Here is a 130,754-nt window from a genome sequence, read left to right as displayed (position 1 = left end):
AACATCTCAACACGTTAATTCAATCGTCAATAAATCTTAGATGGTATTTTCATTTTGTATTGTTAGAAAAACAGTTTTTCTCATTGTTTCATAACTAAATAGGTAATAGAAAGAAACACGTATGATGAGATTCCAATGAACAATACTGGCAGGTATTTGATTCTGGTTTCTATTAAATAAAATTTCATTTATTTTCCTTTAGTAAAATGTACAATAAACAAAAAGTGTTAGGTTTCTCAACAGAAACTTGAAAACTTTCTCAAACTTGTTATTCACCCGCTAGATGAAATTTTTATAGGGGTAGTTATTACTCCAGAGGTGTTGAAAAAACTGATCAATGTGATTCAGAAAATGTCGTTTTATACCTGTACTAAATTTTTAATTTGTATTTATGATATATTAACGTGAAGATTTTGTTTGATTTAATTGTATTATTATTTATATCCGTTGGTCATAAATGTTGTCACAATTTGAACAATGCCTTAATAACCCAAGATAATAACTTACTTCAACAAATATTGAAATACAAATGCGCGATCTCATTGAACGTTATAAACAAACAGAAAACTCTCGCAAACGACGTACACGTGATGAAACCACAACTCCTATAACCGACGGTGCTTTCGGTACGGGAGTTGGAGCGTAACTAAAACTTCAGCTGCTGGAAATTGAAAGAGCGAACTCGATTTTCGTCCTTCTATCGGAAGTAAGCGTCTATTACAAATTTCACCTTGTTCGTGCTTGGAATATTTGTATTCTTCTCTCTGGGTCGACTTATTTAATTGAGATTAAATTCCTTTGGGTACGTTTCTGGGGTTGTTGATTTTTAGAAGAAGCAACAGTTTATTAGAAAATTCGTTTTCAAATCTACAGCTCATTTCACTATACTCTCTCACCAAAACGCCACATAAAATATTCACATTCAGTTTATTAATAATAGTAGACAAATCAACAGGTTCCAACACCGTCAAAGGGCAATTTTTGTAAAGTTTTTCTTCAGCTCAGGATTTATAAAAGAAAGTCTATGAGATATTTTTGCTCTACTCAAAATTTAAATAATGCTTTAAAGGCGGTCAACGAAAAAACGTGAATGTCGCAGCAAAAAATTCGGTTTCAAAGGGATGAAGCAAACTATAAAGTCTAGCACTGATCCTAATTCCTCTTCTTCTACCTCAACCAGCCAAGCTAATACCAAACATGGTGCAACAAAGAAAACGAACTACATTTTACCCAGAAATCGTTTGGTCATACCCAAAGGCAGGCACTAGAAAAGCATCCAAAACTTATAGAAAATAGGAAAGCTGCTGTTATAACAGGCACCCCCTAGAAGAATTGGACGAGAAACAAAATGAAGCTGTTGAAAAAGTTAAGAGGTCAAGAAAGCAAATTGATAATAAAGCAAAGAAACGAGTTTCTAAGAATTACTACAGTCAAGTGAGGAAAGCAACGCTGATAATTATTTCTGTCTGACTTATTACGAAGCTTATTCTGAAAATTTACCAGGTGGAATGTAGATCCAGTGTCAAGTTTGCAAGGAATAGACCCATACAAAAATGTACGCCAAGTACTGGTCTTACTTTCGTTTGTGTCGATTGCAACAGTGACAACGACGATTAAGTGTCCTATATCTCATCAATATTTTTTTTTATATATTCATATTTTCTTATAAAGATAAACTTAATTGAAAATTATATGAATTATCAAGTCTAAATTTCTTCAGAAACACTGTTACTAATTGTTGAGTTAAGGTTAAGATACGTTTATATGTTATTGATTATTATTTTCACTTTGTTATCCAAATGAAATCACTTTTAATTTGGTTGTTCCGTTACTAAAAGACTATAAATAAAAAGTGGATTATGAAACATAAGTTTCATTTCATGTCTAGTTAACCTTCCACCATCAATTTAAATGCTCAATTTGCCCGATACCCTTGCTCAACTTACCTCATCTATGGAGTTCGTTGAGCAAGCTTGACTCCAAGTGGAAGACATAAATTTCTATGCACACTTTTGCAATTGGATAAATTCAAAATCCTTATACTCATAATCCATAGAAAAAAGATCCCAGTTATAGCATTCTTGAGATTTTTGTAGATATATTTGTTATTAATCATTCACAATATCATTACTTGCCGTCAAATCACTCACATTTTATTTAGAAATAAACATATGTGGTCAGGAATGTTTGGATAGAAACCTCTTTAGAAAACACACTTAAATTCTCTCCGATAGCCAAGCGGCCTTGGAGGCACTGAAAACAAAATCTAAAAGCACTTAGTGAAGAAATAATTTAACCATAATGTAGTTACTAGGCCACCAGGCTGAACCAGGCAATGAAGAAACAATCATCCTTGCTATTAAGAGGGCTTCGACTTCATACTGTAGCCTCATTAGATTTCACATCATAAGAAGCTGAACAGATGGCTATAGAATCAGCTAAAAAGCCTGATGACATTAAACTGGTGGTCGATCTTCTGGCAGTTCAAATACCACCTTAAGACGATAGACATGGCAAAGACGTCACATGCAGATTCCACGAACAAGCCATAAAGACAGCAGAGCAGTTACCATGAGAAAGTCAATTCAAGCAAAAGGCGGAGTTGCGCACAAAATATCAGTTTAGTTATAGGTGCAGAGCAGTTGTGAAAAGACACATAATATTAGATTTTCAATTTTGTGTTAAAGTGATAAAAATAAGCAACAAATAACTTTGATTCCTGTCAATTGTTTAGATGTAGTATATAAAAGATGATACATTTTAAAATTAGGATTCTATAATGAATCAGAATTGTACGAAATCTTCTTGTTGAAAGAAATCAATGATTATTTGTCAGCGGTAGGGTAGCTTTTAATTATAAATCATTGTGAATTTACACATATAATTGATTGTTGCACGTGTACGCCGTTTCCACACATTGGGGACAATGCTGGGTCCAACGTTTGAACCAACTTGACTCGTGGAACATTCTAATAGAGTTTTCATACATTAGCGCTAAAGCTAATTCTTTCTGCACTCAGCCAACGTTGAGATGTCTGGAGGCGATAACAAAATGGCGTTGTGTGCATTTGCTGCGATGACTTCTAACAACTTGAAATAAATTCGGCAAAATAGAGAAAGAAATTCGAAAACTGATTCATTTCCCCAACAAGAAGCTATTTCTAACAGTAATTTACTTAAATGATTAAATGTCCGACTATTTAATCCATTCACACATGGAACGATTGCTGTTGGTGCCAAAACTGAACCCAACTAGAGCTTATAATATCTTATTGAAAAGTTTAGATTTATGATCAGTAGCGAGCGTTCAGTAACCCTTTTTCTTCTAATTTACCAAGTTCTTCTTTCTCGAGATGAATACTTGACCAGAATCTATATTGACGAAGGTTATGTGATATTATTTTTTATTTAATATTATGTAAAATACCGGCTAAGTGAGAAGGAAGGGACGAAATTACAAGAGTGTATTATACTCTTAAAAATCATGTAAAAATACTGAGGTCTCTATTGTATTATTTTTTTTTCAAGTGACAGGATAAAACAACATTTCATAGCATAGCGCGAAGAGTGCCCGTTGCTCTCCTAATTGATTCGCGTCTACCTTCTTTAATTGTTTCAATAATGTGCCAGTTTCTGGTAACAGTGTATTCATTTTCAATTTTTAATGATTTGAGTATTATAAATTGCCAGACACTGATTCACACTTAGAATATGTAAATGTAGTTAATGGTTTTTCTAACGAATACTTTATTCAGTGTTTTGGTTTAAATCTTTGTATTTTAGGCTCGCGATTTTCTTTTAAGATAGTCAAATTTATCAATTAATCATCATCTTTGTTGTTTTTAAACTAGACAGTAGCTTAAAGGGGAGATTTAAATAGGACAAAACCAATAATTACTTTTCATTGACATTAACAGTTTACAAAAAAAAAATTCCTAAATTAAGAAGATTTATCCAGCTATCGAAATGTAGATAATACAATCAGTATTTTGTTCATATTCAAATCTATAGGAGTTTGCAAGTACTCAGCTCTTTTTTTTTATAAAGACGGAAAGTATTTAACCCTGCTTAGTCACCCATCGCATCGCATGTTACGTTGGTTGAATGTTAAGTGGTCCATTTTCTGGCTGAGTATACCGTAAATAATCTTATTTCCCTTCGTTGTAACTAATAACAACGTAGGTTTTGGGTATTGATTTTTTCAACAATCAAACAAAACGTGGTAATACAAGTAACAGTGACGAGAAGCTGAAGGTAAAGTTTACAAAGAGAGTAATAGAGAGTGGGAAAATTTAAAATAACAACTAAATTTATTGTGAATGACGAAGCGGTAATAAAAGTAGGCTGGAATTAGATCAAGAAATAATAAGATTTAAGATAAAATCAACATCAACTCAGAAAATCCACATACTCCATCACCATTCTTGTTAATGGAGATAAACTAAAAATTTTTCTGACATAGATATTCTGCTTAATCAACAAATGTTGATTGTTGACTGAGCAATTCCCAGATATTCAATATCGTTAACAGCTTTAATGAATTTGATTTCAATTACGAAACTAATAACTTTTCAAAAGCTAGTCAAAGAGCTCAAATTTATTAGATAATCTTCTTATATATAAAATTCTCGTGTCACAATGTTAGTTACCATACTCCTCCGAAAGGGCTTGACCGATTTTTATCAAATTTTATATGCTTATACAGTAGGTCTGAGAATCGGCTACTATCTATTTTTCATACCCCTAAGTGATAAGGGTTGTCCACCCCTAACATTTTATTTTTATTCTTTGGACATAATTTTTAATTTTTTTATGTGTTATTAAAAATACATACAACCCCAAATTTTGACCTTTCTATCACCAACCCCTATTTTTTAATAGTCATTTTAGTAATTTAATCATTTTTCATCCCGCTCGATAACTGATCAATTATCACTGGCGGGGATAACTTAGTCTCAATTAAATGTTATGCTCAACAGCCTAACATTTAATTGAAACTTATTACATGGTAACATTAGTATCAAGATAGTTTATTCCTGCAATAATTAGTGTTACCAGTGCTAGATTTTTTAAAATTTTCGCTCCTTTTTCTGGATCAATTTGCCAGAATATACCCGTGTCACTTCCCAGTAAACAGCACGGAGTAGGAATGAGACCGAAGTCGGTCTCCTGTTTCTCTCACACAATAAGCCTTTTCTCACTCCCTCCACAGTTTTCGGCCATTATTACTCATGCATCAAGCGTAGAAGTAACGTTTACAATTATCATTTTACTATCTCAATGTAACTTTCATATTAACTACATTCTCAAGTAAATTTATTTATTTATTCCTATTTTATCAATAATTATTAACGTTGCGTGTAGTTCGCACGATTAGTTAATTCAGTGATTAACATAACCTCAAAAGTACTCAACACATGTCACGAGTTCCCGCCAACAACGGCTATTGTGTTGTAAGTATAAATTATTCTTATACTGCATTTGATTTAATGAACACTGAAATGAATCGTGAACTGCAGTACAACACTTTAGAAATGGCGGCGATTTTTACTCGCAATGTCCCACTAATGAATGAGGAACAAAGAACCATTTACAACCGCATTATCGTCGCAGTTTCAGCAGGAAAAGGTGGGTTCTTTTTATTGTATGCACCAGGTGGAACTGGCAAAACATTCCTTATTTCGCTAATTCTCGCCAAAATACTATCAAATATGGCATCGCATTGGCCGTTGCATCATCGGGCATTGCAGCAACTTTATTGGATGGAGGTAGAACAGCTCTTTCAGTATTTAAGCTGCCACTAAATATTCAGAATAACCCTGACGCAGTATGCAACATTAAGAAACAATCGTCCATGGCCACTGTGCTGAAACGGTGTAAAATTATTATTTGGGATGAATGTACTATGGCACATAAACATTCACTTGAGGCGTTGAACAGGATATTGAAAGATATTAAAAACAACGACAAACTATTTGGCGGTACTCTGTTAGTCCTTTCAGGTGACTTCAGACAAACACTTCCCGTCATTCTATGTTCAACATACACTGATGAGAGCAATGCTTGCTTAAAATCATCGCCATTGTGGCGTAATGTTTAAAAAGTACAGCTGAAAGTAAATATGCGTGTTTAAATGCTTCAAGATGCATCCGCTGAAACATTTTCAAAACAACTCTTAGATATCGGTGATGGAATAGTTACTATAGATGAAACTTCAGGCGTCAAATTACCGACAGATTTCTGCACAATCATTGATTTGCAGGATGCTCTCATTGAACAAATATTTCCCGATGTACACACACAGTACATCAATCATGAATGGCTTGCAGAAAGAGCAATTTTAGCGGCAAAAAATGTGGACGTTGACCCATTTAAATCTGAAGATACAGTTGTTGCCAGGTAATTTGGTATCATACAAATCTATTGATACAGTTTGCGATGCCAGCGAAGCTGTGAATAATCTTTTGAACTCACTGGATTTGCCAGGCATGCTACCTCATAATTTACAATTGAAGATTGGATCTCCGATTATTTTGCTTCGTAATTTGAACAGCTGTGCAACGGTACGGTTATCGAAGCCAGCATTTTAAATAGCAAATTCCGAGGTGAAAATATATTAATACCACGAATCCCTATTATACCTACAGATGTACCAATTCAATTTAAACGTATTCAGTTTCCGATTAGATTCGCATTTGCAATGACTACCAATAAGTCCCAAGGCCAAATGATGTCTGTTTGTGGCTTAGATTTGAGCACACCATGTGTTTCATACGGATAATTATACGAGGTATGCTCTCGAGTTGGTAAACCATACAGTTTGTTTGAATTAGCTAAAGATGGGCTAACAAAAAATGTTGTTCACGCTGTAGCATTAAGAGATTGATATTGTTTGTTAGTATTACTGTCGTAATTAATTAGTAATATATATATATATATATATATATATATATATATATATATATATATATATATGTAATTTTAAGGAATAAATTATAATAAATAGAATAAAATATGTTAGGTATTTCGTTATTTTCATATTCGCTCATAGCTCACAACGCTCCATGCCTCTTTCACTCATATATCACATCCTTACACACTTACAATAAGTTAGTTTTTTTTTTCTACATTAGAAACTCCTTAGAAATAATTTATGTGACAAAACAACGTTTGTTGGGTCAGCTAGTATTAGATATAATAATATTAAAAAGGGTGAATGAGTTGTTATAGCAGCAATTACTCAAGCTGCATCTATTTCAATTACTTTACCCCATACTCTTCGGTATCAAGATGAAATAAGAAGAAGTTCAAACCCATTTCGGTTTATCAGTCGACTACTATAACGCAGTTTCTATCGTGGAACATGGATCTTGAATTATGGTTTAGCAGTTGGATGGAATTAAGGGAAACTAATGGGCAGTAGAGTGAATGGATAACGTAGGTCACGTTGAGAATTCTAGTTGCAGCGTAACAGCCCTTATTCCCCTATTGCATTTCGATAGTATAGCGTGAAAGACCACTCGGAAAATAATAGCATGTGGATCAACTAATATTTGATACAATTTATCTTATTCACAAAGGGCGAATAAAGCTAAATATATATATATATGTATATATATATATATATATATATATATATATATATATATATATATATTGTTATGGTATGAATATATCCAAAATAAATTATTAAATAATGATAAGATATAAATAAAGCAATAAGTTCAGTTCTGTTATTCGGTTACTTAGAGCAGTTTATCACAATAAAATAAATAACATTCTTTATATTAAGTTTTGGCCAACACTATATTCTAAATTATTATTTAATTTTGACAAATCCTGTATAATCAAAGAATTTAATCCATAAATTGACAGATAAAAACAGGAGCACCAACTTCAAAAATTTGTGTGACATACCAACATAAATTTTAAGGTTATAAATGATAAAATATAAAAATTTTGACAACTGCAATGATAAAATTAATAACATAGGAATGAAATAAATACAACAAAGAAATTATAGAATAATATTATTTGAATAAAGTCACAATAATTTAAAAATTTAGAAATGACAATTTAGTAACTAACTTTTAAAATAAATATCATTGGTTAAAAAAAAAACAATTTAGAAAAGAATCAACAAGGAGAGAAATTTTTTGGCAAGAGAAAAAAGAGTAAAATAATTTTAATTGAAATTTAAAAAATTAAAATCTTGATAAAAAAGGCATAAAATATTCAAAGGATTGATAATTAATAATTGTATAAGTGTAGTAATAAGAAATTAGTGAAAACAATTAAATAAAGTGAAATAAGTGAGAATACTCACAAAGGGACAATTTCCAAGATAAAGAAGTTGTGAAAAGGAAAAGAACAGGAGTGGAACTACAGCGGAGTATCTGTTTATTCTGCAAGGCCGTAACAATTTCCAATTTAAAAAAAAAATTAAAAATACAACACAACAAACACTTAAGGTACTGTTCTATTAAGTTTAAGTATTTCTTTTAGTATATAATATTTGAGTTCACATTTCCATATAATTTAGTTTTATGAGTGTAATTACGAGTATGAATGAATGAATGAATGTTTGTAAAATAAAATAATTGTAATAGCTAGTTAAGAAATTGTATATTTTGAATATTTTATTCATTATAAAGAACAGACCCGGTCTTAAAACTATTATAATCTGACCTTATAACCATAACAATTTGTCACTATAAAATTTTTTAATTTGACCTCACAATATAATACCCTGAGAATAAAAAAATAATAATAACATAATAAAATAAAGAAAGTCAAATAATTATTAATGGCGCCCAAATTAAAATCTGATTTTATTTAAAATAAAATTTATAAAAATAAACATTACACATTATCATACCATAACAATATATATATATATATATATATATATATATATATATATATATATATATATATATATATATAACATATAATGATTTTTTCCTAAGTTTACGATTACAATTAAGTGCGTATAATGCCATCCAATTCATAATGATTCGATTGCCTTTTAACTATTACTTTCTCGCATGAGATATACAAGGATGTATTGATATCTAGACCAGTTCCATTTTCCATTGAGTGAAAAATTGGACTGCAAGCTTCAAAAGAGGTAAATTTTCTATTCAAGATGATGACCGATCGGGAAGGCCAGTTTCTGTGTCAGTCCCCGAAAATATCGATGCAGTTCATGACATGATTTTATCGGACCGTCGAATTGGGCTAAAACGGATATCTGATGCACTGAATATTTCATACGAACGCGTTCATCATATAGTTCACGTCAATTGGACATGAGACAAATTGCTGAAAAATGCATCCCCAAATGTTTGTATGTTGACCAAAAGCGTGCAAGGGTGGAAGCATCGCGTTCGGTCTGTGCTCAATTTGAAAACGATGTAGACTTCTTAAACCGAATTGTTCCTATTGATGAGATTTGGGTACATTTCTACGATCCAGAAACAAAGCAACAATCGATGGAATGGCGATGCTCTGGTTCTCTAAGACCTAAGAAGTTTCGTATCCAAAAATCTACCGGAAAAGTTCTTGCTGCAGTTTTTTGGGATTGCCATGGAGTAATCATGATTGATTTTTTGGATAAGGGTAGATCAATAACTGGAGATTACTTTTCGACATTATTGACTACTCTACGGGAAAAAATTAAAGAGTAAAGACGCGAAAAGCTATCCAAAGGTGTTTGGTTTTTGCAGAACAACGCCCCTGCACATAAAACTCATGTTACCATGCAAAAAATTCGTAATTTAGGGTTTGAATTACTAGAACACCCCCCTTATTCACCAGATTTGGCTCCGTCCGACTATCATCTCTTTCCTCAACTGAAATAATGTTTAAAAGGTCGTAAATTTTCTTCCAACGAGGAGGAAATAAAAGCTGTGGAGGTCCGGTTTGCAAAGCAAGAAGAGAAATTTTTTTGAAAGGTCTAGAGATGTTGCAGATTCGCTGCAATAAATGTATCCAATTAAAAGGAAAGTTGAGTAATAAAATATTTTGACATTATAATTTTGTTTGTTCTATAGTAGGCTAAGAATTTTTCAATATATCCCCGTACATATTTTGAAAAGTATTAATAAAAATAATAAATTTATTAAATGAGGTATCTACGCCTATGGCAGATCAAACAAAATTGTTGTCAAGGGTTTCCATAAACTACAATTAATATTGGAAGAACTATAACTTATCTAGCTATAGAGAGCGAAATGACGAATAATTCAAGATTAGAGGTGGTATCTAACGAATGGAAGGGCTTAGGCAGATAAATTCATATAAATTTGTCCAGCAGTTTTGTTTCATGTTGGAAATAAGTGTAAAGATGCTCACGAAACGTTAAATGGTAATATAACTGATGTGATAAAAACTACAAAGATTGACCAAAAGTAGTATCTACAATTTAGAAGTGGAAATGAGTCAACTAAGGATATTTTCTAAAACATTTCCCATTTCATAATTCGAATTTTGCAAGTAGTATTGAAGAAAGTCTTTGTTATAATTAAAAAGCGTTATGCCACAAGTCACTTTTCATTCGTTACTTCGATCGCTGAACTTTTGATTTATCACCATTCTCATCATTGAGAAGGTCACCACAGAGCAGATGCCATGGATAAGTGCAATTTTCTGAGGAAGATTTATCCAAATCTTAGACTTGAAAGTTAGTCGTTTGAAATCATTTATTCATCTAGTGATTATATATCTTCATTATACGTGAATATGTTGATTCTAGCAATTCCTTCAGCTCTTGAGAATCCTCTGAAATGCCGCGGAACCAGATCTTTCGGTTTAGTTTTCTCAAAGTGCTTGCCTTTTGTGGGCGCTTTAAGAGGTAGATATAAATAATAACCGGGAAAAGCTACAGACTATACGGCCTTGTCGGATGTGATAAAGGCGGATGAAATTCACAGTTCTATAAACTCGTGATTAACTGATTTTCTAATTTTATGTTTCTTGTATCAAGAGGATACTAACGTGTGCCAGTCAAAACTTACCTATCACCTGTACTAATATTATCTAAATATTAGGGTTAATGGAAGCTTTTCATTGCACTTTTCAACGCAGCACCAATTTTGGTTCTTAGTGAACACTTTTGGTATTATCTTAGTGCCTACCTTCCGCATGCCGATGTGCTACTCAGCTATATCATGAAACGAAATCGTCGGTTCCTCATTCGCGTCACATTGTCGACTGTGGTCATCTTGCTTGGTCCTTGAAGTCGATCTCTTTCCGGTTTTCTAAAAAAATCTTATACCTTAATAAAGCTTGTCGATCTCTCTGATATGCTGACATCACCATAGACAAAATCTACGTCACAGTTTTTCTGGAACTGATTGATCGTGACTCTTTGTTAGATCGAAAACGAGCACTGGATTCTTACTTGTACAATGTAACAAAGTAATTGTCACTGATAAGCTGGTCTTCAGTTTCCAGATACTCAAAGCACATTCACCGGTGAGGCGCTATTTAGCTGACGTCCCATCTACCAGTATAAATCTGTTCAAGCACGCAACGACGTGTAGCTACTTCAAAGTGAAAACATTACTTTAAGGACATATTATGTATGTTGTACATATGAACAGAAATCATGTCTTTCTACTAGTGTTTTACGAATGGATGTTCAAAAACTGTTCACTATCCAGTGAGCAACGACTGTACAAAGTTAATTGTCTGAAGGCTATGCGACTTATCTAGTTCTTCTATTTCTTCGACAAGTAATCAGCTTATTTATTGCCATTTACTTCTTTGTGACCCGGCTACTTCAAAGATATTTAGTTGTTTGCTCCAAGTAAGTTCAGAGACTGCATGTATTCCCAGTTTTAACAAAATTCAGTAATTGGATGCTGCTCTCTGATAGTCGGAAGATAAAATAGATATCTCTGCATTGTGCGCAATGGGATGCCTTTGTACAAAACGCTTGTTATATATAAGAAGTGGGGATTGCATCTCTCACTCTTAGTTGAGGATGGGATCTAAGTCAGGGCAGTCGTAAAGATGAAAATATGTAACCAGTCTTATTTCGATCGTTAAAAATATACATCTATAAACAAAATATAAACTAAATACAATCCTTATCATTTTAATAAATCGTTCCTTCGAATACAAGCAACAGTCTCTTGATAGGAGTCTTCTATTTTTTTTGTAAAAGTGGGGTCAGCGGATTAAATATGATGAATAATTCGTATTGAATTTATCTCTACACTACTCATATGTGTCATCCACGAATTCAATATCATGTTTTAAAATGAGATCTAATGTAACATTAAAAACATTTTCCACGGTTATCAGAATAAATAGTCTAAAATATTCAACTCAAACAATATACGGCGAACGTTTAGCCGACCGAAAAGTGATTTAATGGAGATTCATTCGAGTCAGGTGTATGTGAAGAATATTCGCAAGAACAACGTCAATATTCGTTAGGATAATCTTTTTCTTTTGGAGAAAATATAAACTTTTCTCATACCTCTCAAATTCATAGTACATCTTAGTCACGTTTCCGCATTTGCACCATCTTTATAATAAAACTTCCGAAAAAGTGAGAGCTCACATAAAATATCCGAATTATTTACTCGAAGATTCCATAGAATCTCTGGAAATTTCAATTTTTGTAACGGGAAAGTATTCCGAATTTGAACAAAATAATTGAATTATTTGTTAAGTTGCATAATAAGTTTAAAAATAGAATAATTGTAATATACAGGGTGTTTCTAAATTCATGCGACACAATTCAGGATGTGATTGCTCGTATAAAGATGGATCTTTCCTATAAAAAATGTTGTCAAAAGTCCACCCCTTTTCGGGATATCCACCTTTGAAACATGGTGCCTAAAATTGTGTAAAATTTCAATAATGCCATGAACTCTCAATTTTGTAATTTACTTGCACTCTCAAATGATTAACAACGGGTATTTTTTCAATATTCCCGTTATATTATACGGGGGTGAAATTAGCAGCTCTTTCTTTATTCCATATCAAAGCTTCTTATTAAGATAAAATTATATGAAATGAAACTATAACGAAAATATTTTTTATTGCCACATTTTTTTCTCAAAACTGATACTTTTTCAAAAAATTGAAGATAATAAATAAACAAAAATCACAAGGTTTTAACTCTGGATATCGAGACCAATGTTGGCGCCCTCCTCGACCAATCCAACAGTGGGATATGTTGCATTTAAATGTTACCTAGCAGTCCGACTATAGTGTATTGGAGCACAATCGTGCATGAACCACATGTTTTACCTAATATTGAGTGCGATGTCTTCTTCTAGCATTACTGAAATTTTAAAGAAAAATTTATAAACTCAATTTCTATCAACACCTTTTTAGGGTAATACCTGGAGAAGGTTTGAACTGAGAAAATTTTGTAATAGGAAAGACTCATCTTAATTTAATACGAGCAACTACCTCCTGAATTTTGTCACATTGATTTAGAAACACCCTGTGTGTCTATAAAAAATTTTTACAAACAAAATATTACAGATCTTTACGTGTTAGTCTGTAAGATAAATCAAACATTCTTCTTCTTCTTCTGCACTAATGTAAAATATTATTTATGTTTCTAAATGTTCTTGATTTTAGGTTCGTTATTCTTATGAAAATATTTTGATAAAGACTTAAACAAAAATCGAAACTTCAATTTCATCTATCTTTCAAAAATTATTTTAATAAACTAATTTTGAAACAGAAGAGACCTAAAATCAAGAAGATTTAGGAACATAAACATATCAAAAGTTCTAAGAAATAAGAGATTAAAGAAGTAAAATATTATTTCAGTAATTATAAAAGTGAACTTTGTGATCAATATTCATTTCATTACCAGAAATCTTAACTCAGTTCTTTATCCAGATATAGTTGATAACTCGAAATTTCAACAGGCGAACTGATATCTTAATATATGAAAGAACCTATTGACTGCTTCATCATCGCCCAGCCAAAACTAGGAGAACTACAAACATGAAATTTGGACAGTAGGATTCTTTTACAACTCAACCTCCCACTAAGACATAATTTTTAGATTTTTCACCCGTGTTATTGAAACGTATATCATTATCTCTGATAATTTCACCCAATTTACTAATTGGGCTTTTATTTTTTATTTTCTGATTCTACTTTATGGTCACGCTTGTATCTCTAATAAACCTTAGCTAAACATCGTTCCCGCTATTCTTATTCAGATTCTCATTCCAATAAACTCAACAACTTAGCTATTATAACCGGAAACGAGAGAAAGAAACATGAAATTTGAAAAAATAATCCTTGAATGACTTTAGTGTTAGGTTGTTTCACAATTATTTAGTACTCACTCATAATTACCAAAAGAATATAGACGTCTTTATAAGAATCCATAATAAAATGGAGTTTGAAGTTAGAAAATATACAGGCATTTCGGACAATTTCAAAATTGCATTATAAACCAAAAAGTTTCATCTATACTTTCCAAATAGCGGTCACAGTTATTAGAATTACTCTACAGAACTTGAGGTTCATTGATACCACTGTTAGTATCAAAAGAGAGAAAGAGAGAGTGAAATAGAGATAAAGAAAGAGATAGAGATAAAACGAGAGAGAGAGAATGAGATAGTGAATGTGTCGCGTCGTATTTTTCGGGTGTGGCAGGTTGTTATAGATAGTTCCGAGGAGGTTAAGCGCGTGGTTGATAAGAATACGTATGAATAATTCTTAGTTAGATCTGAACACTCGTTTTCCTTAATTTGTCTAATTTTGTTTACAGTACTTCGCGATAAGAGTGGCAGGTGTAAATATTTTTCTTGGATTTGTGGTCTTGCTCTTTTTCTATATCTAATCATTCCTCAAATCTCCGTCTTGTGCAATTCAGTTAAAAAAACGATATTGGTAGATTTTTTCAATATGTTGATTCATTAAAACCCACATGCATACCATCTAAATTGGTAATATTTTATTGCACGATAATGTATACAGTTGTCTAAATATCAAAATGTGACAAAATGGTCCTTCAAAATAGTATATTGAAACACAAGTATCAGAAGATTTTTCATTCACAACAAGGAACGAAGGCCTTCTGTTACGAGTGTTTTGTACTATTTTCTCTATTTCGGCTTGTATTTACATTATTTTTTTATACAAAAATTGTTAAGAATATACATTAGGGAAATTACCTCATCGATTGGTAGTACTGATTTATGTTTGACAGTTGACTTTAGGTATATTACTTGAATTTAAAAGTTTGCTTGAGTCAAACATTGTAAGGTTAGTTATTTTCAAGAAATTTCTTCTGTAGACTTATATATTGTGTCCATATTTCATGATTACATTTACTTTGTCAAAACACTCATAATTTATTGTAAATATACCCTTACATGAAAATGCGTGTGAGAATAACGTTTTTCTAATACCGAAATAGATAAATAAATATTCTACATTTGGAAAATATTCACCTTATCTTTACAATACAAAGGATGCTACAAAAATTAGGCCAACAAAAACTCATAAATACCTTCTTCTTTACCGAGTTATAGTTATAAATTAGAACGAGAAAATAACCGACTGTAGACATTGAAGACATTTTAAACATGAAATAACTGATTATATACAATGTGTTTAAAAAGTAAAGTAGCTTGTTGATATTTCCATTTCTGTTGTTTAAAATCTCATTGCTCAATACTGCAGATAAGTTTTTTTTTCTCGAGAGAAGTGGGTTTAAATTGATGTTTAGGGAGTATGCAAAGTAATAGTGAAGAGTTGCTATCATATCATCTGCTGCAATTACCTCTTATTAGATTTTTTTAATCAATTTTGCGGAATTTTTAAGGAAATAATGTGAAAAATGAAAAATATAATTATTGCGTGTTATCAGTGAGCGGCATCGTCAGGATTGTGGGTGTGAAAAGATATATTATTGTCATTTATTTACAGTAATCTGTTTTTTTTTCTAAAAATTTGAAGTTGAAAGTTGAGGTCTAATATCAACTGTTTATGATAACCCAGGGCGAAAGCATAGTTTGCCATGAATACAGTAAATGAATCATGATTCAGATAAGTATGAATGCAAGAGAAAAAAACATGATTTGTTTCGTGCAATAAACAAGGAAAAAATATGCGAACTACAAAAGCATAAAATATCTTTTATGTAAATATAGTTGACTCCAAATTGTAACTACCGTGAGATTCTGCTTTATGTCGGGTATTATTTTTTATTATTATTTAACTTCATTTTATAATAAAAGTAAGGTTAGGACTTGAAAAAATTTTGAGAATAACTGACACAACAAAAACTTACGTTTTTAATAACGAAGAAATTTATGTTGCCAAATGTTTACCGCACTGATGTATGGCGTCAAATAATGTAACAGTGTTAATAAGGGCAGATACAAAATATTTCAAAAACAATATTCAACGAAAAAAATGAACGAAACGAAAGAAAATCCGAAATTTTGAGTCAATTTAACCTTGTTTTAAATCTTAGATACAAAAGATGTGGTTACATGGAGAAAATTTCAGAAGATTATTTAAATAAAAGGCAATAGTATTAAATATTATAAACACTTTGTCAGCAATTATTTTATTATAAATACGAATGATTTTAAACAACTTTTTAATGAATATATATATATTGTTCTTGAATATATAGTTCATTCAATAAATTATAGTTAATCCGCTTGTGAAGTTAATTGTAATTTTGAGTTTAATAAAGTTTTTAAAATCATATTTTCGGCCATCGAAAAATATAATTTGCGAGCTTTTTTTTTATAAATTTAATGAAGCAAAATGTAAATGAGGCATTTTCTGTTAAATTTAATCCGTACTATTACGGTTGGTGAGTAGTTGAAGGTAATTTAAAATTCACGTGGTTTATTCGAGTTCAATGACAGTTTGAGATAATTTGTTGGCATAAAAAGGTTTGTCTTCAAATGAAAATCAACAAAATGTAGATAGAAATATGGATACAGATAACAGCTCCGATGATTGAGATAGTATTTATCGCCATATTTCGTACCGTCATGTTGAGTGAGGAAAATTTTTGCTAATATGTTGATTGAAAGTGATAGTTTTTCTTGTCCCATTAGAAACATGTAAAATACTTCTCAGCTAATTCAAGTTATTATTGTTCTGAACTGCGTATTATTGGTGTAGGAATCTTGCAATGCAAACATTAATTCAAGTTTAGCGATGCTCCGATTTGTTGTTAGTAAATAGATCTCATTTGGATTAACAATATCAGGAAAAAGTTTTTGTAATGTACGCACTAAGAAGTTAATCAAAAAATCTAGGTAAACCTCACCATTAACTGTGCCCTCAAGAAAAGAAGGGCCAATAATTTTATTGCTAATGATACCAACCCAAACGTTCACTATTTAAGGATATTGAGTGTAAGCCTCACACATCCAGTGAGGATTTTCATTGCTCCAATATTTACAGTTTTGTTTGTTAACCATTCCGTTTAAATGAAAAGGCGCTTCATTAGAAAAAACTATTGTGTTTATAAACTTCAAAACTGCTTTCATTTTGTCCATTATCAATTCACAGAATTCTTATCTTGCATCAGGATCATCTTCATTCAACTCCTGACCAACTGAACTTTGTAAGGGTGGTATTTTTCTTTATGGGAAGGTCTCAAAATAGATTGTTTACTCACACCATTGTCGACGGCAAAAGTTGTTTTATGCGCATTTTCCTCAATCTCTAAAAGTACATCTAACTTTTTTGCATCAGTATGTTGAACATTTCTACCTAGTTTTGCAATATTATTTACATGCCTAAGAAGTGAATAGTGGTCATTTTGGACATTTAATTTAATTGTAAAGTACATTGTATAATACATTCTAAATATTATTATCTTAATTCTACGTTAAGTTTTGTGATAGAAACATTATCAAAATTTATGTTATGTTTGCACCAAATTTGAAAAATTTTTTATTGCTGAACAAAGGATTAAAATCCCTTTCCAAAAAGGTGTCATACGAACCCCTTTCTTTAAAATTTATAGGAGGTGCTGGGGTGAATATTTTCATATTGTAAATTGTCAATTTAAAAATAATAATCGACCTGTTTCAGTTTTTTTTTAGATGGTACCTAATAACGCTAAAATTGAATTCATTCCATACGTATAGACCGCATTGTATGTAGATAAAAGCAGTTTATCATATTTCATTGGAATGAAATGAAAAATACGGCAACTTCAAAACATACAAATTTTAATTAAAATGATTGTATTAAGCGAAATAACGGAATTTCTAATTTGACTAAAATCTTTCTGAAACCGACGAACTGGAGAGAGCTTGATTCATTTAATTGTGTGTTTATTCCGCAAGATGAATATCACAAAAATTAATCACAATTATCGTAATGTAACAACTTATTCCAAAAAACCTCTATATTTCAGTTTTCATTTACCAGTCAAGAGAAAGCAAGTAGAGGAGAAAATTAACAGATATCAACATTTAGAAAAATTAATACATTTTCAAAATAATGAGAGAAGTTGAGTTTTTGAGGAAAAATCACCTTCCATCGGGTTTTTTCAATAATTAGGATTAGAAATTCTTTGGAAGGATCAGATCAACGGGATATAGCAATCGAGGCAATAAATAGTAACGCAGTTAGTTTAATTTATCTGTAACAAATACGGACAAATTTTTTTTCTAAATCAATAAAAATTAGACTTTTGGAATCTCCACCACTGCGACAGAAAAAAACATTTTTCGCAAGTCATCGGAGCTATTCCATTATTTCGAATGTTTTTTTAGGATATAATGAAGTTTCATTTTTTTCTGTATATCTAACCAATAAACAGAATCTAATTCAACAGTAATATTAGTTTATCCTAATACCGAATATCCACGCAATATAAAGATTGCTGCTGGAGTTTTCGTGTCTTTTTATCTTCAAACAGTGTTTCAGTTCGCTGACCCCTATTTCCGTCCAAGCTTCATCGCCACCAAAAAGTGAGCTAGAAAAACAATATAATGTATTATTTGATTACAGCCAGTGAAAGGCACAGAGGAAATAACGATTGAGCTACAGCAACAATACGATGAAATACGAGAAAGAACGGAGAAAATAATTATCATAGGAGATTGGAATGCCAGATTAAGAAAAGACGTGGGAAGTATGGGGAAATCTGGCGAGGAAGCTAAAAATAGAAATGGACAAAGAATGTTGGAGTTTTGTCAAACAAACGAATTACTGATCGTAAATACTTTCTGCTCCCACCATTAGACGAGAGATAAAAATTTGTAGCTAAAGGTAGGGGGGCATAAAATATAATAGACTTCATTGTACATAAGTGATAAATCAAAGACTATACAGAATAGAAACCATATATGAAGCAAACACGAATAAGAACACAGCACAGGCTAGTCTCAGCAAAAATGGTTATAGCGATAGTGGACATAATAAGAATAAGAGAGTGAGAGAGTAACAAATATGGAATTCAGAGATTTCAAAGAAGAAACCCAAAACTGGAATTTATAAGACAGATAAGAAAATGTAAAAATATATTATATGAGACAGCAGAAAAGATAGGCGGAATAGGGATAGTAGGAAAAAACATAACAGGACTACATGGTGAATAAAAAGAAATAAATTTGGTAATAAATAAGAAAAAACAAGCGAAGAGAAAATAAACACAATCCAAAGAAGATCAATACAAAGAAAAGTACATAAAACAAAGTAAGCAGGTAAAGAAAAAAAGTACTGAACAAAGAATTTGAAAATATCAACAAAAAAATTCTGGCATAGCATGAAAGCATTAATTTAAAAAAAACTGCATAAAATCATACACACATTATAGTATATTGTTATGCATTTCAAATGGTCATCAAGAAGTTGACAGTTCGGAAAGTCGAGGGATTAAATTTATCTACCCACCATACATGTTGCATCATACCTCACTGCTTTAGACCACGGGTACTACAGGGATCATAATATGCCATGGGAAGATCGCGCAGATCATAGGAATTTTTTTTTTTGTCGCAATGTGTTGGGCGTATAAGAGAAAAATTAAAACAAGTAAAAAGTCATCGTACTCTCGGCGCGAGAGACTATAGCGTTTTTTTAACGTTAGACTAAGTTTTTTACATAAACAAATGTCGTTAGAAATCAATCAGCTTCCATCGGACTAAAACAAAATATGCACAACCTTACATTTTATAAGTAGATCAGCGGACTCGACAGACGTTGTCCTGAGATATAATCAGATATCAATATATTTGAGAAAAACTAGGAATGTGGTGAGATGGGTTAGAGAAAGTAGACAAGGCTGGAGAGATTATGACGAAGCAATGTCAGAAAATAGAGAGGCAAAACGAGTCAAAAATCATAAATCGTACATGAGGAAACTGCTCGATAGACCAATAAAAATATGGTATGAGACCTGAAGCAAGAAGAAGTATCCACGAAAAAATTAGAATAACCGTTTTCAAAACTTAGAATGGTTTATACGACATTCTTCTTTTAAAGTAACTGTATTTCGGAATAAAACTAGTAAGAAAATTATAACGATCAATAGTGAGCACCGCATGCTTTCGTAGCAATAAGATAAATTTTGTCAATCATGTTATTTTTCTATTAAGAATTATATTCTACCTAGAATGATCAATTGATCGTTTTCTAAGCCTTTTGAACCATAAATTATTTTTCAAATTAGATTTTTCACCGATCTCCAGTTTTATTAATAAATATAAATGTATGACGCAGCTTCTTGTAAAATATTGGGCAACTTATTAAATGAGATCAACACATTAACAGCAATTTCTGGAGTGGTCCTTATAATCGATCATCATAAAATTCTTGATCAGTATCGGTTAGATATCTAACTTCTTTGATAAGAAATGAGCTTCCAATTGGAAATTTGCTTTTTAAAATTTTCCATCCAAAATGTGAGCAGTTAATTGCAATAACTCCATTTCATAATTTTAGTGAATATGTGCAAATGTAACAATAGTAATATTAACTATAAAAATCATCCTACACCTACAACTACATCGAATTCATCAATATTACGTCAGGTAAATCAAAGGTGTCATTGCTTGGTTAGTATTATTGATTTTTAAAAATTACTACATACAATGAAGTTTCAAAACATGCTTTATTGAAATACATAAACAAATGTTGAAATATATTTTCCTGTAACAAAAATAAATAGTTTTGAATTCTAACAATTAAAAAGATAAAATGCTGAGTATTAATCTAGTATATTTTTGTAGATTATATTACAAGTTTTGTCTTTGTGTGCAAATATGTAAATTCCGGGCATTAGATACACGTGAACACGCTACATATAATTGGCCATGAGAGAAGCATGGCTTTTCTAAATGCACTCCTGCTACCTGTAATTTCTGTCCTTGTTCTTTGTTTATAGTAACAACAAATCTAAGCTTGACCGGAAACTGAACTCTTTTGAATTGAAAAGGAAGGTCAGTTGGAATAATTGGAATCCGAGGTATGATAGCAATTTCTCCCTTGCCGACACCTGTTAAAATGGTAGCACCAAGTATATTCTGCTACAATTTTGTTATACGAAGTCTTGTTCAATTACATAGCCGAGGAGCATCTAGATTGCGCATAAGCATTACTGGTACATTTAGTTTTAATTGACGGTACACCTGACAGTTCAAGAGAATTTAAAAACTCGACAGGATATGAAGTACTTAGTTCCGTATCCATAATTGTATCCATCGACAAATACTCCTTCATTTCTCCTTGCACATCTTTTAAAATTTCGGTGTTAATCTCATTAACCACTTAATTTTTGGTGGTAGGGCCCGTGACGAATTTTTAGATAATGTAGATTTACGCTTCCGAGGCATTTTTTAGACATACGCTTTCAGTGACATCCACTGAAGGTACCTAACCTCAAAAATTCCAAACAGCTGAAACTGTAGTCAATTGAATTGGATGTATAAATTAAATAGGTATTGACTTGACCGTCGGTAATATCGTACACCGATAATAGTATTTAGGGTTTGAACTTCATTAGTATATGTTAGATGGCGCTGAAGTAGCAAAATTGTGATATTTGTTGACAAATTTTTTTTTATAAAAAGTATACTATGTTACTTCTGGTACCTCCCTTAATACGTGTACAAAGTTTCATGATGATTCGTCAAATAATTTTTGCGTGAAAGCCTAACAAACATCCACGCTTTCACATCTATAATATTAGTAAGGATAAATACAGCACACTCTATGTCGATCCCCACATATCTATGCCGTGACGTGAAGTGACCTGACGTACCGTACCGTAACCTTCAGTGGAAAAACATATCTGCTGACGAAATTCTTAGTTATCTAAAGAGGGATACACGGTGCGTGTTAAAACATGAAAGGCAACGTGACAACTTGGGGTCCTTCATATTATAAAGGACTAGTCGTTTCCGAACCAAATCGATGAGAAGCTCGTCGTTTGTATTACAAAAATAAGGTACACACAGAAAATATTGAAAAGTGAATGAAGCAAACTCTTTTTTACGGTACGTTCATTTATATAATACAGGAACCTCCTCCAAAACCACGTTTTCTTTAACGAAACACTGCGCGAATATTTCTGTGGTCATCTTCTATCGCTACCATGCAGGCACACTCTGCTTTCATTTGAGAAGAGAAAGGGGCCCAATTGTTCGTCAGTTCAATTAATGTCTTCTCTGGCAACTCGTAGACGGACTGCTCGGTAAGCTGGGGTTAATTTGGGGCCAGTAGCTGAGCTTTTCAACTCAAAGTTAGCTGCTTTAAGTATTCGTCTAACGGATTAGCCACTCACTGCCAATCCTTATATTTCTCTGAGCTCTTATTGGGCATTAACACCAGGGAGGGTCCGATTTCTTAGCGAGGTACTGACAATGAATCGGCAATATCTCTCGTATGTGCACTTTTTTCTTCAAGAACCGTGTCTTCTATGAAAGTTACCAATCTCTTGGTAACGACCACTTTTCGCTAAGTCTTGAATGGGATGACTAGTTGAGCAGCTTGATCACTTGTGGCCATTTTCAGGTAGAATTTTTGTTTTCTATAAAGGGAGATGTTTATCGGTTGACGTTTAATGGTTACCTGATAGTGTTGGAAAAAGAGAGAGATTCGTTGGTTATTGCTTGGTAGGCTAAGGAGGATTTTTGTGAGGAATGTGGTTTATTTGAGTAGGCCCTGATATAGAAATAGCTCCTCTGTAGGGTTGGGGTTATGGTGGTTTCGTTAGTATGTGTTTGCCTACCTATTTCTAGCGGGGATTTCGGCCGAAAAAAAAACGAATTGGAGCTTGTAAGTAAAAACGGCTCTTCTCGGTTTGTTTTTTTATTTTCGAGATTTGTTTTTGTTTTTTGGAATATTGTGTTTTTTTTGTTTATTTTAAATTTAATTTGGGGTGGGCCGGTACAGCTGCGGCTGTATTATTCCCTATTGTCGGCTATTTGGCTGGAGAGCCGGTTGCAACAAAACCGCAGAAAACATGCAACACCGACGATTAGTGGTGGAACAGGTAGATAACCTTTTATAAGGGTCAGTTTCCGGAATTACCACTATTGTAACCAAGCATAAAAATAGTGTTTATAGATTGTTTTGTTGAACTGTAAGAGCAAGAAACATTACAATATTTTATATCATTGTGAAGTTCATACCATTAGCATAAGATTTTACAAGAAAAATACAATTTCGAGATCAGTTTTCTTTGCTAGTGAATAGCGATTGCCCGAGTCGATTTTTTTCTTACTAGTGTAGAGACTAGCGACTGGTTGTTACTATGCATAACTGTCACACGGTACAGATCGTTGTAGCTTGTAATTGTTGAAGACGAAAATAGTGCGGTGTTGTCAACACTTTAGGTGCGCCAACTCGCGAAAATATTCAGACATGTATAAACAAGCCAATAGTGAATCATGTGAACGAATTGCTGCGATACAATCACTTTAATAATGTTTTTTAATTATTTTCTGTAAAAGAATGGGAAAAGTATTGATTAAATGATTTCATAAAAGGTAATTTTTATTTCAAAGAGTCTCAATGATTATATTAACAGATAATGACAATGATGGTGATGAGGATATTCAATATCCAATTTATTTAATGTACATTTACATATAAATAAGGAGAAATTACTTATCTTCATTATTCTGCATAATATAACTAACAAAACAACTTTTGTTCCATAATGTTTGCCATACGTAGTTAGTTTCTAATTAGAAAGTCATAATTATCCCACGCTTAAATGAAATGGCAGCATATTAATTGTTATATTTATAATATTAGTACGCCGGTTGTGGAAAAGTACTGTATCTTCTAAAAACTTAACATTTCGAAACCAAGGGAAGCTTGAAAGGGTGAGATATGAAGGCTCTTGAGAAGGAAACATAACAATAAAACATATATTAGTATGAAACTGTAATATTAAAAACACCGAAAATGGAAAACTGAATTTTTAAAAAAATCAGAAATGCTATAATTAATTTAGCAACTCATATATGCATACCATCATCAAGTAATAAGTAGTTTATTTAGTGTTGAGTAATTGTGTGTTGGGGTGTCCGTGTGTTTATATATTTGAGTGTTCAACTGTTTAAGTGAATGTTGATTGTACGATAGTTTAAATCGTTCAATGTTTGAATGCTCGACTGATGTCGATTGTTAAATAGTGGAATGTTGGGTATTAAGTGTTGAAATTTGAACACTCAGTACTCTATACTTAGACACTCAAACAAATACTTAAACACTAAAATACCCTAACACATGAAGGAACAAATACCCTAACAATTTGCAAACACTCAATCACAAATACTCAAACACCCAAACACTCGAACAATGACGTGTCTATCAAATTTGGGTTGTAATTTTTTTACTGTTTACAGTCATTATTAAACGGTAAACTTATTTAGTTCATTTAAAACCTAATTCTCTCTGACCGTAGTATGTATGTACATTTGTAAGGGGGATAAAGGATGCTCAGTATGCGTAACTGATTTATTAATCGCACTTCTTTCTTCTGGAAAGTTCACTATGTTGCACTATAGTAGCAAAAGATATTCATTTTCTTATTTCATACGCTCTTTGGTTTAATGCTCTGGAGTTTTATGTCTCCGTACTTCGAGAAAATGTGTATAGAGGTTTTTCGTCCTCAACTTCACAGCTTCTCCGCGTTTTCTAGAACTTAGCGTTTTCAGATGTCAATTGAGATGACAATGTCCCGGCAAAACTTGTTAATAATCGTAAATTATTCTCACTCAAGTTGATAGATTTACTAGATCTTCTTTGCATCAGACTCATAGATTATTTCAGTAACTGATTTTTTTCTAATGTTTTCTCTATTCTCCTGTAGCCAAGCCTACACAGTGTCTCAGGCCTACAAAGTGTTCACCAGCCACTACTTAAGCCAGTCTGTTTGCTGCTTAATTTCACTCTATTTTAGTGTGGTCCAGAATCCATTGGAGGATAACTTCATTCTTTTCTTAGCTCATTTAACTCACCTTCATTTTATATAGTCAATTAGTTTCGAAAAATGTCTCGAACTGAGTTTTGCGCTATTGTAACATTTTTTAGTGAAGAAAGATTAACACCAACACAAAGTTGTTTCGCTGGAGACGAGAATTAATGGAAGATAATACACGTACGTGAGATCCTGTGACGGTGAATACATAAAACATTAAATTAGTGAAAGAAATTGTTCTAAGGAACCAGCGCCTGAAAAATTGCAAAACAGATAGGCTTTCTAAAACATGTGTTCTAAGGAGTCTACATGAGTATTTATCTAGGGGAAAAATTAGTGCAAGGTGGGTCTCAACTTCTTGGGGTAGTGCAGAAGCAGCATCGAGTAGAATTTTGGAAAAAATTTTTTGATTTGTAGCCGATGATGAAACTACGGTCTTCTACTATAATCCTACATCCAAAAGAAATTCCATGAAATGGAATCGGAAGAGAGAGCCCGTGCCAAAAAAACAAAGGTCGCCAAAAAAGTAATGGCTACAGTATTTTCGGACTGCGAGAGTCCTTTTATCTGATTTCAAGGAATCAAATACAATCGTAAACTGACTTACTAAGGCAGTTGCGCCAAAAAATAATCGTGAAAGACATGGCAAACTCAGCATTTGCTTTATGAGAATATAGTCTACTCTGCTTCATTTTTCAAGGCAGCTGTATTCTGTGACCTCACAGAGATTAAACACGCACCATCTAGTCCTGTCTGACTATTTTTTGTTCACTAAGTTGGAGTTAGAGTTAAGGGCTAAAAGCTTTAATAGCAACGATGAAATTAAACATGCGGTATACGAGTACAAACATTTTGACTCTAAAAGTGCATCATATTTTTTCATAGTGGCATAGAAGCTTTAGTCAGACTTTCTGAGAAGTTTGTGGAAATAAAAGAAAAATATATTGAAAAATAATCACAGTTTTTTTAATTGATGATCTATTTTAGGCTGAGAAATCATGGACTGCAATACGTACTTAATTGTAGTATGTTTTAGTCCTTACCTAATGGAATTTTTCGTCACACCTATAAACATTTGGCAAAATTTGTAGTTACTCAGTTGTAGTACTCACCCATAAATAATCTATTCTCAAAAAATACATGGAATAGAAAACGTACATAATGAAAATTCATAAGAATACTAAATGTTTGATTATTTTTCTTTTTCTGAAATACCAGCCTTCTAAATAATTATTTCATTTCTAGTTTCATTTCCATGAAATATTGAGGAATTTATTCAATTTTAAAGTATCTTTTCGATTTATCACATGGATGTGAAATATATTCTGAAAATAAATGGATGTTCGTCATAAATTCAATACAAACACAATCCGTAAAATGTGTGTGGTTTCTACGTGATTAAATTGTCGGTTATATTTCTTCGTCCAATTTTATTCCTTTTCGTATTAAATCAAATTGAACAAAATAAAATGAAATATCGAGATCTACAACAGTATGTTCTTTTTGAAAATGAGAAACAAGACGTAGTCTCAGAAAACACATGAAAAATAGAAAAGACAACATACAATATATATCTGAAACAATTCTGTTATGTAAATATCTGTAAGAAAGCAAAAAAATATTGGTTGAAGATAAGTGAAGGGTAAAATTTTGATTCATTACACATTTTGATACATTATATGTAAAGTACACAAATTAACCATTCTTAGTCGGGTCTAAGGGATTAGCAGGATATTATATACTTTCACAAATTGTGAATAATGGAAATGAAAATAGATCATAAAGGTTTTCAAATATAGTACTCACCTAATTACAAATTGAACAGCAGAAAAGTTTTTACTTTTTCATAAGGGGCCATCCATAAATTACGTCACACAAATTTCAGGACTTTTTAACCCCTCCCCCCCTCCTTGTCACAGGTTGTCACAATTTCAAAACCCCCTCGCCCCTGATGTGACGTCACACATTTTTCAAATTTATATATTTATTCAAAAATAATCAAAAGAAAACAGTTATTTTTATTTTTTTCTTACTTTTATTATATAATCTTTGATAAAATTAACATAAAGAAGTCAAATATTTTAGACAACAGAAAAAAAAACGACTAGTTAGGAAGCAACAAACGACTAATTATGTAAATTAAAAATACAAAAATTAATCATCTTGTGTCCATGGAATTTGAACCCATTCTTTTATATTAGCTATTACTGGTAAATCAGGCCCTTCATTTTCATTCTGAGCTTGAACGTCAGGAATATCTTTGGTGTCTACGTCATTTTCTTCCATCCATAAAGCATCATCATCATTCATTCACGCCGACGACTTGAATTTATTTAAACCCTTACCATTCAGTACTTTCGTGAATTAGAGTCTAACTTGCATTACAGCACCGTTCTAGATTTAAACTGCTATTGCTTGAGAGATATATAATCTTATAACGAGAGTGCTAAATTATTAATAAATATATAGGTCAAGTTTGTAAATTTTTTATTCACACATAAATTTTGCGTGATGAATTTTGAATTTTAACATGTGATGTCACAAAGTTTTTGACCCCCCCTGCCCCTTGTCACATTCCGATGATACCCTCCCCCCCATTAACATGTGACGTAATTTATGGATGACCCCTAAAGAAAATTCATAGAATAGTACTTTTTCAATGTACATATTTCTGTTATATACCAAACAATTTTCGTTTCTTCAGAAATAAGTTAACATCTAAGAAAAGTCGAAATGTCAAATATTATCTTCTAATATTTTATGTCCTGTGATCCAAAAAGAATAATTTTTGTACCTAGTTAACTAAATAAGTTTAAATGTTATATACCCAATTATCAATATGTAGGTATTTGTATTTGGTTAAAGCTATTTATTAAAAAGGAGTGTGATCTTACTTAATTTTAAGTAATTGATTAATATAATCAATAATTGTGATCCATTTAATACAATGTGGGCCAAATATTTCGAAAACTCAAAACAAATATTTCTTGATTACGGCAGCTATATATAAAGTTGAAAAAAAATATTGTGATTTGATTCCCACCAAAATAAAACTAAACAATAGAAATATTTCTTATTATTCATTTCTGAGAGAGAGGATTTTATTCTTAATAGGTAAATTTCTGCAAAGAAAAAAAAAAGAAGTTGACGATGTCAAGTTTTGGATCCAGTATACCGACAGAACAGAGTATTGAGTTACAGGTTACAGGATCACAAAAAAGTACAAAAGTGTGAAAATTATGAAAAATAATCAATCTTCGATAAATTGATTATTTTCGATTAACCGATTATTTCCGAATATTCGATTTTTTCGCTTAATCGGTATTTTTATATTTTCAGTTAAATCGATATTTTTCGATTATTTGATTATTTTCGATTAATCGATTACCGATTATTTTTAAAAATATATATCAATTAATCGATCACCCGATTAATGGATTATTTTTGATTAATCGATTATTTTGCCCACCCCTAATTTATCAGACAAATTGTAGTGGTTTATAATCCCACTATACATCATGACACGTATAATTTTAAACCATTGGTCACTATCAAAATTTTAATAAATTATTGTTAGATGTCCAAGAAGAGTAGACACGATGAGGATAATATTTAAAGGAGAAAAACGAGTCATTGTGAATATGCTGAAAAGAAGGAGACGGCAATACAAAAAATTGTATCGGGGAAACTTAAATTAAGACCTATCGCAGAGTTATATGAGTTACACAAATCTGCCCTCCACATAAAGGTCCTTGCCTATAAAAGTATTAGTGTAAATGAAAGAGAAGACTTCAGTTCTAGACTTGAACCCAGTTTCCGTCAAATTTTCGATGAGCAGGAAAAACAGGCACTAGCAGCATATCTTATACGGCTTCTCAAATGTGGTAAGGACTAACCTGTGTATTCACATACCAATTTGCAGTCGTCAATAATAAAATGGTGCTAAAGTCCTAGAACAAAAGTAAACATGAAGTAGTAGAGTAGATTTGTCTGTTTCGCAGACAGACAAGCAACTCTTAGTTTACAAACTCCTAAAGCGCCACTGGCTTTAATAAACATAATGTGAAACGTTTTTTTCAAACTTTAACAAGTTTTACTTAAGGATGGTTTTTTTGTAATAACCAGGTTGTACACAGACCTCCGAAGATTATAGCTGTTACTGGTCAAAAGCAAGTTCGCTAGTGCTGAAAGAGGTGTCTTAGTTACTATGTGTGTAGCGGTAAATGTAAATGCAACGTACAAGGATGTATTGATATCTAGTTAGCCTAAACCAGTTCCATACAAAAAAAAAATTGCGACGAACAATAACTTAGAAGTGTCAGTGTGAAGTTTGCCGTCAAAAAAGTAAACCAGAGTTACGCAATAAATTAAAAGAAAAAAGATATCCACCGAAATTGTGAAAATCGAAAAATCGGAGTATCGAGCCATCATTAAGTACCTGTATTTAAAAGGGTTAAGAGGTACGCAGATTTACGAAGATATACTTAATGTACTGTATACGACCGTAAAAAATTAGACTGTAAGTTTCAAAAGAGGTAAATTTTCCATTGAAGATGATGATCGATCGGGAAGGCCAGAAGCCAATTTAGACATGAGACAAATTGCTGAAAAATGCATACCCAAATGTTTGAATGTTGACCACAAGCGTTCAAAGGTAGAAGCATCGAGTTAGATCTGTGCTCGATTTGAAAACGATGTAGACTTCATAAACCGAATTGTTACTATGGATAAGACTTGGGACATTTCTACGATCCAGAAACAAAGCAACAATCAATGGAATGGCGACACTCTGGTTCTCCAAGACCTAAGAAGTTTCGTGTCCAAAAATCTGCTGGAAAAGTTCTTGCTTTAGTTTTTTGGGATTGCCATGAAGTAATCATGATTAATTTCTTGGATAAGGGTAGAACAATAACTGGAGATTACGATTCGATATTAGTGACCACTCTACGGGAAAAAAAATAAAGAGAAAAGACGCGGAAAGCTATCCAAAGGTGTTTTGTTCTTGCAGGACAACACATCTGCACACAAATCTCATGTTGCCATGCAAAAAATTCGTGATTTAGGGTTTCAATTACTAGAACACCCCCCTTATTCACCAGATTTGGTTCCGTCCAACTATCATCTCTTTCTTCAACTGAAAAGAAGATTAAAAGGTCGTGAATTTTCTTCCAAGTAGGAGGTAATAAAAGCTGTGGTCAGGTTCTGGTTTGCAAAGCATTTTTTGAAAGGTCTAGAGACGATGCAGGTTCGCTGTCATAAATGTATCCAATTAAGAGGAGAATATGTTGAGTAATAAAATATTTTAAAATTGAAATTTTGTTTGGTTTTATAGTAGGCTAAAAATTTTTCAATATATCCGCGTATGTACCAACGTACATCATATTTCTCAGAAAACACTTTAAACATCACGTGGTCAAATGTGCTCCCCCAGGCTAGAATTTTTCCAAGTTTGTGGAGTATTTTGTAAAGGTGACTAAATGCAACGTCCATTTTTAAATTCTACTAATTTTTGATAACCATTGCGTTATCCAAGTTTTGAAATTTTGTAGCATTGCTCTTCCCATTTTGTAGTTACAAGCTCCAGCGTCTTGAACGTGTTTCGGACCATTCAAGACCTATTATAATAAACCGATGGATAATAAATTTCGAGACTGGGGTATCTACAATATTGTAAATAACAGGAAAGTTTTTCCAGTGAGCTTTTACTTTAAAAAACATTATTGAGGGGTTTGAATATATTGTAATAATAAGGATATAGATTTTATGACTTTTTATGTAACTTATCTACCAAAGCAAATTCAAACGCAAAACTTATCTGAATCCATCACACATCACACATATTAGCTGAACCATTACCGTCTACAAGCAAAAGTCAAGATAAAGCTGCTATTTCACCTGAATCTACTGAAATCTCGAAACTTATATTCGAAAATCTACACCGATAAATAATTTAGGAAATAATTTTGTGAAAGAAAAGAAACAGGCAAAGAAAACTGTATCAACAATACTTACCGGCACACCTAAAATGAAAGAAAAAGCAGAACATCCAGATAAAAAAAACATCATAAATTTATATTGGAAAGATTTTCATGGAAAACATTTCTTTTGAAGTGTCTAGCGATAGTTAATCGACCGATAAACCAATATTCGAGCATTTAACAGATTTCAAAGAAATAAGAAGGTAAAGAAGACAAAGAAAATTTAAATTGGTGACTTTGTATTGATGCAATATGTCACGTATCACGAATTTACATTTTCATTCCCTGAGAAAAAAGACGAGGACCTTATTGAGAAGAAAAATGTCCTTTGCAAGTTACCGAACCCAACATCTCTTGGAGACACTGAGAAAGTTAGAAAACGATTTAAATTCAAATATGTTAATGAATGGAATGATAAAAAGTGTCATCAAACTTTTTTGTCGAAATATATCCCACAATACATTATACGGTATTCAGGGACATGTGGTACATACCGTGACAGTTGAGTTATAGAAAATGATGTTTTCGTATGATCATTATGAACTTCGTCCTCTAGCCGTGGAGTACTGAACTTAAAAATGATAACCAACATTGTTACTTCTCTGAATCAGACACCCCGAACAGTTGTAAAAATCGTTCGAAAAACGAGAGGGTTTAACGGGACTTCCCAAAAATTGTTTTCGCCCTTTTCATACAAAGGTCGATTGTATAATCAGACCTTTGCGGTTTATTACTCAATCAAATAACCAAACGGACATGTTCCCTCATCGAATATATTCTAGAAATTGAGAAAGTTTAGTATAGGGGATTGTGATGTAAATACCACTAGAATTTTCTGCTTCTCTAACTGGAATGCAATTGATATTTTTATTATTATTCCCAAGTAATTAACAAATGGATCAAAAATTATAAATATACGAGAACTGCTACTGAAGTTTTGAAACAAATAAAAATAAATATTTATAATTTAATTTGGCTTCATAGTTTTTCAAAATACTTAGATCAATATACTTTAGCATGCGTTGGAACCAATTGTCCAAGCATTTTTTCCATTTTGATTAGGGTATCCCAAATGTGATTTGAACGGATTTACCGCTCCTTGAGGTGTCGCAAAACGTTGACTTTCCACTTTATTTTTGATCTGCGGGAATAAGAAGAAATCATTAAGTGCGATACAAAAAGTATACGGCGGATGATCCATCAATTCGATGTTTTGACCGACCAAAATGTGTTTGATTCAATTGATTTGTGAAAGATCGTATTGTCGTGGTGAAGAATATTTTGTCTTCTGCAATTGCTTCTCCTGATTTTTTCGAACACTTCTGGCAAACAAATACTGGTGTATCATTCAGAATAAATTGTTCTAGGTTGCCCTAATTGAATGGTGTTTAGTTTTTCCAAAAAATAGGTAAGCATTTATTTCGAAGTGCTTCGTGTGCGAACAAAATCTGTTGGATTTGGCTCATCTTGTAAGACCTATACAATTACTTGTTGTTTAGTTTTTCGGATTCATATGCATATAGCTCTTTTCGACAACCAACTATTCATGCAATATTAAATGTATGCAAGTGGAACTTATGCCCAGGTATGCCTCAACCTCACGGTGTGTTACATGATGATCTTGCAATAGCCGATTTTACGAAATTCATACACGTTGAGAGTCATATATATAATGATCTCATTTAAACCAAGATTAATGTTTTATTTATCTGTAAACAACTCAAATAGCAATCGTATAACAACACGTTCAACATTAAAAATGTCAAACTTTATTATTGCAATGTCAGATTTGACTTATTCACATCAGTGTTGCCATATCACAAAGCTTATTTGTTAAAATATAACTACATTTTTATTTTTTTCGTTGTTGTCATCAAATAATAAAAATTACAATAGAAATAATTAAATGGAATAAAGCTCGAACAACAAAAATATCACGTGCGATATGAAGCAGGATATTGACATATTGACAATAATTTTGTACAAAAGTTCTAATCTTTTATTTTCCATCATTATGGAAAACTTCTGCGCCTGCAAATTAGTATATTGCGGCCCAAAATTATAAAGTTGCATTTCTCGGCTTTTGTTATATAAATGTCAAGACGCCAAAAGGGTTAATCCCCTTCTACTCTACCAATGCTTCCCATTTTCAAGCAGCGTGTCATACTGTTATTATTACATAAGTAAACCTAACGGAAATCATATTTCCTAATTTTAAGAAGATGTCCAGAAAGTCTCATGTCATGATACCTTGAATTTTTGTGTATCTAAACTAATTCACCTTCATACAAAAGATCCTCCTAAGGTAACTAGATCTTTTTGAAGTTGGCGTTATAAAGTAAGTTTTTAAGCATAACTCAAACCACTCTAGTTATAAGCTAAAAATTCGATACATTTTAACCAAAATTACGGTGGGTTCTCTCACTTTGAACACTTGACGGCAATAAAAAAACGCAAGTAAACAATTTATGATTTATACAATGTGCTAAGTTTCATGTTTTTATTTATTTATTCCTTCATATAATACAGTGAAATGCGTATGTTATTGATTTGTTGTCATAGTTTCCAAAGAACAGTCTCGAATGACCAAGTACGCATATATATATATATATATATATATATATATATATATATATATATATAAAGTTATAAGCATAATATTCTTTCTCACTTTTGTAAGGTTAAGGTTCTCAATGATCAGCTGGTATTTTTCACGTACACATTTCCGAAACATAAAACAGATAGTACAATCAAAAGTACGCTAGATATTATGACAATCGCATGCGAGCCAATTTTTCAATCTCATTCGAAAGAAATGAAAAAATTCTAGAAGTTGAATAATTTTAAATAATCCCAATTGGAAATTCCCTGACTTCTACCTAACTTTTCCAGTAAATTGAAAATTCCCTGACGTTTCTAGGTTTTCCAGTTTTGTGGCCACCATGATTTAGACCATATATCAAAGAATCCCTTGATTATAAATTTTAAGATATAAGATTTTACAGGCGATTTGTTGAAAAGCTTAAGTTGAGAGCATGAAACTTTCAAACAGTTGCTATGTGGGTGTCTGTTATGTACGTAATAGTGATGAATATTTTCTATTCGTTATGGGAGAATAAAGATCACTTCCTTCCTAATTTACATCTTTAAGGATATGTAATAATGCTGCTATTATCTCTACTACAATAATACCGATACTCTTCTGCGACATTTCTTGTATACAGTTGCGCAACAACCCGAATATAATTACTGGCTAACTAGTAAAAACAACGAATGAACAATCATTTTACGTTGGACACATTTGTTGTCGATAGGATTTATTTAGCAACTCTATTATAATTGTACCCAAACTTTTGCCAAGTATGAATTACATTGTGTGTAGAGCTATTGGTAATCTCATGAAATATAGAATCTCATAAAACCCTTATCTTTTACTCAGTGGTTACTGAGAAATTATAACACATTCTTTTTAAATATGAATTACAAGTACCTTTTGTGAGCTGTAGATGTAGCAGATTTTTAAATTTTCGTCTACTTGATTTACTTCCAGATGGTAGAAAAAGTTACTCCTTAACGAGTTTTTAAAGAGCGATCTTGGGCAATTACAAATTTACCATGTTTAAAATTGATAACGCAACCTAACCTCAACATTCTTCACCAAAGTCTTTTGTATTGGTGAATGTTTTGACCCAATTGTATAATTTCTGTGTACAGTTGAGTTTGAATGTCGTTGTTGTGTACTTTATCTAATGAAATTCCAATATAAAATGAAAATAGCCAAAAAATTACATTTCACAGGGTACTGATAGTAAGATTTTCCACAAATTTCGAGAACATGTCAAAATTAAGAACATCACCAGGAGAAACCGCCCACATGTTTCAGACAATTAAGCATTGTCTTGTCTCTGCATAAATATTCACATTCGTCACAATTTCATCCGAAGGTTTTTACAACGATAGAAATAACAATCACGGAAGATATACTTTTGGAAGAGACTGTGATAGGCGTATGCAATTTTGTGATGTGATATCACAAAAAATGGATTTTTACTGACTAAACTTTTTTCATATATAAAGCTACTTTTTATTTAACGGAATAGTTGGCAGGCATAATTATTATTTTGGAGTTAGGAATACCCACACTGGATATGTGAGGTTCATAGTCAGCATAGTAAATGAAAGTAAATATATTAATAATAATAACAACTGTATTCAAAAGTAATATAATGGTTAGAATTACAATGAAACTAGAGTGCACTAGAGCATTGGAACTGGCAAAAAAATATTCAGTGGTGCTATTTTGCTTGCCTTCACATTACACGCATCGTCTGCAGCCTCTCGATGTGGGCTTTTTCGGACCTCCAAGTAAGTACTACGATGCAGTAGCTACTCTATGGTTGAACTAAAATCCAGGTCGTGTCATTACTCTTTATCAAGTCGCGTCACTTTTTTCTTCCGCCTACAATAGAGTAGCAACACCAGCGATAGTTTTAAGCGGATTTAAAGCAACAGGGATCTCGCCTTTCAACCCAGATATATTTCCAGAACACATGTATTTGCCCAGCACAGTAACTGACGTACCACTTAAGGCCGATAATGCATACAATGATTCCTTTAACCCGGGTGATCGTTCCACTGTAGCAGAACATTTGAATGGAAAAGATCCGCAGTCATCTTCATCTCATACAAAGCCACACGAACACGGAGAGTCTTCAGCTAATAACGTCAAAATTGATTTGTTGCAAATTTCACCTCTTCCTCAGGGAAATGCAAGAAAGTCCAGAAGAAGGAAGGCCAATAATTGCCAAGATATTCTAACAACGAGTCCATACCTCCAGAGTCTTCGCGAACAAGAGAATATTAAGAAAGCGCGAGAGGTAAGAAAAAATAAGCAAAAAACTCAGTAAAGAAAAATGTGTTTGATGTTACCTTAGAATGTGGAGATAAAGAAGTTCAGAAAGAAAAGAGGACCGGAAAATTAAGAAGAGTGAAAGAAGTGCGGCGGTTAAAATCTATGAAAATGAGTCAGACTATGAAGAGCATTTTAATGAAGACGACGACGATGATTGTGCATGTCTCTATTGTAATGAGTTCTATAGCCGATCGAAATCTCAAGATGCTGGCTTTTTTAAAATAAGTTCTGGTTTCTTTTTCTACTTAATAAATATTAAAATAGAATGTTCTATTTATATAACTTAGCTTTTAAAATCATAGTACCTTTTATTTTTCAAAATAAATCGATTTTACGTTCGAGTATGTTGACTTGCCCACTACTCCCCTACTCATATATACATACATAAGCATAAATATAATATTAAAAATAAGATATTATCAAAACGAATATAACTTAGGTCCATAATTTTTTGAAGTACACTTTACGGCTAAATGAAATACTTCTCAAGCTGATGTTTCTGCACGAAGTAGATTTAGATAAGTTTATAGGTAAACAGGTGAATACTTTGGTTTAATTAGACGTCCACCAAGATCCATAGATTATTTATTTTGGGAATATCTAAAAGAAGCTGAATAATATTGATTCATTTGAACATTAAAAGAGTAACTTTCCAATGACCATTCATAAGATATAAATTAACATTTTAATCTTAGCCGAGTTGTAACTAAGGGTTTCAGAAGAATAATTTCGTTCAGTATGAAACAAATTTATTCAACATAATATTCATTCACGTATTCCAAATTGTAGGTGTGACTAGGATCAACAAGAAATGCAAGCACAAACTATTTATTAGCACAGGAATTTATTGAAAATTATGGCGTCAAGATTTGCAAGATTTTAATCACACAATACACAGAGATAAAAGTTTTGTTCTACATAAATTACCAAGTGACTTCACTTTTCCAAAATGTTAGCGAGTTTTAGCAAATTTTCTAACACTTAATTTCCAATTTTTAATAAAATAATAACTTAAATATATTTAAAAATAATTTATATTTTATGTGAAAAGAGTATAGTAGAAACGGTAGAGGTGTTCCATCAGGTCACCTAATCTACGATTAATCTAATACATTTTCTACATACTATCTTCTCTTATCAAGAAAACTCAAACATAACGACATGAAATCGAATATTTCCAAAAGACCAACTACAAGTCTTACGTAATAGTTTCCTTAGATTGACGGTAGTAATCTCAAAAAGAAACGATATATTTGACGTGAAGTGAATAACTGACCGTGCTAAATGTTGAATTCGACCTGAGTTACCAGGCCACGTATCATGACAGCTGCAATAATAAGGGGCTCTTCTGAGAAATAAAATGCTATCTTCATACTTTTGTCATCTTATATATCCATTAAAATTCCTTATATATTCAGTCTTGTCAGTTTTGTCGGTCTTGTCGGTCTCTTGTTAATCTCTTGTCAGTCTCTTGTCAGTTTCTTGTCAGTTGTGAATAATGTTGTTAATAACTTTATACAATTTGTAAATCTCTGTAGAATTTCCAAAATCGCATCAATTAACTGCCTCGTTACAAATGTAACGGTATACTAACCAACAGTAATTTCATATGTTCAGGATATATACTAAAGATAACATCTATTTAAGGACATTTATATTATATTGTTTCGTTGGAAAAAGACGGGAATGATCTAACTTTCCTAACATCACTCAGTCGGATATCTCGATTCAAACTAAAAACCCAGAATGTACCTGAGGGAACCAAAATGGCAGTACGGAATATCTTATATAACATATATGAACGAAAAAAATGAATAAGCATGTGAAAAAATGATACAATACCGTCACATGTTGTTAACCGTTAGATTACAGTCAGCTAACATTTTAAATAGAATTAAGGAAACTTAGGATTACACATCATAGTGCATGTAGTGTTATCTATACAGTGTGATTTTTCACCAGTTGTTTCTAGTGTGGTATATGAAATTATTAGAAAACTTCTATATTAATGTAAGTTTCATTATAGAGGTTCTGATTCTTGCGATTCCATGATATTGCTTCCATGGAGCAATCATCCATGTCTACACTGATGAAAAATTGGTAATAAAATACCGGTTAGGTATCAATATTGCTACCCAAAGAGCAAGTTCCTTTCACAAATATAGAGATGATTTCGAGAAAAGTTATATTTGTAACATTGATATATGCCAAAGGAATAAGTTCTTGGTAGGAAAATTCTAATTTTAAAACTCATTCAGCCAGTATATCGAAATTTTTATCAAAATAATATCTTGTTGTTGGCTATATAAATAAAATAGAAACAATTAAAAAGTTGAATTCCTTTTTGAATTACCAATTTCTAAAAGGACAACCTTTGGAATATTATTCGTAATAATTCGTAATAATTATATTGTAAGACTTCCACCGTTTCTACTGTAACTACTCAAAAAATTCTGTCACTAAATCTAGATTTGATATAACCACGTGAAAAAATAACACTGTACAAAACGAAATTGACGAAAAATTTATTTTCTATCGTTAAACTCAATTCTACTAATATTTGAATTGAACACATGAATTTCCTGTTTCCTATCGAACATTACTGCAGGAAGAGCTGTGGAAAGCCATAAAAAAGTAAAAGAAACTATCGCTCCATCGGGAAACGTACATATTGACCAAGAGACTGAAATAATCTACAGAACTTTTCTTTCGAAAAACCTCAACGAAACTTTATAAATATTGGATAAAATTTTCATCAAGTTTCCGAGAAATCAGTAGAGTAATAATCACACAAAATTGATTAGAAAAGTCAATCAAAACCAAATATTGAAGAAATGTACAGATTCAAAGATTTTTAATAACTATCTTGAAGAAAAAGATAATTTAAGATTCACCTTAATACACGAATACAAGAAGCTATTCCTTGATGGTCGAGAGCTAAAATTCAAACTATTGGAATGTCCATGCAAAAGCAGATCTAAAAATTTATTGAGTGTAACTATTTACTGCAAAGTTGAATTTCCTCAAAGACCCAACAAAAATTTTTTAGAGTTAACTACAAATACCGCATTTTGAGAAAATATTATTTCTCGATATTTTCTTCATCAATGTTTAATGTTTGAATAATTTCTAAGTGTATGTGCAAAATATAGTGAAGTTCCGTGTTTTTGGCACTAAATGTATCGATCTGTCGCATTTGGATAATTAACATCAGGAAAAAGTCTTTGTGAAATAGGCTATGAATAAGGACAAAGCTTGTCAGCTGCGACACTTATACAGTTTATGTGCAGTTTAGGCATTACCTAATTCCATTACATTATGCCCAAAAAATTATATTTAATAAATAATAACTGAAAAAATAGTAAAACTCAATTTTCACAGCGTGCATCTTCTCTCTTGCGCTTCCACTTATCTAGAGCGAGAGTCGTTCACAAAAATCCTGGCAACCTCTATTTGCGGCCATTGTGCAATTGGCAACCATGGATTTTCATGTTCAATGTATATAAAACTTCAATTTTGCATGAAAATTTGCAAAAAAATCGGTGAATGCAGTTAGTTAACAATAATATACCTGTTTACACTTGTCAACCCTAATGCTGCGCCTTACTGAGAGCTGACAACCATTTTTATTTTCATTTGTGACATCATTTTCTTTCAAATCCTGTAAGATTGACTGAAAAAACATGTAGCTGCAAGTCTTATTAGTATATTAATGACATTAAAACTAATTACAGGTAATTGCGGCTAATTTTTACAGGGCAACTTATCCTTAATCCATCCCATACATCCTCGATATTCCTTTAAAATGAATTCCATCAAAAAAACAGATACCTGCAAGATCAAGCGGTAGGATCTCAGACTATTATTTGGGGATCAGAACGAATAAAATAGAACAGATTCCTGTATGGTTATGGTTATATTTAAAATAAATATAAATTCGTTTTCTTATGTTAAGAGCATAAGCTCCTTTTATTCAAGTCTGTTTTTTCAACACGTTCATTCTTCCGTAATTTCCATCTGTGTTCCTGTTTCCTTCTTCATATTTTTTTCCGACTGTTCTACAGCTGCCAGGTTCGCAGTTTCAACCACCAAAGATCCAATAGCCAGACTACAAACTCAACCTCAACCCTAACATATGGGAACCCGATTAAGGGCTGCAACCTTCTCTGCTTTCCATAGATAAGTCCCAGCCTTATCTTTAATATATAAATAAATCTGAGTTCTTAACAGTTAATGCGAATTTAATACTATTTTTTTAAGTAAATTTATAACTTTTTTATTGTTCTTGGCAATAAATATTAATTTGGATAATCGTGTCCAGGGATAGTTTTATATCGTTTAATTTTTTTTATTTAATGCATAAGGTGTTTCCAACTTTTCCGCCTTTTTGTATTAATTGTTAACGTTATTCGTTAAAAAGCTGGTGGCGTCCAATTTCATATTGATTGTTCTCCCTATATAAGTACAAGTTATTTATATACCACTTAACTGAGGGCAAATACCACTTCCTGAGGAAGAGTTTCCTGTCGGTGAAATAAGATTACACATAAAGTTGGCCCAATTGAACTAACTTGCGGATAACCTATTTTATTTACATATATCAAAAGGTCGAAATTTATTTGTTCGTCAAAGTATTTTAAGAAAATGGTTTCAATTATATCAGTTTTTCATTCAAAATGGTACTATTCAGAAAAACATGATTTTCGATAATTTTTTATATACATTAATTTTTTCCAAGTAAGTGTTATATTTTTTAAAGCTCTGTAGCAGCTCTCGTCGCTTTCATACATTCAAAACTATTAATATCCGAGGCGGAGCGAAATATCCGCCATAATGCTGGTGAACACAATATCTCACTAACCCCAGTCAACCATGAATTGTTATCCAACAAATTGATACGTCACGTTTTCCATGAATGCTGATGATTAGCGTACAATATCTATCTAAGTAAAAATGGGTTTAGTAAGGACAAAAGGCCCATTTCTTTCAACCCACTCTATAGTTTATACGTTGAGGATCTACCCATATAGTATTTTACGATGGACCCAGTATAGGCCCAGAATTGGGCCAAATATGTACAACTCTGGCCCTAGTTTGGAAGCTATTATTTGCCCAGACTTGGTGGAACTCTGGAATGATAACAATGTTTGTTTCCAAGCCTGGACCAGGCCTAGTTGCCTAGATAAACCCAACACTGGTCTGCATTCCTGGGCCAGGCTGGTTGCTTGTAAAAATAGATTGTTAATAAATTGTTGATGAAATTATAGTTTTATGAAAAATTTCCATTGATGTACTCTACTTATTAATGTACATAAAAATTTTAGTTAAATAATTAAACATATAAAGAAATGATACTATTTTTTATTATCCTATTTTTTTTTGTCTTTTATGCATAAGAATTTCATTCATAAAGAAATTATTACTTTTAATGTTAAGATATTAATTGTGGATAAGATATTGGCAAGCCTGGCTGACTATAGGATAGCCGAGATCGCGTTACCCAGAATTTAGCCAGGCTTTGGTGAATATGGAATGGTCAAGTTAAGGTTACATAGAGTTCAGCCAGGCTTGGCTGACTATAGAATGGCCGCGGCCAAGTTACGCAAACGTCAACCAGGCTTAGGCTATTATTGGTTTGCCTAGGATGGGTTTCCCAGCTTTGGCCCAAGCTAAGCCCCGTAGTTGAAGAGGTTACTACATGAGTAATGTGGAATTTCCCGCCGAAGTCATTTTCTCTCTGTAATTGTTTTTCGCAGGAAGGGATTCATTGATGGAAAAAGTTAGTGTGATAGGTGGGTCAAGTTGATTAAGTTTTAACTTGGTTATCGAAGCGTCAAACGCAATATTTGTGAGTTTCGTGCACTAATAGCATGAACAGTGTAATTCAATATCTACTTAGGTCTTGAAAAGATTTGCCGGCGTTTCCATAACAATACTCGTATATCGAAAACATTGTATGACTATTATTGGTGTAAGCTTTCCATACGTAAATAGTTTTATTATTCTTTTTTATACAAAAACAGAGGAAGTTCATAATAATTTACTACAAAGCACATCAATACAGAAATATGAAATCACTTACAATAACTTTTTTGGCTAGAAAAAGTGAATTCTTTTTCTGAAAATATAGTGTTGGTCATATTTAAGAGTCATCAAGAAACCGTCGATATTATAGTCCCAGAACTCGTTGCTGAGAAGTACCATAATTTTTGAAAAGTATAGTGATGTATCAAAATATGCGCATTTTAGAAAAACTTAAATTCAAAAACATCTTATGCCAAACTGCATTTTTTGTAATATCAGTCTGCTTAAGTTATTACCCTAACAAGGGTATGCCTTTCTAATGAAATTCGAAAATTAAAAATTAATGATATGAAGATTTAAACTCGGCCCTAAATCAAAATTAGAACAAAATATCTAAAAATTTCATAGTCACAGGAAAATTCTCCAAAATCCAAAAGTTCGAGTGGTGTCTGCCGGGTGGAGAGCCTGTGGAAAATTACTTTCAATTTCTGTAGGCCTGGGTTTTTGCTGCATTAAACTTTACCCTTTAGCTTCCACCCCACTCCGCTTTCGTTGGCGAAGCTATAAATCAAGTTTGTAGAAGTACGTACATTGGATGACACATGAAAAAAGGATATATTTCTGCTTCACTTAGTTCACCACCCACCACCAACTTTTGCATAATTTAAACAGAATTAGGTAACCAATTATTTTTCTGTTAAGTTTTAACAAAATCGAATTAGATGGGGATGTAGGGGAGTATTGATCATTTTTCAAATAAATTATAAATCCAGCGTGCGGGCGGTCTGGGCTCTCCTGTGAGAAGGTTGAGTATAACACATATTCCTAACTTACTTGCATTTGGATTACTATTACGATTAATACTTGCTAAATAGAATGAATATCGTACTACTATCCCCCAAAAATCGGTTAACAGTAAATATTACTAAAGAAACCTTATACTTGGTTTTACTCTTCAAAAAATAACAAAAAGACTGTATACAATTATCAATATTCTCATTTAGGAAACTTATGAGGTTCAGCATGATCCAGATGGTTAAATGTGTAGTTTGATCTGCCGGGTTTGGTGCATGTTGGTTCCGATAACAGTGTCATCCAATGGAACGCTTACTATATCTTCGTTATCTATGAACATTTGAATGTGATTCTTATCTTACTCAGAAACATAAACTAATTTCATCAATTTATTCATTCCATAGTTATTTTTTTGTGTCAAATTTAACCAACACAAAATTGTCGACTCGATAACTAAGACACTAATATCTTCTTCATCGACATCTTCTGAAGAATCAACGACTAATTCATAAGAGAAACATTTTCAATTTGATCGTCGATTCTTATTTCCCTGCTTTTCTTCTTGACAATGTCAATTCTTCAGCAAGTTTAGGTATTCTTTTCTGTTTTGTCTTTTTCTTTGTCTTTCTTAATCTTCCATTTCTATCGTACGCTCCTCTTTGAAAATTTAGCATGAAAAGACCTAGAGGCTGCCATATTGTTTGAAATAGTAAAATCTCCTTTGCTGTTACCGTAGTTACCATTTTTAGATATTTTAGTAATTAGGAATAGTAATAGGCTAGAATTTGAAGTATTTTGGAGAAACACCGCTACGTGCAGGTACATCCCGGCTGATTCTTATCATTGTATAGAACATAAAATGGTCTCCATTTCCATCGTTTACTTTCCACTTAACATCGAGGGATACAATGACGAAAGGACCTTTACTGACGATGTAGCTGTACCTAACGGTTATGATAAAAGAATTGTGAAAAGGTTAATTAACCGTAATGTTTTTGAAAAATTTCTATGTGAAACCATTTGGATGCATTTGAAAGAATTGATATTGCTAAATGTAAGAAAAGCTTAAATAATGACGGAAGGCCAATTCCTTACAGCCCTCTCTACAGTTTAGTAGTTAAGGAATAAATGTGAAGATTCCCGCCAAGGAGGTTTTCCCGCTGGAATTAATTATCGCAGGAGAAGGTTTATTGGTGGGAGAGTTCAGTATAAAACAGGTTAGTCAAGTTATTTGTTTTTATTTTATCTCAAGTCTCTGACGACGATAACTTGGTTATCGAAATGCCCGTCACACAGTGTAATTGTGAGTGTTGGTGTAGTGGTAGTGGTAGTGTTCATTATGAATATTACCAACGGTTCTAAATAGTCCAACTTAGGTCGCTGTGATTTTCTTTTGTTTGAAGTAGCGGCACTTGGTCTAATAATGGCTTTTCTCTACTACCATTATCTGTTCAGTAATACATCGATCAGTGACAGAAGAGCAAAGGAAATCTTCATTTTTGAAAATATCCGAGGTTTAAGGCCATATACCAGTTTCATCAATTCCTTTTTGAATGTTCTGTTACTTGTATACATGTCGAATAGCAAGTGCAGCTAGTTTAGAGAATCCATAAATTGTAACTGTTTTACCTGGATTCCCACCATTTGTAACTATTTTGTTATTTAATTTCCGTTTTATTTTATTTTATAGAATTTTACTTGTTAATAGAGTTAGTTTATAATACCTTTTTGTCTAAAGTATTTTAACTAAACATTTTTTCATACTTTATAGTTGTTAACTTTTGTTAAAATTATTTATATTGATTGTAAAACTTGAACGTTTAGGCCCCTTTTTAATTCCTTCCACGAAAATCTTCATTCAGACAAATTTTGTTAATTGCTTCATTACCTCGGTTTATCCTAATTAAAGAAATATTTGATAAAATGGTCATTCGAAATTACTTTCTTCTTCTAATAACAACTCTCCTGTTTCTGAAAATATCCTAAAGAAAAGATAAAAACTTTGAAAAAGTAATAAATAAAGTAACCACGAGCACGATCGCATACCGCGGTCCTTCAACCAAACATAGCGTTTAAATATTAAATACCGTTCAAGTTACATATTCCTGACATTCTTTATAATTAAAATTCTAGTTAATAAACTATCAACTCAATATTATTCATTCAGTTAATTTTGTTATGGATGAATTATTAGTTTTTAGGGGTCCATAGACAGACAAATCTAGGGGTTGCAGTTTATGACTACAATGCGGTGGAAAAGTCACTAAAATAATGCCTGATTCTTTATAAAAATCAAGAACTAGCACTGTAATATGATTCTCATGATTATCCAGCAGCAGAAGAACTAACGATGATGGTGTGGATTTAGTATATTTTACCAAATATTGGAAATATTTCAGAAAATTTTGTTCGGTTAATCAACCTGATGGATGTGCTATTCCATCCGACACAACAGGAGCATAAATGGTTTCCAATAGTATTTAATTCGCAATGGACTGTGACAAGAGAACCTCTTTCTGCAGATGTTACTTGTCCAGCTTGTTTGGTTAGTTAGATGTATTGTCTAGTATTCGAATTCGCTGAATATAGTGAAACCTATTTCATCAATCTCATGGATCGCTTCGGGATTAAACTGATACCGCTCGTAAACTTTTGTAAGATTTTCAACAAATTTTTTATCAAAACTTTCAGCCCGTGATAAACTGGTAGCTTCAAATTTTTCACTTTATTTCTCACGAAACCGAAAATCGCATATGATTCTGTCTACTGAACCAAATGATTTATGACATTTGGTTGAACAGTGTTGCCAGTAGCTAAACTGAAATATACCAGTGAACAAATTTTGAAATCTACTATAAACCTCAAGTTATGATAGGGTGCCCGAACCTCCCAACTATCCAATGCTCATCTACGTGACCTATTTGATAAAAAGATTGATGTGTTTGTCTTTTTTATAAAAATAAAATACAACAAACGAAACTGTACAAGAACACTGGCAATTTACGCACTAATACGTTAATTTAGTAATTGTCGACATAAACGAGTTGTAAGTCATGCCACATAGAGGTCACTCGGAAGTTTTGACGTAAAGATATAAAGGTTAAATAGAGTACGACAACGCGACTTACCTTTAAAATATATTTTAAAGGTAAGTCGCGTTATATATAACACACTTTCATATTATTTGTCACAAAAATTTTTACCTCAACATTCACCCTGTATATTTCCTAAATTAAAGAACCTAAATATGAATACCACACAACATGTCTGCCAAATTTATCGACTTAACAAAGGAACAGTTGGAAAAGAACGGATGAAAATGGGCAGAAAAAGCTGGCTTATGAAACTTAAGACCCCTTTTTATCAATACACAGTTTTATATTCTGTCTTAAATAATAAAAGAAGACGCTATATCAATATAACTTCGAAGGGATACGAAAATAATTATTATTCACTCCAAAATACTTTACAACTTTCTGAAATATGGAATCGGTAACATTTTAAAGAAAATAAGCGTCGAGACTAATCCTCTTACAACCCAAATAAAAGCTAGAATCGAGCATCCCACGGTAAACAATAATCCCCATAGATGCAAAAAAAAGTCGATGATGATCGCTAGCAAACCGTAATTTTGGCCAAATGTTAGGTTTTTGTTAGCTTCCATATCTAAATCGTAATGAAAAATGTGTTTTTGTTATCAGATCATTATCATTTTCTACGGATCAAGTTAGATTGTATATGATTATAACGCAACTTGGATTAATAATTAGGCGCTTAAAATATTATCATAAGTAGAAACTGTAAAACTTAATTGTACCCAAAATTTGATTGTAAAATTACTTAATATCACCGTGTAGTATGTATTATATGAACTTCTTCTATTATTTGTTAAAGGAAAATAAAAAGTATCATAATTCTGCCCGCAAAACTGATATATTTGGGCGAAGCGCTTATAATACACAGTCAGGATAATACATACACGTTGGTAGTTAATATGGCTGAGTTGATGATTCTGAAAATTTTTTATGCTGGCTGTAAACATGATTGTGCACCAAATGCATTGCTTTTACCAGCTTAAATTATTTCCCAATCTTTATCACCACGAAAACAATACCGTGATATTATTAGAAAAATAAAAGTGAATTCATTCAGGAAACTTGGATCAACATATTTTTACTGAATACTGTTAGTTCTTCCAATATAAATTGCCGATTATAAAAACCCTTGCCTCATTTTATAAATTTTTTGAATTTAATACTTTTTTGTATATCTTATGCGAGAAAGTATTTGTTAAAAGGCAATCAAATCATTATAAATTGGACGGCATTGAACGCTATTATTTAGACAGATACACTTAATTGTGGAACTTGGAAACTAGGAAAAAATCATTATTCCTCGTTAACTTGCTACAACTGAAGATTAAGTTATGAAACGTGAATAGACGAGTGAAATGTACCTGCTTGTAAGCGAGTTTGGTTTAAACAGGTTACCAGACGTGAACGGAGCCCTTTTTGTACCCCATTCGTCTATTACAACTTCGGTAGTCTTTTATCTGACGCTAATAATCTAATCGCCATCGAACTATCCTTGACAATTCGGTTATTGCCATCCATTTATTCAGTTTTTTGTATTAAAAACCACCTGCTGAAAAACTTGACGCAATGTTTCTGGATTCTGGATAATCTGATACCCTTTGCTGTATTACTTCTAATGTCACAACCCTGTTCTCCTTATGTAAACTAGAAATTGTCCTTCGTATAAAATCTTGAGTAGCATTGTCAACTGATTTCAAGTTTTCTTTACATATTTCTTTACATATTTTTCTATTTATTTAAAGAAATTTATGTATTAAATAAATCTCACCAAGCCACGTCACTGTTTATCGCAGACTGTCTAGCAGGAATATTTCAAAGAAATTCTGTACATACGCCTTCCGACAGCTTCGGCCAATAGAAATGCATTTATGTTTACGATTCGATATTTTAATTGGTAAACAGTGGAGATAATGAGTCCACGTGGGCTAACCGTTTATTAGATGTTTACAGAGTTTTATACGGGGAGTAAACATTATTTCTCATTTATTTATTCGGTATGATTGCCGTGCATATTTATGAAATAATATAGATTGTTCTTCGCATAAGTGTCTTTTGCAATTGAAATTGGAAAAACTATACTATACTATACCGTTAAGTTGCGTTAATGCTTACCAATAACAAAAATAAGTTCTTTTAATATTAGGATATTTTCCACCAAGTTGAATACAATAATACAATACAACTTTTCCTAATTAAGAGGCACTTTAAAAAGTTTAATAAATTCTAATTTTTTCATAAAAAAATTTTATTATTCCTCAAATATGTAACAATAACAAATTTGTAAACAAAAATAAAAAACTTCAAAGCAAATGCTCAAAATGCCCACCATTTACTTCAATACACTTTATGATCCGCTTTCGTAAAGATTAATCTTAATACAGGTATCTCTCTTAATATCAAATAATCCTTATCTATTATTTTTAATTACATCCGCGGCTTCTTCTATTTCCGTCGCAGTTGTGGAAGAGAAGTAATTTTTTCTTTGTAAACTAATGCCTTCATTTGCGACCAAATTGAAAAATCCAAAAGATTAAATCTTTTGGATCAGGATCAGGGCCCCCCTACCCAAGTGTGGTTTTTTAGAATCCCACAAATGATTATTTTTATAATTAAATATTCTTCGTCTGGTAAATGTTGCCTCATCAGTAAAAAGAATTGTATCCACAAAATCTGGGTTAACATTTTGTTTATCTTGCAAAAAATGGGCGAATTGTAGACGCTTAGGTAAATCTTAAGGTAATAAATTCTTAACAGGAGTGTAATGATATGAATGCAATTTTTCCCTCTTCAGTATTCTAAAAATAGATGATTGGCTTATACCTGTCTCTGTACTCGCCAGACTTAATCGGCGAGTACTGATATCTGGATTCTCCGTAACACAAATTAAAATTTCATCTTCTTCATCGGCAGTGATTTTTTTTGTAGCACCGTGCTCAGTTTAGGAGCGTAAAGACCCTGTTTCACCTAAGCGGTTGTAAAGATTTCGGTACAGTTTGTAATTGAGTTCCCTTCGATTTGGGTATAATTGTGAATATCTACGAGCCGCAGCTGGACCACTATAATTTGACTGAGCAAACACACAAATCATATCGCGCATCTCATTATTGGAAAAATCGTTATGCCTAGGCATTATTTGATAAATAACTATTACACTTGTTAATTACTAACTTGTTAATAAATGGTATACTAATGTATTACTTATTCTTATTATTATCCAATTTTTGCTGCTACACAAACTGTCTAAAAGTGACACAAGCCTACTTGAAAAGAAAACTAAAAATTAAACCACGGGTTAATTCATGAATGTTAGTTTGATATTAAGAGATTATTACGAAAGCGGATCATAAAGTATATTGAAGTAAATGGTGGGCATTTTGAGCATTTGCTTTGAAATTTTTAGAAGCAAATAACTCGATAACCGATTGAGTTACACGAATCAAAGAAGAGTAACTTTTTTTGTAGAATTTAACGCTTTTTAATATTTTTTTATTATTTTAGTTATAAGTTTAGCCCAAATAAAGTTTACTTTGATTTAATTAACACAAACAAGTGTAACTAGCGCCCTCTATTAGCAATGTTAAATTAGAGTGCAAATTATGATTCCTCATGCCAAAAAACGTTAAATTGCCAATTTTCAAAGAGAAATTGTGAAAACATAAAAAATTATTGCGAAAAGCAAAATTTAAATTTAAATTTTGAATACCCACCCCGTATCTCGGAAACTAGCAATATTTGCATGTGGCATGTTGAGCAGAATCATCATATTTTGAGGTCTAGAATCTACAGTTCAGAGATTGGACATTCTTAATGAATCACCCTGTATATATATTTATATAAGGAGTATAATTTATTGAATTGTCATTTTTACGTACATACATTACATTGCTTATTCCAGCAAACAAATTTTGTCGTACTAGGGTTTTGTCACCGATTTAATAGATTAGAGGATCCGATCATATGGCTATGAGCCGATTACTTCGTTTTGTTTTCGTGAACGTGATCCGAATTACACGTGAAAAATTTATAACATGATCGGGTTAACCTGATATGATAGTTCCAGATGCAAGGATTGTGTCCCTTAATAAGATTAATTCTGTAGAATTTCGTTTTCCAAATATTAGGGAGTTTTTCTCAAAGCCTCTTAGGTACGTCATTAGCCTTTCTCCCGCAGTTGTACTATGAACGGTTACGGATATATTTACAAACTCTATTTTTGATGGGACACCTGGTACACTCATATTTTCTTACTATAAATTAGACAGATTAAAATCTAATATATAATTATAACAGTAGAAAAGATACTTCGTGAAATTAGGAGTACCCATTTATATTAATATTGTATATTTATCTAAAAGATTAGTTATGAATATATTCCGAATTTGCATTTATTTTGTTAATATATTATACAAACTATTATAATAATACTCTTATAGGCTTCAATCGCGTATTTACGCGTGTAATTAATGAATACCTATGTCCATGATAATTGACTTACCTCACAAACACAGCTGCTGGATAAGATATTCTAATTTAATGGCACTAGGTAGTTCCTTAGAAAACTTTCAGCTTATCGAGTGGCACTTTAACCGCAATACCTTAATCGTAAGAAAACAAGATTGTATTATGCACATTCGATTTATCATAAACACTAAAACTAGAAAAACACGATATGTATAAAAATTGAATAACACTATTTATTGCCTTTCCGCCCGAACTGTTCCACAAAAAAATGTCCAACAGTTATTTAAATTTGCAACAAGTTAATAATTGATATAATTGAGCAAAGACTTGAGCACTATCGACCAAACTAAATATTTATGAGCTACAACTCTAAACGCTACGTTTCACTTAAATACCGATCAACAGGAATTATTCATTAGATTCTAGTTGCAACAATAACAATTAAAACACATTTTCATTCAATATTTGCAATAACAAACAAGATTCAAAATATAGGTTAATGTAGCATGTAGAGTTGTGATTCAGTTTCTCACAGGTGATCTTGCTTGTTGCGCGAGTTTACTAAAGATGGCGCTAGCAGATGGAGCGTAGAAAGTTGCCTAATATTGATTTTAATTCGCAGTTTGCACTTGCTACACCAAGGGTTGCGATGAGGTAAATACTACGAGGGGTTGTTACAAGAGATAGTGTAAATATTTATCATCTAAAAAGATATTGAATTGTTTGATTGGATTAAAATTACGGATACAGTCCTACTTGGAACTTAGAAAAAAATCATTATTATACCTCGTTAACTTGCTAAAACTGAATATTAAATTATAAAACGTAAATAGACGAGTAAAATGTACCTACCTGTGAGGGAATTTCGTTTTGTACCCCATTCAGTTTCCCATACTCCATAAATTTTCGGTTGAACTTCCGAAAAACGCCAATGAAATTATACAGGTGACGTCGTTATTTTTGAAATTCCCGCCATTACTTCTAGTGTCGAAACAGTATTCTGCTTATATAAACTATAAATTGTCCTACAAAATCCTATAAAATCCACAGCAACCCTTTCAGCAACACCTTTCGTGACTATTCGATAAATGGAAAATTTATTCACTCTGGTAATACAGCAATTCTTATTATGATAGCATTATCAGGTTGATGAAAATTTTCCTTTGTTAAACATTCGTATATATTTAAAATAACTTCCTGCTTTGTATACCTAAATCTTTATTATTAAATTCATACCTGTGTAATTTCATTGTCCCCATTCGCCCGTGGTCTGAAGAATGCTAATTTTCTATTTATTTAAAGAAATTTATGAATTAAATAAATCTGACAAAACGATGCCACTGCTTATCGCAGACTGTTTGGCAGGAGTATTTCGAAGAAATTGTGTACATACGCATTCCGACAGCTTCAGTTAATAGAAATGTATTTAGGTTTACGATTCGATGTTTTCATTGGTAAACAGTGAAAATGATGAATTTTGACACACATTAATCAAGTCCACGGTGACTGACGATTTGTTAGATGTTTACCGAATTTTATACGGGGAGTAAACATTATGTGGTATGAGTGCCGTGCGTATTTATGAAATATTGATTGTTCAACGCATAACTGTCTTCTGTAATTGATATTGGAAGAACTATAACGTGTAATCGACGAATTAATCGTTAATTATTTCTCCTATTTTGTTATTAAAACTATGTCGTTATAGAATAGTCTACTGCGCCACAATAAAAGAAATATTGAAGGAAAAATGATCTCTCACTCCTTTTATTTGTGCTGTATTCTTTTTTCAAATAAACATTTTTTTCTATTAAGTGAAAAAATTATATCATTAGTTCTTTGGTAGATATTTACGTTATTAGTTGTTTAGTATTCATTCCGTTATTATCTCTGTTAATGTATTGGATAACACACTTAGTGATTGTTTTTGTAGATGAAGATTTATCAAAGATATTTTCTCACTATTATCAAGGTTTTTAGTTTCATCATCTTTCTCTCGCCCTATATTAAGTATTAGGTATATACTTTGATAGAGCAAAACCCTATAATTATATATTCTTATTATTTTATAACCTCAGTATTGCACTGATATATTTTTCAAATATGCTATTATAAATTTTTGTGAGATTCACTGCATTTTGCTGTCAATTTAGAAACATAATGGATATCTTGTAGCATTGATTTTTAAAAACGACTTCTCATAATCATCAATGCTTTAATCTATTTCAAATTCTTCTCTTTCCCATATTTTTTTTTCGCTTCCTTCTTGTTTCATATTAACGTGAGTACTACTGAACCTAGTTCTTTTTGATTACAACTTTTTTTTCCTCCAAGGGAAGTCACTATAATATTGGACAATTAACAGATAGTTTCAACTTATCTCTCCTTCAGAGTTATGTGGTATTTCGATAGATGAGATCCTAAACATCTTGATAACAACGGCATAGTCGGAGTGCTTGGTATAGAGAAAGTGTTTCAAAAACCAGTTATTTACTTAAGGTCGCTTGACATGGTGCAAAAAATTGTACGCAATTTCTTGCAAGGTCGAAATATTGCATAGATGAATATTACATGTCGCGTGTCTCTTGTCATTGTATTATGGCTGCCACTAATAAAAATTCAATAAATGAGTTAAACAAATACCTTATCTAAAATTTGATTCATTATTTTGTGACAGGTTTAACAATGATGATGATAACAAAACTAAGTAAGTAACAAAGAGAAAAAGTGGTCAGTGGATCACTGTCAATAATTATATCTACTGCTGCCTTGGTTTTGGAGCCTGATGGATAGGTTGGTTGTTAAGCCAAAAGTAACTTTGTTTCTCCCTAGAATTGCAGCTGAAATTGATCTGCGCATGCTTTTGATTAAGAAATATTGCGTCTTGCATTGCACTGCACGTTGTCTTGCATCGTGTCAAGCGGCCTTTATAATTGTTGTTGAATTAAGTTTAAGTTTAGGACTTAAAATTTTACCTAATGTTCCAAGTGGTAGATTTGATGATGATCTTTCTGAGTTAAAAGATGGACATTCTGCGATTATGTGTTTGATGTTATTGTCCATGGTGGGACAAGAAGATTCGATAGAAAGGCATTCAGGAAGGAAGAAATTCTAGCATAGAAAGGTTTGGGGTTTCTGGGTCTATTTGTGATGGAATTATTTATATCCATTTGTTGAAGTAGTATTCATAATCGCACTCCAGTATTTAGGTACAAAACTCAGTTTTTTACGTTATGTTACCATGAAATGCACTCAAGTGATTTCTATCACCATCTTAAATCATGTTTTCAAATTGCATGTTATCTTAATACCAGTAGTTCATAACAAACGACGAGTAGGATGGAAATTAGCAGCTTTAGCGACTAGATAAGTTAAAGAGAGTATTAGCAAAACGAAAAATGTAGCAAACATTATTGGGAGTGCGATTTTTCGAAGTGAAATCCCTCTGATTTCACAGTATTTCTTTTGATTCAAGAAACTGGAGTATAAATGTTTCAAACAATACTTACTGTTCCTTTTTCATTCGATCAAAACATTGAGGTGATTAGTTGAAGAAATATTTTGAAACATTAGTTAGTGATTTCATGGTAATGCTGATAGTTTATGTTTGAAATAGTCCTGTTTTTCAATTTGTTAATATTTCCAAGCCGTTTCTAGCTTACCCTAGACTTAGACAGGCAGCAACGTATTTTGAATAATACTCGTAAAATTGGTAACCAATAAAAACAAAGAAGTGATATCAAGCTACTGGATAGCAGGTAGCGCTAGATAAAAAGCAATTGGCTCACTAGGCACCTAAGTCTTTGAACTACTTTATTTGATGTATAAAAAATAGAGCAAAAATAAATAAAGAACCTTATGTGTTAATAAAAGTATCGCTTTTCAAGACAGAAAGAAATAAAGCATTTAAAACAGGTACAGCATGAGGAAAGTTTATCAAAATAGGCTATTTCTGATATATACCAAAATAATTAGCCAGGGTTAGATGGACTTTGTTTACTTGAAACTGCTGTTCGTGAAACCAACCATCACCGTTGTCAACAATCAAATAACGGCAACATCGCTGAAAATCAAGTCCAAAACATTTGTCTACAAGATATAAACAAAACGAAAGAAAAATTGACTTTATACGAGACCAATTTAGTAGTACGAAATTAGAAAAAGACTAGATATAATAAGAATGAATGGAGGAACATGTTTTATGAAAACTATCAATACATATTTAAAATAACTGAGTAAGTAATTAGTCCTTGGTTGGGTTTGTGAATAATTTTGTGCGCAACATACCTACTACATTAGATAATTTTTTTATTGTTATCCTAATGTCAATGATTTATTGTATAAAATTATCCAGACTACAATGTACATTGTTGTAACACGACTTTTCGTGGCCTCATCCGTAAATGATTTAAACACAGAAATTTCTCTTTCAGAATTCCGTAAGCATCTTCTATCAATTTTCTTGCTCTTTTGTGTGAGCGCGAATTCCGTTTTGATCTCGTGGATTTCCATGAAAAGGTGGCATAAACCAAGGAAGTGCTAAATATACTTTATATTGTTGATGGTGGAACATAAAGCTATTCGGGCCACTGAAAAATCGTTAATGTAGCAGGTATTGTAAAATAAGATTCTTAAATCAAATATAATATTATTACTTCATTATACTAAATAGAAAGAATATTTCTAATCGCATAAAAATACCCATATGAAAATTTATCACATTAGAGAACCTAGTGGTTGTTACCCTCCACTTTTTATTTTCAAATGACATTTCCTGTATATTGCCTATGATAATTACATGCTATTAGAATCAGGATACCAAGATAGCAAATATCACACTATTCCACTGCAACTCTATGAAATCTATTGTTGTACTCTAAATCTGGGTTGCACTCTATTCTAGATAGGTATACGAGGGCTGCTACTTAAGTATTGAGATATGGCAACTCTGATGTGATTATGTCAAACCTGATATTCCATCATGTCATATGACATACCGGGTAATTAAGGCATACTTGGGTATTATTTCCATTTGCATACCTTTAATATTGCATGAATATTTGGCTGTTGAAAAGATTTGTTCTCATTGGATCATGAAAATCACTTAAGAAAAAAGAGATGCTGAGAAAATTCAATCGCGGTGCTTTGATGTCTAGATCGACATTATAGTCTTTCAAGACGAGTAAGTCCAACAAAACTGCGCACAAAGCACTTCGAGGCAAATGGTCGTCTGTTTCTCGAAATAATTGGACATGCCACCAACGATCCTTTAGAGCAACTTAGAACGCCAGCATTTGTTTGTCAGTGTGTTCGGAAAAATCAGGAAAACCAATCGCAGAAGACAAATTTGTCCACCACGACAATACGAGCTATCACACATCAGTACAAACAAAAACCTTTTTGAACAGTCAAAATATTGAATTGATGGATCATCCGCCGTATACTTTTTGTATCGCACTTAATGATTCCTTCTAATTCCTAGATTAAAAATGAACTGAGGGATCCACGTTTTTATACACATGACGAAGCGATTGATGCCTTCAAATCACATGTTTTGAAGGTACCTCAATCGGAATGGGAAAAAGGCTTCGATAATAGTTTCAAACGCATCCAAAAGTGTATTGATCTAAATGGAGAAAATTTTGAAAAACAATAAAACCATATCCAATTATAAATATTTCTTTTTATTTGTCTATTTCAAAACTTAAGTAGCAATTCTCGTATGAACGTATATATGTCATATAGTACCGAACAATAACCCCATATATTTTTTTACGCTAATTCTGGAAATAGAAAGATTACTTTGTCAACGTTTCCTCAATTTTCTTCTGAATATCTGCAACCACTTTAGCAGCAAAAACAACATCATAACATTTTGTTGCTGTATCACGAAATAAGAGTTGACTACTCCATTCTTCGAATTTCTCCTTTTTCCTTCTACACCTAAATCACTAGCACTATTATCTTGTAGTTCTTGGAATTCTGCATTTCTAAGGCAGGCATGTCAGGTCCGCATCATTAAATCAACCTTTTCATATTACGTATATTCTAATAACAATTAATTCTCTCTCTAGTTGGCTATAATCCTTTAATATTATTTCCGTCAAATATGCTTACGTTTTATGAAATAAAATAATGTAAGTAGTTTGATGAACTGAACTATCACACCTTAATCTTCGTATGAAATATATCAATATACTAAAACCAATTTTCCATGTGATTCCTTGCCAGTGACTTTCCATTGCTCAATACCAGCACAATTATCGAAATGACAGAATGTTCTCCGCAGTTTCATTCTGTAGTATATCTATATGAGGATTCTTATGTTAATCCAATTCATTATAGATGAGGATTGGTATTCGATGCTCTGTTAATAGATTCAAAACAACTTCAACTGTTTTCCTGTGTTTACTTAGCAGGTCTACTGGTAACTGCTTAAATTTGAACTGTTGCCCTTGTCTTGTGATGATACTCAGCCAATATTTTGTAACCTTTTTGGTTCTTGATTTTATAGTACAATAGAAGGCATTAACGTAGATTGTTTGATCATTTTATCTTTATTCTTGTAGTCTTTATGAACCTCGTACCATGCTACTTATGCCACTACTACTTTAATAATATCACCTAAGGGTTTTTCACAATCTAAGGTACTGGGACAGATCTTTTTACAGCCGATTGTGGATCCTAGCCTAGAACGAGAGTTTAACAATGTTTCTAAACGTCGCGTTCAATGTTCGATTAAAAATTTCAAATTCCAGACTTGATCTAAAAAAAGCTTGTTTTTATTTTTTCTCATAATATTAATTCAGTTGAATATAGATAGATTTATTATCGAGCAGTTATCAATGATTTACCCACACATTAAAGTTATTTCTTCATTGCAATTCCAATAAATATTAAAACTGCAAGTCTCATTATCCTACATATTGCGCTGCTCATGAGAATTAATTGTAGACAACCATATAAGATTTCTGTGAAGATAACAATATGTTTTCTTCTGCTTTTCCATTGCTTCCAAAGTAAATTAATGCCATTTTGGCCTGAAATATTGTATTTGTTGTAAAACTATATCTTGTGATTGCTGCATCGATGGTTTCTACCATTACGTTGTAGTTAAGTTGGAATTTCTGGAACCGTTGGCTGAATACACTGTTTAAACACCACTACACCAACAATCGCAATCACACTGTCTGACGCACGTTTCGATAACCAAGTTATCGTCTTCAGAGACTGAAGGTAAACGTTATAGTATTATGTTTCTTATTCATTTGCATCAGAACCATTTTGTGAGTTTTTAGACATAACTGAATCAATCTTATGGATTTATTTGGAAAATCATGAATAATAATAACTTCAAAAACTTTAGGGAATTGTCAAGTAATTTTAAATTTAAAGGAACCGATGCTTTATCTGTCGAAAAAGTATCTTATTTTTAGAAGAAGGAGATAGATAACTTGCAATTATTACCTGGTTAACTTAATAGAAAATGATTGTAGTATTCAATATCTACAAGTTCTCATCGTTGTAAGTAAATGCAATGCCATTTTCATTCTTTTGAAAAAATACTTTGACATTTTGGTGGTTCATGGTGAATGCTGATCCATGCCAGTGACAGCCAAACATGTGCTGTCAATATTTGAATGTACTTGCATTTGTTAGTAGTAACCCACAAAATTCATTTAGCAAAATAGCTTATCATGCACATCATTTTTTTCTGGCTATACTTACCGTAACTGCGTGGCCGACGATCGTAATAAAAATAAGTGTTGAAATTGTAGAAATCTTTTGTTCAGGTTCCAGATAATGGAAATTAGAATTGGATCGGTTGAATTCCGGTTCTTCTCTTTTAATTGGATTCATGAATCAATAGAAAGCTTTTATTTCAGAGGGACTATTTTCAGTAGATTGTAGCTTCGTTTTACAGAGGAAAGACGTACAGTGCAAAATAGTGGAAAATGGCTGTTTTTATCTATTCAACTTTTATCTACAATCAAACTGGTAACTGTCTCTTGATATTGTTAATCCGACCGAAAAATGAATTCATTTTCTGATTAGGTTAGATTATATAAGGTTATGTTGGATTATATTAGCTTAGATTATGTTATGTTAGTGGGACTGGACGTTTGACCGATGTTGGTCGGAAAAAACATATTGAATAGTAGAACTTAAGGAAAACATTAGTTTGTAACAAGGTAATATAATATTCTAAAAAAAGACGATGCTACAACGCATAGTATAGGTATTGTGAAGGAGCATCTTGATCAAATTTTTCTCAAAATATGGATTGATAGTTACAGACATAAAGCATGACACTAATTTATTTGGCTATGTAAGAATCCACCCCATGATAAATTCTTCTGCATAAACGTTTACTTTTTTATTCTTTTCACCTTAACCTTCATAGAAAGCACACACTTTTCACCTTTTAACCTTAATGCGAAGAGTTGTCTTGCAAAGTTATTATTTAAATTAAATATTAAATAATTCTTGTTTAAATGAAGTATTGTAGTTCCTATTAAAATAAAGTGGTGAACACAAAAATTTTTAATGACCGCAGCATAACACCAGGTATGTCAAGTGGTCTACATAAAACGTTGTCAACACATTTTGCATTTTGCATAAATAATTCGGTAAATTTAAACATTCAAAGTTACATAAATTCCCATCAAGGTGAAAATCAGTAAAATTGTTCAAAATACAATTGAACATAGAATTTGAATGTTCCCTCTCAAATTGTAGATCATAAAATTATCTACAAAAAAATGTATGAATACTTTTTTCCTACAAGCTACTGTTACTGAGATATAACGATTCAAAAAGTTGTCGTATGTAATGGTTTCACCAATATATTTTCAGCAGTAATTTTTTCTTACAACATTGAAATGAACCGAGACTTCTGAGTATTTGTTAGAAATTTATGTTGACTGGTCATAAGTTCATCAAACAAATTATCAATTGACGAAGATGTTGCTAAAGCTCAACGATTTGTTCTGCAGCTTTAGTATTTCTCGTGTAATCATTATAACAATTAAAAACGACAGTAAATCTGAAACATAACTTTTATAACCTTTTGAATCCGTAAATCTTAGTATCAATAAAGTATCAATACGTTTTTTGTAGATAATTTCATGGTCTACAATTTTTGTCGAAGGTGTTTTCATGATAAAACTTACCGTTTTGCTGATAATCGCGAAAAATTCATTTTTTTACCTTTGACCTTGAATAAAATTTTTTCCATACACGGAAATGATGGGGAACATATATTTCATTTTCAATTGTATTTTAAACAATTTTACTGATTTCCAGCTAGATGGGAATTTATGTAGCTTCACTTCTATTTTTTGGTCTAATTTGACCGGATTAATATTCTACAGGAAATCTTGTAATGTAACACAAATAGTAGCGCCCACAGTTTACAGAACTTTTGTATAAACCATGTTCAGTATTATTATTAATTTATAACCTAATATCATGAAATTTGGTGAATAGTGAATATTCTATTTGAGTATATTCTTCTGCAATTATTTTGCAATTATTTTACACTACCCTCACCACAATCTATACAAAGTAAGAATGCGAATAAAGGGCCGACTAACTTTTAGATAATTGCAGTAGAATCGGTGAAGGTCTTCTATCAAGTGACTCTATCTACGCAATTGATGTAAATTAAATAATTGACCGTATCAAAAATTGATTTTGACGTGAGCTTTGTTTACTTCTTTTGGATTGAATGTGTATCTATTGTTGAAATCGGCACGTACGGATATAATACATCATCATCATGTAAATTTTTCACATTTTATTATAGCTGAAATACCGTGAGACGGAAAGATTACATTGATTATTTTACTACAGAGTAAGTAAATGAACATATGAAAAAATATTACAATACCGTCCCATGTTCATAACCTTTAGATTAAAGCTTACACTTGAAATAGAATTAAGGAAACTCAGGATTACACATCATAGTGCACCATTTGCTTAGAGCGTTGTATCTGAATGTCATAATAAACTGGCAATTTAAGCTTGATCATACAGGTTCTGAATAATGAAAGTTTCAGAAGACAAAAAGTCCTTATATTTTTAATTTTAAGAGATAAATTACAGGTTTTACATGTGCTGTTCACTAAGTTGTGTACTATCTGTGTGTTTACTAATTTATGGTTAACTGGGTATTTCTAGGAACTTCACAAAAGTTATATAAAAAGTTTTTAGAAAACATGAACTTAAGAAGAAAATCGATGGAACTTCACATCTAAGAGTAGAGAAAATCAATGTGAAATACCAGATACTACTTAGATATAGAGTTTTGGGTTCCAACTAGAACTTTTCAAAAGTTCGTCTGTATTGTTTTGGTTTCTAGTACCTATATGTGTATGAATTTGATTTCTGTTATGGATATTTTTATTTGTGTATTGCTTAAATAATGGTGATATATTTACCAAAGTATTGATTTTCAAGTTGTTTGGGAATCTTTATTTATGACCTATAGCCTATCCCAAAAAAATGTTATACTTTAAATCAGTTCAGTTTAGTTCAAGTGTAATTTTAATTTAGTTAAGATAACAATCAGCTGCTATACTAAATATTACGTCACTTTTGTGAACTACATACATATGTCATCCTAAAAAAAATCAGCTCTCCAATAATAAGGCTAATATTCATTTTGGATTTTATAGCTTATACACTATACACACTAGTATTGCTAAATATGTGGATGTTAACGATATAAATAAAATATAAACAATTGAAAAAGTAAGATTTCTATTTTATTTACCAATTCATAAACGCCGACCTTTGGAATATTAGTTATAGTGACTATTTCCTTCGAAAAATTTAAGCCAACCAAAAAGCTGTAATATTTTATGTTTACCTAGCAACGATCAAATTTCAGCGATAATACTGCACTAGTGCAAATTATCGATAATTTGCACTAGTGCTAAATTTTCGTCTAGGATTAATAAACATCATTTGGTTTTAATTTTATATTTTAAGAAAAGGAACAATTATTGAAAATGCAATTAGAATACACAACTTTACTGGAGGCCGACGATGGTGTTTCTATGCTACTTCCACCACTTCTTATTGTTACTTCGCTACTGTCATTTCGCATTTTTTGTACAATTTCCTCGTGGTGTTCACTATTTACTTGGAGGTAACTCTTTATCGAGGCCTGATTGTTGTCAATAAGTTACCGTAGATACCAATTCAATGCCAATATGATGATCGTCAACTACGATATAATTTAAAGAATAACAAATTTTAAACACAGAATTAAGTTTATTTTAAATTAAATTTTTCTCAGGAAATAGTCTGCCAAAATGCCCTATCGTGCATGTCGAATTGTCTCATAATTTCCTCGAGTGCGCATTCGCGCACTCGAGAAAATTAAATTATCGACAATTTGACATGCACTCGGGACATTAATATTGATTATTTTTGCTGAGTTGTCAGAAATTTTGATTGAATATATATGAATATTGTACTGACGTATTAGTTACCTGATGGAAGACCTCCATAATTTTTACTTTACACCACTCCTAGAGATGGCAAGTTTAGTGGCGGATACACTGTCTGACGCGTATTTGATAACGTTATCGCTTTCAGAGACTGAAGGTGAACCGACCAATTAACCAAGTGATCGTTTTCAGGGACTGAGCGCGTCAGACGGTGTAATTGTTAGTGTTGATGTAGTTTTAGTGTGAATATTGTGTTCAGTATGAATGTCACCAACGTTTCTAGAAATATTACTTCTATATATAATAATCAGTTGGCAAATAGAAGAATTGGAAGTATTTACTAGCTAGACAACCCGATTCTTTCCCTAAGCTTTGACAATAATGACAATAATAATTTATCTTTCATATCTCATTATCAACAATACTAGAACTGGGAAAATAAAACCGCTCAATTGTCTATTGGTGCAAATGCTGAGAAAATTCCATTGTGGTGCTTCAAATGACGTCTATCAGATCGTGATAGGCGATGAATCATGGATCTATGCATTTGAAATAACGATCGACTGACCAAAGATTATATACGCGACTGATTGGGTCTTTCAAGACGAGTCAAATCCAACGAAAGTTGTACTAGAAGTGGGAGAATAAAACCATAAGCTTTATATAAGTGTATTTCTCAATAGCGTTATTAAAATATTCCCCTTCTTGAAATCAGATGAAAATAAATTTAAAAAATATAATTATATATTCTAAATAATAAGACACATTCGAATGCACCATTATTTTTCCTTAATCTAAAATTTTAAGTGACTTAATGCAGATTATTTCCAAATTGAAAGTTTTCTTGATACGCCATTTTATGAATAAAAATATCTTATTGTCACAATCATCTTATATAATAGATCAGGAAACGTTGTGGAGTATTAAATTTGCAATGTTTCCAGAGGAAAAAGTTTTTTTTTGACAGATTGATTAATACAAAAAAAATAGAACGAGGACGGTTCAATTAATTCCAAGAAATCTATAACAATATAATAAGTATTTATCACTCCGTAAACTGTAAAGTATATTATAATGAAATTAGAAACAATCATGATCATCGTTGTCATATATAGGTCCCAGTAGAGCAAAGGGCACCTGTCGGTGTTTCAACAGCTGTGGTAAAACGATGAGGACGCTCCAGTTTTGTTGACAAGACCTCTCCATTTTCTTCTTTTTTTGTCTATTTCCCTAGCCTCTGTCTATGTTAAATTTATCTGTTGCAGTTTTCTCTCTTCAGTTCTTCTCTATATTTGTACAGGTTCACCTCTTCTCCTTGTAACTGTTGTATTATAACTGAAAACTTGTCTGGTTATGTTTGTAGCTAGTTTCCATAGTGTATAACCTATCCATCTCCATTTCCACTTCGTAATAGTTAGGTCTTTTTCCTCTTCTTCTGTTATGTTCCAAAGGTGTTTGGTATTTTACATTGCGATGGAACAGTTCCTGAAGACAATATTTTATATAATGACTTAGAAGTGTTTTATGCCAGGTCTATTCTTCTTTTTATATCATTTTCAGTATGTGGCCTGTTGGTTTTCTCTTGCATGTAATTTTTATTTGTTGTTAATAGCCATATATCATCCACGAATTAAAGGTATTTAATTCATGACCTTTATTCCTCTGTTTTACTCATTATTTAATTAATTACAACGTTGAACAGGGTTGGCGATAGAACACATCCATACCTCACTTCATTTTGTTTTGTTGGGATCATAGTTTTTCGTGCTGTATCTTGGCTGCGCAATTGTTATGAAAAAGTCGTATTATTCTGGTCCACTAATCTGATAGTTCGCACGCTTCTAAGATTTTCCACATTACTCCTGTGTGTATGTCAAATGCTTTTTCCAACTCTATAAAATTTAAACAGATACGAGTATCTTCATTCTGTTCTTATAATTGCGGCAGTATTATTCTCATTGACTCAATATAGTCAATACAAGAATTACCACTTCCTAATCCATCTTGATTTTTTCGTATTTTGTCGTTTCGTGGTAGAAAAACAATAACTATATAAAAGTGTCACTTGCCTCCATCCAAAAGTATTTTCACAACAAATATTCAATACAAAAAACACCCGATGAATTAATTTATTATTTTGAAATGATATGGGTTCAATGACATGTTGATGTTGCCGGTAATGGGGAATCTGAATAAGCCGTGAATGAGATTAAATTTGCCTTTTTTTCAAGACTTACTCGAAGATCACATGATGCACAATTGAATATATACAGATACATCAGACACTCAAGTTGAAACTGGATGCATTACAGAAACAAGAATAGAAATATGGCAATGAAACTCCCAGCTCCACTATTCTCTTTGAGGCATATCATTAACATCATCATCATTCTTCTATTATTGAAGACTTATAAAAAGGCACTCCTCATTTGAATGGAATTGAAATATTCTTTACTTAAGAAGGCATTGTCCATTCGAAGAAGAGAAATGGCTGCAAAATTTAACTTCATGATGTATATTATAGAGAAATTGAATGAGCTGAATGTACAATTGCAAGAAAAAGGAAACATACATTATACGCTGCTAGAAGAAGTTTGGTTTCGAAATTATAAAGCAGTATCGCAAGAAACCAGAGTAACTATCGAATCGAAATACTTCAGCATAAATAGACAGCAAGATGTATCTGAAATATTCAATCAATTTGAAACAAACGCAAATACCCTACTCCTCATGGTACATCATCTGAAACTCAATGCAAAAAAAATATTGAGCCGTTTGCAATTAATGCTGCTTCGCTTAAAATTGGTTCGCTGGATTGGAAAGCCACTTGTGGAGTGGCAAATTTACAGAGCTGAAGAGGAAGTTAGAATAATTGGAAGCTTATGAAAGGGATTCACAAGCAAATGCTGCAAGTCAAGATAATCATATTTGATGCTTAGAATGTAGGCATTTGAAGAGCTGACGATCTTTAGGTGAACATAATCATGCATGTAATTGCTCCACGTAAGAAGTCAACCAACCTATAGAAATCTGGAGGCTTGCGTCTGTAAACTGAAAACAAGCTATAAGCCAGATTGAATCAAAATTTCAGAAGGCGTGCAATTCCAATACTTCTATTGATGTAACTTTTCTATCTATCAGAAGCAAAGCATATGGAATAATAACACTTTGCAATTGTAGATAAGATCCATTCCGTGTAAGTATCTCTCATTGAATTAAATTATCAATTTTATTATTATATCAGAGCTAGCAGAAATACTTAATATTTTTGCCTTTATATGAATAAACATTATCTCGCACTAAAAGTGATTGATTTCCAATTAAAAATTTTTTGAAAATTGGGAATTTTTGTCATTTGTAAAGTCGTGGTCTAGTTAAAAAGAAAACTCGCCCAAGTTGTCCACCGGTGACATCTCAATTTGATTTTGGACACTGTATGATTTAGAATTAAGGACCAATTGGAAAATGTATGAAATCGCTCAGAAATTATGAAAAAATAGACATTTTTCTATAGAACTCACGGTAATTTTACAACCTAGGGTAAAACTGGAGAAGTTTAAACTCTAGCTTAAACCAAGAAGAAACAATATTGCTCAATTTTACAGGTCACAGTTGAACAGATATTTTTCTGCTGGTTATCATTAGCGTGAAAATATATAATTTTCTTGATGTTTGTTTTCAACTTGAATTGATTAAGAGAGTTGTAGAAATAAAAATGAACAGAGATCAATTTGCAATTGCAATTTCTTTAAAATAATGTAGTGCTTTTGGTTGAACTTGTGAAGAAATACATAGAAATGTTTTCGATGCCAGCAAAACAAATAAGTCGGGCAATTTAAATATTTGCTCTAGGAAGAATAACTTTTTGTGTTCTTGGTGCGTCGACAATGTTAATAATTTCTTCATCATCATCTTCGCGTTCATCAAATATAAAGTGTAAATCTTCAATAATTTTACCAAAACCCTTTATAATATTGTCAAAATGTAAACAATTTTCATGTTAAATTTGAAGTTTAAACTAGTCTCAGACCGCCGTTAACGTTTAAGCCGTATATAAATCACATGTATATTTGAATATATGCTTAAACTGACGTTTGAGGTGTGAACTTCATTTGTAAAGTTGGGCCTACGTGCAATGAATAAAAAACTTTATGTAACATCTGCTTAAACACTTTATGGTCGATCGTTTTTGTTGAGCGCATTGCACCGTTTCAATCTATGATGGAATATATTTTTACAGTATATATGAATGAAATGGTTCGTCCATCTGTTCAAACGGTCTTTTAATTTACACATATAACTGACACAATCAACTTCTTTTCACTTTAGTATTTTTGAGGAGATTAATCGAGATTTTATTCGCAAAATTTGATACTCCACCTGAAATATATTTTTCTAGGTAAGGCATTCTCATAATCGAGTTTTGTTTTGTTGGAAAACTCTAATAACTTGAGTAATGTTTGATAAAAGATTTTAAAAGTATTGGTGTGAATGATGGGTTACTAATCATGTTCTATTGAAAAAGAATAACAAAAAAATTGTTAATTTTGGCAAGATATATATGTATATATATATATATATATATATATATATATATATATATATATTTAAATAATATATATTTAAATTTCTTTAATTTTTTGGACCTTTTGATATGTTTACATTTCAAAATATTCTTGATTTTAGGTCCCTTCTATGTTGAAATTATTTAAAAAAACTAATCTATATCAAGTTGAATTCGACGATGGACGTATCAAAATGTGTATCATAATTTGGAAATAATTGGAAAATTAGTGGTATCACAATAAATATTTATATATACTAGAAGAAACTAAGAGACTTTGAGCATACAACAGCTATTACATTACTCTAATAATATCGCTTATGATACAAAAAATACAAAAGGCTACATACAATAACTATAAATAAATTTAAAGTTAATTTTCCAGCTTTGATTTATAATCAACCCATATTTTTTTCAAAAAATCAGTATTTTCTTAAATTTATTTCATGCATCGATCATCGAGTTGGTTATCAGGAAATCTTAATCGAACTTACTTCCTGTATATACTCTCTTTAATTATATATGAAAATTTAAGCTATATAGCCGTTAAATGATATTATTATACTTCATTCACAATCACAGAAACTCTTTTTATAGGGAACAATTCCAAACTGACTTAGTTAATATGATAGTGTAAGCAAGGAAACACAAGAAAAAGTATTGTTTTTATATAATTTGCAATGAAATTGCGAGTTTTTAATATTGGTCTTATTGGCATGGTGTACGACCAAAACGACATCTGATGGTTGCATCAGCAATAAGGAAGTTTTTGGTGAAACAAGTAATTTAAAAAAGTTCATAAATAGCTAATAAAAAGTTTCAGAAATCCTGAGGGTTAACCAGTGAAATGTGAACAGATGTGAAATATGACAACTGCAACAATGAAAATAAATTAAAAATAAAATATTTGATAGTCAAAATTATTGTCTGAGATGAAATTTAGACAACTATATGTGTAGTTACTCAAACTCCACTGATACAATTTCACATGCCCGTGTAAGATTATTGCATATTACAATTTCACATTTAATACTACATTTTGCTGCTCTTGCATTAATAATCATACAAAACAAATATACCAAATATGAACTAATCTGAGTTGGCACCCTACAGAATGAGGTTTTATACTACTATTTTCTCCACACTACATCTCTCCATTTATTTATTATTCACTTTTTTATTGGAAATATGTTAAATTCACATTTACTGTTTTTATTTTTGCACTCTAAAACACAATAACTATTATGAACATTTTTTCATTTCATTTTTACGTGCTTATTCGTATTGAGAGCATGATTTGACGATAATTTCACCACAACAAGTACTGTGATCGATTCATTATATAATTATCTCACATAATTTTCATAATAAATTCACTGAGTGCCAAGCTAGCTAACAATTTGTATTTGTTATTACTAATATTACCAAAGACAAATTATTGTTCTAACTTTTTTAGTGAAAATTTATATCCAAATTTCTTGAGAAATGTAGATATTCATACTCTACTAGTAATTGTTATTTTTATTGTATTTATTCACTGTATTCCTTAGAAACTTCTGGTATAGAGGTTTTTGAATTTTTAATATGTACATTTTCGTGAAATAACATATAATTTGTGATTGTAAAGTTGCAGTTTTCGATGTTAATTTGAATTAAAATTACTCCGTTTTATATACATGAAAGTATAGCTAAACGAGAATAATAATTTTGAGGGCATTTTAAGTAAATTTCGGAAATAAATGTATGAATACATAATTTATTTGTACTAAAAAATAATTTTCTATATTTCGTAATTTGCCCAAATTGTCTTTAAAATACTTACTATAGTTGTAATAAGACTGATATCACTTGCAAGGGATGAGAGAGTAGGTTTCTTTTTCATTTATTATGTGTGAAAGGATGAAAATGTTAAATTGAATTTGTATATCGGACAACTTCCGGATCACTGTCAAAAACCTTAAAAATCACTGTAAGTTGGCACTTATTTACGTTTAGCCTGTTTTGACGCTAAAGTAATGAATGTGTATAAATTTAATTTGAACAATCTGGAGATAAAATGATTTTTTTGAAATTTGAATGAGATCGTTATTTCATATTTTCTTTCATCAATCTCAATTCTCAAGCTTCCAGATGGAGTCTTACAAAATTTGTAGTTACGTTGAAAGAGAATGTTTTTTTAAATATCATATTATTGAAGGTTCATAATATAAGCAAAGAATTAGAAATATATGTCTCAAATGCTTTAAAGCCTCTTGAAAGATCTTTGTTCAGTTTCCGAGAGTACAACGTCATATTTTAGGAAGTCAAGGTTAGATAGCTGCTAGATTTTCGCACTCCAGCGCATTTGCCAGATATAATGAAGTGTTTCAAGTTTACTTTCCTACTGCTATATGTTTTATAACAAATCTTTTTTCAGTGGCAGGGGATCATAATATTTTCGGGACAAATATAACTATTTGAATCTTAAACTCCAGCGATTTTCACGTACTTATGGAATTCTGGTTTTTGTATAACAAAGTTGAAAAATACAAAATTACGATTTTGACGATTTTTGACTATGATATGGACATTCACAGAGGATTAAGCTTCTTGGTACTACTAAAAACGAATCCTACTACGAAATTCTATGGTGTAGTAGTCCGCACTACGAATGACAATTTAACTGGTCTATTATATGTAAATACAGTTTAAAATTCCTATTTAATATTGATATCTAGCTTATATTTTCAGAAAATATTATCCTACTCCTCTGTAGATTTCTCATTATATGATTCAGGTACTTATAAGTAATTTTATAAAAAATATCCGTATCATATAAACGCTTTAAAAACTTATTTAAGTTGCACCAAAACCATGAAGTAAGTAACAACGGCACCAAGTACCTGAAAGCAAATAAATATACGATTAGAAAGAGTATATTTTAGCGATGCTGCTTGGTAAGAGAAGGCGTGCTCTGTTTACAAATGAAGGTACTTATGAGAATATTTATCTACTTTGATACTTGTGTGAAGTCATAGTGTTAGGTAAAAAATACGACAATACTGTAAACACGAACTATGGCTTCCCCGACGATAGATACTGGTGTCGTCGTTCAAATCAGCCACCCAAATAATCTCGGCTAAGAACCAAATCCGTAAGCAGCAACAGATAATTACCATCGATACCGATCTTGAACAATCTGAAGTGTTTGATGATTGAGTTTAATGCAGTAAAGACCCAGGATCCTGTTATTACAAAGGAGACTGTCATTGCTGCTCAGGATTTGGTCCTTTTTGGACATAAAATATCACCATCATAGCAAATTTGCTGGTTGGGTGTTGAGATTGAGAGCTTCCAAAGCACGTTTTTCCCAAACACTACGGCATACAGAAGTTCAAGATCAATATCCACCAGCATCTCTATACCACTGGAAGCACTCGAGTGTAATTAGGTTTACCTTCTTGTGCTTGCGTTTTACATAAAAAAGAGAAAGAAAAGTTGTGGTTTACGAGCTGTCGTATCTATTTGTCTCTCAAAGCTTCGAAGACTTTAGGTACAATATGATCTAATTCATGAGAATCTGGGAAAAGTCCAAGTAATTAATAGTTAAATCGTATTATTACTCACCGAAGCGAATAAATCCAATGATATAGTGAAAAATTTAGCACCAGAGATAGACATTGCCTTCTGACATTGTTGACAGACGATTTGAACGAATGTCTTGGCTTCTTCCGATCCATCGTACCAATGACAACTGTATGCTGCTTCCATAACAGACGAACTCTGAGAAAATTATTAAGTTTAACTTACTTGAATCATTTTCCATATAGTATTTCACTAAGTTAAAATTATTTGAGCCGGAGGCAAATATATTTTGCCCTTTCACTATACGAACTATACTAATTACTAAGAATGAGACGGACTCGTCGATTCAGTTAGTAGAATAATATTTTTGCAGTCTTCTTAATCACTTCAGTACTACCACACAATTTTCCTCCTCCATTCCATAGAAACAGCAGCTCAGTTCAGATTCGTGGTGATATCAGATTGTATCTGTGATAATCGACAGTCCACTGTGATTAGACCTAACGATTTGATTTGGTGGTCATACTGTGCAGATTTGCACACTAATTTGGTTATTATTGAGGAGCGAATTCTCCGCGGTAAGTGTGGCCATTAGCACGGTTTGCATAATAAAAGAGTACCTTTATGGATGGTAGATGCTTCTTCATTTCCTATGCCTTTTATACTCCTGCTACCGACAGATCGCCTTTTTTGAATCTATCCGCAGTAGATACCATCATCTGAAGACAATTTTACTTAATTTTTGTCAAATTTCTGACCACACAGAGGCTTGAACCTCAATTTAATTATTATAATTGTAGCCTGTGCCTCCAGTTACTTCAGTCCATGTCATCTTGGTAGTTTTATCCCGTGTTTATTTTATCGCTTAATCCGTCTTGACAGCCTACACGCGGATGCAGGAGGATCCCTGAGGCAGCTGTCGTTACTGCATTTGTCGCCCCTGTTTTGACCTAATTACTAGGTCTCTTGAGTTCTATTAGGACAGTACCGCTGTAATAGCTGTTTTTTATTAGAGTACATTTCGAAAGCTCCCCACTGGCAGAAGTGGTTCCTTCTCATTCTGTTCAGTGTAAAAGTGTTTTATAGTGTACCGTGTATTTGATATTTGTTCCACTATTAGACAAATCCGTTGTTCTGATATATCATAATTTATTTAAAATAAAATCCTTTTCCGTGATATTCAACAAACCTTCTTCTGGTAGAGCTCAAGTTGATAAACCACCGCCTGAGGTTTTGGACCCAAGGATGTTCTCTGTTCCGATCCTCTGTAACCTTGTACACTTTACAGTCAAAATTTCTGATCTGACTTCATATAATGAGACTGAAAATACATAACGGCAAAAAAGCGTATTGTCGTTGCTATCGGTTGATCATGGTTTTCACAAAGTAATACCATCCCGACTAGAATTTATGAGGGGGCATGCCTTATATAGCGTGTGGGCCTCATGTGGCAAATGGGGGGCATGCCGATTGAGGGATTTCCCCGCAACTTCCTCATGAGCACCTCACGGAAAAAATTATAAATATTGAAGTGAGGTATGCCGTATGAGTTTCCCATAAGGATATTATAGGGTAAACCTAACACATATATGGTATTTTAAAGAGATGGGCAATCCCCTCGTCTACCCCATGAGGGCTCGATTTGACAAATATCAAATATACTATTTTTGGTAAAATTAAACTTGTCACAATTGTTACTTTACTACTACTACTACTACTACTAATTGTTAATAGTACAATTGTTCATGAATTGTAATAATTGTTAATCGTTGTCTTATCGGATTTACCTTACGAAATTGCAATATTTTAGAACGTATTGCATAAAGTATATCGTTTATGTACATCGTATTGCGCATGCTCAGGTACACATAGTGTACATAGTACATATAGTTCAGTCGTTCGTGTATACTCTTAACCATATAATTATTGTAGGTTAATAAATAGTGATATAATTAAAATAGTTGATATATTCTCGAAAAATAATCACCATGAGTACTGATAATAGTACATCAAATGATGATGTATCAGAAGTGGTTGCAGATTATAAGTATAGACTAGTTGTTTTTGTTGGTAAGAAAAAAAAAAAAGATATTGACATAGTGCCATCGTCTTGGATTTTTTATGATGAAAAAACAGACACAATCAAGTGCAAATTTATGCCTCCACCATACGATGTAAAGCGATCGGATACGTTATCAAAAATGGTACAGAATTGTGAACAACCGATAAATGATTGGCCAGTTTATTCAGTAGACATCCGAGGAAGAGCTCGTAAGTTGTGAAATTATTCGATTGATTAATTTCATCTCGAATTTATATACTCTGAGAAAATAAGATAAATAGAACAAAGGTATGTTTCTTGTGTTGGATTCATTTTTCTAACAACCTCAATTAAAAAAATATTTCTAGCTTAAAAAAACTTTTAATGTCAATGTCTAACATGATATTATGATTACTATATTATTTTTAGTGATAAAAAATAGTTTTCAATACTGTAATTATTATTTAAATGAAAAAAAACTTTTTCGCAACAATTACAAAAAAACTCCTTTGTTCTAAAATTCTATTTTTTTCAGTTATCATTTTTTATTGATTTTTTTTATTAAGTACATTATTCTAATATTCAGGAACGTTTGAAGAAGCTAATGAATTGGCTATCCAATTGGAATATAAGCCATTTGCTTATTCTACACAAAATGAAGAGACAGCTAAAGTAAAGGCTGCTAATGATGTGCATTTTTTTAAAAATAGAAAAACATTCAGAGATGAATCTTTGAAGATGTTAAATGAAATCAACATCGATTTAGGTGAAAAAACACGTGTGAATAGAGGTAATTTATGATGAAAATATAGATTTTGTTACTTGGAAAACATATATTTGTAAGTACGAAAAGGTGATGATATATTTTAAATTTTTAGCTCAGCCATCATCGCAAAAGTTACCAACAGAAGAAGATAAACAAGATAGATATTATTCTTCCACAGACTCAGACGAAGAACATTGTTACGATGCATCTAGATCAAAAAAAAAGAAAATCATTACCAGAAAAAATATCAAAAGATCTCGCATATCTTCGTCCAGTACATCTGATTCGAATTTAAAAATTGATGAAAATAATCCACAAACACCTAATGTAATGGAAAAGCTAGATAAGAATTGTCAACCAGTATTATTATGCTCGTCAACAAACCAACATTCAATTGAAAAAATCGAAGGTGACCAATTTGGTAGGTATTGAAAGATGAATAGAAACCGCATTATTAATTATAATTATCAACATTTGGGAAACGAAGTATATTCTTTTCTTATGTTACAGAAAAGTTATATCGTATGATTGATGCCCGCTTTAAGACTTTTTCAAATGAAATATCGGAGAAATTCACTAAACTCAATAGTCAATATAATTCATTATCTTTACAAATTGGACAGTTAAGTGGAAAAATTATTGAGATTCAGCATCAATTAACAAAGAATAATATCAATAACACAGATATTGAAGTCGATAGTGATGATGAAAATGCTGAAATAAAACTTCCATGTAAAACAAAAATAGATTTTGATCAGTTCGATGAAAAACTTGAAAAAGATAAGAATTTTCACAAAAAAATTCGTAAGTATTCATGTTTAAAAAAAGTTTTTATTATAATATTAACGATTTGAATACTTACCGAATATTGAATTATACGTTTAGGTTCGGAAATTACTTGTCTTTTTAAAGTTATAAAAGGTTAGTGAAATTAATGTTCAAGTTTCACAAAATGAATACAAATAATTAATAAATATTGTATTTAATATTTATAATTGTCCTAAATTAATGTTTTCTTTTTAGCGACGCTCAGAAAAGTTTTTTCGAAACCAGGCGAAGATGTCCCAGACCAAAATATTCTTGATGCTATGGCTTCAGCTCTACATAATTGTAAAGACTGGGACGGTGGACGAACTGCTCGTTCCAAGAAACCTGCTGAAGCTAATAGTGAAATAGACAATGAGCATATTTAGACTAGTATTTCAGATTAGTATTCTTAATTGCGTAACTTTTTTATATAAAGTAAAATATACATTATGTAGTTTATCCCGTGCATTATATTGTATTCTGAAAGTTTGATTTAAAAAATAGTTCTTTATTACTTATTGTATTTTAAGATTGTAATGACTATGAATGTATTGTTTGTAATTGATATATCTATATATATTTTAAAATACATTATTTTTAATGTTGCCAATGAAATTCGGTTAATTTCCCTGAAAATTTTCAAATAGGGTAACAGTTAATTTTCCTTATGAGGTCCACATGCGGTATACATAATGATGCACGAATGAGGCAAGGCGTTATATACCCTTTGTGCGCCCTATGAGGCAGCATCATGAGGTCCCCACGAGGCAGTGTGGCTAGCCTCGTGAGGGCCCTAGCTGAACCCCTCCCAAAATTCTAGTCGGGATTGATCATTTATATTTGTGCCTAGGTTTTTGTAGCTACTTATTTTTTCTATTTGTTCTTGATTCACTGTAGCTAGTTATAATAGTTTTACTACTTATTATGTACCTCGTCTTGCTTATCTTTAAGATCATATTACTGGCTATATTCTGTAGATCTTCTAGACTGACTGCAGATATCATTTGTATATTTTCTATTATTGTTTAATCCTCGGCGTTAACAGAAATTCCAAAGTGTCTGCTTTCTAAAGCCGTTTTTACAACTTGCTCTGAGTAAAGGTTGGAGAGTAAATATGTCTCAACCCTCGTGGAGTTGTTATTTCTTCCATCGGTTCATTTCTCACTCTAATCTTAGCTGATTGGTTAAAATAGAGGCGGTGCATCATTCATATTGATATTAGCTTGCTGTGTTAGGTGCTGCCGAAAGCTTTCCTGTAGTCAATAACGCAGATGTATACATCGTAGATGACATCATGACATTGTGGAACAATCTCTTGTAGTTGTGTTTTAATATTATTATATATTTTATTCTAACCTAACCTAACTGAAACCAAATCTTTCAACAAAATTATTTTTCTGTATGTAATAAATAAATCGCACTGTATCGCAAGTTGACAAAATAAGAATAAGTCGAAAGGCATGTGCATATTTTGTTGTGTAGGTGTGGAGTTTGATTACCACCAAGGACTCAACTGGTGCACCACCATGAACTCATGAAATTCAACTTCAATAGCTTGAAACTCAGTTGTGGGCTTGTTTTGACATAAAAAGAGGTAGAGACCGGGAACATAGACGGAAATTACTAAAGAATGATCATAAACCTTTTCTATTCTACTCATTACGTTTCAGAAAATAAATAAGAAATGCAAATTTACCCTGAAATAGGCATCTTAATTTACTTGAAATAAAAGAAAATTATAGAAGATAATTTAAATTTTGTGAGCACTATATATAAAAACGAAAATTAAAAAAATATTAGAAAAATTTATCACCACAAATTTACAAAAATTCAATTTGATTTTAACGTCAAATAGGAATATTGTAAAATATAAATAAAGGACGTTTTAGAATAGATAATAATATTTGATTGAAATGATTGAAATAGAGTGGAAGGTTCACAACAAATCAATTTCTCCAAAAACTTGAACTTACAGTTAAAATAAAAGTGACTACTGAGCCTCAATACATGAACAAATGACTATTCAAAATGTTTGAGGAAAAACGTTATAAGCCAAATTGAATTTTACATAATTCATTAGCAAATATGATAATATAATGAAAGAATTTTCTTAAACCATTATCATTTTCTTCTGTTTTGTTACTTCAAAAAAATCATTATAAACCACGTATGCGTATTATTTCAACTTTTATGTATGTATACAATAAAGGTTCCACGAGGTGTTAATTAACAATCGTTTACTTTGTTGAAAAAGTAAATTTTGGGAACTGCTTAGATTATCCCATAAGTTTTAAATTCACTTACAGTACCTTAAAACATATCGTATTCGCGGAGTGCTTTTTCAGCGTTAAATTGAAATTTTAAACAATGAAGGTTCATATCCAATTATAAAAACTTATTTTAATAAATTTTCCCCTCTTTAAGGATTTCTCTAAGAATTCAAAAATATTTATACCATAAGAGTGAAAAACCAAACACTATTTTACGAAGGTGTTTAATTGTTCATAACTTTTTAAATTCTTTCTGGACCAATTATCTTTTCACACACAATCATCTAGACATCATTCCGGATATAAAGAGCCGATCGGAACTTGTTGACAAGATTATAACCCTATTAATGGCAAACTCCGCCTATAGTTGGATACATAAGTATATCTTTTATGAATTGAAAAATTTAAAAGTAATTTAAAAATGGTTTGCTTGTAAAATTCGGAATATATGTAATAATCTTCTCAATATTTAGAACTCAATTAGCCGATCAATGTGAATAAATTTTCTCCTCAGTAGGTATCAGCTTTTTGCCGACAATCAGGAACAGGATTGTATCGGGCAATCAAGGGAGATTATACCTTTGGTCGCAGTAGATATCCTGAATATGTTCTGTCACCAGATTCATGCGCAGTTTAAAATTGTGCCGCTGTGTTAATGTGTGTTCGTGGAGCACAGATTTCTAATTGAGAACGTGTTATGCATACGTCCAATGTATCCTAGGACATTGTTAAGGATTTTTAATCTGGCGGAATAGTGTGCATTCATCCTTTTTGTGATATTTATCACGAAATATGTGTTTTTTTATGTAATTGTATTTAAAAAACATGGTAGTTGACTTTTTAGGTACTTACATATATTAAGAATAAACCTTCGGTCAGTTAATTATATGCAATTTATTCTCCTAGCTGGTTATGAATTCAAATTATAATTTTAGATGTACATAAATCGTTTATGGAGAAGTGTTCAGAACATATTTTGAACAAAGCATGCGCATTTACACGTCCAAAAGATATTCAGAATATGTCCAAATTATCTACGAACGAAGCTCATGATTTTATTTTTATACATATTTTCGTAATTTTTCGTTTTTCACTTTGCTTTATATATTTTGTTAGTATCTTCCTAAGTAGAATGGTAACCAGATTAACTACTAATACTTGAGTCAGTAAAATGATTTGTTCACATTTCGCGGGCTTTCCATATTTTTAAATTTGATTGATTTTCAACTTAAACAATTTAATTAGAGAAGAACTCTTACAGACATAATACTGAATTGTCATTTTTAAAAAAACTTTTCAAATATCTTAAAAATTTGGCTACCTGGTAAATAAAATACAAATTTTCACATACCTCTTCAATTAGCCTATTACCAAAAATACAGAAATGAAATACTTGAGCCAAAGCATAAACTAAGTATCCAATCACACTCGCAGCATATGGATTAACACCGTTTATCTAAAAATAAAAAACTTAATAAGAACTGCTACAAGTAGAAAACGCTTTAATATAAAACGTGAACAAACTAGTAGATAAGTGCATTTTTTGTGGCATATCTATATACTTCATAGACTTCAACGACGTAGTTTTATCAACACTCGAAAGCCGTTATTGTTTGATAAAATTGATTAATTTTAAGGGAAATTCTCAAACGTTCTTTAAAATTAACTCAATAATATGTACGAGGTGTGGTTATTAAATAAACATACTGAGGCTGTCAACCTGCAGCAATAAAATTCCAGACCAGACTAAGCTGTACGGAGTCCGTTAAAGAGTTTCTGTGCAAGTCCGTCTAAATTTGGTAAGGGAATCCCTAGTAAGCCAATATGAACACCCTGCATATACACCGTGGATACAGGGTCTTTCTAAATTCAAGCGACAAAATTCAGGAGAATATGAAATTAAGATGAATCTTTCCTATAACAGAGTCTACTTAGCTCACCCTTTTCCAAATATCACCCTTAAAAAGGTGGTAACTAAAATTGAGTTTTATTTTTTTTTCTAAACGTGTACGGCAATCCATGACACCTGGGCAACGTTAATGTATTTAGGCTAGAGGTAGTTATTTTCAGCATTTATTATAAATCGTTTTACATTTTACATCTTTACTCAATTTATTGCAAAAATTATGAATTATGGTGCTCATTTTTTTCTCTGCAGCTCTTGGTTTTGGGAGAAAAATTAAGGATAAAAAATATTTTAAAATCGAACAAGGATTTTATTCCAGAAAACCTCATCTCGAAAAAAGATTTGATACAAAACAAAGTGAGAGTTGCTAATTTTACACCGTATAATTTGACAGGAAAATAAGAAAAATAACCATAGTTAGTCGCGAGTGCACGAAAATTACAGAATTTCTAGCTTTACTCAAATTTTAGAAAAAAAAATAAAACAATTTTAATCGCCACTTTTAAGGGTAATATCTCAGAGTGAGGTTGGTTAACGAAAGAAATTTCCTCCTAAATTTTGTCTCATGAATTGTCGTATGTAGTTTATGTTTTGTCAACTCTCAATTTTACGAAAACTGTTGAGCAATTTGAAAATTTCTCTATCTATGCTGCAAGTTAAATTAATATAACAATGAAATTAATAATACATAGAAAGTATTTTTAAAAAGTTGCTGTATTCCAATTTTAAAAATGTGAAATGGCAACTGACTCATATTTTTTCAACGTTTATACTAAAAAATATCAGTTTTTCCACGATTTTGCATTGAACAATTGATTTTAGCTTCAGTTATGAATTATGAAAAAATATGTTGATATGATCTGCTTGGATTACCTTTGTAGCTTGATATGCCAGAAGTGTCAGCATGACAGTTGATGTTAACATATGCAGTAAAAGCGCTACACCATAAGCATCTCCAATTGCAGTTACCAATCTGAAAACAAAAATTTAAATCATAAAATCCAAAGCCAAAAAATCAAAATAAAATTTTAAGTAGTATTTACATATTTTCTTCAAAACTTTTAAACTACTCAACTCTGCTATTTTATTTTTTGTATGTAACTGCTGTGAGAATATAGATAGGTTTTAAAAATTTTGTGAAAATAGTAGCTTCATTGTTAATGACTATTAAGTTTATATATACTATCCAGCTATTATTTATAATATCCATTCAATTTAGGCAAAGCGCTGAATGACACAGAATTAATGACATTAACTAGCTATTATATATAATAATTTCGAAGACTTGGTTAAAGAAATAAACGAGGAGGTACAGGTGACAATAATAAAATTGTATTTCAATGTACTTATAATTATAATGTTTAAAATAAAAATTATAATAATATTACCATAGATAAAATTTTAACTTTAATTAGCACAGTCAAATAAAGTACTCCAACTTTATATAGTAAATTTTTTTACACGAGGCTTGACTTTTCACATTTGCACTTATTATACAGTACAGTTACAATGCTGAAGTACTTGGTCGCCAAGATGTGATTTTTTTGTATATTTTCTGATGGTAATTTCAACTGTAATAAACTGATTTGAACCTCCTGAGAAATTATGACAGCCATAATGTTTCTATCATCGGCTTTGGCACGGTCTACATCAGGAACTTTCACCTTTACATTATCACCTGTATTTACAACAAGATAATTCAGTGGAGGTAGAGCTAATATGTTACCTGCTTGTTTTTCAGATACTGTCCGACTAATTTTCTGATTTCTTTTTACCGAGAGCAATTACTATTTCTTAGTTACATTGCGTTATATTTAACGGACCTGCAGTATTTCTTTGCCTGTTGGTCTCTTTATCAGATTTTCCTATAAGCTTATTTGGTATTTCATTTTGCGATCTAGTATTTAAAATTGTTGTTCGCTTGTTATTGTTTCCTATTTCAATTTGTTTTTCATAAATAGAAAAAAGTGTAATCCTTCAGACCATTTCGTCGTCTTGTCCTACTGATGGTCCTTGAGATTAGGTCGGGGTTTACCATTTATGATTGTTAATTCTTGCCATATTGCCCAGACATCTTTGATCACTTTGTTAGAAAATTCTGTCTCATTACCACTTTGAAAAATACTAGGCGCACGAAACGTAACATAATATTTAGTAAATGATACGGCACCTCTTCTGCTTACTTGATTTTTAAAAAAAGCATCTGCATGATTTTGACACACCATAATGAATTTCTAGTTACCATTAGCTTGTGACTTCATGTCTATCATATCAGCTGGGAACATTGAATTATCTATTGACTAATAATCGATTTTATAACAAGGTCTTTTTTGGTAAACTGTTTTTTTCTGACATACAGATTCAAATACATTGTCTTCAGAAGTTAACATTTGTACAGGGTCATTCACGACGAGCTGAATCGATATGTATATGGGAAAGTACTGAGACTAGTGTTCTGAAAATTTGCTTGCACATTTAAATAGTAATCTTACTATTTGAATTCGAGGATGAATTTTACTTCAAATTTTGGTTTATTTCAGGTAACAGATATCTAGAAATATTAGAAAATTATTTACACTGAATTTGAATTGGAATCAGCTATGGTATTAGCACGATGGAGCCCCACTGTACGCTTGTAAATAACTTTTTTCAGACTCATTTAGAGGACCGATGGATAGCACACGATGGACCGCATCAATGCCCTCCCCGTTTACCGGATATCACTCTATTAGATATTTTTCTTTGGTTCGTATGAAAGATATCGTGTATGCTTCGCCCTTAACTTCAAAAGAAAACTGTCAGGAAATAGTTTGGAATGCATTTCGAACTCTTTCACCGCAAGAAATTCGAAACGCCACTCAGCACAGGTTTTTAAGAAGAATTCATAAATGTTTGGAAGTTGGGGGCAACCATTTCGAACATTTACTTCAGTTTAATTTTTAGTTTTGTTCGACTCCTCTTATTGTAGTGTTTTTGATCTTTTAATTCACTGAAGTATTTTAATTTTTGATACGTTAAATTTTGTTATTCGTTCTTCGCCATTTTCAAGTTACTACAAAAACTGTTAATTTGAGATATATGAATTTACTAACGAAGTCTCCTTAATTTAAAGCGTAGAATCCAATGGTGAAGAGAAAAATGGGGGCTGCCATTTGAAAAAATTAAGTTCTTAGATAGCGAAATTAGGCACAATTTTCTGAACACCCTATATAAATTTTTGTTAAAGTTCTCACAGATTTTGAAAGCTGTAAGTGTTATTTGTCCAAATCCCAAAAATATTAGACCCGAGTCACTTAAACTTAGAAATATAATTTTATTAATGGAGGGCTGGAAGTGTCCAAAAATTTCGAAAATGTGAAATAATTAAAAAAAGGTGGACTTTAGGTATTCGACGCCTTATATAAAGTTATATTGCAATTTCGTGTAGATTCAAAGAATTTAATAATAACCATAGCATTCCGTTTAAAATAACGAAGTTTGGATCTACTTCTGGTATAACCGAAAGTTTCAGAAAACTGAAATTATTTTAGCTGAAACGAGCATTTCCAAAAACCCATGTATATCTTAATTTCAACTATTATCGTTATGACACTACCACCGTGTCCAATACTAATATTACAGTCGTTGATTATTTTAAAAGGTTTATCTAAATAAGCTTAGTAAATAATGGGATTCCTTTCGTTTTTATTAGTTTTTCTTACGTTCCAAGTTGACAATTTGTATATTGCTAGCCGCTGGTAATATTCAGGTTTTCTTAGTAATTTTGTTCTTTTATTCTCTTACTTTTATAATTAAAGACAAATATTTATCGTTTGTAAGCAACTGATTATTTTTTCTTAAGTTTATTGAAAACGTTTTTGTACTTCCTCTGCCATCATCAGACACCAATACAAACGTAAAATATAGCGGAAATTGCGGCACACGTGGAGCGTCCTTTTATGACAAAACAATATTATTGCGACAGCAACGATCTGGCCATGAGCCAACGGGATGAAGAGAGGGAGGAGTAACAACTCAGTTGAGCCGCATATATTACTTTGGCTCGCCCTGGAGCCGGCCCTGACTGGATTTAGTGGAATCTCAAAATTCGGCAGACTTCAATGTTTGTTTTTCTATATAACTTTTTATTATAGCAGGGGGCTTAGTTACATTGTTACTTTTGAATAATTTCTAGGAAGGTCTATTCATTTATTTGTTTTGTTTCTTTATTTTCTAGAACTCTTTGAATTCTTTTGGAATATATAGGAGTTTCTGAAATGCAGTATATTTAGTTTTCTAATAAATAGTCGTAATGAACAGAGAGAAATAGATATTAATCCAAGAATCTAAATAAATTATTTAAATTAGTAAAGTGATATATGAATTATTATAAGTGTAGTCTATTGTGGTCAAATGAATGAAGAATCTAAGAGACAGCGTCTATTAATTCTCTTCATACCTGACACCAATGTAATGGTTTTTCTACTTAATTAGTACGATATCTACTCGTGAGATGAATTAATAGATACTGTCTCTTACGTTCTTAATTTATTGAAACACTATTCACAACATTAACTTATGAAATTCACTTATCACTATTACTTAACTAACATGAATAATTTATTTATATTATTTGAATACCTTCCATTTTGGTACTTTCTAAATAAACTGCGCTGCAGAAACTCCTTACATACCTATATCCTGAAAAGAATTCCAAAAGTTCTACAAAATAGAAAAACAGAACAAATGAATAAAAAGAGCCTTCCTAGAAATTATTCAAAATAAGCAATGTAAAAAACCGCTTGCTATAATAAAAAGTTTTATAATAAATATTCGCCGAATTTTAGAATTCCATCAAATCTAGACGGGACCAGTCATTATGTATAATAACTGATCATAATGACTGTAACATATTTATTCGTTTTAAAAACGTTTGAAAGCAAAATGGTGAAATATCCCATAAAGAACAATATCACACTCATTTATAAAAGTTGTAACCTATGTTATCTTTTTCGGCGAACCATGTCTAAAAAAATGCCAAAATTAAGTTAGTTATTATTGAGAAGGTATAAACTGCGATCTCTCAGATGAAACCAATAATCGAATTTATCAAGTTTTTTTTCCAATTTACATTGCATTTTAAGCCGTTTGTCATCGAGAGTAGAATTGGCTCCCCGTATTAACTTTGCATCTGGGCAATGATATCTCGTTATTTCTTTGTCCAGCAAAAGAAGTAATTTTTTTTAACTACTCTCGATTGTTTCAAAGTCTATTATTTATATGGTTTTAAGCATACGGATAAAGCAATAATTTGTGAAAAATATTTTTAAGGAAATATTATTTGAATAATTTACTGTTCGAAACCTTGGTAACTTTATCACAACAGAAACGATTTTAAAAGGAGAAAAGTGAGAAGGGTTACGCAGAATCAAAATACTTAACCGTTACATGGTTCTCCAATACGCAATACAAGAAACAATTGCTTTTTAATGGTTCTATAGCTATAGCTAATGTGATATATTCATTTTATAGCACTAATATAAATGTTGTAATAACTATGCTGTTTTTATCCTTCTGTAAGCGCCCTTTGTAGCCGAACCGTCTATGTTAGGCCAGAGGCGGGCAACTTGCTTTGGTAATGTGATAAATTACCTAAGTGAAGAAAAGTATCTAGTACTACTAAATATCAGAGGCGCAGAAAACTGCAAATAAAGAGAAACAAAACTGAAATAAATAAATAAAATTCATAACACAAAAGTTTCAGCTTGTACCACCGATGGCACACATATGGTTGCAGCACCGGTCTCCATATATCACTGGTGGTACACGCTGACTTATTTTTGATCTTGAGCCTTTGATATTCATCGCTTGATATTTAATCTTACTTAGTTGAGTTATTAGTGTGTATTAGAGAATTTCTTCAAAACCTCATCCACTGTTCACTTAGAACTAAAATCAACAGCATTAAATAAACATGAACATATTGAAAAGCTTCAATTTGATTTCAAACATACCAAAATATTAATTCAAAATAAAAATTAACAAAAATTAACAATCAAAGAAATGATCTTCATAAAACAAAAGAAATTATCAGTTAAGGATATACTAGACATAAAAAACTTAATGAAATTTATTATAATTTAATAAATTAAATTTTCAAACTTATACATCGTTAAGTATCTAAGGAAGGTAAACTGATATCTAATATTACCATTCTCTGTCACATTATGTTATTACTTTTTGACATTTTTGAAGAAAATGATTTTAACAAAAATTTTATTTCATATTTTTCGTATTCATAAATTATGTCTTTTGATAAAGTGAAACGTCAATTTAAAATAAAATCCAAATAAAAATGAATGGCGGAATTTATTTGAAAATAGATTCCGCTGTTCTTTGAAGGAGAAAACAACTACTTTCCTGGCTAATGCCTCGAATATTGAATTACATCTCATCTGAGGAGCGTGATATCAATCGACCTTTTTGTCGATATCAATATTGGGGATGTTGAGGCAATAGCCAGGATAGTAGTTGTGAATTTCGAAATTATTTCAGAGATGAATAGTAGAAATCGTTTATTTTGATATACAATTCACTTAGTGCAACATATGTGCCCATGACACTGCTTCACTTGCTTCACACTGAAATTCAAATGTGGACAGGTGATAGCAATGGTTAAAAATATAGCAAATTCGAGATAACGAGTCTACATATATCCACGTGTCCTTTCACAAACAGACAAGAAAACTCAGTCACAATAAACGAGCAAGACATTTAACAAAGGATTGAAATTAAATATATTAGACCCCTTTGGTTAAGAAATTTTCTTGGAATAAACATCTCTTCACGAGAAGAAAGCTTCAGATTGCACCAAGAAACGCATATTGGATAATCAGGAAGAAGAACTGCACCTTTTTGTAGAGAATATAAACTGTTAGGATATAGGACAACTTAAATCTATTTGGATATATAGAATTAGCTGTGCGGTTCAGCGTCTACTTCAAATATAAATATCATCAAGAGATTTAAATCAAAAGTTGTGCAAATTATAACACATTCTTCATAGTATGTGTCCAATAACATCATTGCAGGGGATCCACAAGTTCTCAAAAGAATTATCCCGTACGACACGACTAGCGGTTTTGTTTTGAATTAACTAGAAGTGTTGATTATGTAATGCCGTCTACGTTAACTGTTATATTCCAACTAACTTCACCAATTTTGATTGATCGACTTCTAACCTAACATGTTTTGTGGCTCTCAAGTAGTTCCATAAATTAAAGGAAAAACCGCAAAGCTCTCACACAAGACATTTTTCTTTATTCACCTTCGATTTACACTATAAATAAATTTGGTAAATAAAAAATATTATCGACCCAATATTTCCGGTATAACACAATTCATAATTTATTGAAAATATATAAAACTTTAAACGCGTCCTAATACAGAAATAGGAATATAAATAATGCTCAAAATAATATTTAAATATTATTTGGATGGTATTGATTACGCAAAAGTTACGAATACTCATCATTCTGAAGCATTTATGATTTGATTATAATGAATGGTATAATCATAATCGATTTTAAATGATCATGAAAATGAACTAAAACCCCACTATTTCTACAAAAATGAACAGTCGAGCGCTTTGGTCTGAAATTTAAATAAAGCAAATTACTAGAGAACGTTATTTTACAGTAACGATAGAACAGAATATCCGAGGGATCAGATATGAAATAAAAAAGGACGTTTTCCAGCTTAAAAGCAAATACCGTTATTTTACGAGGATTTAGGTTTTGAAAAAAAAAAAATGTGTTCCGGATGGATTTACGAATGCTTAAAATCATCTGTTCAAAATATGTCAGGAATGAAAAATGAAAATCTAGGGAGATACCGCCTGCTTTTTCTGAAACTTCTCTTGTGTATCTTTTTTTACTGTAATAGATAGGAATGAGGATGGGAACTGTCGACTATAATCGAGACAAGGAAGTAGGTGAGACGTTGTACTCTTTGACATTCAGACTCGATTATGAGTATGACTACTGCACTGCTATCTACCGGAATCAGATTCCTGAAACTAAATATATTCCCTCTCCTCTGTTTTCTTTCAGCTGCTTTCTATTTATTTCACAATGCTACAAATATATGTTTAGTTGTCTAAAAGATCTTCTAATGAACAATTGTATAATAGCTGTATGTGATTCAAATTAGCCCGAACAAATCACTTGTCAATCTTACTACGATAGCATGGGAATGTCCTTTTGTTATGATACGAGGGCTGCTACTAAAGTTTTGATGTAAACAATTAAAAACAAATATTTATAGGTGGATATAGGTTCATTGCTTTTCTAAATACTTTCCATTAAGATCAATAACCTTTTTTCCATTTCGATAGAGGTAAGTCAAAAACATGTAATTTGAACGCATTAACCCCTTCTTCAGGGGTAGAAAAACGTTGACCTGGCAATTTATTTTTGATATGCAGGAATAAAGAGAAATCATTGGGTGCTAAACGAAGACTACGGCGGATGACCCATCAATTCGATGTTTGGACTGTTCAAAAACGATTTCCTTTGAACTGATATGTGAGAGTTCGCATTGTCGTGGTGGAGAATAATTTGTCTTCTGTGACTGGTTTCCCTGATTTTCTCAAAAATTTGTGGCAAGCAAATGCTGGTGTACCATTAAGAGTTGACTGTTCTACGTTGCTGTAATGGAACGGATTCGACATGTCCGGTTATTCCGAAAAAACACACGATTATTCGCTTCGAAGTGCTTCGTGGGCGAACAACTTTTTTTAATCAGAACGCCTCAATCTCACAGTATGTCAAATGAAGATTTTTCAGTATCAATTCACGCACAGCCTATTATGGCTGTTGTCACGATATTCATCATGTAGCGAAGTGCGGGCACGATTGAATTCGGAAAACCAGTGATACACAGTGGCTCCAGATGATGCTTCATCATTAAAGTCGAAGTGAGTTAATCGGCACGCTACTGTTGGCTTAATGCACGTTAAAAGTTAGAGAAAATCATCGCACGAAAATGCTCGCGATTTAATTCCATTTCTTGACCAAGATGAATGTTTCTTTTATCTATAACCAACTCAAACTGCACGCATATGATAACAAGTTCTGAGTGCGGTCACCATTGAAAATGTCAAACTTTTGTTATTATATATATTTGTTTCTATTTTCCAGATGTTATTGTCGTCTATTAGGGTATTTTTGCTTGCCCTTACAACACTTTTAAATTTACACTCTACACTTATATGGTGTTCCCATGGTAACCCTATCAACCATAAATGTCCGCGTAGGTTGTTGGTAATTTACGAGCATTATTGCTTTTTTAAAAATGGTGCCTTCTATTTCATTTTTTGAATATCGAGAGTTCTGTTTACAATATATATTGGAAAATTATCGTAAATGTGCGAATTTTATAATGTAAGTAAATGCAATCGTACTTGAATTGGGCTTATAATATGTAAGAAAGTCTTGATAACTACTATTTGTTGCCTCGTTTGAAGTCGGTATCACACAATACGTCCAACGTTTGCGCCATTATTTACCTTCCAACGTTGGCTGACATGGTACCAAGGCTAGAACATTACCGAAATTACCGAAATTTACTTAGAGAAACAAAGACGTGGCAAAAAAGTGATCAATAGCATACAAAGATATAAATTAAATTGGAATATACTGGCAATTTTTATTCAAAACACAAGAGGACAAGAAGTGTGTGTAGTTGTACCTTAAGTGTTGGATCCAACTTCGTTGCAATGCTGTGCACTCCTTTATCGCGGGTCTAAGTAAATTGACTTCCCATGACTAACGTTTCAATATCAGCGTTAGAAGCAAAACATTCGTCGAATGACTTGCACATTACGACCACACGATACGTCCAATCATACCAGTGTCCAACGTTGGAAGCATTGGACGTATTGTGTGATACCGTCTTAATATAAATATAATATAAAACAATAACAAGGTATGTGAATGCGGTTGTTAGTCATAGCGAAAACGCGTTACGATTCGAGAGAAAGCTAATAATATGTTTTTCAAGTTTGTGTGGCTTGATGAATTACATTAATGTTAAAAAGCTTTCACGATAAACCGCAGTATTTTTAATCACCCCCGGAATTATTTAATCCATGAAAGCGTATCATTGTATAACATAATCGCCAAAAAATTCACATGAATAAATCAAACAGCACCTGTGATACAAACAATTAAAAAAATTTATAAATATCACCTCGTCTATAAATACACTCTTGCAAGTTGGTAGCTCTCCTAGCTTTCAGATAATTATAAATGGTACAATTGATAGAGACTAATGTATTTCATAAATGTTGTTGAATCAATTAACATTGAAACCAATCTTTAATCTCACCTAACAACATGCTTATGTCTTTCGACCCAGTATTTAATAGCCGATCTAACCATCAACTCTTGCTTTTTAGTCAATCCATTGGGTCCTACACCGCCTCCACCCGGACCAAACGTTTGTAATGCACCACTTCGGAAGTTCGCCCCCAGTTCTTGCCTTGTATTATAAACTCCTTTGAGATTCAGCTCCTCATTTTTCATATTATAATCTAAAAATACCACAAATATAATAAAATACGAATAATTACTACAATTTTGATCTTTAATAAAATAAGCAAAACGTTCAATTTTTAAAAAAATCTCGTATCTACTACTCCATTTATGTATAGAAGCTACTAATGCCTTCAACAATAGCGACTAGTATCTCTAGTAAGGAAACACAAAGAAATTTTGAGGTCGAAGAGTGTGATTGTTTACCAATAATTTTATAACAGTGACACCTAATTTTACAGTCATTATTTTCTCGATTATTTTCTGTGAGACACACCGGATAAAGTTCATAAGAAAAATATTCTAGTGTACGATGGTCCAAACACCGGAAATATTAATGAAAAAGTAGATCTTAAACTGGAAGAAATAGATAAAATGGCGGAGTTATATGCAAGAAGCGATAAGCCGAAGCTAAAATAAGTGGTTTTCCTAAATATGTAAGTTTAGAAAAACCAGACCTAGTAAGAAGGGGAACATAGAGACACATAAATCCTAACAAGAGAAAAATCACTTGGAATCTCCTAAGCAAAAACTTGCTGCTGTCTTAGTACCTCATTGCTAATTTCATGCAATTGATTTTTGATGTGACAAACAAATGAGACATTGCATTGCAATAAATGCACGAACTTTGTGAGTTTAGAAAAAGTCGTTGAAAAATAATATATCTAAATAATACATCTAATGTAATTTGAAAATGAGAAAAATACCTAACATAACATATTATATATTTTCCATTTAATGGAGGATTGAGAAAGTGGGAGTGGGGTGGTTAACACATGACAAATGTTTGTATCGTAAAACTATTCTCTCTTAGAACAAAAACTGTCATGCTTTACAATTTTCTAAAAATCTAACGAATACTGCTAAAAATATATAGGTTTGAGCTGTTCTGTAGTTCACACTGTGTATACAAAGCCAGTTACCCTATCCCACTCAAATGAGGGAGATTCTGAAAAATTTTCATTGTTTTCCATAAGGCTTCACGAATCTGTTAACGAGAATAAAATTTTTCGAAAAGTATTGATTTATCTGAGTATATTCCTTGATATCTAACAAAACTTCCTGCATAGAAAATCATCTTCATACCCATTTAAAACACTTACCTATTCATACCCATTTAAAACACTCACCGTTTTCAATGAAATTGTCCTGGGATGTGGCGCTTGTAGCTCTAAATAAATCAGCACTTTTTGGAACGTAGGTATCTAATGATGCCGAAAGTTCCTGAAATTAATTCCATTACTTGAAAATATAATTACTCATACTGTTTTCATTTGATTATTGACTTTTGGCTAAATAGACTTTGCTCACTAGAGCATCGGGAGTGAAGGTGCCAACCGTCCTGTTTTCCCAGAACATGTCCTAGTTTTTGTAGTGTTCTAGGACGTCCTGAATAGTTTTTCAGCAGCGTCCTGGGTTTTTAAATTTTAAAATTCGCGCGCCACTTCTCAATTTTTACGCTACGAGCGGCCTTACGGCTCGCAAGTAATTGAGTTGTCGCGCTGCGTGCTGTTACAAAACTTGATATCTCTTTCGCTCTACTATGGTCGCGCAGTGCTTACTATCCCGTCACTTTCTTCCATTATACATACAGAGCTAGAGCTATACAGTCAGATAACTATTTAGTTGTAATTTGTTTGTATAAAAGAACAGGAACATTTAAAAATATTCATGATTGACTTCTGACAGTAACAACAATTTTAAAGAAGTTGGATGACGAGGGAATTAATACGGAAGAATTTTTAACTAAAATTAAAGATTTTTATAATGAAATCAATCACTATTTGAAAATGTGGATTGAACCATTTGAGGATCTAAAAGTTTTCGACTGGAATGATCCAATAGGGTCTTATCTGCTATATTGGGAAAACATTGAAAAATATTTGGTTTTCTAAAAGTTCATAATATTGAAATCGACAACGAAAAATTATTTGACGAGTGGGTTAATTTGAAAAATTTTACCACAAATTTGAATCTTACTCAAAGAGGTGACAGCTTAAACGCCTTGTGGCTAACATATTTCAAATAATGCATTTCTGAGGAATATATGCAAAGCTACAGACAGTGGTTGAATATGTATTTATTATACCCGGTCATAACGTTAATGTCGAAAGAGTCTTTTCCCTCATAAATTCACAGGGGTCAAAAGAAAGAAATCTATTACTGCAACAACAGTAACTGCAATAATCAAAACTATATAAAACTTAGATATGAAATGTGACCAATTTTATAATTATTTGCTTACTTAACCACAGATACCGAAGGAAATTAATGGGGTTGAAAAGTATAGTAAGAATTAGAATGTATTAGATACTGTAAGTTATAGTATCTAATATCTAATAGCTAGTCTATAGCTAACTAAGTTTCAGAAATTTGTTACAAACTAAAGTGTTCGTTTTATATTTTAATAACTAGTTTTCAACTCGTATAATTTTATTCAAATATTTCTATTAAAAAATGTGATTATTTTAATTGCTCGAATTTTATTTCACCTGATTTCACTAGATATTTATTTAACTATTGCAACTCTATTAATGCGTCCTGTTTTTAAACTGAATTGTCCTGGTATTTATAACTTGAAATCCTGGTTTTTTAAATTTGAGGTTGGCAACCCTAGATTAGTATAATCTAAATAGCAACAGATATTGAGAATTTGCAGATGCGCTGTTACAGCGAAAAACTTCTAGGTGAGTTCTTTTTTTATCTTTTTTTATCTTTTATGTGTAGATAAAATTTAGATTTAAAGCTAATCAGTAACTAAATGAAAAGTATAAACAGAGAGGCAGCAAAAATGAAACAATTTGAAGTAAGTGTTTAGATATATCTACGACATTCATTGTATACCAGAAAGGGATTTCTACAAATTCTGCTTCTATTATTATTTAGCAAAAATACATTCGTATAAATGTTAACATTTGGATCACTCTTTATTCTCAAGAAGTCCAAAGATTTATCGCTACTAGTTGACCTGAAATTCTTAGACACTCAAAAATTCTACTGCCACGTAATCATATGATTCTTTAGGAATACTGAAGAGATACTTTAAAGCATACGCGATTGTGACTTAAATCTGCAAAAATATATATTTAGATAATGAGCGATGTTGTTCGTTGGTATAGGTAATAAGAATTATTGTTCTCACTTACATATTACAGTTACTACCATCATTTAAATTCAAAATTTGGTAATATACAGATTAATAAATTAGTCATCAATCTCTTTGAGAGAACAAGAAACAAAAATATGATGGAACTTACCTGATTACAAAAATATTCGGAGATTGCTGCACAAATACAAAATATTTGCATTACAGAAAACTATTGCCGTAAAATTTAGGAGAAAATGAAGATGATCACTGACAACCCGTGCAACATATCATTTGGAATATATAATTCATATCCATTAAGGCATAAAAAGTAGAAGTTTCAGGTGCATGGAGAAATTAATTTTTATAAATGGTTAATAGATTAAGTTGGTCACGAAATATTTTTATTGAGATGATTATGTTTACTAATGAATGTACAAGTGCTCAGATGGGTATTAAAAATACTTATGACATGATCAGAAAGTTGAGAAAAGAATCAAAAACAAAACTCAATGTACTATTGGGGTGGATTATTGAATAATAATGTAATTACCTGAAAATTCCACGAAGCCATCTTAATTTGCAGATTATTCATAATTTTGAAAGACAATTAACCATTGTTATTGTTTGAGAAAATTATATTAGCAACTACATTGAATTTATTTATAGAATCATAATGCAAATCACTAAGAAAAAATTTTTAGGGAACTCTTGAAATGATTTTTTTTTACCTGAATGGAAAAAGTTGAGAAATTGGCTGAAACAACTATATAGCGACCATGCCTACTTGTGAAGGAAGCACTGGTTTGATGATCCTCATTACTGTCATGAACTTGTCAACTGACAAACAATGTGATCCTATTCGATTATGTTAAACGATAAAAAAATTTGGGCGGCATCCCTTTGTATTGTTTTCATAAGTTATTTAGTAGACTATATTTATAAATAAAATTTCTTAGAAGGCCTTTTTATTTGGTATTCTAGAACTTGAATAATCTAGAAAGCCGTTGGATATAAATAAGCTCAAATTTAGCAGCCACAGTCAGTAAATAATTTGATCTCGTAGTGAACACATCGGAATAATAAGAAAATTTAAATAAATTAGTATGTTAAAAATTAGATAATTTAAAAATAATTGTTGGTAGATTATATCATCTATTTGTTTACAATTCATGCAGGTACTATGCCCTTCCTCATCCCCGTATTATTTTTTTTGTTCTGTATCAGGGACATGTAACCACTTGTTCATAATACCTTTCATTCAGATTTAAAGGAGTCAATTTTTTATTTTTGATCAGCTAGATTCGTAACTTGGACCACTATGTGCTGGCCATTCCCTCAAATCACATGACAATAAAGTATATTGGTAGTAATAAATATGAAGATCTCTTGTTACTACTTCATTGGGTATCATATTGGAACAAGCCATACTTCCAATTAATGCTATAAGGTGATGATAAATTTGACTTTCCAGGGTAAAAAACTTAGTTACTTAGTTAAATAAGTTACTGTTATGTTATTTTTCAATTTTTGAATAGTATTTTATGTTTGTTTCTCCAGGAATTAATGGAAGATGATCATCAAGAGACTACAGTTTATAAATAAATTATGGATCAACTGAAAACAAAGAACAATTTGTACACTTGAATTGTGAGTTAAAGCCATAGACTTGTCTATATTGAACACATGAGAATTTACCAGGTTTAAGAGAAGCTCATATTAAACGTTCAGTGGAAGTTATAAACTAATATCCATTGACGAAACTCTTAATGAAGTTTGAAATTTGAAAATCCTGTAAATTGTTGCTTTAATTAGTCAATTTATTTTCTAGCTCTCTACATGTTTTTTCTTATAGTGACATTAGGTTTTAGTAGATTGTATGTAAATGTTGAGGAGCTAAAATAATGCTTTAGATACGAGAGTAGATTAAATCGGCTCCGAATTTCTATCGCGTTTCACATTTGCCGAGCTGAAAAAATTAAATTCAATTATCTTGTCAGTGAAAAAGCTGATATTTGACAGATTTATGTACACCTTCTCACACCCTATGCAGAAGCAATCAAAGTGTGGCACTGTATTCAACAAAATCATCATATTGTCGTATTTCTAAATTGGGTCACCCTGTATATATTATTATACTAGTAATGGATATTTTGAACTCACATTTGTTGGTCTATTAAAAAACACAGAAATACCAATTTTTTGCTTAATATTTACATTGATGGTAAATTTTATTTAAAATACACTAATCGGATACCAGCATTTATCGAAAAAATTAGTATTTGAATTTATTCCAAATTGTTAGCTCTCTCTCTCTCTCTCTCTCTCTCTCTCTCTCTCTCTCTCTCTCTCTGTAGATATTGTCGTTCCAACTATATGATCGCAATAGATCTGTTATATAAAACATTAATTCTATTTCTTTTGTGGTTTAGTCTTGACTAAATATGTAGCACACCACAATTATTATACATAAAGAAATATAATTATGATTGTATTTGCATTTGGGTGAATCTTACGTTGTTGATTATTACTTCCTCAAAAAATGACCGTATTTCGAAAGAATACATTCTAAACACTTACCATGAGAGGTTTCATAATTTCCTTCAGATGTTGTAATTGTTCGCAAGCGAATATAAGCCATGAACAAAAAAGACTGTCCAGTAGATTTGCATGCATCAAAGAGAAAAATACGTAATAAATTTGAAAGATCAATGTTATATAATAAGTCATTCCGGACATCGCATTCCAAGGATACCATGCTTTCACTAATAACCGAGGAATTTCTTCTACGATTGTCTCATTCTCGTTATCAGGATCTTTTATGTTATGAACGCTCTCACCTACGAAAGTGATGCCAGTCCAAGCTACGGATAAATTATTATCAAGTTATCATTTTAGGACGACCAACAAAATAATTCATAAAGTTAGTTTTGTAATATAACAATCAATAAAATAACAGTGACCGTTGAGCAACGTAATTTTGTAAGGAAGGAATCTGTCAATTTAACGAAGCTAATGAATTGAAGAGTTTAATGAATATTAGTTAGTATGAATAAATTGACAAAAAATGTTAACCGTTTTGAAGCCGTTCAAACAGATTGTGTGCTACGACTGAAGAGACACGTCAATCGCTGCAGCGCATCCCATATCTTCTTACTCTTTCTCTTGCAAACTCTGCGACTATTTTTTTCGTCGCCACTCTATCCATTGAACTATTAAATTGTCACCCTATTGTTTTCGGAAGCATCCTAAGCTTACCACATCTTAATGGTAATGTTATTATAAGATTGCTACTGCTGATAAGCTCGTTCACTTCCTTATTCTACCCAGTACTCAGTGGTATACGTTTTATATCTTACATGCTCTTCTTATGTCCTGACTTTTCTTTCCGTCTAGGAAGGATTTTTCAGTTATTTTATGAGCTATACCCGTTTTGCCGTATCTCCTACACCTGTATGAATTCACAGAATTGTTTCAAATATATACATGCAAGGCAATGGCATAATCTCGTAATTCGTGGAGAGTTCGCTACAATGTACTTGATTCTTTGCATTCTAAATAATACGCAAAGCAGACTTCCGAAAACCCTTTGAACTTTGTTAGAGTTGTCTCTTGGAGATATATCATAAGCCAGATGATTGTGAATTAACGCAAAGTAAATCGTACACATAATGCGATTACTTCAAATAGAGGAGCGCAATTGTCTCATTGCAGGGAACTGTGATGAAATTTTTGAGCATAGTGAGTCTATATGCTTCCCTCAATTGATACCAGTAGTCAATCCCACCAATTTTACAGATTTCCCTCTGGTATCTCGTTTTGCAGAGCTGAATAATATTATTTTAGTCTTTACAATTTCAAGTTGTTAGAAACTAACCAAGATTTAACTACCTCTAGATTCTCGATACTGACATATTCATTCCCTTACTTTAGGAATGTGAAATTTCAGAGACGCCGGTGAATTGTTTATTATTGTGGTTACAGCACTGAACTTTGAGGAACTCCATCGTTTACCAATATCTGACAGCTATTGTTGCTTACGTATTGTTGACGATTTTTCAAATAAGATTCAAACAGCTTCAGCTATCTACCTCGGAATCCTAGTGTTTAATCTTATGCAACAAAATGTCTAAATACACTCATTCAAAGTTTTTAGTTAGATCACGCTTACGTGTTTTATTAATGCTAATTATGTTAGCATGGGGATTAGCTCGTAACATACGAGGCTTTCGAACTTTTAATGTACCTACATGTGGGAGCAAAGTTTTTCGGATCGCACTAAATCTAGTGTAATACGATGCAAAATTAATAACATGTGTTATACCAGGTGAAAAAACACGGATTTACAAAGAATCTAATTCATAATCGGTGCAACGGAAGCATTTTCACTCGCTAAAAGCAAAAAGATTCGACAGTCGAATATAATAAGAATTAAAACTACTATTTGAAATGCAAGATAAGTTAGATAATAATTTAAAACTATTCCAAAGATTGTGAGATTTCAAATTGATTTTAGTTTTCAAAGGTTCACTTGACTGCGGAAAGTAGCAAGCATCTAACTTCAATAATGTAGCATTTTTCAATAATTTACATTATTAGGTACTCTAAAGACCCTGTTCACTTACACTTGTTGCATGCCTTAGCTATAAAGTCGAATCTTTTATTGGAAAAATAGAAAAACTGTATCTGAGCTTGTGGAGCAAGCTTACAGCAGAAACCCGAATTTGAATAAGTCACGTCTCAATATCGAAATGTATAGCGATAATTTGGATACATTAGCGCAGTGATTCCCAGAGTGGTCTAGGTGTACCTCTAGGGGTGGACGGAAAGCTCTAAAACAGGAGTGTAATTGAATTCCCATGATTTTTTGACGAGTTGGTAATATGTTGTACATGACCCAGTTATACGTATTTTGAAAGTGATTTACGAGGAAAAAAGTTCACAAACTTCTGCAATAAGGAAATCTGCGCTACTTAGTGAATAGGTGGTGTTGCAGGATCGACTTCTAATAGACAATTAGTCGAATATGGTTGTCTCTCGGGATATAGTATAGACAAAACAATAGAAGAGTGATGGATCCATAACTATGATGTAGACAAGAACATACAGAAAAAAATTAAGACGCAACCGTCAGCAGGGGATAACCGTATTTTGCGATGCCGCAGTAGTAATTTTCGCAGATTACCTGCAAATGATAGCCACAATTTCGGTTTCTAATTTACGACAGGCAATAAAAGAGAAACGCGAAGAGAATTTTCGTAAAATTCTCTTGCATGACTGTCATTGCAACAGATGCAACAGTTCAAACAAGCTTAGAATTAGCTGAGCATCCACTATATCTTCTAGATTTAGCCCCAGCGATTACTGGCTGCTTCCAAGATGCGAAGACTATTTGTTTGGTACATATTTTCTTCGTATAAAGAAGTCAACTGCCACAAATCAGTGGGTTGCAGAGCTTTGACAATATTTCTTTTGTGGCGTATTAAAATGCAGGATCATTGATAGAAAAATGTTCTAATAGAAACTCTATTGGAAAATAAAAAGTATAGATTAGGGCCCGAGCAAAAACCGTTCTCGTATGTTGAAAGTTATTCGCGATCATTTTCTACAAACTGAATCTACATTTTCCGTTTTAAACTTTTTTTCAAAATCTTTTTGTGTGATATATTTCGAAATTTTGGGAAGTTAAATTCAATGTTTGTTCTCAATATATGTTTAGATTTTTATCATTAGATGCAACTTTTTGCTATACCAAACGGCCGATTCATGTATTCTGCGTCATGATAATACATTTTTTCATACATAATTTGTTTAATTTGTTTTTTTTTCGAGTTTTTAGACAAGCATAATACTTTAACATAACGATGTGTTTATACTCGTATAAACCAAACATGGCTCTCTATGATTGGTCTATTTCCAAAATCATTAAAAGGCCATCATTTTATAATAGGAAATATATATATATATATATATATATATATATATATATTTATATCTATATATATATATATATATATATATATATATATATATATATATATATATATTCGAAAGTACAGAATAAGCTAGCGAAATTCAAATTTACCAAACGCTTCACATTGGTCGTGAAGTCAAATGACACGTAGTGAATTTATTGAAGTCCAAACAGGGTGTTGGTTGGCTTTGGAATAAAAATCCTGTTTATTTTTGTGTTCCTGAAGCGTTTTTAGATTATGATTATTTTACTGATATTCTGGCGCATTCAAATGACTGCATATTTTACATAGAATCAAGATTTGACATTAGCTGAGGTCAAAGGAGTAGATACATAAAAATGATCATTGCGACAAAACAAACCTGGACCAAATACTGGACGTGGCAATTGATGTCATCTAAAGCACGCGAAAAATAGAGGCGTTCAAAACAAGCCAAATTTAATTGATACTTTAAATATTATTTTAAAAATCATTTGAGCTTTTTTGACAGAATATATATTTTTTATTGAGTTATAGCTATCTAAAGAGTGAATAAATAATATAAAAAATACATGGATATTCCCTATTATGACAGTAGTGCATTTCTAGAAAAGTCCAAAGATAGACTTTGCTTTGGAAATTCATCGATCTAATTCTCTTGCATACAAGGTCGACTTTTTACAAAATTGAACAGCATATGAAGAATGCTAACGTTTCACAAAATACACCAAACATTTCGATTATCGTTTAGCTTTTCTTATATGTGAGCACTACTGTATCTATTTGTTGCTGATTACCACATTCTTGTTGTTTTCTTCTCCTTTTTTTTCGTGTACTAATAACTTTAATAGAAAGTAATTCCTCGCCGAATGTTCTGTTTTTTTTTTCAATAGAATGGGAGGTCGACAACAAATTATTAATTTCTTTCTGAAAGTGGCCATAAAAGTCACAATAACTAATAAAGAAAATATTAGATATTTGACGTTAGAAGCGAATGGGCATCTTACACACAGTGATAGAATATGGACATAAATGAAAATTACAATTAGTTAAATGAACATGAAGTTTTCATGTTTTTCAATGATGGCTCTTTCTAGCTGCAATTCAAATGAGAGGAAATTCTTGATTGATATCATTGAGACTGATGAATAATTTTTCGTGTCATAAATTCCAACACATGGTGTCGTGATAATCATCATTATCATCATTAATCCTTTTTTAGAGGGGGATTATTCCTCGTTTCCTATTTTTGTTCTCGTTATAGTTTATCGTTTGTCTTGGCTGCTTTTGTTATTATTTTCCATTCCTTTTGGTTCCGGCATTTTCCCCTCCAGTTCTCTATATTAAGTGCTCTTAAGTCTTTCTCGGCCTCGTCTTCTCCTTGGCCACAATAGGGTCTATTCCGTTATTCTTTTGATCATTTCAGTTGGTTTTCTTCATATTATATGCCCAGCTCAGTTGAGTCTTTGTGTATTTATGTATCTCACTATATTTTCCTTCTTCGGCTTTTTCTCTAGCTCTTCGTTTCTCTTTGCTCTTCTTTCTCCCCCCTGTGTAGTGTTTATACCTGTTATAGTTCTCATTATTTTTCTCTCGGTTCTTTCAAGTTCGTCTTCTCCCCTTTTGTTGATTAATGTTTTTTCCATCGCATACGTGATTACTGGTCTTCTCAGGGTTTTGTACATTTTTATTTTGTTTTTTTGGTTATGTTTTTGTTTTTTAATAGGATTCATTTCTTCTATCCTTTGTTGTATTCTTTCTTTTATCCTGTCTCTAGTTGTTTGTCCCAACGCTATTCCTAGATAGTTAAAGGTCGATATCGTTTCATTATTTTAATAGTTAGTTTTCAGTTAGTTTGCTCTCTCTTCTGGTTTTTACCCTATTTTCAAATATTTTGTTTTTACTGCATTTATTTCCAGTTCGTAATTGCTTGTTTCTTCTTTTAATTTGTTGATCGCCTTTATTAATTCCCTTTGTCCATTTGCTTTGATAGTTACATGATCTGCGTATGCTACTATCTATGTTACGCCTATTATAATGTTCTTATTCTGTAATTCTGCTTTTCTGAGACAATGCCTTCGAATATTATATTGAATAGCGTTGGTGACATTGGGTCTGTTTGACGCCGTTATTTATATGTGTCCCTTCTGATGTTGTGCATTGGAATATCACTTTAATGTCACTTTAATTTAGTATTATTTCTATTAATTTTTTCAATTCTTATGCAATTCCTCGTCTTCATAATATTACTAAAAGTACCTTCTTCTAATGACTCACAGTCAGTGTTCCAATTTCATCAATTTCACAATGATTCGATTATATAAAACGCTCATATACTTTCACGATTGATGATATATGAAATTATAATTAAATTAATATTTTTTAAAGGAGTAGTATTTTCTAAATTATTAATTAAAAATTATGTGAGTTTTGACTAGCAATTGCAAACAATTAAATGCGTTTCACATTTTCGAATTCCAAGTTTCTCGCATATGATGAATATTATCTATTTCAAGCAGCAATTACAGCAAACTACATGCGGGAATTTATACTACATGAGTAATTGAGACCACAGAAGCCACTACCAGGGATTGGCAAACTGAGTGTAATTAACAGAAACAAACTAACGAAGCTATTTCTGTTGCAGTAACAGACATTATTTCAAAAATCTGCTAAATTGTAATAGCTCTAGGTCATAATCAATACATAAATATTTTAGAAGTTTAAAATCCCCAAGTTGAGTTGGAATAATATTATAAAGCATGAAATAATTAACTCAGTGATTTAGTAATCTTAACTTATCATGAACTTATTCATAATTTCACTTATTTCATAAGTCATTTAATGATTTTATGAATAAGTGTAACTTGTTATAAGAAATATCTGTCCAAATTAACGCGGAAATTAAATATGCATAATGCAACATATGAAGAAGGTGTACTAAACGATTCTTATTGTCCTCTGTGGAGATAATTAATGGTAACACGGATTGTAATGATTTAGGTACTGAAGAATATTCTTACCAAATACAAAACAAAACGTCAAGGTATTCAACAAATTGATTAAATGACTTATTCAGACATTAAAAACCTCAAAAACATAAACATGAGATTAAATTAAAATCAAATGTATGTTCGATCCTCGAGACAACCAATAAACGCGTCAAAGAAAAATCCTATAAAATTCTTTGATAATAATATTCTCATATAATTATTGACTCCACAAAATTGATAGTTCAAAAAACAAATACATCGTCTTTACCCATAACCTTGGCAAAAAAAGACCTTATTAATAGTAATGTTGTTCCAAAGGAATTAAACAATTTGTTTGAACGATCGCACCAGGACGAGATTGTTTGCCTTAATAATAATAATAAATGTCCCAGAAGTACCTGGCCTGACCTAGAGATGGAACTGCTACTGCATTATCAACAGTGAAATATTGTGAAGCTGAGTTTAGGCGAAGCCGTACGACCTGAGAAGGCCTGCATCGCAGTGGTCAATCAAATAAGGTGACGACTTCAGAAATATTGAAGAAAATCCACAAAGCGGTACTAGATGATCGTCGACTGAAAATGCACGATCTAGCAGACACAGTAGGCATTTTAGAAAGTGCAGTAAATCACATATCAACTAAAAATTTGGACATGAGAAAGCTGTGCGCAAGATGGGTGCCGCATTTGCTCTCAATGGAACAAAAACAGCGTAGTAAAGATGTTTTCATCGAATTTTTGGCAATGTTGTCCCAGAACTAATAGAGGGTAAGTCCCTCACTTCACACCGGAAACAATATAACAATCGAAACAATGGGTGGAAAAGAGAGAACCGGCTCCAAAGAAGGCAAATACTGTTCCATCTGCAGGTAAGGTCATGGTATTGTTTGAGACGCGTGTGAGATAATTTTCATTGACTATTCTAAAGAACGAAAAACTATCAACGCGAATATCATACAAACTTACGAGTACTGCAACGTTTTAGCGAAGAAATCAAACAAAAACAGCCGCAGTTTGTTAAGAAGAAAGTGTTGTTTCATCAAGACAATGCACCAGCTCACATATCCCTTATGTGCAATGTTAACAATGAATTAATTAAAGTTTGAATTGTCATCTTATGCTCCCTATTCCTCCTCGGATTATTTTCTGTTCCCAGACTTGAAAAAATCGCATGGTGGTAAAAGATTTTCCAATAATGAAGAGATGATGTCGGCAGTTAATGGCTATTTTGAGGAGCTTTACGATTTTTCTTATAAAAAGGGCATTTAACTTATTGAATATCTCTGGAAAAAATATGAAGTTAAAAGAAGATTGCGTTGAAAAATAATTTTTTTCAATTTTTTTGTGTTTTTTTTGTTGGGCCAGGTACTTCTGGGAACATTCTCGTAGAGCTCGAACATGTTTAGGACAATGAATAGTTTTGAATGATCAATCCTATTTAGTGGAAAGTGATATTTTTGTTCAATGTCCTTGAAGAAATATATGTTACTACCAAGGACGACCAAGTCGCATCGTGACATTCTGTGCGTTTAATATTGGCCAGAATCTTGTGTAGCTATTTTGTGAGTCGTTTCATGAATTATCTAAATTAAAACTGAAATGAGATATCAGCCTACCTAGCCTAACTTAAACTAGCCTAACCTAACCTTACCCAACCTAACCTAACCTAAGTCAACCGATTTTCCTCAATAGGTTAGGTTGGGTTAGGTAGTGGCTGATATTTTATTTAAATTTTAATTGATATCGTGTAGTGACTCCCCCAAAACAATTATACCGGATTTTGGCAAATATCTAACGTTCGGAACGCGTTTTGGCTGGATCCATACTATAAGGTCGATTACGGTGCGTTCGCGATCCGATCTCGGTCTGGTGAGTTCCAATTATATTCACATTCGACAATTTGACTTCGTTCACGATTTAGTTTTGAACCGTCAATAATCGAAGTCTGATGTATAAAGTATTTGATATCATTAATGCTTCCAAATGTTCTTGGTCTTAGGTCTCTTCTGTTTTAAAATTAGTTTTTCTCAATAATTTTTATCAACCTCTCAAAAATTATTACATGATAAACAAAACTAATTTTAAAATAGAAGAGATCTAAAATCAAGAACAGTCAGAAGCATTAATATGTGTTATATGTTTTAATTTTGATGAAAAAGATAATATCAATACAATGTGACAAGTTCGATCTCGCTCAGATCGCAATTGGAATGGGATTCGACAGGAACTTGACTTTTATGGATGTACACATGTTTTTCATCTAATAATAGTGAAGTATAAAATTATTTTTTGGCACACTGCATGATATTAATGTACTTAACTAAAATATCATCTACTTGAAAAAATCACCACATTTGTTAATAGTGAGTAAGATATCTTATGTAATATACCTAAATTTACAAACTTGATTTTTCGTAAAATCATGTTAATATGAGTTAATGACTATCCTGCAAACCAACGATACATCCTTCCATGAAAATCGTTATACTTCATAACAATATATGATTATTTCATTAAAATTGTTAACTTTCGCTCAATAAATTTTGTGTAAAAAAATATTTTTAATCAATGTTATTCACACTTGGATATTGTCAATTCGCATTCTTGGCTTCTATTTTGGGTTATTTTTCCAAGCATTCCTTTTCGACTGTCACAATCCTCCGAAGAGTCACTAGTTCCTGATTTATGGGAGTTCATTTGTTACAACAGGGAATAATAGAGAGTAGTGAAATTGAATCATCTAGGAGACAAATTAACACCTAGCTCTAATTTATGGAGACGTTTATATTTATACTGGATACACCATTTACCACACTACTAAAATCATTTATGCGCTTTTTGATGAACAAGTTCGCATTCTCAAAAAGAGAAGATAAACCAAAACCTACTGAGTTAACCTACTTATATATAAGTCGTTTATGCGCATATCAATATTGGATTGTTATTTAGAAGCTCATGAGCATTTCCGGTACTGTATTCTGTTTGAGTTTCGCAAGTTACTAACGCAACTATAGTAAACAAAACATTTGCGATGTTTATTCGGACATCTTTGATTGTCTAAATTAGTTCTCTGAATTCAGATCCGCTAATTTTGATCTTTGACTCCTCTTTATCAGGTAGAGCAACAACATTAAGAAATAACACGCCAAGAACGAAAGTAAAAACAAATCTATGTCAAACAATCAAACATACTTAAGCATACTTGATCGACTATCCTAGAAAATTTACGCAGATGGAGAGTGAGTGAGTGTTTTGGTGCCTGAATATTTGTTCGAAGAGGAGAAAGCCGACCGATTGATCACAAGCGACGTTTTGCTTTAACAGTACCATACATAATGGCTTTTTGATCACCGGAAATAAACAATGTTCTAAACATGTTCTATATGATAATGTATTTATGTATAGATTTTGGGGTCTTGTATACACAGCGAATCAAAGGATCTACTGTGTCCCCCTTTCTTACTGCGATACTGGAGAACCCAATGTTTACAGCTGATCCGTTAATGCCACTCATTTTAAAAAGTCTAGAATGTGGGATTGCTGTAGTTGCCAGATATCTTCGTTTTCTATTTCAAGTGCTCCCAGGTGTAGTGCTCTGGAGTTTCACACTTCAAGAGAATCTGCTAAGTCTAGTTTCTTCAGGTGTTTGTTGAGGCGATTGTGCCCCGATAGGACTTCTGTTAGAATTCATAGATTGTTCTTACTTAGGTTTTGTTTCTATCTACCTTTTTCCAGTGCTTTTTATATTGTTCTGAAGCTGGTACCACAGAAGGTTTCGGTTCCCACAGCGATCTGCCCCACTTTAGCAAGCTTATCAGCTAATTTCCCTTCAATCCGGTGTATTCCGGAATCCATTGTAGGGTAACTTCATTTTTCTTGCCTAGCTCGTTTAATTTTTCTAGGCAAATCCCAAACGAGTTTGAATTTTATGATATTGGAGCTTAGAGCTCTAATGGCTACTTGACTATCAGACAACTATATGATAATCCAAAACACAAAAGGCAAATGAATCACGAGTAAGTACCACGACTTCTTTGTTCGTTTCAAATGTGCTAGGTGCTTCTTATAACGTATATTAAGAAAACACCTTGTTTGTCCAATATATTTTTGAACATAGATATTTTCGTGAGTACTACTCTCTTCCAAGTTCACCATTCTATCTAATATTGATAAATTTTTAAACTAATTACAAACCTACTGAATTGAAAACAGTAACAAATTATTCAAATACATTTCAATCCTCCTTATTAGCTATAGGTTGTCATTCAATATAGGTAGGTCATCTTAGTATGTTTCAATTCAATTCTATTTCTGACGACGATAACAAACTATATCGCGTATCTGAAAGTGTAACTGTGTTTATTGGTTTGTACTCAATACTCAGTATTGGGGATACTGAGTATTTAATATGAAGGAAAACAGTATTTTAATAAAATTTGTCAGCATTGAGATAAAAGTCTACATATTCTACTAATTTTTTAAAAGTAATCATCTCCGCATATATTTAGGAGAGATACGTGTCATTAGTATGTTGTTATAAGAACAATAAAAAGTTTTCACTTTCACATATTTTGACAATTTATATACAGATCTTCATTATCTGTTATTATTTTTTGTACAAAATTGATTGATAGGACTTCTAGTAATTCAGTTAACTTATCAGAAAATTCATTGCTTTCATAATTTATCACTTACCCGCCGCGGATAGAATAGTTGCAGAAACAACACAAACTATCAATGTTCTCATTTTTTTCAGTGACAGAGCATGATATCTGTTATTTGATTCTAGAAATAATGGATGACTGTTCGGCTGATTCCATATTCCTAACGTCCTAAAAATAGAGTTGAGAGTATTAATGTTTCGGAATTATGTGAAATCTCACAAATTTTTTTAATATATATCCAATGCAAATATCAGATAAATCATAAGAAAAAAATTTATGACATAATGGCACATATTTATGACGTCAAACGTGCTCGAGTTTGTTTGGGAGATGTCGGCATGTCTTCGGCGTGTCTTCTTCAGTAAATTAAAAAATTTATTGCGGAAAAAAATATAGTTTTTCTATAAAACTTATATATGATCTTTCCATTTATCACAAAAAAAAATTCAATAACCCAATTTGTCACAGGATTTTTCTCGAGATACTGTTTAGTAGCTAAGGAAGGAACTTCTAATACTACTAGAGACTATTCTCAAATGGAAAATTATAAAATGAAAAGCATATACAATATTTAAACATCTGATGGGCTCGATAATCACCAATAAGAAAATTCATCGTTCGTTTTTCAAAATAAATGTCACCTCAGGCAAATAGTCAGATTGCAAAAAAGGAATAAGAAAATATCAGATAAATCATAAGAAAAAAATTTAATAAAAAATGACACATACTTCAAACATGAACGACTGTTAAGATTTCGTCGTTTCGTCTACTATTCCTTAAGTGTGAATTGTCTTGCTCTGATGTATAATTTCTTATTTACCATTTGTAGTTCTTTGAATCGTGACCTTGTTTTATTATTATAATTATAATAATTATTGGAATAGAATAATAATATCCACACACAATATATAAAACCACATAAAGTTGATTGAGTGTAATAAAACAGAAATGCTTAGGTTTCTCACACTCTAATAGATGTCTGAAGTATTAATCTCTTAAGTATATATTAAAGTAAATACCTCACTATTGAAATAATTGAATTTGAATTGAAATTGTCACAAAAATTTGAGCAATGGACATGTCAACAAATAATTTTATGGAAAAATTTCTTCGGCCATATGTTCAACTTCCGTACACTATACTCATTTTACAAATGTGAAAGTCTAATTAATCAATTTTTTTCTGCATAAATAGTTTCAAGCTGGTGAATCACGTAAATTTTATCACCAACAAAAAAAATGAAGACAGGTCACGTTTTGTAAGGATCCCGGCGGAAATCTACTAACTAACTCTCAAAAGATAGCTGAAAGATGAACCAACTGCTTTCAGGAGCTGATGAATCAGTAGCCACCGACAAGATGACATTCCTGCGAGTACTTCGAGGGTGGGAGGATGTATGAAACGCCCTCTCCGAACTAATCCTCTTAATTTGGAACACTGATGAGATGCCAGATGAGTCTAGCGTTGCAGGCATCTGCTCTATCCACAAGAAATTATATAAGATGGTCTGTTCAAATACAGGGACATCGCTTTGCTGTGTACCACCTACAAAATACTTACCAGCTAGTTAAACCAACAGCTGGTAGAATACATGGAGAAAGAGTTGGGTAAGTATCAGTACGGTTTTCCCCGTAACCGTTCCACTGTTGATCACATATTTACACTCTGTCAGACCTTAGTTAAATCCTACGAGTACAATGTCGATCTCTACCTACTCTTCATTGACCTCCGTCAGGTGTACACAGTATCCTCAGAGACCAGCTGTATGAGGACCTGGTGGCGTTTGGCGTCCCAAAGAAGCTGGTGCGTATGGTTAGAATGACAATGAGGAACGCCTCTGGCAGAGTAAAGACATCGGTGTCTCTATGCACAGTTTTTACTGTGAACACAGGTTTGCGTGAGGAAGGCCCACTGACGATGTTCAATTTCTCACTAGAACCTGCTGCTAGGAGCATACGAACAATCCCGGAGCAACTATTTACAATAGGCTCACACAACACCTCGCCTATGCGAATGATGTTGACATCATGACACGAATCTCTTCGACTCTTTTAGGAGAGGTAGAGGAGTTCAAGCGGGCAGCTGGAGCAAGATAACTAAAAAAATCAAAAATATCTAGGGGCCTTGATAACTGAAGATATTGACGTGACAACAAATATCAAGGCAGGGGTTACTGCGGGGAACACATGTCTCTGGGTAGTCCGTTTAAGTTTAGAGGGCTCTTACTAAGGTTAAAGCTCACAATTTACAAGACAATATTTCATTCCGTAGTCACTTACGGAAGCGAGACATGGACTATGGATTAGCCGTCTATTGTTAAGAAGGCCCAGGTTCTCGAAGGACCGTAACGTCGGTTAAAGAAGATAGAAGAAGATAAATAGCTTCACTACTAGGCAAATACCTCGACATCCGAAATCGATGACTCTGTAAATAGTTCAAATTGTTCTTCTAAATGTAGACAAAATACTTACCTGTAAAAGAGTTTTGATCTTAAGGCGAAATAGACGAATTTTGTTATACAGTGAGAAAAGAAAAGGACTGTTATTGTATTGGCTGCTAAATAGTTGACATCATCCTTTTCTCTTACTAGGTTACCAAGAGTACATCTAAAAATAATTAAATAATAGCGAATTAATAAATATTAGAGGTGATTTGCAAAATCAGACTTTTCCTGCATCTCCAGCCCCGTTTCTCAATTAGTTAACAAATGTTTTCAAGATCACTAAGATATTTTGAAACTGTTAAGTCTTGCAGAATGTAAGTATGAAATGATACTCCAGTTTTCAAAATAGATGAATTCAATTGGCTTCAAATTATTTAAAATATTACGTTTCATATAGATTTGATATAATATTGAATAAAATTGAAATATTTTAGTACCTCGATTGAGTTCAATGGAGAATTGATTTTATATGGATTTGATTTATTGAATGTGGCAATATAGCAAATCTAGGAAAATACATATCTATAATCTTACATAGTCTCACATAATCTTGAGAATTATGGAATGAATGAAATTATGCTTTAAGACATTTTCATGATCAATAGTTTTCTGAGATATTGCGAAGTCTGAATAAGAAGGCTCTGCTGATGTTCTAGCCATCTTAATTTATTTTCATTTCCTCACATTGATCAAGGATTCTAAAACCAACAGTCACAGAAGAATGAATCACCACTAATTTCTAATTGCCAATGTGCTCCAAATGTTTTTCGGTCGAATAATCACAGTTTGTGAGCAGAAGTAATTTATATTTTCATCTCAAATTTATTCATCAACAAATATTTTCCTTTATGAAGTATTCTAGGACGAATCTCCAGTTTTCGTTAACAAAGTGAAGTTTTTATGAGAATGTTAATATTACCAAATCATTAAAAATTATTATTCTCAAGATCGAATGAATTCAATAATCAAGAGAAATACTATAATTTTATTTGTTTTCGCAAATAATGTTCAAATATACGCACATAAAATTAATGTACTCGGTTTCTTAATAAAAATAAATGTTAAAACACGACAAGCCATGTTAGATGAGGAAAAATTTCCATACAAAGTTAATACCCAAACATGTAACCTAGCTCCTGTATAAAACGTTCCAATTTTTTTGGCTTATGAAATAACTTTGGAGATACTTCGAATCTAATTAATTTATAAATTATTGATGCTCAAAATTTTAGAATATTTATTTTCTAATTTGATATTCGATAATCATATTTTCAGACGTCCTTAGAATGACAGAATCTACTTGCTATTCGTTATCATTTGTCAAAGGATTGTTTTTGTGGAAATATCAATTTTTACTATTACTTAAAACCTTCGGTAACCTGATTAATCTGAGTGTTGTTTTTGCTCAAGAAAATGGTATATTCTCTTGAGGAAAGACTAGATATAGTATATAGTAGAGCAGACTGTAGAAATAATAAGTTTATTCTGACGATGGCGTTTTATCATGATGTAACATGCAATTCGGCCTGTTAAGTTTTTCTTCAGATATTTTGAATATTCCTTTACTCACGTATTGTGGCACAGTAGTCACTTCAGATTTATTTATTCTAATATTCAAGTTTTTGAAAGAATTAATTTGTTATCTACCTCCCACTCCATTCGAAAAATTTAATAAAACCTCGAATTGAATAGAATTCTTCCTCTACCTATCTACACTTCGATTCAAAGTAAATTTCAGTAAAATTTTTATTCTTTATATTAGCCGTTCTACAGCTGCCAGGTTGAAAGTTTCAACAACAAAGGATCTAACCACCAGAATTCAAACCACTCCAACATCTGGGAATCCATGTGAGGGCTGCAACTATCCCAGATTTCCATAGTTAAGTCTCAGCTTTATCTTCAATATATAAAAAAATCTGAGTTGTTTCTAATTTATAACTACTTTTGTTCGTTGTGCTCTTTTGAATACCTAGTTAATGCGAATTCATTATTTTTTGAATAAATTTATTTGTTGCTGAAAATTTTTTTATTGTTCTTAGCAATGAATATTAATTTGGATAATCGTGTCTGCTGTCAGCTTCTCCGCCTTTTTTATCAATTGTTAACGTTGTTCGTTAAAAAGCTGATGGCGTCCAATTTAATATTAATTGTTCACCCCACCTGAGTATTAGTTATTTATATACTTCAACTTAGGCCAAATACCACTTTTTGAAAAAGAGTTTCCTGCCGGGAAATTAATATGACTATTTCCTTCGAAAAATTTAAGCCAACCAAAAAGCTGTAATATTTTATGTTTACCTAGCAACGATCAAATTTCAGCGATAATACTGCACTAGTGCAAATTATCGATAATTTGCACTAGTGCCAAATTTTCGTCTAGGATGTAAACTCATTTTGAAATATTTTTTCACGAACAAAACTGTTGTCAATAAGTTACCGTAGATACCAATTCAATGCCAATATGATGATCGTCAACTACGGTATAATTTAAAGAATAACAAATTTTAAACACATAATTAAGTTTATTTTAAATTAAATTTTTCTCAGGAAATAGTCTGCCAAAATGCCCTCTCGTGCATGTCAAATTGTCTCATAATTTCCTCTTGTGCGCATTCGCGCACTCGAGAAAATTAAATTATCGACAATTTGACATGCACTCGGGACATTAATATTGACTATTTCCTTCGAAAAATTTAAGCCAACCAAAAAGCTGTAATATTTTATGTTTACCTAGCAACGATCAAATTTCAGCGATAATACTGCACTAGTGCAAATTATCGATAATTTGCACTAGTGCCAAATTTTCGTCTAAGATTAATAAACATCATTTGGTTTTAATTTTATATTTTAAAAAAATTATAATAAGAAAATTTTAATTAACAATTAAGTTTATTTTGAATTAAATTTTTCTCAGGAAATAGTCTGCCAAAATGCCCTCTCGTGCATGTCAAATTGTCTCATAATTTCCTCTTGTGCGCATTCGCGCACTCGAGAAAATTAAATTATCGACAATTTGACATGCACTCGGGACATTAATATTGATAATGTAAAAGCAACTTACCCATATTGAAATAAACAGAAAACCAAATGCATGCAGGAATATCCAACACGTAAAGTATGCAACGATCCAGAATTGTCAGCATGGTAATTGAACATAAAATGACCAGATGCTTGAATAAGTCTTATATTAGGCATTAAATCGGCCACAAGACCGGCTACTTTGAACTTCATCATCTGTAAATAATTAATATTAATTACCAAATTTAATCAATTCCTTATGTCCTGTAAATCAATATATTTCTATTGGAATTAATTAAATAATTAATTGAATTATTATCATTTCATTAGAAAATTAACAAATGATTGTAAGATTTTGAATATTATTTATGTATTTGAATAAATTTAAAAAAGTTGAAATTTATTTTTAGTAACATTTATTCATAAATCTAAAGATGCTATCGAATCGTCTGACTCAGATTCCCCAATTTAATAAGAATTCCATATCGTCCATGATCCCAATTAACTCTCTCAAAGTATTTTTCTTCTTTGGTACATGCTTTTGTCCAAATTATTTCTCGAGGTCTTAATTGATAATGATAAGAGCATAAACGTAATAATGTGTGTTGAGTAATTGCAACCATTTAATTTAGAACGTGTTTTTTCAAACCAAGCTTCAAAAAGCTTCGTTTCCATGTCGTGATCATAACCATCAAACTGTCTCGAATCAAAGAGCAATAAGCTATCATTAATAAAACCGTCTTCTGATTCTATGAGTAGGATAATAAAACATCTATATTTACCGGAATATTCTTTCAGTTTAGTATAAAGTCCTTCTAACAGGGCTACTTTCGGAGTGCTAATGTTAACCTTAATTTTATTAACAGTATGGCGTGCCTTTTTCTGATGCAGATATTCCACTTTTGAGAAAAAACTACGTATGATCTACCTTAGTAAGAAGTATTTAAGTATAAGTATAAGTATAAGAAATAAGATTCATTCATAATAGAGAACCTGCTAGAAGATTTTGGAAGAAATTTCTCCTGGATTATTATCTTGTGCTGATAATATTTGAAACTTACCACTTCTTCAAAATAGAAAAATGAACCTTATTTCTTCTTAACTGGAGGAAATAACAATTCGTCATTTCAATAGTTAACTTACTTCTTCACTTGACAAAATACTAAATTACAAAATATACAAATCAATGTTGAATGTTCTGCACCAAATGTTCCTAACTCGTTATATTATTACCCCACTTTACAAATAGAATATCGTGAGTAGGTAGGTAGGAAGGTTACCTTCATTCTCAGAAGACAATAATTTGTTGAACGAAACAAGCGACAGTGAATATCATCAATGACATTTCCAACTTCGTGATATACCTAGTATTTATTACATTTTGTGCTGTAAGATTTCCTTCTCTCTTATAGAGATAAACAGACGTGCCCATGCGTGAAACGCCAGCAACCGACAGTTATTACTGCGAAACCTTCTCTTACAAATATTGTGCCTCTAGCTCCTGTAATTAAATCGGTATATCCGTAATCTTCATTCGTACCAGACTTGTTTCCTTATTCCTCCGACAAAATGTTTGAACAACAAGAAGTTTTGAAAAATTGTTGTACTGTTACATTTAAATGTTATTGTTAATTACTTGAACTTATTGGAAAAGATAATTATATAATAAATAAATCGTAGTCTATGACTTATTATCTTGAAACGAGTCCGTTGAGGCTGTGACATAGAAACTGGTACGCGTTCTCAGGGAGTGGACAAACACGTTTCCAATACTGTTTCCAACAAGAGCATCATCTTCGCTAAATCAGTCGGCTTCGATGAATTTTATTGCATGGAATAAAACATTTGACACGACTACATTAGTCGAAACGAGTCATCCGGCTTTAGTGCTTGACAATTCCGACTTTGGTGTTAATGCGGCTTCATGTTGATAATTTCTGCACAGATTACTTCAATAATTGCAAGAATCAAACCAACTAGTAAGGATTCATAGAAATTTCAGATTAGAATTAACAATTACCAGCAATACTGTTCAATTTTTGAAGTTACCAAGTGGAATAAGCAATAAAGTATGACATTTTGACTATTACTTTTATACAAAATAACTTTGGAACTACAAATTCTATCACGTTAGAAAATGGGGATAATGTTCATGTGAAAAGTTGGGAATAATAAAAAACTATGCTATAGTGATTCTCTCAATTATAGGGTGGAGCAAGAAAATCTACTAGCTTCTAATACTTCCTTCAAATTATCTTCCTATGTGTGAATTGTTCAGCAAAAATTATTTAAATGTGTTGAAACAACCACATTCTTCATCAGGAAATTTGTGATGAAACACTGTATTTGGCCTGATGGAATATTTTAGTCATTTATTTCAATTTATTATATGGAAAATTCTCATTGAAACACTTTGTATGTGTCTTTATTACTTTGGATGGCAGAAACATGATGAACAAGGATATATTATAAGAGATTATACAAATAAAAATATATACAAATGTCGTCATATCACAGTTATATGTAAACTTACTATATTCATATACAAGAAATCCAATTTTCTTCTATTTCCCAACGGGAAGACGGGATAAAAAAATGGGCACGTGAGATTCAAATCAGGTATGAAAATGTGAGAAAAGCTTCATATTCAGATAAAAAATGTTAGTGTTATATAAATATATACAATTCAATGATTCTACTCAAGCGAGGAAGTATTAAGCATTGGTTTTTAAAATAAAAAAATGTAGTATTCCAAATACGTCGAATAGTTGAAATTGATACTGGGATTGCTACTTAGTATCTTAGTATTGAGATATAGCAACACTGATGTGGAAATCATGAAGTTTGACATTTTTAATGGTGAACGTACTCAGAACGTGATATTATACAAGTGCTATTTGAGTTGTTTTGATGCATTCACCTTGGTAAAAAAAGGAATTAAATCAAGAACATTTTATGAATTTCTATGACTTTCGGGGCGGATAAATCTAACAGCATGGTGCCGATCAACTCGCTTCGACTTTTGGTGATGAAGCACCATCTCGAGCCACCCTGTGTTTATGGTTTTTCGAATTCAATCGTGGTCACATTTCGCTACATGTTGAATTTCGTGAAGATCGTCTAAAATTGGCTGTTGTGTCAGAAAACATCGATGTAGTGCATAAACTGATTTTGCAAGATCATCATGTAACATACCATGAGATTGAAGCATTCGTTCTACTCGCATAGACTCAATATTGCATGAATATTAGTTTTTCAAAAATATTTATTCGCATTTGATGCCACATAATTTGACAATCGCTCAAAAAAACCCCGTGTTGATTGGTGCAAGAAAATGCTGAAAAAATTCAAACTTGGTACTTCAAAAGACGTCTATAAAATCGTGACAGGCGTCGAACTATGAATCTTTGCATATGAACCCAAAAGTAAACAACAATTGGCTGTATGGGTCTTTTAAAATGAGTCAAATCCAAAAAAGTTGTCCGCTCTCGAAGCACTTCAAAGCAAATGGTGGGAATAACCGGACATGTCGCCACCGTTCCATTAGAGAAACGTAGAACGGTTAATTCTGAATTCTAGCATTTGCTTGGCAGAAGTGTTAAAAAACAGGGTAACCAGTCGCAGGAGAGGAATCATTCTGTACCGCGACCATGCGAGCTCTCACATGTCAGTTCAAATAAAAACATCTTATTGATGGGTCTTCAATTAGTACTTCCCACAAATCAAAAATAAATAGTGAGGTTTAAGTTTTTCTACACCTGAAAAAATGGTTGATGCATTTGGAGGTACCTAAATCGAAATGGACAAAATGCGTCGACAATTGGTTCATTTCCATTGATAAATATTTCTTTTTATTTGTCTATCTCAAACCCCAAGTAGCAACCCTCGTTTTTTTAATTTTTTTTTTAATTTTCATATTTTGGGAGCACTTCAATAGCCCGATTTGTACGAAATATCATGTAACTTCAGTAGTAAATAATTATGGCTGAGCTTTTCAAATTGATAATTTAACACTTAATAAAACTGTGGTTATTGAATTAGCTTGATACATTTAACAATTCAAAGTATATTAGAAATTGAAATAAAATAACGGATAAGGCCACGGAGCTTCTCTCACAACTACCTGAAAACTGTCTAATAAAAATTACTAGAAATTTGGATTCTGACCTGTCAGTGAAAGATGTGCTGTACATTTAAGAGTAAATTACTAATAGAACAATTATTTCTTGTAGAAATAATAATCCTCAAAAGATTTTCCCAGGTTTCAAGTGTTTCAGTTACTATTTTTTTTATAGTTCCTGTGTAAAATAACCTATTAACATACGAATTTTGCAAAAATCATTGGAGTGATCAATTCTTGCGAAGAGTGCCGTTTTATAGTAAATAAAGCAGAAGATCTCGCTTGTGTGATAGATTGAGTTTTGCTTTGTTCATTATGGAAATCATAGGCGACTGCTCACTTTGTGCTTTTATCTTTTGGAATACATAATACATGTATATAACTTTAACTTTTTCTTCCAAAAAGCGAATGAAAACAGAGTAAAATACATAATTTTATAGTTTTTGAATACTCAGGCCACTTAAAATTATGCTAGTTTTCATAACAGTTGGGTCCGTTTTAATCATAAAACAGCATTTCACAATATCACTTCAAGACCACATAACGTCCAAATTGAGAGATTTTGGACATATTCAATTCATATAAACGTATCTATGACCATTACATGAATTGGCTTAGTTCGGTCCAAGCAATATATGTGTTAAACGTATCTTATTACAGATGTTTTATTGCGATAATATCTCTTAAACATTATGATATATCATTACAAGAGACGAGCCAAATAGTCATCTTTACATAGAGCATCTACCTGTTAGTGTATAGTTTTCCTTATTCAAATGAGATATACTTCTAGAAGTGTTGACTTCTTCGGTCTTATCAATTCTAAACCTTCAGGATAATTAAATGGTGCTACAGTACATTGAAATTAAACTCTATCACTAAATATGATTCATAAATAAAACAATGATGTGCATGGAACAAATTTCAGTATGTCTATGAAATTAGGGTAGAGTGGGCAAATATCTCAAACCATGAGCCATATTTCCTTATAATATCATCAAATATAATATTTGTAGGAAGAAAAATACTAATCTATTTATCTGAAAATGTAACCTCTTACCGTATTTCAAGAAAAATGACAAGTATATATTGAGTTTGAGCCTCACATATCCAGTGAGGATTTTCTCTGTTCCAATATCTGTGTGTTAACTATTCCGATTAAATGAAACGTCGTCAGAAAAAACTATTTTGTTTATGAACTTCAAATCTGCGTTCATTCTGTCCTTCATCAATTCACAGAATTCTTGCCTTCTATCAGGATCATCTTCATTAAACTCCTGAACCAACTGAACATTTTAAGGGTGGTATTTATCTTTTTATGCAAAACTCTCAAAATAGATGATTAACTTACATCATTGTCTTATGCGGATTTTCCTCAATCTTTAGAAGTATTTCTAACTCAGTAAATTGAACATTTCTGAGTTTTTAATATTTTTTTCGATTTTTCCAACTATAGACTGTGTAGACCAGGGTATTTATTATTAAAAATTATTACCACAAGCAATCATGATTAAAATGTTTATTCTTCGAGTCCCGGACAAATGCACAAATATTGTGATGACGACTTTTAGTAACTTTAAATACCCAAATAACAACAGCCTACTAGATTCATATCAATCGTTCATTTGGCTTTTTGACTAATATTTTAGTATCTTCAAATATTTTTTCTTGATGTTTAGCATAACAGATACGAAAATACCTGAATGAAAATCGACCCGTTCCAGGTTTTTTTCACATAGCACATAATAACGCTAAAATTGAATTCATTCCATACATATGGACCGCATTGTATAATCATAGTATCTCTAATATTATTAATCACAATTAGTACATTTCGGTCTATCTGAAATATGAAGTGGTCGGCTTATCAACAAACTAAAAACTCATATATTTTTCAAGTAGATGTATATCTAGAACGTTGATGTATATTGAAGCTTGAAGCAGTTACATCTACATATGATAATGTGCAATATTAGAGGGGTAACTATTAACTCACAAGACTGGCACTTTAATAGTATATGATGTAACAGTGAAAAAATTGACGCAAGAAAGCACGCATGAAGAATCTAAGGCTATTCCTTTAACATGCAAAGAAAACGCTAGTTAATTAGAACTTGTATAGTGTGTAGCCGACATTTAGGGGCGTTACTTCTATCCAAAATGTATTTCGCTAACGTTAGGAATTTTATATTCTTCAGTTGACTATCTAAATAGATCAAATTAAGTTGTACGTATATAAAAATTGAAATGCCTTTAGTTTTGAAAAAGGAATTTCAATTTATGTGTATATAATGAGATTTTACTACGTCCATGTTATTAATAAATGTCAAAATTAATGTCTAAAATACGATGTTTGACGTTTACTGACATTGGCGTTAAAACGAATACTTGACGCGCCGATTTAATCAGAATATTATTTCCGATATTGTCATGCGTTTTAAACGTGAAATGACAACTTGGAATTATTCACTGCCCTACACTTATTTAGGTGAGTAATTTTGTCACGTTTATCAAAACAATACGTTTTTCTGCTCTGGCAGTTGATATTTTTCCAGTTGAGCTTACTCTGGTACAAATCAAGTCTATACTGATTTGTATATGGTTACGAGGGGCACTGCATTCATAAAAGGTTTCATGGTAAAACTGGTCGGTTGAGTTCAGTATCGTTATTTAAAAGCCTACGTCGGTCGCATCACCATACCAGATAAACTTTGATTACTTTTCAACAAAAGGAGAAACTACTTTCATGGATATTTAAATGATTTCAATAGCAATTTATGGAATACAGGCAACGCTCTGTAATAGTTACAATAGCTACAATAGTTAAAGTATACACTTTAAAAATAATAGCTTCTGTAATTGATGGAATTCAAGAGTTGCGTCAAAATTGTAATTTTAATCGAAGTGGCTGCTGATTCAAGATCAGTTGTTGAATATGCTTCTTTCTTTGAGTTCCATTTAACTTTCACCCTGATTTATAATCAAGTTGTTGGTTGTGATTATGAAATATGAGTTCCTATTGTTTATCAAGAAATTTTGTTAATGAGAGAGTATAAGTTGAAGCTGACTTATCTTTATGGCGTCTCAGGTGAAAATTAATGATCAACAATATTTTATTTCTAAGTAAGCATATTGTAACCTTAATGGAATTAGCATATAGAACCAGAAAGAGGTAGTATAATCTAAGGACATTTTCTTTTTATGGCTGATGTGGAAACGTTGAACAATGTCGTCAAAACTGTAATACTAAAATAAAAGCTTGTATAAAGATATTATTCTTATCAAATGCATTATCAGAAATAGCAATTAAATCATAAGGAAGAATTCGCGAATACGAAAATCATACAGGGTGATTCTAAATTCATGAAACAACACCAACATTCGTATAAAATTGAGATGGCTCTTTCCTACACCAAAATTTCCTCATCCAACCCTTTATCGATGTATCACCTTTAAAAGGTGGTGAATGAAATTGAGTTTTTATTTTTTTTTATAAAATTTCAGAGAAACTAGCAGCTCTCACTTTATTTCATATCAAAAATTTTTTTCAAGATGAAGTTTTATGAAATAAAATAACTTGAAATCATAGATTGCCGTGCACGTTCAAAGATTTCAGGTGTATTTCTTATGGTCTCACATGCTATTTGAATACGATTCTTCAAATCTTTGGTATCAACTATGGGTATCGTGTGGAGTAATAACTTAAGGTAACCTCGTAACTAGAAATCACAAGGATTTAAATCCGAAGATCGAGGAGGCCAATGTTGGGACTCCTCCTCGACCAATCCAACGGTTGGAATGCGTTGCATATTGCCTAGAAGTTCAATTGCACCATTATGAATTAACCACAAGCTTCGTTTGATATTGAGTGCGATGTCTTCAAGTAGTTTAGAGAGATCATTTTCGAGAAATCTAGTGTAAGAAATTCCATTTATTGGATGAAGTGGAAAATGCGGCCTAATTAGGTTATCCCATACGTGATTATTGTGAAAATTTATCATAGATAATTTTGAATAATGTGCCTCGTCTGTGAAGAATATATTATTTGAAAATTGAGGAGTTTGCTCCATTTCGTGTGTTAACCATTCAAAAAATCTCTGAGTAAAAGAACTTGAACCTGTTTGATGTGGTAAGGATATAACTGCTACTCTTTCAAAACTCTCCACACAAATTGAATCGTTGATATTAGGGGAGTTGACAATTTTTTAGTGCTTGTTTTCGGATGTACATCTAAAATTGCTACCACTACATTTCTAACTAGCCGGAAACTACCAGTGCTGGTTGAATTTCTCATTAACATTTCAATTTTCTACGAGTGGTTGTGAATATGTGCAAATACGGAATGATAAGGCGTGATTCGTTGTGGATAGTTTTCAGCATAAAGATGTCTAGCTGCTAGCGAATTACCATTTGTCACTCCATACACAAAATGTATGTCGGCCATTTAAGTGTTATAATACAGAGATAATGCCAAAATAAGAACCTACAAACTTACAAGTGAACTTCAATTGGTCACTATCAACAACTGACATCAGCCTACTAAAATTTGAATAAATATTGAGTAAACACGGTGACTGAATTGTCAAAGTGACAACAGCTTATTATTTTAAAGCTTGTAATTGAAAACAGGGTATATGTAGTTATTTTCAGCATTTCTATAAATCGTATTACATTTAACCTTTACTTTACTTCACTGTTTTCTACTCAATTTATTAAAAAAAATATTGCCTACGTTTTTTTTCCTGCATTAGAAAAAAATTTAAGAATATAAAATATATTGAACTGAAACAATGATTTTAAGCTATAATTTTATTTCAGAAAACTTCATTTGGAAGAAAAGTTTTGATATGAAATAAAGTAAGGGCTGCTAATTTCCCTTCCGTATAATGTAAGAGGAATTTTGAGAAAACACTTGTAGTTAGTCCTATGCAGAAGTCCAAAAAATAACAATTTCAAATTTCTAGTATTACTGAAATTTTAGAAAAAAAAAAAATAAAAACTCAATTTTAGTTACCACCTTTATAGGGTGATATCTCAGAAAGGAGTGGCCTGAGGAAATTATTATGGGAAAAACCCATCTTAATTCATTAAGAGCCATCATCTTCCAAATTTTATTACATGGATTTAGAAGCACCATGTATATTGCTTGAATATTTAATTTACTTTCGAATTTAATTTGATCAGAGAGTCAGCAGTGAAAGTGCTAGTATCCACGGTGCTTTTGATGGTAAGCATATTCTTTTATATTCATAATTATGAGCATTATTTTCAATATTGCAGCATCCTTTTGCTTAGTAGAATTCCAAGGAGTAGTCGGATTGAGTTTTTAGAATCAATCGAAAGGGCTGATTTTTTTGTAAAGAAAGGAGATTGAGTCCACGGATCAAATGACTTCTTAGATCAATGAACACCCCTAAAGCGAAGGTCGAACTGTCCACAAATTCCAAATGTCGAGCGCGTTATAAAGAAATGTATCAAGTTAAAGCTCTTTAAGCTAAGAATGCTACAATTATCCATCGATAAAGTGGAAGAAATATTACTGAAATGTTCCGTAATTAAATAATACTACCCTTGTCGGGAAAACTCTGTCCTTATGTAGATAGAATTGTCCAATATGGCTTATATATTGGGAATAAATTATACGCTAAAATTCTGATTCTAATTAACTGCAATGTATTATATATGTTACCGGCAATGTGTATAATCCGATATTGTATACAATACCTAGGCAATGTATAGAATAATTAAAACGGGCAGGTAAAGTATGAAATAGAATTTATTTTACACTTTACCTAGGTATTCTATACAATGCCAAACTTGCAGCAGGTAATGTAACACTCGAACGCAATTGTGGTTATTACAAACAAATAAGTACGGTAAGCTTCATAGAACCCTGACACCCTTCCTAGAGGCGCCATTTCAAGCATTAATGGAAGTGAATCGTTTTAGCATGACCGTTCACTCGCGAGTGTACGCCGCACGCGGGTATCCTTTGCAAATAAAATTAAATCCTTTGAAAAGAGACGGCACGGCGCCAAGGCGGCGCGATCAAAGTAAGTTCGTTTAGATAATGTCGGTACACCCGAACGCAATTGTGTTTAATAAAACAAAATACGAATAAAAATTATCGGGACACACAAGCTAGGTGCAAAGATAATTTTAATCAAAAATATGCGAAAGTAGGTAAATTCATAGTAAAATTACACCACAATTCTTCATCACTCGAACTGTCAGAGTTACTACCACCCGTATTTTTAATAAGAGAGCCATTATCACGCTCTGAATCCAAAACAAAATATTTAGGTACTTATTTTCTTCTGTAATTGCGTGAACTACGTATACTTATGTTCCACATAAATGTGGAATTACCTTTTTTATTAATACTTTCTTTTAGTTTGACTTACGGCTGGAGCGTCTGTAGGTTGCTACGGAGGTAAGTACATAGGTGTAATTTATCCAGAATCTTATCAAATGTCGGATTTTTTGAGGATAAATTCAATTCGTAGTACAACAGTTCACAAACACAATCTTTCACTACGGAGGCGCTTCGATATAAAACTGTCAATTTCACTTTCGGGTGTACGCCGCACGCGGTAGCCTTTGTAAATAAAATTAAATCCTTTGACGGGAGGCGGCGTGGGCGCGGCGGGCGGGCGGCCGGTCAGGTCAAAGGAGCCGCCGCTTGAGAAAAAGGATACCGCGAGCGGGCGGCCTTTCAGGTCAAAGGAGCCGCCGCCGCCGCTTGAGAAAAAGGATACCGCGACACTATTTAAGCAAACAGCCGCATTTCTCCATTTCATTTCGCGACGTGCGATGATACTGTTAACACGTGTATTGAGCTATTTGCGTCATAGTTATTATTTTTGCTAATTTTCGTCAGGTAGGAAAGTAATTTAATTTATTAAAAAATGGCGGCCGAACAACGAATAGCTGAGATGAAAGAAAGATTTTATTCACAATTACAAATAAAAAGAGAAGTAGCAAATACAAAAAATCGCACGTTTATTGAAAAAAATCGTTATGAACAATTGATAGAAGAAACAAAAAATGCAAAAACGGCTGAAAAAAAGGCTTCTCGGGATTACTGGTTATTGAAGCATTATGATGTTATAACTGTTGGTCAGAAAGATAAGTTGATTTTTCCTGTGGATGCTACTACAAATAACAATATTATATACTACGTTGCTGATACTGAATTATTTCAAATACTTCACGACGCACATCAAAGTATCGGCCGGAGGAGGAGGACGAGACAGAATGCTGAAGGAGCTTTCTTCAAGATATAAGAATATAACTCGCCACGATGTTGAACTATTTTTGCAACTTTGCGAACCCTGGCAGCAAAAACAAAAAGGAATAAAAAAAGGGATTGTCGTGAAGCCCATACTTTCAACAGAATTTAATTCTCGCTGTCAAGTAGATTTGATAGACTATCAATCTTATCCAGATCGGGATTATAAATTCATGATGTTCTATCAGGATCATCTCACAAAGTTTGTCATATTAAGAGCCCTGAAAACAAAACGCGCTGAGGAAGTAGCGTACAATTTACTGGATATTTTTACACTGATTGGTGCACCAGCCATCTTACAATCGGACAACGGTCGAGAATTCGCAAACCGAGTGGTCAGTAATCTTAAAATATACTGGCCGAACTTAAAAATTGTGCATGGCAAGCCTAGACATTCCCAAAGTCAAGGGAGTGTCGAACGAGCTAACCAGGACATTGAAAACATGCTTACAACTTGAATGCAAGATAACGATAGCGAACGTTTGAGTGATGGTCTGCGATTTGTACAACTCATGAAGAATAGGGCGTTTCACTTAGGAATCAAAAGAACACCTTATGAAGCTCTTTTTGGGTCGAAAATAAAAGTTGGCATATCTTTGCCTTTTGAGGATACTCACAACCTGGAGAGCGAAGAAGATTTAGAAAAAGTGATGAAGTCATCTTTAGAATCTGTAATAGATGCGGCTGAGACATCAGAAACTGAAACAGCTGACACTCAACCTCTACAGGCACCAGATCAACAAAATGCTGCACTCGATAGTTTTAACATCGGTAAGGAAGCTTCAAATGTACAAAGTGCGCATGATGAACAGATGGCTATCCCAAATACTAAGAATGTTGTTGAGCCTACGAATGTCGAAAATTTTCCTTGTGAGGTAAATGATCAAGCGTTACATGATCCGAATTTGGTATCAGTACGAGAGGAGTCATTGAGTTGTGCACTTATATGCTGTGTTTGTTCCGAGGAGACAACAGGTGGTCATTCGTGCAGAATGTGCAATAGGCCTATTCATATTATTTGTGCTGCTCCGGAAGATAATATTGCAGAAGGTCTTGGATCCAAAGTTGCTTGTCCTTTATGCGCAAAAAACGCCTTTTCGATAGAAAACCGCATCAGAGCCAAAGAGAATTTGATAGTACAAGCTCAGAAAATGCTTAAAACTTCTGAAAAAAAATTCCCTACCGTATCGTTGGGTATCACTGTACGCATTCCTGTTCCAGAAGTCGATAGAGGTCGTGGTGATGCTCGCAATATACTGGCTGTAGTATTACACAAAACTGATGACGATCTATATCAACTAGGCACTAAGCAAGGCGTTGTCAAGACATTGTATTCAAGACAACAGTTCACTGTTTGCCATCAGAAATTACTGCAAGAAGAAGACGTCCCCAATCTGGAAACGACACTCCGTACAGTTGCGACTTTTCAATCTACGGGGACAGGACAGGGCTTTGTGAAATGTAGCTGCAAAAAAACTGTGTCTCTAAAAAGTGTTCCTGTGTCAAAAGTAAGGCTCTGAGCTCTTCAAAGTGCCATAATAGTTTGTCGTGTAAGAATAAATAAAACCTACTTTTACTTAAAATTGTGAATGCCTATTAGACCTACTTTTTGTTATAAAGAGAATTGTTTTGTTTGTGAAGTTCAATTACAAAATTACTTATATTATGTTAAAAGATACTTGTAATGTTATGTTACAAACAAGATGAATTTTAAGTTTCCTGTTATTTTTTTGTGATTTTAAAGTTGATAATAAAGTTTATTTCAAGTAAATACAACATGTTTTATTTGTCCGCTATTTGATAAGTAAGTCTGTTAAGATTTATTGATATTAACCGGCTTACCTAACATTAGTTTAGTCTTAAGATTTATTTATTTTACACATTACCGGTGAACCAGCAGGTATTCTACACAATCCCTAGGAATTGTATACAATACCTAGGTAAAGTATTAAATGGACAATGATATTCATGATATTTCATACATTACCTAGGGATTGTATACAATACCTGAATTATACACATTGCCGGTAACATATACATTCGATATCTAAAAATTACTATCAACTACTTTCATACTCGGATTATATTCAATCATCGTCATCGGAAATGGCATTCTTTATAAGATTGACAATTATTTGATCTAAAGCTACATCTATAGCTGGTTCCAATTTGAAAAAAATCCTTTTCCCATTTGAGAGAGACAGAGACTTGAGAGCGAATATGCCATTTATTCCAATGATGAAAAATTGTCGAAACAAAATTTGTCAATCTAATCTCATCTTTTTGTTTGCAACGAATTGTTCAAGAAACATCTTACCAAGCATAATAGCATTACTAATGTCACTTTTGAAGTCTTATAAGGGGAGTTATATATCTTTATAATATTATATAAATACACTCTTAGCATAACACCTAAAAATGAAATATTTTAAAACGTATTCAATGTTTTATTCAGTCTAATCTACATTTCATGACGAGAATTTTGTTAGTGTATCTATTTAAACTATAAACGATTTGAATAATTGTATTTTCTAAAGAGATTTGCTACGTGATGCTCTGTCACTATGGAAATACATTGCAAACATTGCAAACAACCGATAAATTTTCATTGTTTAGAAAGAAAATGCTGTAACTGATAGATAGTACTGTGTGTAATGGACTTGGAAATTTAAAAATGTATATTTTTAACGAAAAATAAATACAACTCAATTTTACAAGAATAATGGTGTTTCTTTCACTTCGATAGGATTAGTATTACCAATTTTACAAAGTTCAGAAGTATGGATATATTGTAACGAACAAGTCCGCGATATATGGATCTTGGAGCCGGTCCTACCTGGATGTAATGGAATTCTAAAATTCAGCCAAAGCGCGGCGCCTTTGATGTACGTTGCAAATACCCGTAATTCGTTTGATGTTTGTTTTATATACTCTTTTATTATGGCAGGCTGTTCATTTACATTGTTTTTTTTTGAATAATTCTATGAAGGTCTACTTACTTATTTGTTCTGTTTATTTATTTTCTAGAACTTCTGAGAATTTATTTTGGCATATATAAGGAATTTGTGTTACTTTATAATAAAGAGTGGTAGTGAACAGACCGAATTAGAAAGTAATCGAACAATTTGAATAAATTAGTTAGTTAAGTTATAGTGATAAGTGTATTATATTAGTTAGTACAGTGTAAAGTATTTAAATGAATTAAGAACGTTGAGACAGTGTTTAATAATTCACCCAACGTATAGAAATCCTATAAAGAATGAGAAAACATTACAATCTCTTATATCGCTCGAGTTCAGTTTCAAATAGGTATTATGTCATCAGCGCCGATTGTGTAGGAAAGTGGCCTACTTGTTTGACAAAATGCTACTGACTAAAGTGCTATTTTGACGACAAAGAATTGATTTGTTGATAAAAATGGAGCAGGGTTTTTTTCGTGGTTCTTCAGTTCCTTTGTAATGGTTCATAATTCTGTCACCAATAACGATTTTATGACATATTTATGGTGAAAAAACAAGATTTCATGAGGACGGAACCTCTTAATTTTTAGAGACTACGTGTAAACAAATACATTACATTCAATTTGGAGGAAATTTGACTTCAATTTTGTTGGACTTATGGTGTTTGAGTAAGAAAGTGTCCGATTTTTATAAAAATGTAGTTTTAAGAAAATTATTACAAAAAAAAGAATGTAGCATTTTGACAATTTCATCATAAAAATCAGACTGATTTTATTTTTTACTTGAAAAAATACTCTAGAGATCAAATTTGCTGCATGTTATGATATGAATTTTGTAAAATGATTAGTTCTGAGAAGCCAGTGGTGCTCCTTTTTTATTTAACATTAATTGGGTTAGAATATGCCATTCAAACATTGAAAGTACCTATTTACCTCGAAGTTATCTTCACAACAAAACCGATTAGTTGTACTTGATAAAACGGTATTCCTTCTACTGTCCTTTTTCATTGCATCACACCATTTTTCAGTAATTTTTCTCCCATAGGGATACTTAAAAATACTTTCATGATGCAGTAATAGTGGTACATATTGGTACAATACAATATTTCTAACGAACCTTTGTCGATCCTAACAAAAAATATAACTAATACGACGCGATAGGATGGTAAAACAAAAAACGAAAAAACGTGGTGTTGATACTGTTGTAGCTTGTAGCTGTTTGATCGGCGCTGGTGACGTAGACAAGCGATTACAAATTAAAAAATTTATATAACAGCATTCCCAAACATTAAAAAATTTTAACACAACATTGCTTTCACATACATTGATTTGACAGTTTCCGGAGTGAAAAGTTGCTTGTGAAAGATTCACCTAGCTACGGCCGGTCTTACACTAAAAACAACCTTAAAATTTTCAACTGACCATTAATTATCGAATGGTTTGGTACAATTTTAAAAAGACCGGAAAAACATAACAACTCGATATTCAGATGCACCATTAGTTACCTGCACCAAATTTGATAAACCGTATCAAAATCTGCAACACTATTGAAATGTAGTCATCATCAAAATAAAGTAATTAGTAAATGATCGTTATTGAAACTTGGTGAATTCCAGGTTGCCTTCTTTCGGGAATTTCAAATCTTTTATAACTTTTTAATGTCCTAACAGCATGCAATTAACTCAATCATTTCTGACATACTTGGTAGCAGGAAAATCCAACGTATCTACAACCCTCTACAATGCACACCGTTGAAGATACACCCTCCTATTTCTCACTTACACGAAGTGAGTCAGGACGTCAAATTTTTAGTTTATATTTAAAACTGGTATTTTTGAAAAGAGACCTAAAATCAAGATAAATCATCACGAATAAGTATATGGTCCAGTTCATATACATATTTTGAAAACTCAAAATAGCAAGATAACAAATCACAAATCTGTGAAGGCAAATATGCCCATATTAACGAGATTCAGAAATACTGACGTTATATGAAAGGTAGATATGATGTGGAGAATATAAGTGAACACGATACACTGAGTAGGAATATTTATTTAAAGAGGAAGGCCCTGACGAAGCGAGGCTGTAGAAGGAAACAGAGAGAAAAAAGGGCTGAACTAAATGCCAAAATTTGTCAAGAAAATGTCACCATGCACTTGGCAGGTATCAAATTTTTACTGGATACGCACAAAAATGTGAACGTATGCCTACAGAAGTCCGAGTAGTGTCTGCTTTGTTTTGTTCACATTGATTGCATTAAGGATCACTAGTAGGTATATCTGAGAGAATTTTGATTTTCAAGATGTATGTTATATAGATCATTTCTTGCAACAATGGCGCAACGTTGATTTTTACACAAATGATTTATATTTGATTATATAGATACCAGAGATTAAAGAAAACATAGCTAAGAGCTTGTGGTATTTTCTAAAAAATTAATGGAAATAGTAAACTAAACAAATATGGTATTAAAATAATCTCATTAATTAATTCTGAAGCATCATACTCGTCATTGGCAAGTTGTGGCTGATATTCACATTTTGAACTTTATAAAAAATACAATTCGACCTACGCAATAATTGAATGAATGTTTTTCCATATTATTTTAAATGGATGATTTACTGGAAACCCCATTGTGAAAACTGATGAATGTGAGTACAATTAAAAAGAAAATTGAATAAATAAAATTAAGTAAATTAAAAAGAAAAAAGAAACTTTCACTCCAATGGATGCAAAAGAAGAAAAGGCAAGTAAGCTCTTATTTCCGGCAGTCTCATATATACCTGAAATAGCACAAATGTACTTGTTCTACAATCTAACAAAAATTGATGTAGATGTAGACACACGATTACATCCTATAAAGATTGATATAATCTTTTTATGTGGCAGAAATTATTCTACGGGGTAACAATCCCAATTGAGAATTTGCTATATGTCGACTAATATTCCAGAAAGATTTAGCATTAAAAGGAGCTCTTAGCGTACGTTACGTATCTCTAGAGCAATACGGGCTTAGATCCCCTTCTAGGCAAAAAGGTACATTGCAAATATTTCGAGAGACGCAAAGCACGTAAGTTTTGCACAATTTGTTATAAGTGGCTGTACATGGAGCCCATTAAGGCTTGCTCTCAGGAATGCCTTTAAAAATTAATTTACTAACCTGCATATCCTTCTATTTTTGCACATAATTTTTCAACGCATTTTTTTCTTAGTTATTTTAATAGTGTATATTTTGAAATTTACGAAACGAACAAAATTTTTAGGAAATTGAAGCTTCCTAGTGGATGAAATATAGAAACAATAACTTGCTGCAGTTTTTGCATAAATTTTTTCATAGTAAACATTCGTAATTAACAAATGCGTATGAAAAAAAAATTGTGAATAGTTTTGTATATTGAAATATCTAATTACCTTGATCAATTGTTAAATAACAGTTATTGTAGATATCAAGCACTGTTATCACAGCTGCATTTAGAAATTGTTATCCAAATATCACAGTGACATATCAAACTCACTCATCACCACACCAAATGAAATATTGTGGAGACCAAAGTTCACTTAAAGAAATTATGTCTAAACTTGCATTTATTACCAAGAGCTGAGACTCAATAAGACTCAGAAAATATGGAAAAATACAATCTTCATTTAGAATTAAACTTCGTGTACCAATCAGAATGCAGTTAAGTTATGAAAAAGGCGGAGCAAGTCACATGACCCGTTATTGTATTATAAAGTAGATCTACCCTCCCCGGTGATAAAAGAGTTGCTCTATAATTTCATTCGAATGTCTTAAATTATTTATAGCTGTTAATATTAATGCGGAGACAATGAATCGTTATAAATGACAATCCGATGGAGTTTTTTTTTTCTAAATCATTGGGTTGCTTCTTTGTAATGTTGGTCAAGTTACGAGCTCGATATTTGTCTATCGATTTCCATTTTAACTTCTAATAGTTGAACTTGTACTTTTTTCAACGTTTTTCAATTAAAATCGATATTATGAAATGTGAAATGGAATACTTTAAAAATGATATGTGAAATTTATCATGTCAATCTGTATAAAATTTATTAACAAAACAATATCAATATTTCTAAAAAGAAATCGGCTCAATATCCAGGTGATGATCTAGATATGAAGTAAAGAAACATGTATTGGTTAAATGGTAGTAACATTTAAATCTTGAAGTACTCCAGCTTCTAGGAAACCAACACCTGACGTAAAGGCTTAAAGGAATTAAGCCGGTAAAAAGTGTGAGTGTGAAACCGAGACAGTAATGCTTTAGTAAGGGCCGAGAGAGCGCTGAAGATGACCATCTCCCTGTGACTGTTTCAACGCTGGAAACAGTGACCAAAATTAACCAAATTGTGCGTCCAGATCGTCAAATGAATAACCTGATGATTGCCGAGGCTTTAAACGCCAATAAAGGAACTGTTAGTGCCAAAAAATCTGACTCCTCATTAAAAGCTCTTGCGTCAACGGGTCTGCTCAGATTTCCTTGAAATGCTAGAAAAAGATCTGCTTTGAAAGGGACTCGATTTGAGTCGATGGAAGCGGTAGAGCAAAAAACGGCAGAGCTCCTAAAGGCACTTACCAAAGTTTTCAATATTTTGTTTACACATAACGTATGTACGTTGTTACAGTTAATGTATATTGATAGTGATAACAATTAATGACAGTTAAATGTATTAAAATGTAATTTAATTAACAGCAATTGTTTCACGGAACGACACTTCCATTAAAATTAACATTTTTATTCAAGACTGTTGTATAATGTCCCCATTATACGTCTGCTTGCTCGATCTTAATAGTACCCATTAATCAAGGCAGTGATTAATGAATCCATTACTGCCGTCAGATGCTTTCTGGATTTAGCTATATTATATTTTTCTGATACAAAAAATTGCCTTATATAATTTTATCATGTAAAACAGGATTACATATATCCAAATTAGTTCTATACAAATAAAAAAATTTAAAAAGTAAATTTTCCTAGACCAGATTGTTGTTACACGTTTATCTGTTTCTTAACGAACTATGGTTTGTGGAACAAGTGATAACTTGAAATACCTTTTGAAACAAAATAAATTTGAGTCAAAACTGTTAGAATTCTTGTGTGTTTAGATTTCTCAGTGTTTCAATATTGTATGTAAAATTATGTTGAAAAACCAACTAAAAATGGACACAAAAAATTGAAGTGACTTTTCTTTAATACCATCAGAAATAAGGGAAGCTGCTAAAGATTCCTTATCAATTTTATTGCTGGAAAAATCAAGAAAACTATATAATATGCCATATGAATTTTAAGTAGGCAACAGGGAAAATTAATAACTATGAATAAATACCATCATATTGTGAAATTAGATACCCAATATTTGTCAAACTAATGCATATATTTTTGTGTTGATTATTATGGAGATTTTATACGATTATTAGAATTCTTGATAACTATGTACTATGTTCAAATGAACATTAAAATATTATGTGGAATATTTGTTGGAATAATATAATTGTGTTTCTGATAATCCAAAATTTATTAACGAAAAAACTTCAAAAAAATATTAAGTAGTCGTGGATAAAGTATAGTATTCTACTCACGT

The 130,754-nt window shown here is 32.0% G+C and overlaps 2 protein-coding genes across 2 annotated transcripts; one reads left to right on the top strand and one right to left on the bottom strand.

Annotated features, from left to right (window-relative positions):
* Window positions 1-68,572: 68,572 nt before the first annotated feature.
* Window positions 68,573-128,766, bottom strand: LOC130895005 (odorant receptor coreceptor). The gene is made up of 11 exons (XM_057802098.1): window positions 128,568-128,766; window positions 110,830-111,002; window positions 107,797-107,931; window positions 105,357-105,493; window positions 94,296-94,579; window positions 89,761-89,854; window positions 88,425-88,629; window positions 78,930-79,029; window positions 77,502-77,606; window positions 70,309-70,464; window positions 68,573-69,584 (listed from the first exon to the last, which is right to left on the bottom strand). Exons 2-11 carry the CDS (start codon window positions 111,000-111,002, stop codon window positions 69,534-69,536), a joined length of 1,440 nt encoding a protein of 479 aa, XP_057658081.1. The 5' UTR covers window positions 128,568-128,766; the 3' UTR covers window positions 68,573-69,533.
* LOC130895006 (uncharacterized) lies at window positions 72,009-74,431 on the top strand. The gene is made up of 5 exons (XM_057802099.1): window positions 72,009-72,537; window positions 72,894-73,097; window positions 73,186-73,494; window positions 73,584-73,877; window positions 74,097-74,431. Exons 1-5 carry the CDS (start codon window positions 72,255-72,257, stop codon window positions 74,264-74,266), a joined length of 1,260 nt encoding a protein of 419 aa, XP_057658082.1. The 5' UTR covers window positions 72,009-72,254; the 3' UTR covers window positions 74,267-74,431.
* Window positions 128,767-130,754: the final 1,988 nt, after the last annotated feature.

The sequence above is a fragment of the Diorhabda carinulata genome, chromosome 6 (assembly GCF_026250575.1).
Source record: "Diorhabda carinulata isolate Delta chromosome 6, icDioCari1.1, whole genome shotgun sequence".
Taxonomy (NCBI): Eukaryota; Metazoa; Arthropoda; class Insecta; order Coleoptera; family Chrysomelidae; genus Diorhabda; species Diorhabda carinulata.
Note: the sequence above shows the minus strand (reverse complement) of the source record. Positions and strands in the feature narration are given on the sequence as shown.

Coding starts and splice junctions, on each gene's coding strand:
- LOC130895005 (XM_057802098.1), bottom strand. CDS start 111,002: ATGATGAAGTTCAAAGTAGCCGGTCTTGTGGCCGATTTAATGCCTAAT. Junction 94,580..105,356: donor AACTATTCTATCCGCGGCGG/GTAAGTGATAAA, acceptor ATTTATCCGTAG/CTTGGACTGGCATCACTTTC. Junction 88,630..89,760: donor GGACAATTTCATTGAAAACG/GTGAGTGTTTTA, acceptor TGGTATTTTTAG/ATTATAATATGAAAAATGAG.
- LOC130895006 (XM_057802099.1), top strand. CDS start 72,255: ATGAGTACTGATAATAGTACATCAAATGATGATGTATCAGAAGTGGTT. Junction 72,538..72,893: donor AGACATCCGAGGAAGAGCTC/GTAAGTTGTGAA, acceptor TCTAATATTCAG/GAACGTTTGAAGAAGCTAAT. Junction 73,495..73,583: donor AATCGAAGGTGACCAATTTG/GTAGGTATTGAA, acceptor CTTATGTTACAG/AAAAGTTATATCGTATGATT.